The 107111-nt window shown below is 34.0% G+C and overlaps 7 protein-coding genes, 1 long non-coding RNA gene and 1 other non-coding gene across 14 annotated transcripts; 7 read left to right on the plus strand and 2 right to left on the minus strand.

Annotated features, from left to right (window-relative positions):
• Positions 1-2578: 2578 nt before the first annotated feature.
• Positions 2579-3606, plus strand: LOC134229325 (uncharacterized; the record flags this gene model as incomplete). Its single annotated transcript, XM_062711066.1, has 1 exon — positions 2579-3606. A coding segment is annotated over one exon (852 nt), but the record flags the coding sequence as incomplete, so codon positions are not given.
• Positions 3607-10726: 7120 nt separating this feature from the next.
• On the plus strand, positions 10727-45209 carry LOC134229320 (voltage-gated potassium channel subunit beta-2-like). Of its 4 annotated transcripts, XM_062711053.1 has the most exons (17): positions 10727-10827; positions 11004-11096; positions 18020-18132; positions 18576-18619; positions 23413-23450; positions 28078-28157; positions 28725-28787; positions 29861-29950; positions 31999-32042; positions 32158-32244; positions 33721-33806; positions 34193-34313; positions 34788-34882; positions 41328-41448; positions 41681-41769; positions 42426-42511; positions 44891-45209. In XM_062711053.1, the coding sequence occupies exons 3-17, from the start codon at positions 18080-18082 to the stop codon at positions 44928-44930; spliced, it is 1137 nt and encodes a 378-aa protein (XP_062567037.1). In that variant the 5' UTR covers positions 10727-10827; positions 11004-11096; positions 18020-18079; the 3' UTR covers positions 44931-45209. The 4 variants fall into 4 exon arrangements, with proteins under 4 accessions (XP_062567037.1, XP_062567039.1, XP_062567035.1 ...); XM_062711055.1 differs by lacking the exons at positions 10727-10827; positions 11004-11096 and adding an exon at positions 12970-13052; XM_062711051.1 differs by lacking the exons at positions 10727-10827; positions 11004-11096 and adding an exon at positions 17056-17709.
• A 6570-nt stretch (positions 45210-51779) lies between these two features.
• On the plus strand, positions 51780-53031 carry LOC134229298 (uncharacterized). Its single transcript, XR_009984156.1, has 3 exons — positions 51780-51797; positions 52612-52737; positions 52962-53031. It is a non-coding gene; the product is annotated as an uncharacterized LOC134229298 (long non-coding RNA).
• Positions 53032-59267: 6236 nt separating this feature from the next.
• LOC134229299 (acyl-coenzyme A thioesterase 8-like) lies at positions 59268-64136 on the plus strand. The gene is made up of 6 exons (XM_062711015.1): positions 59268-59578; positions 59791-59936; positions 60034-60259; positions 62470-62627; positions 62941-63132; positions 63878-64136. Exons 1-6 carry the CDS (start codon positions 59370-59372, stop codon positions 63973-63975), a joined length of 1029 nt encoding a protein of 342 aa, XP_062566999.1. The 5' UTR covers positions 59268-59369; the 3' UTR covers positions 63976-64136.
• A 7231-nt stretch (positions 64137-71367) lies between these two features.
• LOC134229300 (uncharacterized) lies at positions 71368-86934 on the plus strand. 3 transcript variants are annotated; one of them, XM_062711018.1, is made up of 5 exons: positions 71368-71854; positions 76036-76224; positions 76369-76463; positions 85335-85416; positions 86633-86934. In XM_062711018.1, the coding sequence occupies exons 2-5, from the start codon at positions 76038-76040 to the stop codon at positions 86779-86781; spliced, it is 513 nt and encodes a 170-aa protein (XP_062567002.1). In that variant the 5' UTR covers positions 71368-71854; positions 76036-76037; the 3' UTR covers positions 86782-86934. The 3 variants fall into 3 exon arrangements, with proteins under 3 accessions (XP_062567002.1, XP_062567000.1, XP_062567001.1); XM_062711016.1 differs by having other exon boundaries at positions 71372-71854; positions 76366-76463; XM_062711017.1 differs by lacking the exon at positions 71368-71854 and adding an exon at positions 72030-72181 and having other exon boundaries at positions 76366-76463.
• Positions 86935-90017: 3083 nt separating this feature from the next.
• Positions 90018-93444, minus strand: LOC134229303 (uncharacterized). Its single transcript, XM_062711021.1, has 4 exons — positions 93225-93444; positions 91395-92232; positions 91188-91253; positions 90018-90923 (listed from the first exon to the last, which is right to left on the minus strand). The coding sequence occupies exons 2-4, from the start codon at positions 91927-91929 to the stop codon at positions 90646-90648; spliced, it is 879 nt and encodes a 292-aa protein (XP_062567005.1). The 5' UTR covers positions 91930-92232; positions 93225-93444; the 3' UTR covers positions 90018-90645.
• Positions 93212-94523, plus strand: LOC134229302 (uncharacterized). The gene is made up of 2 exons (XM_062711019.1): positions 93212-94139; positions 94229-94523. The coding sequence occupies exons 1-2, from the start codon at positions 93212-93214 to the stop codon at positions 94516-94518; spliced, it is 1218 nt and encodes a 405-aa protein (XP_062567003.1). The 3' UTR covers positions 94519-94523.
• Positions 94524-95472: 949 nt separating this feature from the next.
• Positions 95473-95545, minus strand: Trnaf-gaa (transfer RNA phenylalanine (anticodon GAA)). The gene has a single exon. It is a non-coding gene; the product is annotated as a tRNA-Phe (tRNA).
• Positions 95546-100673: 5128 nt separating this feature from the next.
• On the plus strand, positions 100674-102207 carry LOC134229304 (uncharacterized). The gene is made up of 3 exons (XM_062711022.1): positions 100674-101628; positions 101719-101784; positions 101874-102207. The coding sequence occupies exons 1-3, from the start codon at positions 100734-100736 to the stop codon at positions 102128-102130; spliced, it is 1218 nt and encodes a 405-aa protein (XP_062567006.1). The 5' UTR covers positions 100674-100733; the 3' UTR covers positions 102131-102207.
• The last annotated feature ends 4904 nt before the right edge of the window (positions 102208-107111 follow it).

The raw sequence follows: 107111 nt of genomic DNA on the forward strand, positions 1-107111 counted from the left end.
CGTCCTGTACAATAATGATTTCTTATATAAAACTGTATAGTCATTTGTATTGAAATATTTCTTCTGAAACATTTTAAAACTTTATTTTGGGCTTATTGGTCATAAGGGTTTAAATTACAACCATAATAGCACATTTTACAAGCAAAATAAAATTCTCAAAGATACAGCTCATATTGCTTTAATTCATTTCAAAAAATTGCTTTTTTGCTTTTCAAAAGAATGGTAATTTTTATGCCAGTTAAAGGAGCAGGAAGAAGTAAAAACTCTCCTTCATACTAAAATTTATAATGATTTTTTTAATAGTATTGAAATAATTTCATAAATTGAAATGACTACTTTGCATATTTTTTTTAAATAAAAAAATATACACATAAATATATAATTATTATTAGGCTATGTGTATATTTTTACATTGTATTAGTGCAACTTTAATAAATCATTGAAAAATATCTATAAAAATTGTGGACAATGTATGTAAAAACCATTGCTCCATCGTCTTCGCACCATCGTGTCAATGCTATCGCATTGTCGCTCCATCGCATCATCGACTTCGCGCTCTCGGTTTATAATCATCGCACCCATCGCTTCATCGTTATCGTCTTATCGCATTATCGATGGTGCGATGCCGTAGTGAATTTCAAGAAGCGCTATCAAGATTCCATAAAAACATTACCAGTTCTAAACCTTGTCAATTTACAGAACATTCAAAGTCCATACACAGGGGATTGACGTACGCAGAAAATAAGTGTTACATTGTTTTCATATTTCATGTCGCTTCGTAATTTATGGACTTTTGACCGGAATTAGTTCTTGAAGTACCATTGACTTTTGCCGTTCTTATAACATTTGTTTGATTCTAGAAAGTTACACTGGTGACAAGAATTTTGAAGCAATATTTGGCCCCGTTGTTATCAGGAGATTGAAATTGATACTTAATGAGATTTATCAAAAATATGAAGAGTTAGGTAAACAAATATTACCAAATTAAAGTCCACTAAGTCTAAATTTATTAACTCTCCTTATCATGCACGGACAGCCTACAGGAGTAGCCAAAAGTCCTGATTTGGATACGTTTCTACTCTTTTCTCTTAAACATCAAATGCTTATTGATAAACCAAAAAAAAAAAGGATAAATAATCGATGAACAAAATTTATTCTCTCTCTTAATTCTTTTTCACTCTCGACCTGTAATTTGAACCTAACACAGCATTTGACCGCATTGTATACATGTGTATAGGGGCCTTTTGATAAAAAATGAACTGTAGCGGTTAAATTTACGTGTTTTTTTTTTTTACAAATTGGTTTATCGATAAACATTTATTCTCTCTCTTTTTTTTCCACTGTCGACCTGTAATTTGAACCTAACACAGCATTTGACCGCATTGTATAGGGGGCCTTTTGATAAAAAATGAACTGTAGCGGTTAAATTTCCGTGAATTTTTTACAAATTGGTTTAAAAGTCCATGACATAAGTTAGTAAATTACATTACAAAGTGACTGTCATATATATGAATGAACAACAATAGTTTTGTGCCTGAACAAATAGTATCAAGTCTCGAACAGTCATTGAGAGTAAGTAATCCGGTAGGGAAATTCTTCATGGAACGACTGATCCGCAATGTTGATCTAGCCCAATACTTAAGTTATACTACAGGAACAACAGGGCAGCGTTGAGCACTTATATTGTCTATTGGGGGACCCATGACAGTGAAAAATAAAAGGGAAAATTTAAAACAAAACAAAAAATGAGATTATGGTCTTTAAATCCACACCTCTTGAAATCTCTCGACTTATGCTATCAATTCCTCACATTGTTAGGATAGAAACTTTTGGACAAATCTGTCAAAATTTTTATTTCAGAAACTGTGATGTTTTGATTGAAAGTCTCATTGTGGTCTTCATAATGGATAAATAGCATTACAAAAAGGTAAAAGGGACAATTACAACATGTTTTTATTTGGTTATTGTGATAATTTATTTGCACATTATTCTTTTAAATTAACTACATGTACCAAGTCGAACAAATTACTTGTACATGAACGCATATTTCGGTTTAACCATGCTTCTTATATTTTAATATATTATTGCTTACTGTTTATAGAACAATCTCTCTCTCCACTTACACATTTATGCAATCAAACTTACATGTATAATATGCATAAAATGCAACCATAAACATTAATTATTATTACTGAAAAAATTTACTAATATAAAGTTTTAAATTACACAAAATTCTGCAGTGATATCTTTTTCTGAAAAGCTAGAATTTATCAATCGAGTTTGTTTCCAAAGATAAGCCCGACATGCACCTTTAGTCCATGTTCAATTAGCTTCTTTAACACAGATCTCAATACACTTGATCAATGGATTGTAAATAAAGATGGATCAAATTTAACCATCAAGGGTGTGCTGTGCAGAAGACAATCAGAAATGCAAATAAATCATTTGTATACCAAACTTTGTAATCCTCGTGTGATTCGTGTTAAAAATGTAAAAGTAGGGTGTTGGGGTGACGAATAAATGTTTAAACATATGCAATTGCGTCCATTTGTTTTGCAGGTTTGATATGGCATAACAAAAAGATGTGCAATGCAGCGGCTTAGATGAAGCAGAAAAGTCAAAACACGCCAAACTGTTTTCAGAATTTAAGGCCGAGGAATCGGCTTCGGAGATCGTCTCTGTGAATCCATTTGAGTCATGGGTCGCTCCTGTCGCAGCTCTAAAGGTGGTTCTTTACAATGACAATGGAGAGAGCGTCCGAGACATTGAAGTTAGTTTTAAAATTCAGTGTTTTGGTGTCTTTGATAGAAAGAATTTCATTTTGAGTGATTACAGTGGGAAGTGTATCTATAAATTGTCACATGAAGGACAACTCACGAAACTTGTCAGTACCTCTCCCTTTAGTCCCAATGGCATCCGAGTATTTTCCAATGATCAAGGATTTGTCGTCTGCATGGTGGGGACAAGTGGCGGGAAAGTTGTGCGTTACACGCATGATGGGAAATCCCGAACGAAGACGTATCAGAAGGATGAACGTGGTCATCCTCTCTTTAAATTTCCTCGAAGGGTCGTGGATAACCTGAATGAGGATCTCATCGTCGTAGACATCATGTTCAAATCCGTCATCTGCGTCAACAAAGAAGGGAACCTTCGCTGGGTCTACAAAGGATCTCTCGAAAGTCGAAGAAATGGGATCGAATTCGATCCCTGGGATCTGGCAGCAAATTCAAAAGAAGAAATTATCGTATCAAACACAAAGCCCAACACCATTGATGTTCTTAACAAGGATGGGTTATTTTTAATGTATGTAGTGACTAAAATAGATGGAATATCTAACCCGCTAGGAATCTGTGTAGATAGTGAGGGCAAACTCTGGGTGGGGCAGGCATCAGGAAAGGTTTGCATCTACAACTATTTAAATGAGAGCTGAGGATCACCTTTATGCAGGGGGTCCCTTGTTTCAAAACCTACCATTATTTTCTTTTTCTGACGATTTTTGAGATTATCATGGTCAGTGCAGTACATGTTTGATAAATTCTAAAAGCGATTTTTATATTTCATATGTTCAAATAAATTATTTATATTAAACAAATGTATGCCAATGTTTTCTAATAAATCAGTCTTAACTTTGTATGTTATATCATTTCAAGGTTCTCAAATCATAAGTCCCAGAGAATGGATCTGAAACTAGAGTGTAATCTTATTGTGTGAAATAAGGAATGTACCATGCAGCTGATTGAATTATATCACCTAATACCAAGTCGATAAATGAATTTAAAAGATATTGGAAAACCCATTCAATGAGTGGCACTATATCTCATTCGTAGTCCAGCTAAATGGTTTTCAGATCAACGAGCAACACTGTATATTTAAAGAAGCATCCTGCAGACACCGTACCAACTGTTGTATCTCTGTGATCAAATACATCATATGCAATCGGTTCGTCTCCATTTTTTTTTTTTAATTATGCAAAAATCAAAGAAAATGGAACGCTAGCTTCATCTAAACACGTGAGCACAGTTTTTGTATATTGGTATTTCTTTGAAACGGTTACATCCTTGAAAGTCTTCTTTACGTGAGTTCATGAAGCCAGCATGTATGTATACTGGGTGATGATTACAAGTAGCAGCTACGTTAACAATCCATAAACTTTGAAAATGCCTCCTATATATACACTGTACATGTATGGAATTTTTTGAGGGGTAATGAATGTTGATAGAATTTGCATCTGTCACAGATTTCAAGGTGATTTTTAATTGTGTCATCATATTTTTAGAGTATAATAAAATGCAGTCTAAGTCTCATGAATTTTTTATGTCGACTGAATGACCATTCCTTCATCTATCCCCAGCAACTACATCACATACACAGAATTTTCTCTTAATCTAGTAAACATAAGAAAATTATGGCAAGTCTCCTTAACTTCAGTTCTTAACAGAATGACTTGGAATTAGAAAGAAACCACTATCATTGATTGGTCAAATAACCAACCAATTGACACCCCATTCAGAAAGTTCCCGCAAAGCAGCAGTGTTACACCAGAGGCGATTTAGTGAACACCAAGGAGAGGAGAGAGTGGGGAAGAGAGAGAGAGAGGGGGGGGAGAGGGAGAAAGAGAGAGAGAGGAGAGATTTAAAGAGTGCATGGGAGAAAGAGAAAGAATGTGAGGAGAGGGGAGAGAAAGCGGTTAGAGAGAGTGTGGGGAGAGAGAAGGATAGGGGAGAGAGAAAAAGTGGGGAGAGGAAGGAGAGAGTGGGAAGAGAGAGAGAGGGGGGAGAGAAAGCGTGGATAAATAGAGAGAGAGAGAGTTGGGAGAGAAAGAGTGGGAATATGAAATATATATATAAATGGTAACATAATTAAATTTTAAAGTCAAAAGCAAAACAAAACAAATATGTGCCGATTTAAATCTGGAATAGGGATAGTTGAGGTTGAACCGAAGACCCTAAACACAAAAACAGTTCATCATACACCTCTAGGCTACACACTCACAATTATAAGGACATACGCCACATACCGGGTAATTTGAACTTAATTGTCTATTTTCCCTGGAGTTGAAGAGTTCGAATACTCCAGTAAAGCCTGAAACTGCGTACTGTGTGCTACACTTAAATGTCTATCTAATAGATACTGTTGTAAACTTATTCCAAAACAAGATTTGTTTGATAGGGAATTGTAGTTTTGATATAGCAGCAGAAAGATTTGCGCATTGATATTAATTACGTAAAGCAAAAAAGTCAAAGCAGGCCAAACTTTCTCCACGGTTTAGACTAGAGATTGAGCAGTATGAGAAATCCTCTCTGTAATACTAGTAAATCCAAGTTCAGGTCACGTTCTATGTACAATGACAATGGTGAAAAGCATCAGAAACATTTATAATTATTACAAAGTCCAATGCTCAAGAACTTTTTTGAGTGCTTGCAATGGAAAATATAATTACAAATTGCAGCATGCAAGAGGACTCATGTCTACTCAGTACTTCACTGACTTAGTCCCATTGATGTCCGGGTGTTTTCAGAGGATTACGGATTTGTCGAGAACATTGTGCCTTGCAATCCGGGATGAAGACGTAATCGCGGTCATCTCCTCTAGAGTTTTGTCTTGTAATTGTACGTCATCATCGTCCATAAATGTCAAGGAAACCTTCGCCAAACACTTGTAAATTTTCGTCTGAAGGTCGAAAAATTGGAAAGAAATTGATCCTTTAATGCTCTCAGCAAGAATGGAATATTATTGTTTGCAGAGATAAAAACATGTATAAAATATAAATATATGTATCAAAGAGCTGTTTTTAGCATATATATCAAAGTCACAAGGTCATTGACCTTGGTGTCATTTGAAAGAACTTGATATATATGCATACAAAATAGATCTATGAACATACTTACGGTTCAAAAGTTATGGCGAAGGTGCGAAAAAGCTAATTTAGCATATTGGTCACAGTCAAGGTCATTGGTCCTGGTGTGACTGAAAGAACTTAATCAGTGGAGTATGGATACCACATACGAAGTCTCTATCTCTCATGGTTCAAAAATTATGGTGAAGGTTAAAAAAGCTATTTTTATCATATATTTCACAGTCAATGTCACAAAGATATTGACTTTGGTGTCATTTGAAAAAGCTTAATTAGTGGAGTATGCATACCAAATATGAAGTCTCTATATTTCACACAAAAGTTATGTATATAGTTAGTAAAGGATAAACAGACAAACAGACAGACAGGACAAAAATAATATAAGCCCCGGATCTATCGATCCAGGCGCATAAATATGAATTTCTGAAAGTATACCCAACCATCATAAACTTTCTCATTTATATTCCAAAATCACCTGAACATACACGTATGTATGCTAATTTGATAACTTAAAAGAGCATATGTTATGGGTACAAATATTTTTTTATTAACCAATAAAAGCTACAAAAAATAAGTTGATGTCACAGAGGTTTTTCATTAAATGTCAGCATTTTGCTACTTTTATTTGATAATGACCATTTTTGTAAAAAGAACCTTGTCCAAAACTTTTGAGTAGGTGGGGCTTTGGCTTTTATATATTCCACAGGTGTATTCCTTGTAACAAGAAATTGATTAGTGGGGTATGCATACCATATATGAATTCTCTATCTTTCCTGGTTCAAAAGTTACGGCGAAGGTTAAAGTTTGCAGGAAAAAATTTTTTATCATTAACCATGTCAAGGTCACTTTTGATTAGTTGGTGATAGGACTTTCAGTTTTCACATATGTATTCACTGTAAAAAGACCTTTCATTGAGTATAAAATATTTGACCTTAAAGCTTGACCCAATTTAAAAAAAAAATTAACCTTGATCTTAACTCTTGAACCTTTAGTACCAGGGCTTTCATATTGCATATTTTATAGCTGTATTGTGAAAAGACCTTCCCTTGAATACCAACGATTTTGTTTGACCTTGGAGTTAAACTTACATTTGAGAGACTTCAACACTCACCAAATCTCTGTTATATATGTCCGGTATGTTTGATGTGTACTCAGGTAAATTGCGATCAACATACTGTTCATCTTTTTATGCCCCAGTAATTGATAGATCCGGGGCGAATATTGTTTTTGTCCTGTCTGTCTGTTTGTCTGTTTGTTTGTTTGTCTGTTTGTCTGCAAACGTTAACCTCCGCCATAACTTTTGAACCATGAAAAATAGAGATTTCGTATTTGATATGCATACTCTACTAATTACGCTCTTTCAAATGACACCATGTACCTTGACTGTGACCTATATGCTAAAAATAGCTTTTATCAACAAACTTTAACCTTCGCCATAATTTTTGAACCATGAGAGATAAAGACTTTATCTTTAGTATGCATACTCCACCAATTAAGCTCTTTCAAATGACACCAAGGGCAATGACCTTGTCACCTTGACTGTGACCTGTATGCTAAAAATAGTTTTTTCGTACCTTTGCCATAGCTTTCGAACCATAAAGGATAGAGACTGCATATTTAGTATGCATAGTTCACTAATTATTCTCTTTCAAATGACTCCAAGGTCAATGACCTTGTGACCTTGACTGTGACCTTTATTCTAAAAATAGTTTTTCGTATCTTTGCCATAACTTTTGAACCACAAGAGATAGAGACTTCATATTTGGTATCCTTACTTTACCAACCAATTTCTTTCAAATGACACCAAGGTCAATGACCTAGACTGTGACATATATGCTAAAAATAGCTTTTTAAAAGAATTTTCTTGTCGCCGGGCGCATAGTGTTTTACAAACACATCTTGTAAACCATGAAAGAAAAAGACTTCATATTTGGTATGCATACTCCACTAATTAAGTTCTTTCAAATGACACCAAAGCCAATGGCCTTGTGACCTTGACTCTGACCTATATGCTAGAAAAAGCTTTTCATCTGCAAACTTTAACCTTCGCCAAAACTTTTGAACCATGAAAGATAGAGACTTCATATTTAATATGCATACTCCATTAATTAAGCTCTTTCACATGACACCAAGGTCAATGTCCTTGTGACCTTGACTGTGACCTGTCTGCTAAAAATTGTTTTTTCGTACCTTTGCCATAACTTTCGAACCATAAAAGATAGAGACTGTATATTTAGTATGCATACTCCACTAATAAAGCTCTTTCAAATGACACCAAGGTCAATGTCCTTGTGACCTTGACTGTGACTTGTATGCTAAAAATAGTTTTTTCGTACCTTTGCCATTACTTTTGAATCACAAGAGATAGACACTTCATATTTGGTATATCCATACTTTACTAATCAAGTACTTTCAGATGACACCAAGGTCAATGGTCTTGTGATCTTGACTGTGACACATATGCTAAAAATAGCTTTTTAAAAATTTTGTTGCCGCCATGCGCATAGTGTTTCACAAACACATCTTGTTCCATTTATTATTAGATCACTGTTTTTATATAATCTGGGAATCTGGTCTACCTCTGGGGTTTCCATGCATATATGTTAATGTATATAATTTTTGCCCAGTCTACGATTCGTTTTCATGGTTAGATTTATACTGTGTACATAATCTTCACTTTTTCTCACAAAAATCTGTATATACGAAAGGCAAATTTAGGGTGGGAAACACAACTGGAATGGTTTTTGCGTCTACAACTAATTTACTGAATGATAGCCAAGGGTTACTTTTATTTTAAGAATCTCTTGTTTAAAATACATGCATCACCCCCACCCCCCCGTAATCGAAAATTCGAAGGTATATAGTTTTTGCCCGGTCCGTCCGTCTGTCTGTCCATCCACCTGTTTGTCCGCAAAAACTAAAACCTAGCTGGTGGGGCTTTTATATTTCACCTGTAGGTGTATTCCTTGTGACAAGACCTTTCTTTTGTTTCCACGAAAATTGACCTCATGGCCTTGACCTTGGATTTTGGCCTACTTTTACAAAAAATTTCCAAACTTCTTATTGGGTTCTTACGGCGCCGCTGGAGGGCCAGGTAAAAAAATATTTTTATTTGTTCGGACAAATTAGAAATTCGTTCGGACGAATTAGTTATTTGTTCGGACGAATTAGATGTTCGTTCGGACGAATTAGACATTCGTTCGGACGAATTAGTTATTTGTTCGGACGAATTAGATATTCGTTCGGACAAATTAAAAAATTTTTTCGGACAAATAAGTTATTTGTTCGGACGAATTAGAAATTTGTCCGAACGAATTTCTAATTTGTCCGAACGAATATCTAATTCGTCCGAACGAATTTCTAATCTGTCCGAACAAATGAAAATATTTTTTTTACCTGGCCCTCCAGCGGCGCCGTAGGTTCTAAAATATTTGGATTGACTTTAAAGTTTGGTTCATTTAAAAAAAAAACAAACTTTAACATTGATCTTAACTTTTAAACCGTTACCAGGGCTTTCATATTTCATACTGTTTTTATTAGATTATCAGAAGATTATATGGAAAATAAAGGCGTTTGTCGGATGTTTAGAAAATGAATATCAAATCAATATAACATCGGGTTCGGTATACATTTAATCGGCGGATTGTACGAAAAAGTTGCAGAAGACTGAGAAGTAAAATGGTCGAAGATTTACCATGATGTGGTAGGTAAATAGTTGTTACCAAGAGCGTCCACATGTAACTAAATCCATTTGTCTACTAAAAATACCGATGTTGTAAAAAACGTATTGTGCAGTTTTATTCTGCAGAGTTGTTTTGACCCCCCTCTCTGCACCTGCTTCATCTGACCCGTTCAAAACAGTGCTCATTGCCGTGACCAGAATATTTTTTTTTCAAAACCATAATGATATTTGGACACGTTACCTGAATAAAGTTTAAAATGAGAGGACATGGTATAGTTGAGGAATAATCCAAATCACTGTGTAAGGTAATAGAGTACACTGGAGACCGAGTATGCCAGGGCATCGACAATGGTTGGAAACATGGGATAATTTGCATAACGAGCGAAGCTGTTATGATGCATGAATTATCCCATGTTTCCAACTATTGTTGATGTCCCTGGCATACTCTACTACTCCAGCATGTTAGAGGTTTACGGCCAGATACTTTTGACTTGGTGCCGCGTAACCTCTAGCATCCATTGTAAAAATTCTCGCCACTGAAACGCAAAAGTGGAAATAAATTATTTAATTAAAATTCAGGCTTTGAATATTAACAAATGACAGGAAACAACAACAATAAGATATTAACTATTTATGACTTTAATCTCTCATATAAGCGAAACTTAACGTAACAACGATATTCTTTATATTTCCATTTCATGATAATTAAAATAAATTTGTTAATTTAGAGTATAAAAATGTAGACTAATAGATTTGAATTACCATGATTACCATAAGCCTGGCATGTCAATTTCATTACCGGGTAGTTTCCGCCCATTGACGTCAAACACAAAGACAGTCGCATGACATTTACATGCATAATATCAATAATACGTAGAATGTATCATTGACATTCTATTCTGACACCTCAACTCGCCAAATGGACAGTATCTTGTCTTACTTTTTCTTATAGTATTTACGGTAAAAAATTAACCTTTTCTTCTTTCTTAATTTTGGGCAACAAATTTTTTGCATTTGGACAAGTCTAAGTTTGAATTCACTTGCATTTGAGGCGAATGAATCTGAAAAACAATGTATATACATGGACAGTTGTGTCATAAACATCTGTAAGGATGCAGATTCATCATTTATTTTGCTAATATGAATGAATTTTCATGCTTTAAATTTTTTTTTGGAGAGAGAGTTATAGTTCTTTCATTAATGCATGGCAATAGTAAATGAAACCAGTGGTATTATAAAGAAGGGGACAAATCAGCTCTGGAATTCTGAGCTCACATTTTTCACCATAAAGGTATCACCAAGCTATGTGAAAGTAAACAGATTCCCATTCTAAAATGGTAAAAAATCAATGCAGCAATAAACACCTATTTCTCACAGCTTGGCATGTACATAATTGATGGTAAATGAGCAAACGTAAACAGAAGCATTGATTTTTCATACTCATGATTTGTGTTCTTTTCACAATAGGTACACGTATGGGGCTGTCAAAGTTCTCGTGATGTCAGACACAGGTCAATTTTTTCAATGAAAGAATTTCATCACTGGGTTACTAGGCCATAGGTAAGTTTGTAATATATCACTGAATATAAATCATCAGCTTATATTATTTTTTTTTTTTTTTACAAACTCCAAGCTTAGCCTTTGAGGATAAATAATGCTTTAGAAAGTTTAAAAACTTACTATGCTTTTATAGAAACACATTTAGGGCATTTAGACTATTTTTTCTTGAACTAATTAGTTTATATTTTTAGCTTATTTGAGCCAAAAGCTTGTTCGATCATCTAACTTGATCTAAGCTGAAAACTCAAGTCAGCTTTTCTGATCACATTTTGTTTAAAGTAAGTCTGTCTTTTTGTTCATTTATAAATTTTTCATTTATAGTAAAAACTCAGTTATAACGAAGTCATTGGAACCTGTGAAATTACTTTGTTATAACTGTAATTCCTTATATCCATGTAAGGAATTCGTAAAATTTATAGAGCTGGAGATTTAAGAAAACTTTGCAGTATCAGTGAATTTGCTATATCTGTGTTGGTACTAAATGAGTTTTACTGTATTTGGCTTCTACACAAGAATCTTCGGGCCAATATCAACCAAACTTGCAACAAATTACATGCAGAGCATTCTTAGGTGAAGAGAATTCAAGTTTGTCATCATGAAGGAAAATGAAGGTTGATCCTCTTTTTGTAAGTGGGAGATACATGTAATAAAAAATTTGTGAAAATTTGGTGGTATCATCTGAAGAATGACAAAGCCATGATTCTTATTGATATGGAAACATTCCCAAGAATTGTAGATTCAGGTTTTTTAAGCTATTTAAAAAGATGAGGCCACTACTGGGAATCAAAATTTTACAGAAGGAACTATAATGGAAAAAGTCTGATGAAAACAGCAGAGCTGTATTGACTCAGATGAAGCAGCATTGTGGTCAATGAGTCTCTTGTCTCCTCAAGTTTCAAAAGAGAATTTTTGAGAAAGTTATAATGTCCATTGTTAAATTAAACTCTCAGGTGATTAGAATACCTATCTACTAGCATTCAAGTTGAAAGAGGTGCAAAATTTTAAAATGGACCAAGAATGTATTTGAACTATGGCTGATTGAATTTTAATATTTCAATATTAAAATTATTTTTTCTCAAAGAGCGACTTATAACTCATGTGAGCATTTTGGTCCAGACATCTCTTGTCATTTGAGAGAGAGAAAATGAGATAAAGGGAAAAGTAGATGTCCCCGCCTTTTTAAAGGTAGTTTAGCTAGGACATACCTTCATATCTTTCGAGATTAATGCTAAAATTAACTTATTAAACTAATAATATATTTTTTGAAAAATGAATGTGTTTTAATGGATTCATCTGTAAGTTTGAAGAGTAATATCTGACTAGCTTTCACAAATTCTAATAATCATGATAATCTTTCAGCATACAATACAATTGCAATCTTTCAGGTCTCCTCTGTCAATTAATATATTTTTTTTTACTGTTCAAAAGAATGTGTTCTTTCACCTGAAGAAAATAATGTCTTTGTAAAATTATCAGCACTGAGCATATATATACTGCTTATTTGACTGTTTTAAACAAACTTGTGATTACTATGCCATGGCTGAATTAAGGTAATGGTAACACAGTTTTGATTTCAATGTACTTATCTTTATACTATTAGACAGGAAACTTTAAATATTAATGAAGTACGGGGTATATTTTATTTCAGACAATAGCCCCTAATCAATATAGCGATGAATATGATGTTGTCAATAAGGTGGGAGAATACAGTGTTTTTATTGCAGCAATGAGCTGTTTCCAGTCTGTAATTAAGCTAATGATGAACTTGTGTGAGAGAATAACTAAGAACAAATGGTTTACCTACAGATAAGTGGGTAAGAAAACCCTGAGTCATTGACGTATACCCGAGCTAGGTAGAGAGAGAGTATATATTGATGCCATTTTGATATTGTATAACAGTAAAACAGTGCATAGCTTCAGGTCTACACACAAGGATTATTATAATTTGCAAGAAAGGTAGGAGACAGCTGGGTAGAATTTTAATGGTCAGTTATTTTACACGATTCAATAATCCAGCACTGCACTTATGTCCCCATTAGGTCGACTGTGTAGAAAAGGTGTTAGGAATTAACACTGAGAATTTGAGTTGTAAATTTTTTTAGCACTTTTCATAGGAAGAGAGATTAATGCTTATGTCTTAGTGTCTGAAGCAATCATGTATTTAATAATATGTCTTATCATTATCTAGAGGTACATATTACAAATTTAAAAGCATACATATGCATTTATTCCTCTGTTCATAAAATGGCCGATAATATATACATTATAATATGCACCTGCAAGTAAAATATATCCTGAAGGGAGTTTAATAGAAGACTTTAATCAGGGCTCAACATTCACCATTTTCTTATTGTTTGTGTTCAGTTCACTAAATATTCACGACACCTTATTTTAGCTAGATTGCGCTCAACTCTTTATTGTCGAGACAAAATTTTCATGAATTGTGGTTTTTGCTCTATATAATCTTAAGCAATTCTATTATACTCAAAAATAAAATTTTCAAAAGCATTCTGTCTCATGTAATTAGACGAAAATTAAAAAAAAGTAATTTACAGTAAAAAAAAAAATTGTGATCAAAAGTGTGATTTTTTTATTAGGACAAACTAGGTATACTAGATAGATTGTTCCATTGTTAAAATGGTAATAATAATTTTATTGTCCTTTTAGATAAAATGTCAATTCTGATAATGCATGTGTATGAAACCTACCCAGACCAAACTTGCATGGATAATGCATCTAGCGATGGACACTAACAAACTTGCTTCAGATGCTGGATCTGACCTACATTTTCCAGATGAGTGACTAGGTAAAGGTTTTTGGAGCAGGTCCATTCCCAAGGAACTATAAGTCCTACTTGGACCAAACTTGCATGGATGATGCATCTAGGGATGGGCACTACCAGACTTGCTTCGGATGCTGGATCTGACCTACATTTTCATTCCCAAGGAACTATAAGACCTACCTGAACCAAATTTGCATGGATGGTGCATTTAGGGATGGACACTACAAGACTTGCTTTGGATGCTGGATCTGACCTACATTTTCAAAAAATTTCAAAAAATTAAAATCTTTTTTTGTATGATGGACAGCTGACAAGACAAACAGACAAGATAGTTACAATATGCCATTATAGATAATTGCATCTCAACTATAAAGAAAACGGGACACCACAATTTTTGATTAATCCACTGTTTACAAGAATGGTCTGTTCACCGAGATGCACTGTATTCTTGCTCTATTTGTGATTACCTGGGTATATTGATATCCCAATTGGCTTATGTAAGAGCTGAAAACTAATTAAGCCCAGTTTACACGCTCTGCTTTTGCAGCTTCTTTTTTGGTCTGCATTTTTCTCTGCAAAGCAGACAGAGTTTACGCCAGCTGCTTTCCTTGCCTGCTCTCACTTTTTTGCCATACAGTTTCATATCAGAATGGTCAGTTACGTCTGCTTTGCAGACTGAAATAGAGCAAGTTCTATTCTGTCTGCTTGCATGGCTGCAGTGCAAAACCCTTATTTACACGCTCTTCTTTTGCAGCTCTGCTTCAAAGCAGCTGCAAAAGCAGAGCGTGTAAACCGGGCTTAAGAATTAAAAAAAAAAAATTCAAAGTATTTTTCATTTATCATAGGATGATTTTAGGGACATAAGCTGAAATTAATCCTTACACAACTGAAATTAATTTTTACACAACAGAAGTTAGAAGAGGGGAAATGGATGTGTTGAACATCAAATTCATTTAACATAACACGTTGTATAATCAAGGGTAAAGGAAGAATGTGTTTCTTTCAGTGAAATATTATTGAATACATATACAATTATACATGTATGTTTGAATTATCGATAAACAACTTGATTCCCCATTCAATTATAATAGTTTGCCATTTTAATACATTATAAAAAAAAGTTTTCAGTAATAAGAAAAGTGTGATGTGTGATATGTATGGCCACCTTTCAGTTCAAACAGTTATGTTATATGGCACCAGAACGTCTAATATAATCCTGTAAAGATTACCTAAAATCATAAAACTATCACCAGCAAGCAGCAAACAAATTGGAGCTGTCATGTCTAATGCAGAGGTACAAGAAAATCTGGTAGGCATTCATGCTTGTTAGTTTGCTTATATATCTTGAATGTAAAACAGGCATTAGAGGCCATATTTATGTCACTTGCCAATCTAATCAAAGAATTTGGAAAGATGTAAAATGTGTAAATATTGTTTTATTGATGCTAATTAGCATGTGAAATAAGTTCATATTTTGAAATATAGACAAATGACCTGAAATATTGCAGGTGTATTCATATTAATGAAAAAAAACTGTAGGTTTATTGAACTTTAAAATTTGCAAACCAGGATAAAACTGCATTTGATATGAACAAGTACCCTCGGTAATAGAAAATGGGGCTGAAGTTGAAGCTGTATTATATAAAGTGCATTTGCTGTCTGTCAAAGGATTTGATAGGAAAGAAATTTATTAAAATTCTTCTGATAAACCCACTCAAATATTTTAATCTTCATGCAGTATATTTTCATTTTGTACATGTCTAACATGATTAAAAGCACAAGCCAAGAGATAAAAGGGGTATTTTGAGCTTTAAATATCGCTTCTAACAAAGTCCCAGTGGTATCTTTCTTGTACATGTCAAGGTCAACATTGACGCAAGTCGGGATGAAGTATACTAAACAATATTGGCAGATTCCCTGGAGTAATTACCTACTCTCTTAATAATGAGCACTGTGATCTCCTCTAGCAAATGATTAGGTACACTACGCCCCCTTTGACTTAGGTCCTAACATGTAAATAAATACATTTGATTGATGATAGATTTAGAAGAGAATCATCAAAGAGGACAGAGGGGTTGGTTATTCATTAGAGTTCCTACTCTATGATAGAAGTTCATACTTTTTATGCTGTCATATTTAATTTGTTTTCCTGGAAGAATTCTGAGGGTATAATCCTTTATTGTTCAGAGCTGCCAAAAAAGTGGTAGCCCTGATGGCTAACTACTGCTAAATGCCTGCTCTTGTAATATTGATGTAGCACCAGCTTATTGTAAATCTTTCTGTGAGCAGACTTTGAGAAATACATTGTAGATTGAAGTATAAATTTTAACCAGAGGCCTATCATATTTGATAAATGTTTAGGTGGCACAGAGTGTACCATTTACCCTTACATATGCATGAAACTGTTTCACTTGCACAAAAACCCAATTAGTTTGGTAAACATCAAATTTTAAGTAACTTAGTTTAAATTAAAAATGCATGTAATACAATTAAGCAAGTTTACGTGATCATGATGACGATATAGACTAGGGTTCATTGTGATTGTAATGGAAACATAATTAATGGACATGCCAAGTTTTTTTATAACATTAAACTATGAAGTACAGGATGTGTTTGATGTAGGTAGACTCCATTTGATAAAGGTGGTTTTACATTTAGTCAGGATACCTATCAAAATAAACAAATCAATAAGGATTTTACAGCAGCTGCATTATATTCTCCAGTTGAGTAAATATTTATATAGTGAACATCTTCCTTCATTTAATAAACAATAGTGATATAGTGATTTTTCTAATGATTTTCATTATCAGTATCTATACTGGTTAATTAAATATCATTAACATCAGTGAAGGCCATGCACATTTCAATAAATTAAGAGATTATAATAAAAATGGTGAAATCCTAATCCTTTTCCTTTTGCCATATCTACTCAGTCTTGTAAATATGTAAGCGAAGGCCATAATTCAGTATAGATCTAGGCTAATGCCAGTTGTATCTATGTGTTTCCCTGCTCTGTATTTAGAAAAGGAAAATCATCATTGATAATTGCTTCTGATAGTTCTTCAATGTTTCCCTGAGAATAGGATCATTGAAGTTTACTTTTTCTCTTAGTAATGGAACAGTTATTAACTTGCCAAATGTATGACTTTTGCTTGCATGTTTTTATCATAGAGATTTTGTATTGATTGGTATAAATATGGGAGCCAGCTTGGTTTGGAAGCAGTTAATCTGTTACAATCTGTACACTGATTACCTAACTACTTGTTAATCCTATCTATAATTACCCCATCGGTATTGTCTGTAGCTAATTTAAGGCTTCCCTTACCAAGTGAACCAGTGAATTTCTGATCTCTCTGTCTGCCTCAACATCTGGAGGGGGAAACAAAAAACCCGTTCTAAGAATAGGAAGATCAACTGTTTGTAACTTTCACAAGGGAAAGCTGGATTTAGAATTAGTGTTTATTTCAGAGGGATTCAGCTGCTGTCTATCTATCATTGGCCTGATTTATACCAATCAAAACACAGACTAATATTGGCATCTCTTTGGCAGCAACTTCTATATGTGTTAATCAAAAGATTTTCCTCTTCTTTCTCATATTGCTCTGCCCTTACATTTTGTCGAGTGATGGAATTTTATATCTGAGAAAAATATTTCGCATTGATTTGCAGCTGGTGTATTTTTCTTGGGGGCTTAATGGTGTTAAATTGAACATGGATTGGATTCAATATTGATAAAATATTATGTTGAAGCAAGTGATAAGATATTGCTTTGAAGATTACATAGAAGTACTCTTTGATAGAGATATTGTTATTTACGGTAGATTATAAATGGTAAGTAATGCTTTTTTTACGGTAGCTAAATAGATTTTTTTATAATTGATTTATTGTTTTTTTTTTTTCATTTGATATAATTTAACAAGATGCCTATAATGTTTTTGACTGCAGCAGCATAAATTTTTACATTTTCCTATTAATTTTATTCTTGCCTAATTTCCAGTTTTATTTCACTACTGTAGTGTTACCAGAAATTAAATGTTCTGTCATATAAAGAAATTATTTAGTTTTAATTCTCAATTTGTAATTAAGATTTGCTCTTTTTCTGTGTGTAATGATTTTCATGTAATTTAAATTTTGATTTCAGTGTAGTAGGGCACTAGCCATTTCTGCCCCACTCCATGCATTGGAGGCTCCCATTGTGAGCATGAGCAGTCGAAAAATGAGCAGTTCAAGCTCCAGCTCACTTGTCACATACAGGTAAGACTTTGATTTAACGGTATTCAGGTAATGCAAAGTATTTGGTGAAATGATCCAAAATTTTGTAAAAATCAAAAGGAAAAATTTACCTTTACAAGCCACTTATCCAAAAAATCCTGAATAATTTTGAAAGTACAAGTTACCAAGTACTGTAAATCATATTTTATTCGTGATTTTATTCCGAAAAATCGCGTTTAAAAGTATTCCTTACGATTATATAGAGGAAAAACAACAATTCGGGAAAATTATGTCTCGCTAATAAAGAGTCAATGGCTATCTCACGAAAATAAGGTGTCGTGAAAATTTAGTGATCTACAGTATATCTGATTTTATTCCAATAATATTGTCAAGACTTTCTCCTTGAACAAAAATTTTTTAAGAAAAAAAAATGAAAAGAAAAACAAAACCACACATTTTATAGAACACAATTTTTCTATTTTTAGAAACTTGGGGAAGTCTGGACTGCGTGTATCCTCTCTAGGACTGGGTAAGTGTTTATTTATAATCGCCGCGGTGGTTCTCAGAAACTCCCAGACATTCAGGTAGGTGCCAAAGAACACCAGACCAGGTGCCAAGGTACAGAGGGTACATGTTTGTGTAACAGGCCGTCAGTTGCCAAAGTACTTACACTGATTAGTGCCGCATTTCTGAAAACAAATCTCAATCCCAATATATACATACTTCTTATGTCACCGTCATGTCATACATACAAATTTGGTATATATGAATTTAATGCAGTGGAACTTCAGCATCTGTAACACATGTGTCAAATATCAGGAAAAGGTTGAAGTGAGTCCATTGTATTTGTTAAACAACCCTGTCATATATCATACTTCAGTTCCCATGTCAATATCTCCATTCGTTAATAAGACTTCAGTTTTTCCCAATATCACTAGTTCAAATAATAGTGATTTGAGTGTATTGGGCTGATTGAAAATGACAGTCCGAGATGAAGTAGAGTTATTTTGACAGAACAGAGTATTATAATTATATGTGCATGTCACATGCATCCCTGTACATGTGCTTTTGATAGAATAATGGAGCATGTGTGGAAACTGTTGTACAAACTTACAGCATGACTAACAGAAAGAGTGTTACACATAATGTTACATTAAGTTATCCACTAAAAAAGCTGCCAATTTATATCCTTGTGATTTTGGCAGAAGGGTTATGGATTGAGTTTTTAAATACCTCTTACGGTTTCTGTATATATTCTTCCATTTTTTGTTTTTTTTTTTCATTTAAAAGCTTTAACTACCTGAATTTTCATTACTGGAATTTTATTTTTCACTTATTTGTATTTTCATTGTCCACTTATGCATACTTGCAATCATCAGCATATTAAAGCAAACAAAAACAAAGTAATGTAACCGATGGACAGGGGATGCTTACTCTTCCATGGCACCTGATCCCACCTCTGATGTCTTTAATAGTCCATGTTTGTCCTCTCCCATATTTACATTAATTGTTTCAATAGCTTTGTGATCTTGATTATGGATAACTATTTTCATACAGTAAACATGCTCATACATGTTGGAAAATGGCTTAGTTTAAAATATATTTTATTCATAGAAATGGATTGAACAAGTTGGAGGATTGAGGAAAATGGCTTACATGATAAGTTGATTCTTACAGTTAAATTTTGTCTATTTCCCTTGGCTATAAAATGATTGTTGTCAAATGAATATGATGGTAAATAATGAATTATGTTATAACAGAAAAATTGTCTATCCCTAGAACTTTGCCTCAAGCATGTTTTTTTTCTCATTTATTAATGAAAAATAAGTGGCTGCTAAGGGCCCTAGCAGCCCCTGAATCCCTACTCCTCTACTTTACATTTTTTTCTCATTATGATGTTAGCAGCTCTGCACTAATTTCATGTATCGGTAAATTGAAGGTTATAACTCTTTAGCAATACATGTGTATGACATTAAGATATTGATCTCTCCCCCCCCCCCCCACCCCCAAAAAAGAAAAGAAATAAAAAATGAAAATTAATTAGACTTAACTAGAGGGAAAACAATAACTGATTAGAATTTCTCTTGGATCTAAGTTAATGATACGATGTATCCCAAAACGTTATTTTGAAGAACATGTTACCGTTCCGCATTGAATTGAAAAAAATATAGAAGGTTCTATATTATCCAGGTTAGAACATCTGTTTTGAATCTGACTGGTGCCTTGTTTATATTTTATTTCACTATGTCTCTGAACTGTCTAGTTTAACAACTTCCTTTATAAAGCTTTCCTGCTTGGCATGCTTTGAAGTTGGTTTTATAAACATCACCTGAACTTTGGTGGTCATCAGTTCTACATATGAAGGGAAAAGCATTCTTTTCTTAAATTTATTTTAGCAAATTTTTAGTGATTGTTCTTCTCATTATGAAAAAAATATTTTGAGAAGACAGTGAAGTCAAAAGAAACCTCACAGTCTGATAACCAATATAGTTAGTACAATTAATTTTATTGTTTTGACATTTACTCTTCGATTTATTTTTGTGCTCCCTGCACTTGTCCAAACTGTATATTTTTTTATTCTGCATGGCCTATAACACACAGAAATGTTGGAACATGTACTTGTCCTTGCACTGTGAATGAGATAGACATTGTTACTGCTGATGAAAATTTTAATCTCTGGAATAGAACTTAGGAATCAGTAATTATTAATGCTTTAATTTTATTAATCTGTAAGCAGTTAAAGGTTTACTTCATCAATTTGATAGCTTATAGATAAGACTGAACCTAGTGGATAAATTATTTCTAGAGGAATTCTTCATTGCACAATGGTTTATTTTCCAGATTTAACCCTGCTCTTCACTTGAAGTGTTTCTAAAGTGGCCCCTGCAAATCAAATCCTTCTTTGTGGCAATCTTTTTCTTCTTAGTTAAGCATCAGATTATTTGTTTTCTTAAATATAAATTTATAAGTTTCAGTTTTTTTAACTGATTTTTCTTTTTTTTGGTAATTATAATCATCTTATTTATGATGCATGCATAATGAGCAGATTGTTCGAGTGTTAAAATTTACATATAATAATAATATATTTTTGTGTTATAGACCTGTAATTAATTTACTAGCGATAATATAGTATGAAAATTGTGTGCATCAAATTATCAGAGTTCATTTTGAAGTTTGTATTTTTTATTGTCAAGACTAGACGAAGCCTTCAGTTTAATTTGAGAGTAGCATAGTCACAGCTGATTAGAGTAAATTGAACTAATTACGGTAAGTAATCCTGCCTAGTAGGTTGACCTAATTGAGTGCAATGCAAGTTCAAGTGCAAAGTAAGTATTTGAACCAGAGGGGTGGCCATAGCAGGATGAACTAATAAGGTGGTCATGCAGAGTAAGTTGAAGTAATTAAATGGCTGTACAGAGTAAACTGAATTAATTTTATGGCTGTTGAGAGTAAGTTGAACTACTAATTAATTTGCCATGCAGAGTAGGTTTAATTAATTAATTGACCATGCAGAGTAAGTTGAAGTAACTACATTGTAAGTTGCTATACAAAGTTAGTTTAAATAGTTAGAAGACCAGTAGAATGAATTGAAATAGCCCAGCAAAGTAAGTTGATCTAATATAATAGCTTTGCAGAGTTAGTTGAATTAGTAATTATGGTAACCAGAATAAGTTGAACTGCAATTTGAGTGATCAGAGTATAAAGTTGAAATAGTTAGGTGGCCATGCAGAGAAAGTTGAACTTTTTAGGTGGCAAGAGTATATTGAACTAATTAATTAAGTGCAGGGTCAAGCAGAGTAAATTGAACTTGTCCGATAGGATGCCAGAATAAAATAATAGAAAATACTGCAAATTGGAATGATTGCATCACTCAGTGTGTTTTGCGTCTACTTTTACTGCAAATTGGTTTCAGCAATAAGCCAAGTTTCTTTTGATCTAGCAGAGTGGTGTATTACCAAATCCAGATATAAATCACATATACTTGCATTTATTGACGTTGTTTGAAGATAAGACAAAGATTCTAATCTCCAAATTGATCTCTGGAGAATCGATCATTAGTGTTTATTGCATGTTTTTCACTGATGTCATATCATTTACAATGTTCACTTATGTCATAAATAATTATACTCAGATTCTGAAAAAAATCTTGTTAGGTTTTTCCTGTTACAGCTGGTTTCTTTCTTTACAGAACAGCTTAATGCCATAAAGTTATAGAGCATAGCTAGTGTAATGCATTTGTTCACAGACTAGTTTTGTCTGTTGGCTAATGTATATATAGTTCTTCCATGCTAATGCTCATATCCCCATGAAAATGAAAATGTTCAAGCTGTCTGTAACTAATTCTGCCTTTCACTTTACATGTGAAACAAAAAAAATCTTAGTCCACTTTCTGAAATCAAAATGGTCTTCACTGAAATATTCTGATGAGTGATTGGATATCATGTTGTACAAGTAATTATTTAACTGTCTTAGAATATTTTTTTGTGTAACACATGATACTACAAGACTTAACTGTCATAATCCTAGCTACATATTGGTGTGAAAAAAAGCAATCCATGCATTCTAAATTCTGTGAACCATTGACACAATTGTTGCAAAGTTACATTATTATAACTTTTCTCCCCCTGCAAATACCTGCTTCCATTCTGGAAAATGTAAAAATAAATCTATTTTGAGACCTCTTCCATTTGTCATTAAGGAGGTTATTTATAATTCACTATGCCAGATTCTCAAAGAATAGCAAGCAATTTTTTAGGTCATTAGTGAAAAGATGAATGCTGATATTTCTCTGAATATCTCCCAGAAATTCTGTTTCAAATTCCAGCTCTAAGATTGAGAGAAAAAGAAATTAAGGTGGCATTAGAGCCTACAAAGAACCTGATGCGATTAAATTCCTAGGTATTTTGTTGACGTTATTCATTGGATTCTAGTTAAAGTACATCAAATTTAATTCTAGACAGAAACATTTAATCTGAATCATTAAACTAGAATCATTTTCTGATACTTTTGAAGGAATGTAAGTTTATATGGTTCAGATTCTTTGAAAGAATTCCGAAGTTTTAAAATAAGCTTTTCATGGCCCTTGAAGAAAACTGAAATTTTGAATAATATTGCAGCAAAGCAAAAAACTAATATAAAGTCTCAGGAAAATTGTATAGCAGTATAGGTGTAAATTAAATAATCTAGGAATTGTAATACAGAGCAACAGTTGTGATAGGGTTTGACAATTGTTTTAGAAAATCTAAAATGAAGAATGACAATTTGCCACTTTCTGAAGAGACTTGAATTCCCTTGAATAATTTATTTGCCTTCTCTTTTCAGGAACCTGGGTGACGTTTGGGGGACAAGTGACAGATGAGGTGAGACTTTATTTGATTATGTGGGGTGTGTGTGACAGGAGTACATATTATACAATTATGGACTCTTTTGGTGTTGAATATAGTTTGTTATTCACCAGAAAAATATTCATATTGACCGAGGCGAAGCCGAGGTCAATATGGATATTTTTCTGGTGAATAACAAACCATATTCAACACCAAAAGAGTCCATAATTGTTTTATTATATAGTCGGAATTTGAATAGATAAGACGTTGAAGGCTGTATGACGACACCATTTTCATTTGCGATCTTCCATTGTTGAAAATAAAAAAAATCTCCAGATTACTGTTTGTAACCTCCGTGTTTTCCTTTCCGAGTTTTGCTATGACCAAATGTAAAAAACATAATCCTGAAATAGGTTTGAATAATTGTTTTACCAGCTCGCTGCGGCCGTTGCAACCATTGTTTACAATCGATGTTTTGATTGTGACGTCACCATGCCGTTGCAATTTATACGGCCTAAAATCCAGTGAATATGTAGTGTTATGAACTGTTTGCGTTTGTATAGATTATATAGGGACTATGAATAGACTATATAATAAATATGATTATTTGATCTTTTCCATCCTTTCATAGTTCGCAGACAATGCATTTCCTATACCATGGCATTTAATAGAAAAGTAATTTAAGCATAAGAGAACTGTGCTGTTACTAATAAATATGTACGGTAATCCTTTTTTAAGCTTCAGCTAAAAATTTAAGCTTTCTTGATTTAACTAAATTCACAGGAGCTATTAGATGAATTTCATTCATTTGTTAAACAAAAATGTTTGGCTCACCTGAATCAAAACCTCAGTGTGTAAAGCATGTTTCCTGTGTCCTGTTTCTTGGGTGTCCCTCTTACTTTTGATATGGGTTATCTGTTGTGTGTTTTGAGTTGTCATTAAACTTTTCACATTTTTCAATTCTTCAAAACCACTTGACCAATTTCAACCTAACTAATTATTGCCACAAAGCATCCTTTGGTAAAGGGGGTTTTAAGTTTATACAAATGTTGGCTCAGGCATTCTTTGAAACAAAGATAATCAAAAAATTTGATGGGGTCATTTAAAAAAATCTACTTCTCAAGAAGATGAAATTTGCTTACTGTCTTAGTTTAGATTCAAGTTTGTATGGACTGTGGATAGTGCCACTTAGTTTACTATAACACCATTGAGGATTTGGGTCAATATGGTGTGATGACACAATAATTCGATGATGATAAAGCAATGGTGCAATGGCACGATGAAGCAATAGCGCAATGATGTGATGGTATGATGATATTAAAACGATGTTCACTTTAGTTCTATTGTGCTTTGGCACCATCGTCATCTCATTGTTGTGGCATCACACTATTGCACCATCGCTTCATTGTCATCACATTGTTGTGCCATCAACCCTCTTGTCCATGCTCGATGATGCGATAGTGAACTATACTGTTCTATTTGAATTCCTTAAGTTTTTGCAATCTTTTAAAGTTCTGAATTTGCAGAAACAAGATCTTTCAAATCTGGTATGAAATTGTTCACTTTTGTTATGTAAAAAAAAAAAAAAAAAAAACTGTGATGCTACTATGTTAAGCAAATATATATTTCCATGTATTAGGAGCTATAAATGCTTTACAGAACACTAACTAATGCCTTATTTTATGGACATGGTTAGAAGTAAAGTTTTTGGGACTGTAGTTGCCTGGGGAAAACTTTCCTTATGTGTGAAGCTTGATATCTATTTGTATTTTGAGCAAGCTAACTCACTAATGAAATTTCATTAAGCCAATTTCCCTGCTAGCCTGTGTTAAGGCTTACTTTATTGATCAAGGGCCAGGAGCAGTCCTTGCTTTAAAGCAATTTCATGTCAATTAATTAATGCCACAGCCCGGCGAGGCCTTGGTGTAAAACCTACATGCATTATGTATGAAGAAGTATTTTAGAATAAGACCAAAGAATGTCTGAATTAACATATATTATGTTATTTAGTATTAGTTTTTAAATAAACAAAATTGCTTGAAGTTTGGACTTACATGTAGAGTAAAACTTTTGAAATAAGTTTATTTGCTGTTTATTTATGGTGCTAAAATCCATATAAAATCACTTGAATGATCAATGTTTGCTTGTGAATTATTATACCCCCTGCAAACGAAGTTTGGGGGGTATATAGGAATCACCTTATCCGTCTGTCCATCTGTCCGTCTGTCCGTCTGTCTGTGCAAACGTGTCCGGTCCATATCTTTCTTACAGAGGGACATTAGAATCTACCACTCCACACTTAGATTGCTCATGACCTAAGGGTGTGTCATGACTTTGACCCAAGGTCATTTGGGGAAGTTCAAGGTCACTGGAAGAAAAAATTCATAATTCGTGTCCGGTCCATATCTTTTTTATGGATAAACTTGGTAGGTTTTCATTTCACACAAAGATTGCCCATGACCCAAGGGTGTGTAACCTTAAGGTCATTTGTTCAAGGTCACTGAAGAAAAATTTCATAATTCATGTTTGATACATATCTTTAATGAATAAAAACTTGGTAGGTTCTCATTTCACACAAAAATTGCCCATGACCCAAGGGTGTGTCATGACCTTGACCCAAGGTCATTTGGGGAAGTTCAAGGTCATTGGAAGAAAAATTTCGTAATTTGTGTCCGGTCCATATCTATCATGGATAAACTTGGTAGGTTCTCTTTTCACACAAAGATTGTCCATGACCCAAGAGTGTGCCTGACCTTGACCCAAGGTCATTTGGGGAAGTTCAAGGTCACTGGAATAAAAATATGATAATTCGTGTCCGGTCCATATCTTTCTTATGGATAAACTTGGTAGGTTCTCATTTTACACAAAGATTGCCCATGACCCAAGGGTGTGTCATGACCTTGACCCAAGGTCATTTGGGGAAGTTGAAGGTCACTGGAAGTAAAATTTCATAATTCGTGTTTGATACATATCTTTATTATGGAAAAACTTACTTCTGAAAAAACCCAGCAGGGGGTATTTTGTCCCGTTTGGACAGTTCTAGTTGTTCTAGTGATTTTATATGTCAAGAGACATATTATTATATTAAGTACTCATAAAAAATGGAATCTACTGTATTTAAAACTGACTCTTATTAAAAAATTACACTCAAAAAAAAAATTAAGTTTGTCATTTACAAGGTTTTGATTTTGCAAGGACCTGAGTTAGTAAGTTTGTACAATACAATTGAACCTAATAAAAATGTAATGTAAAGGGGGGGGGGTGTCAGAATTTGTGACAAATTCATCTAAAGCATACAATCCAAAAGTCCATTGGGCTGCCACAAATCAATAAGAAAACAGACAAGACAAGGCTGGAATCTTGACTATGTAGTGTGTATTGATTGGAAACATTTGATTACCCATACTTAACTTGCTGACAGGGCTTTGTAGAGCTGTATAGATTTTCACCTTATAATAAATGTATATAGTAATGTATTAAAGCAGCTAAACTGATGATGGATTGTGGTGGTTCATTCTTAAAAAAAGAAATTTTGTATGGCGGAGAATATAGCATTCATTTTTCTTCATCATCCTTGATTTATTGAGGTCTCGGACTCTTCTAAGCGTGGGAAGAGAATATGGAGAGCAGAAACTTAATCTAGGAAACGTTAAATTGTCATTTATAGGTTTCAGCAGAACAATGTTCAAAGCTGTTATATTGGAAAATAAATAGATAAGTTTTAATATTTGTCCTTCATGACGAAGGTCTTTCAGACCTGTGAATATTAAATGTGAATCGGTTTTGTTTTAGTCATAAAGTTTTTATGTGTTAACTTGCATAAAGTTTGAAGAAATGATGAGATATAGCTATAGATGTCATAAATCTTTCATAGTGGCTTTGATATTTAGGATGTACCCCAAAAATTGTCATTGTATATGTGCAATATCATTCAAGATATCTTGATTTATTCATGAGGTGCAATGTACTCTTAGCAGGCCAGCTAGTATCTTTATCATTGTTTTGACAAAATCCAAATAAGTTTTTATAACATACTCAAATAGTATTTGATCCTGTAAGAAAAGCCCTTATCTCTGTTCTGATCCCACTGCAAGGACAGTGCTTAGCACAAAACTTAATTTGGCTGTGGGGCCATAAAGCTCAACTGAGCCCATTTTTAATCTCAGTCTCACTTTTTAGACACTATAATTTCCTTGTAAAATGAGACTGAAAACAAGAAGTGAGTTTGTCTAAGTTTCATGATCCCAGAGAAAGAAATCAACTTGACTGAGATCAACATGGGAATGATTGCATATTAATTAGACTACATTTAATAACATTAAAGGACTCAGGTGAGCATTGTATGTAGCCTATGCCTGTTCAGCTCACCTGATCACACATCCTTGGAAGTTTTGGACTGCTTTGATTATGACTTGGGCTGCATGAATAGAAGTTAATGTATTTAAGGCATTTTATACCTAAACACCTAGGGATATGTATACTGTAAAAGTGGTCACACTTTCCACTTTTACATGCTAAGAGTATTCTGATTGTTTCTTAGAAATTTCTGACAAATGTAGTAAAGACTGTAAAGTAGATTAATGATTTATTTTACTTGGATTTGTGTATTAAAAACTTTATAAAAACCACAACTGAAATAGCTAAATTCTATATTTTTTTTTAGGTGGCTGAGGAAATACTTACTTTAGCCTATGAAAGTGGAATTAATTTTTTCGACACAGCTGAGGTGTATGCAGCAGGAAAGTAAGTCCATTTATAGAAAAGTCTGGATTTGAGTTCTTTCAGTGAATCAACCTAGTATATACCCCCATGTGTTAAATGATTTATCCTTAGACCTGCATTTATCTATTTTTAGTTTTTTTGTATACAACAATTATACTGAATGTTGGAAGGCCAATGATTTGCAATGCAGTTTAGAATCATTATATAAAAATTCATAACCAATGATTTACATTCCTTAGAAATTAAATTGGTAGATTTTCTTCAAATTAGACACAATTTTCTTCAACAAGTACATTTTACAATAAGTTGTGCTATAAAATGAAATGTAGGAATTGGCCTCTAAAATTGATTTTTGTTCTAGAATTTTTATTTTGTTTTAAGTGTACTGTATTGTGTTTACCTAATTTTTTTGTAATTATAAGTTGCCAAATGTAGCTTTCTCTATAAACCCAACAAAGGACATCATAAAGATCAAAAGGTTGAATATTTAAATGGTGCCTCAAGGGCAGGGGCTTGAGTGATGAAGATGCTTAAATTTCATTTCTTTGTTGATATCATATACATTTCAAACCTTTGTTGTCTGTATAGCAAACACGACAACCCAGATTTACCACCCTCTGCTTTCGAGGCAATGCAGGAAGCTAGTGATGGGTAAGACTGTCAAATTCACTGCTCAACACTTCGGAACAATTTTTGCCTACTGTCATCACCCAAAAAAAAAAAAATTGCACCACACAACGCAATGCATGGCCAGGTGTATGCATGCAAGAAGTAGCTCATGTAATAAGCATGAAGAGAGAGAGAGAACTCTAAAATGTATTGAAGATTACATGCGATAGGTATGGACTTAAGTCCATTAGAATTTGTAGATGATATATAGTAGAACTTCCTGTCATTTTCTAGATTTATGAATAGATTTTTTTCTGCACATGCAGGACCATATGTGTTTTCTAACTGTGGCTAATTGCCTGTAAGAAGACATATGCCCCAATGACTATGATGCCAGTAAATTTATTGCTAATAAACCATTTTATCCATTTCTAACATTTGTCATTTTTTTTCCCTCAAAAGCATGCTACATATTACATTTAGAATTTACTAAATAATATAAATTTCTAAGAAAAAGTGTTCTAGATGAAAAAAAAGGTTTTTTTGGTAATATGTTTTTGAGCCTTATTTGATTTATGGAATTACAAATAATGAAATATGTATATCAGGCTTCCTCAAGGAATTAAAAATGGTAAACTATCCATGTACACAGTCAGTATCATGCACAGATCCAGGTAATTTTTTCAAGAGGGGGTTCATTCCTACTGTAAAAAGAATCAAACTAAAAAACTATTTGACAAGCAAAAAAAGTAAACAAGGGGAGACTGGACCACACCCACCTTCTACCCCACCCCCACTAGATCTGTGCATGCATAGAGAGGGGAAATTACTTGTACATTTATGTATGATAATCTTTTCTCCCAAGAAAATTGAGGCCATATTGATTTCAGTTATATATAAAATATGTTTTTTATTACAAGTTACACAAGTAAACACTGTTTTCATAAAAATATGTTTTTCAGATTTGAAAATTCATTTTCAAACATTTGTGGGAATTTGTTGCAGACCATATATTTGTGGCATTAACAGGTTAAGCTCAAAATGTTTATAACATGTAAATAGAAGAAGTATAACAGAAAAATCCTTTCATGTGATCATTGTACACTATTTTTCAGAGCAGAGATTACCTTGGGAAAGATCCTGAAGAAAAAAGCATGGAGAAGATCAAGCTACATCATATCCACCAAACTGTATTGGGGTGGAAAGTAAGACTGAAATATCCAAAGTTATAGAAAGGTTTTCTGTCTGTGTTTTATACTTAAAAAAAAAGTAATACCCTTATAGACTAATAAATAATAAAAGAATTCGTTCAGATGTTAGAAACTATCAAACTTTTAAATGTCTTTTCTTTTTTCACTACCAGTACTTTTAGTACTCTGATTTGGTAATTTTATTTTCCAACACTATCGTGTTTTTAGCTCTTCTGAGCCAAAGGCTCAAAGAGCTAATGCTATGGCCATTTGTGCGGTGTGCGGTGTGCGTTAACTTTTTAGAATATGGGCCATAACTCAAGAACCCTTTGGCCAATCAGTACCAAATTTTCCACAGGGTATCCTTGGCCCAAGGGCTACCATTTATACTAAAATAAGGGTTGGGACCCTAAAACAAGGGGAGATAATCAGGAAAACAAAACCAAAAGTACTAGTTGCTAAAAAATCTTCATCTCCAGAACCGCCAGGCAGATTTTCACCAAACTTACATACAAGGATCAGGATATGTTGAAGATTAAAAATTGTTCAAGGCATGACCCTGGGGCAAAGGGCGTGGTCTCAAGGTCACTTTAAAGTTGACCTAAATTTACAATTAATAAAAATGTTTATATTTTGCTTACTATAAGGACTAGGATCATCAAATCTTGTAAGTTGATGCATCTTAGGACTTCACATCATGTTAACTCAAAAGTAGGTCACGGTGACCTACTTTTTTAATTTTGCGGGCATTTGTTTTCAAATTGATTTGAAGGCATATTTTGGACACTTTAAGGCCTATGATCATGAAACTTAGTCAGTTGATGCATCTTGGGTCCTTGAACAATGTCAACTTAAAAGTAGGTCACTGTGACCTACTTTTTGAACTTTATGACTTAACCTTTTTAAAACATTTAATCCCATTATTTCAGGCACTGAAAGGGTTAGAATCATCAAATCTTGTAAGTTGCTGCATCTTGGGACCTTAAAACATATTTAAGAAAAAGTAAGTCACTGTGACCTACTTTTAGAATTTTGCAGGCATATGTTTTCAAATTGTTTAAAAGGCATATTTTGATTACCTTCAGACCTAAAATCATCAAACTTGGTCAGGAGATGCATCTTGGGACTCTGAAAAATGTCGACCAAAATGTAGGTCACGGTGACCTACTTTCAACATTTTATGGCTATATTTAAGTATCTTAGGTATTTATTGGCTTAGAATCATCAAACTTTGTCAGTTGATGCATTTTGGGTTTTCGGAGAGTGACGACCAAAAATTAGGTCACAGTGACCTACTTTTGACATTTTATGGTCATATTTAAGTATCTCCGGTACTTATTGGCTTAGAATCATCAAACTTTGTCAGTTAATGCATCTTGGGTTTTCGGAGAGTGACGACCAAAAATTAGGTCACAGTGACCTACTTTCAACATTTTATGACTATATTTAAGTATCTTAGGTACTTATTGGCTTAGAATCATCAAACTTTGTCAGTTGATGCATCTTGGGTTTTCGGAGAATGTCGACCAAAAAGTAGTTCACGATGACCTACTTTTGAATATCTCAGGTAATTATTGGCTTAGAATTATCAAACTTAGTCAGCAGATGCATCTTTGGACTCTGAAAAATGTCGACTAAAATGTAGGTCATGGTGACCTACTTTCGACATTTTATGGCTATATTTAAGTATCTGCGGTACTTACTGGCTTAGAATCATCAAACTTTGTCAGTTGATGCATCTTGGGTTTTCGGAGAATGTCGACCAAAGAGTAGGTCACAGTGACCTACTTTCGACATTTTATGGCTATATTTAAGTATCTTAGGTATTTATTGGCTTAGAATAATCAAACTGTGTCAGTTGATGCATTTTGGGTTTTCCAAGAATGTAGACCAAGAAGTAGTCCTAATTGGCTAAGTATCATCAAACTTTGTCAGGTGATGCAACTTTGGTCTTAGGATACTTAGGGTTAGAGGCTTCAAATACAAGTGATAGGTTGTACAATTTTTCGGAAGAGCGATTCAAGGCCCTTGGGCCTCTTGTTTTTTCTCACCTTTTATTTTAGGGCAGAAACAGAGCGTGGTTTGTCCAGGAAGCACATTATAGAAGGTAGCTTTTTAAAATAAAATGTGTAACTCAAAGTGTCAAAATTCTTTGAGGGCTTTAGAATTCTTCTTTTACAATGTATGGCATATGATTATACTAATGCTGTGTTTGTTTATAGGACTGAGGGGCTCCCTAGACAGACTACAGTTAGACTATGTGGATATTGTGTTTGCCAATAAACCTGATCCTCACACTCCTATGGAAGGTATATTAAACTAGAGTAATTACTGTGAGCAATGAGCTCACTAAATGATACCCCCCGCCTCCCATATGAATATAATGGTAGTGTCCATGTTTTGTCATGGTAAACCCAAAATATGCGTTAGATCGAAAAGTAAAATAGGAGGTGCACAATGGCAATACATAATAGAGATTCTCTGAAAGTTTCATCGAATTTCATTCAGTGGTATGAGAGGAGTTGCGGATAAGAGATGGGTACCCCAAAGCGTAACAGACAGACGGACGGACGGACTGAGGGACAGACGGACAGACAGACGGACGGACATACCGATTACTATATACCCTCCCGCTTTTCAAGCAGGGGGTATAACAAAGAAATAACCCATTTGAGTTAATTTGTAAAATTTAGAATGCCTGTTCTCGGAGCTAATTAAGGTTTGGCCACAATCAGGTCCGATCCAAAGACTATTTCTACCTATGTAGCTATTAATAGCTATGTAGGGGTATTTCAACCTATCCAAAGTAGCTATTTTTACCTACTATCTGCTTTACTTGCACTTTGTGGCCAAACACAGCAACAGCACAACACTGTGAGCTCCAACTTTCTTGATACCTTCACACTGGTGATATATATGACAGAAGTTTGGCAAAAAAAAAAATATGTCAGATCAAAAAGTAAAATAGGAGGTGCACAATGGCAATATGTAATAAAGATTCTGTGAAAGTTTCATTAAATTTCCTTCAGTGGTATGAGAGGAGTTGCGGATAAGAGATGGGTACCCCAAAGCGTAACGGACGGACGGACGTACAGACGGACGGACGGACGGAATTAACGATTACTATATACCCTCCCGCTTTTCAAGCGGGGGGTATAAAAAAAAAGCACTATTGTCAATCCTATAATATCAGTGGTGGTACTGGTACATGGGAGAAAAGAAACCTAATTATAGTTAGCAGTTTTAATTCATGCTTCTCCAAGTGTATAAATTTGTATTACATTCTTACTAATTGTGACCCAAAGGGTCCTACATGTATAAAATATTGTCCATGGCTACACACTTTTAAGGCTTTTATTGCAATAACCAAACTTCTGATCTTCCTTATAGCTGGGTCATATAATATTAATTGTCCAATTTTTTTTAAATGCTAATAATAGCAAATTGAGTAAGAATAAATTTTACAATATTATTAAGGATCAAGTTGAACTGAAGTTTGTGAATAATTTATGAGATGACCAAGGGATTAAAGCTGTGTTTTTCAATATGACCATACTGTTTTCTCCTGAATGATCATGATATCTAGTCTCTAGTTAGTTTTCTGTTGGGTATGATATATTTTTTTCAGTATCAATCCTGCCTATTACACACAGTTATCAGGCCCATTGACAGCAATCATGCCAGCTCATAGAAAGTCTTTTCTCTTGGAGTTGGCTCCCGAGTTAATATGCCATTGATTTGCACTTTTAGGTTTAATTAAGGTGGCTTGCCCTTTATCTTTGTAGAGATAGTTAGGGCTTTTACATATGTAATCAATCAAGGCTGGGCCATGTACTGGGGAACTTCAAGGTGGTCGCCTACTGAAATCATGGTAAGAGATTACGGGTGGACTCCCAAAACAATTAAAACCCCATAAAATATCCAATTATTAGAAAAAAATGCAAGTTTTACAGCAACAATTAATTAAACAAAGATTTTAACCATCACATATATTTCATTTGGAAGTAATCGAAGACCAAAGTCCTTCCTCATTAAAAAGAGTGTTAACCTACTCATTTATTGATAATGGTATTTGGCTATAAATGAGCATTGATTTCAATCCAAGGCTTTTATTTAATTGAAACTATTGATCATTTATGAATTTAATAACTCAAAAGAACTTTAAATAAATTGTTTAACCATCATGATTCATAAGAGCTTAAGAATATTCCTGGTTGAAAAATTGTCAATTTTTTTTTTTAAATTTTCTTTGCTCAGGAGGCCTACTCTGTAGCCAGACAGTTCAATCTCATTCCTGCCATTGCTGAGCAGGCAGAATATCACTTATTTCAACGAGACAAAGTGGAAATAGCCATGCCAGAATTGTACCACAAAATTGGTAATGCTTGTACATATTTAATATATATGGTCCGTTAGCTACTTCATAAGGGTAATTTTCATCACATCTCGGTATTAGAAGAAAAAACAGATTATATTCAAGGCCATGGCCAATTTTAATATTTCCATTAGGGAAGGGGGGCGGAGTTGGAGACTAAATAAATAAAAAAGCTACATTGTAAGACAAACTTTCAAACAGTTTGAAAGTTTGGACTAATAAAATGATGGAATTATTTTTGAAAAATATGACAGTGAGTCCCTTCTGATCTAGTTGCTGGTTTTGATTAGACCATCACATCAAAGGACCATTACTTACATCTAATCTTGATAATGTTGTATGTATGTATATATACTAACTTCATCTATAAGTCCTAGACATAATTATGACTGAACTTAACAATGCATATATGCAAGTAATGTTGTGGATCTCTTATGGTGTTGTTAAGTTTTTTTTCATGTATTTGTTTTTTAACAGGTGTGGGCACAATCACTTGGTCACCTTTAGCAGGGGGTATTCTGACAGGAAAATATGATGATGGTGTTCCTATTTATTCTAGGGCAGCTCTCAAGGTACTTTTTAAATACCAGACTTCAAAGTTGTTTACACCTTTTTATGCCCCCCTTCGAAGAAGGGAGAGCATATTGCTTTGCTACTGTCTGTCTGTCAGTTGGTCTGTCGGTCCACTTAGTGTCCATTCATTTTCTTCACAACCGTTGCACATACTGAAATGAAATTTGGTATGCAGATATATCACATGATTATCGAGGTCAAGTTTTGTTTTGGGTACGATCGCACCATTTTTGACAGAGTTATGCCCCTTGGACTTAGAAAAATTTCAGTTATTTGCAGTTTCCATTCATTTTCTTTGCAGAGGTTTTACATACTGAAATGAAATTTAGTATACAGATTTATCAGATGAATATCTAGGTCAAGTTCTGTTTTGGATACGACCGCACCATTTTTGACAGAGTTATGCTTAGACTTGGAAATATTTCAATTATTTGCAGTTTCTGTTCATTTTCTTCACAACCATTGCAAGTACCGAAATGAAAGAACTATATGCGGTATATTGCATATGTTTGCCCCCACAAAAGTCAAATTTTGAAAACTTCCTGAAATGTGCTGAATTCAATAAATTGTACGAGAAATATAAGTTAACAGAAAATATTATAGTTCCAGAGCAGTGTATTCACAATTTCTGTTTTTATGACGTCACAAACTAGTCCGATTTTATATCCTTTTTCAGAAAGAGGACAAAATGGACAAAATTTCAACAATTTAAGCTTTAGAATTTATAGAGCGCATGTGTGTTCAGGAACAATATTGACATATTTCATTGATATTATCATTCTACACATTATATCAAAATATTAATCCTGAACACACATGCGCTCGGTGACTTTTATTTAAAATATCGACGAAATATGTACATTTTTCTGCAAAATTCATAAAAAACTGAAATTTACGTCATATTTGCGACGTCATTACGTACATATGATGTCATTACCTATGAAATTATTCAGTGCTTTGAAGTCAGCATATACTCCCCTGTTTAAGGACTTAATTAAATATTACTCCATCAAAGTTTGATTTTGGGGGGCAAATGTTGGTTAATACCGCACATAGTTCTTTGGTATGCAGATATATCAAATGAATATCTAAGTCAGGCTGTGTTTTTGGTACGATCACACCTTTTTTAACAGAGTTATGCCCTTTTGGACTTAGAAAAATTCCAATTAAAGACCCAATTTTTAGGTCACCTGAGTAAACTCAGGTGACCTATTGCTATCCGTTTTCGTCTGTCGTCGTGCGTCGTGTGTTAACATTTGAGCATTTTCAGCTTCTTCTCTGAAACCACTGAACCAATTTCAACCAATTTTGGCATACAGCATCTATGGGTAAAGGGGAACAAAAATTATGAATTTCATGGTCCCTGTCCCCCTGGGGCCTTGGAGGTGGGGCCAAAACCACTAAAATTAGTGCAATCTTTAAAATCTTCTTCTTTACTCCTGGACATCAAGCAGAAAAACTGTTGGTATGATTGTAATCAGCATTGAGTCCTCTACCAAAATTTTGAAATTCATGGCCCCAGGGTCAGGGGTTCTAGTGCTAGGGCGGGGCTCTATTGATTATATAGTGAAAATGCATTAATTCTTTGAAAATCTTCTTCTCTGCTCCTGGGTGTTGAATAAACTAACTAAGTACATTCATGATTGTTATGATGACCAAGAGTGCCTCTTTCAGATTTGTGAATTTTATGGCCCCAGTGTCAGGGGTTCTGGTGTTAGGGCGGGGCTCTATTGATTATATAGTGAAAATGCATTAATTCTTTGAAAATCTTCTTCTCTGCTCCTGGGTATTGAATAAACTAACTAAGTACATTGTTATGATGAGCAAGAGTGCCTCTTTCAAAATTGTGAATTTCATGGCCCCAGGGTCAGGGGTTCTGATGTTAGGGTGGGGCTCTATTGATTATATAGTGAAAATGCATTAATTCTTTGAAAATCTTCTTCTCTGCTCCTGGGTATTAAATAAACTAACTAAGTACATTGTTATGATGAGCAAGAGTGCCTCTTTCAAAATTGTGAATTTCATGGCCCCAGGGTCAGGGGTTCTGGTGCTAGGGCGGGGCTCTATTGGTTATATTGTGAAAACGCATTTATTCTTTAAAAATCTTCTTCTCTGCTTCAGGGTATTAAATAAACAACATAAAGTACATACTGTAAATCACTTTTTATTCACGAGAACTTTATTTTCGCGTAATTACGCGAGGCGGTATGCTCGCGAAAATTTTATTCTCGCGTATAATAGAATTCCTTAAGATTATATAAAGCAATGACCACAATTCGTGAAAATTTTGTCTCGCTAATAAAGAGTCAATGACTATCTCGCGAAAATAAGGTGTCGAAAATTAAGTGATCTACAGTAGTTATGATGAGCAAGAATGGTGCCTCAACCAAATTTGTGAAAAAAGGTGTATCTAGCAAAAGGGTTAATTTCATGCCCCCTGGGTCAGGGGTATGGGGAGGGGGTTACATAGTTTGAAAATAAATTAATGCTTTGAAATCTGCTTTTTGGTATAAATCAACCATTTATGATGAAATAAAATTTATGATAAAATTTCCAAAATTTTGAAATAAATGGCCCCGGGGTTAGTGGTTCCTTTGATGTGAGGTGCATAACTGGTTATAAAGTGGAAGTGCATTTTCTCTTTGTTACTCTGATCTACGTCTGGGTATTAAGTAACTAGAGTAAGCATGGTAAGTGTATAATTATGATAAGCAATAGTGCCTCTTTCAAAATAATGAATTTCATGGCCTCTGGTTTAAAACACGAAATAATTTCAATTGTTGTTACATGATCCTCAGGTGACCTATAAGGCCCGTGGGCCTCTTGTTTTACCGTACGGTTACCTGAGGAGGGGGAGTGGTCGAAGTACCAGTGATATTATTTACCTGGAGACCCCCAATACCCAAGATGTCAAAAATCTCTGTACACGTAGCAGTATACAGGAAGTCTGTGTTTTGTAATCAGGGTCAACATTACGTGTTTTGTGTCTAGTTTTAAGTTAAACTATGTAAAATAATTATTTTAATATGAACTTTATTTTGTAAACTAACCGCATTCATCGTAATGTTTTGAAGGAAAAAAATATAAAGATATATCGTTTTATAAAATGTTTTTGTTAAATAAAAGAAAAAATCACGAGTTAAAACTACAAAGAAATAACATTTTTTTTAATCTTCAATAAAAGAAATCACCATAATAAAAAAGTCTGAATATTGAAATAAAAAAATAATTAATCCATTTATCCGTCGTGCATGTGAACATTTACCATGATCGGAATTTATTTATTTTAATTTTCTGGCCAACAATTTCCAAAATATTCAATATTTTCGATTGTTCGTGTGTTAACAAAATTTTGTCGTTGAAAAGATTTCTCTTCAGAATCGATCACTATTAATTATCTTCACCTTTTCGTTACGAATGTAGACGTTAGAGGAAATTCGAGCTTTAATTCTGACATTTTCTGTACTACATCGTGCAGATTGTATAGCCTTTGTACAAAATAAAACATCTTTTGTAAACTATATGCCGATAATGCTGAATATTTTTCTTATATCCCATTTCTTAAAAAATGATTTTAATCATCAGGACGTCCAATTACGGCAAATTGAGCCGGTTTCTGTGGACGGTCTTTTTTTCTATAGGTTTCGTGGACAAAATAACACTTACAAGTAACAAACAGCAGTGAAGATAGAAAAAAAAAAATTTCATTATGTCAATGTTTTAATAATATACGTACTTTCAATTATTTTTTTAAATAAAATTCAAACGTATGGAGTTTTCTAACCCGCGTGTATATACAAGGCGGGTACATGAAAGAGTTTGGCGTGCGACAGGGCAGTTGTCTTCAAAACATGCATACTCAGATTATCGGGTAGCACAGGTAGCTGATCAGTCAATCAAATCAGAAGCTATTGTTTTCCTAATGATTGACAGGCGGTAAATTATTGATCTTGAATCAGGTAGATTTTGGGGGCGTTAACATAAAATTGGGTGTTTAAGGGGGAGGGGGGCATAAGTGTTTTACAAACATCTCTTGTTTTTTTACCTTCTTCACATTGTATTTTGATGCTCAAAATATTGTGAAACAACTAGGATGTTTTTGATTGGTTGCTTTATGCAACAAATAGGATGTCTCTGATTGGTTTATTTTATGAATTAACAAGGATGTTTCTGATTGGTTGATTTTATGAAACAACTAGGATGTCTCTGATTGGTTGCTTTTATGAAACAACTAGGATGTCTCTGATTGGTTGCTTTTATGAAACAACTAGTGTGTTTCTGATTGGTTGCTTTTATGAAACAACTGGGATGTTTCTGATTGGTTGTTTTTTTTAAACAACTAGGATGTTTTTATTTGGTTGTTTTTATGAAACAACTAGGATGTCTCTGTTTGAATGCTTTTTTGACACAACAAGAATGTTCCTGATTGGTTGCTTTTATGAAAGAACTAGGATGTTTCTGATTGTTTGCTTTTATGAAAAAACTAGGATGTTTTTAATTGATTTTTTTTTTATGAATTAACCAGAATGTTTCTGATTGGTTGCTTTAATGAAAGAATAGGATGTTTCTGATTAGTTGTTTTTATGAAAGTACTAGGATGTTTCTGATTGGTTGCTTTTATGAACCAGAAGTCTCTGTCGAGACTGAAGCTCTACTGGTTTGTACTTTTAGCAAAGGAAAACAAAAGTACTTGAGCAGTTGGGAATTGAAACTTTACAACAGCAATAAATAGAATAATGATCCTTGATAAAGTCTCTTTATGTTCTTAGTGTAGTCTACTTGTGTGCCAAGTTATATTGAAATCAGACCAAAACTGTAGGAGGAGTAGCATTTTGAAGCAATTTTATAGACATTTTTATTTTTAGTAACCACAGCAACACCATTCATGGAAATCAAAAACCGATACACACAATTATGGATCTTAGTGTAATCTACTTGTGTGCCAAGTTATATTGAAATCGGACCAAAACTGTAGGAGGAGTAGCATTTTGAAACAATTTTACAGAAATTTTTATTTTTAGTAACCACGGCAACACCATTCATGGAAATCAAAAACCGATACACACAATTATGGATCTTAGTGTAATCTACTTGTGTGCCAAGTTATATTGAAATCGGACCAAAACTGTAGGAGGAGTAGCATTTTGAAACAATTTTACAGAAATTTCTATTTTTAGTAACCACGACAACACCGTTCATGGAAATCAAAAACCGATAAATAATTATGTATCTTAGTGTAGTCTACTTATGTGCCAAGTTATATTGAAATCAGACCAAAACTGTAGGAGGAGTAGCATTTTGAAAGAAATTTCACAGAAATTTCTATTTTTAGTTACCACGGCAACACCATTTATCAAAATCAAAAACTGATATATAGAATTATGTATCTTAGTGTAGTCTACTTGTGTGCCAAGTTATATTGAAATCAGACCAAAACTGTAGGAGGAGTAGTATTTTGAAAGAATTTCACAGAAATTTCTATTTTTAGTAACCACGGCAACACCGTTTATCGAAATCAAAAACCGATACACAGAATTATGTATCTTAGTGTAGTCTACTTGTGTGTCAAGTTATATTGAAATTAGTCCAAACCTATAGGAGGAGTAGCATTTTGAAAAATTGTTTACAGACAGACAGACAGAAGGACGGACGGACGTCGGACGCATTACTATCGCATAAGCTCTTCTGGTCTCTGACCAGTAGAGCTAAAAAACTAGGATGTTTCTGATTGGGTTTTTTATGCAACAACTACGATGTTTCTGATTGGTTGTTTTTATGAAACAACTAGGATGTCTCTGATTGGTTAAAAACTAGGATGTTTCTGTTTGGTTGCTTTTATGAAACAACTAGGATGTTTCTAACTGGTTGCTTTTCAAGGAACTTCATTTCAAGTATATGATGATTGCAAAGAAATTTGCCTTTTCCATGAATTATTCAAGATTCATTAATAACCTGTCAAAATTGAAATTTATGGGGAAAGTTCAAAGAATGAAAATTTAAATTTTAAATATTTAAAAAAAAAAAACTAATGAATAAAAATTTATATCTTAAATATTTACAAAAAAACTGCATTCTTTAGTGCAATAAGTCATATCTAATTATCTCAAACTCAATGGGACTTGAAAATGTTGATATACCAATATCTAGGGATTCAAGATATAAAGGCTAAGATACTGAAAGAGTAAGTGGTAGGGACTTCAAAATCACTTTCTATTTTCCATGGTATTTGAGACACAAGTGCTCAAGATACTAAAGTTAATACATTAATGATGCATTTAAGAGAATCTACTAAATTACTCTCATAGTATACAAAAGCATCAGCTGTCAGAATAAATTGACTGATTTTGCCATTTAATTTTTCATGCCCCCATGTCAAGTTATAATGTATTGTGATCAGATGAAATAAACAGTGGTCGTTTTTAACAAATAAGTAATTATTTCCAGGGATATGTGTGGTTAAAAGACAAAATTTTGGGCGAGGATGGTCGACGCCAACAAGCCAAACTCCGTGAGGCAGCAGTGATAGCAGATAGAATTGGATGCTCCATTACACAGCTGGCGATAGGTGAGTGGCTTTTAACAAGAGATTCTTCACGATCAGTTTTAGAATCTTGTGACAGAAATGCATTATGTGGATTAGCCGTGTCTGATCACAGATAACAATTTTTGTCCTCTAACAGTGATCAAAGTTAATCTAATTTTGTTGTACTTTGGCTAATTTGATATTCTCTCTTTATGTTTTATTCAGATAAAATGATATGTAGACCAGAACTATCAAGCTTTGTTTTCTCTTTCAGCCTGGTGTTTGAAAAATGATAATGTAAACAGTGTGTTACTTGGGGCCTCTACTGTAGATCAACTGTACACAAATATCCAAGCTTTACAGGTAATTAAAACATAATGGGAACATTTAAATAGTTTTGGATTAGGGACTGTATGGGGAAGAAGAGATTGTAGTTTTATTTGTTCTCTGATAAAGTAAGATACCCTATAATTTTTAAAATCAAAGATACCCTATAAAATTTTTAAAATCAGTATGATCTAACATCTAATTTTAATTAGATACAGTCATCTAGACATCATACTTTTGAATATAATGTTGTATCATTATGTTTGCTTATGGATACATGGCATAAAAGATTTCAGTTCCCCTGAAGCTCGAGAAGATCTGATCACCCTTTGTCTGGTGTCCGTCTGTCCACGTGTGAAACATAACTAGTTAATGTATACTCCTATGTCTCTTTACAAACTTGACACATTTTGACACATCCTCCTTGAACAACTAGAAAAATTTCAATCAAATTAGTACAAAAACATCCTTGGATTAAGATCAAATGAATGGCCATAATTGTCTCCCCTTGCAAGTGGTCTAGAAAACATGAAACTTTTATGGAAGCTTTCTCAGGTAGTGTTTAGCAGGGCAAATTTAAGTAACAGGACTGAGCATTTTGGCCATGGGCTTCATCTTGGGTTAAACATAACTGAACATACATATAATGTTGTTAGTCAAAGTTATTCATCATGTTTTACATACATTTATAGTGGGTACCAAAACTGACACCAGCCATTATGGGAGAACTAGATAAAATCCTGGGAAACAGACCAGGGAGACGGGACGGATTTAACAGGTGATGATAAATTCATAGAACACTGAGTGTCAAAGTGACTGAAGCAAAACACAGGACCTTCATTTTCCCAAGAAGAGAGTGCCGTCTTTTCATTCCTCTTTCTCCAAACTGCACTCAGGCCCTTCAATACTGCATGAGCTTTTTAAAGAAGGTTTTTTTTTCTTCAGCATATTCCGTTGTACATTTATTTCATTTTTTCACAAAAAATTGATTTTATTTTATTTCCATTTATTGTTTTCCAATTTATGTTATCATTTTCTGCCCAAATTTTGACCAATTGCTCCTGACAAGTGAATTAGATGACTACAATTCAATCAAACTCTGTGTCAGCTTATGAAGGTTATACATAGAGTTTGTATATTGATTGCTGCCTAGGCAAGGATTGAGTCTCACACATTTCCTTCTTTTGTTAATTTATCGTGTGAGGAAAGCATTCAACTTCAGACATCTACTTTTGGACTGAAAAAAAAAAAAATAAATAAATAAATTATTCAGAAAGGTTTATGATGTGTCCTCGTACACTTTGTTTATTCTCAGCCCTTGTACATGTATACACTGTCATAAAGTGATCCCAAAACTGTCCTGGAGAGAGTCATCTATATTAAGCCTGCATCTAGATTTAACACTATTAACACTAAAACTAATTGTGCATGCATGAGATATATTAATTATTCAAAATCATATGAAGATCAATAATATGTTGTAATAACTGTTAAGAAACTCTGAAATCTATTGTATACATGTAGTGTAAAATGTGAGCATGGGCTTGTAAAAATGTTAAATTATAACACACATAGTGTTAACTTTAAATGTACATAGATCATTTCTTGCATGCAAATATGATACAAGAATGCTGACATATTTGTTACTGTTATTAGGAATGAATATATTTTGCACTTGTCTTTTCCACTACCTGAGATAAAATTACTTAAAAATCTTTTAAATGTTTTAATTTTTTTTTCATCGGGGTCATTTTCAGTTAATTTCCTTTTAATGCCCAATTACAAAGATTTTGGGGCATGTAGTTTTTGGTCTGTCCAACTGATGTGCCAAAACTCTAACCTTGCCCATTACTTTTGAAAGTTGGCAGTAGGACTTTTCTATTTCTCTTGTAAATTCTATTTAACCAGACCTTAGTTTGGTGTACCAGCATATCTCGCCCCTTTACCTGGAAGTTTTGATTTAACATTAAAAGGTTTAACCTCAGCTGGTTGGTGCAAGCTAGTCTATATTATGATGCATATTGATGAGATTCATCAAATTGCATCAATTTTATTGTGACCTTTTCTTTGACTCTGGCCTCTTTTTTCTTAATGTTTAGCTCAATTACAAAGAAACTATTTAAGATATTTTATTGAACCTTACATTCTGATACATACGGATGAGAACATTTCAACTTCATCAACTTTTTTAAGACTGACCTTTCCTATGACCATAACTTTACTCTTCTTAAATTTATGTTAAGCCAAGTTTAAAAGAAACTATTGAAGATATTTTCATCAAACTTATTATGCTGATACATATTGATAAGATCCTTTCAAAAGCTTCATAATTTTTTACTTCGGCCAATTTATTCGACCTATTCCCACTTTCTTGAATACTTTGAAATCACTAAGTTTTTTATGTTTAGTTGTTTTCTAGAGAGATTTCAATTCATGACCACCTTGAAATGTAAAATTTGATTTGCATTGATACTCAACACTTCTACAACCTGGAAATCAAATCCCCACAAAACAATATATCTCTCTCAAACCTTGAAAATTTGATCCCACAAGAAAATGTGACTTTACAGTTTCAAAAAAAAAAAAACTTGATATTTTTATCAAACTTCATTGATGAGAGGTGTTCACTGCATCAATTTTTTCTTTACGTTGACCTTTCCTTTGTCTTGACCTCACTTTTTAAATAGTGTCAAGCTGAGTTTTAAAGAAATTATTTTAGATATATTGATGAGAGCTATTCAGTGATATCAACTTTTTGACCTTGACCTTTTCTTGGGCTTTTCTTCCAATTTATGTTTCACACATTTTTAATGTAAGTAAGCCTTTACCAACTTGTCCTTCCCCCCCCCCCCCCCCCAACCACTTTACAAATGCCCTTTTACTTTACTATTTACTGTGCTTTAAACTGAGATTTAAGGAAACCATATTTTCCTATGCATAAAAAATACATGTATAAATCTGTGAAAGGATAAGGGATATAACTAGTATTCTGTCAAAATACACAACCCTAATGTATCACTTGCTTTCCCTGAGAACAAACAACTTACATTCATGTCCCCTTATGTTCTAGATTTAAAGAAGAAAACTTACCTATTATGAATATGCAATGCAACATGCTTTTCTTGATGAAAACTTCCATTTATTTTTTTCTTTGAAGGTCATCAAGACGGTCCATTCCAACTCAGCCTAAAACATAACTCTGGGGGCATGCCAAGCTCTCCTGTCAAGTATGCACATTCTAGTTCTCATGGCAGTCCAAAATTAATCACACAAATCAGCTGGTTTTTGATTCATATGTACTATAATGACCTTTATTCAAAAGACATTTTTCTGTGGTAAAATTTATTAAGGCATTGGAAGATGGAAAATACACTTTTTAAATTAAATTGTACAGAATTTTAAAAATGTATTAAAGATTTATTTTTCCACTTTGTAAACTTTTAAAACTAGTACATGTACATGTAGCAAAACAAACCCCCCAAAAATATAATTTTTAATAAGATATTATACTTAAAAAGTATGTTTTCCAGTTTGGTATTTTGTTTTGATAATTAGTTTATTACATGTAATTATTGTTTTGATACGTTTCTTTTAAATTTCAACAGGGTTAAATCATATCAGTGCCAAAATACTCCTCTAGTTAAGGAGAATCTTTTTCATGCTATAAAATCAAATTTTTGTGCCGTTTTTTTAAGGAAACTGTTGAAACTTTAAAAATAAATGTAAACAAATATAAATTAACAGAAATTAGCAAATTTCTAATTTTATTATCCCACACAGATTTTGGTACATATTTTGTGGCATTATTGAGTAAAAATGTTATAAATTAGGTTACAGGTATATAAATAAATAACGTTTAGTATAAAACTTCTTTTTTGCCACAATGGCACTGCCAGTCCATGTTATAACTGAGGTTCATAATGTGATTCAGTAGTGTTCCACTCCATTTTTGTCACATGTTTCTTCCTCCACAACATTCCCATATTGTATTTGTTTACATTATATTGAGATTTCCTGTTGTAAATCAAAATTGGATGACTTTGTTATGTATTCGAATTATATGTAGAGAATTTCAGTGCTGTCTGGCCTGTTAGACAGAAATTGAGGCTAATGTAGAAGAAAAATGTCCACAAGGAATGACCATAATATGCAAGTTGAATATAACTTTCTTAAGTTTTTATCAAACTATTACAATGCATATTGCATTTTTGATTATAGATCATAATTTTATTGTTTTCTAGTATACATAAAGATTAAATCAAATTATTTCTCAAAGTTTGGTAAAAAAAAAAAATAAATAAATAACCAAATACATACTATGTTAAGATCGAAAAGATTTTCATTATTATAGTCAGTGTTTATTGTAACTTTTTGAATTGGATCATCCTTGATGCACAGTTGTAGGGATTGATAGTCAGTTATACTGATTACTCTGCACATTTTTTTGGGGTGTCACACATCTGGAATTTGTAACGGAAAAGATTTGTATTCACAAATACATATAGTATTTCTATTGTCTGTGATAATTTTTTTAGTCATATTAATAAATTGATCAAACACTGAAAAAAAACCTTTTGGCTATAAAATTATATTAATATTATTTATTGGGTGTGACCGGTCGCCAGGGGATACCCACTCCTCCATGGCACCTGATCCCACCTCCACTGTTTTGGAGGTCCGTTTTTAATCTGCTCCTATTTTGTATTGTTTTATGGACTTTTGATCTTAAAAAAACTCAAGCAGTTATTTGTTTCTGTTAAATTTTTACTACTAAAACTTTTTGGTCATGCCAATATCGACTCAAATACATTGTTCCATGCACTAACAGTCAACGAAATACACATGTTTTGTTACAAGTGTTATGCACAATTGCAGATTAGATAGTCTTAACCTCAGTGAATGTGATCACTATAGTTTTACAATGCACTAGTAATTAAGGTATTACAACATATCATTTTACTTATTTAAATCATAACTATTGTAGCCAGTTTTTCATTTTTTCTATTGGTTGAATCTTACAGATTTTAATAAAGTTATGAACAAAAATAATTTGTTTATTTACTTTAGCTCCTGTGAGCTGTTCTGATCACCTGTTGTCTGTCTAAAACCATTTCACATTTTCAACTTCTTCTAAAAAAGCAATAGGCCAAAAAACTGAAAGTTACAAGGAAGTTTCCTGAGGTAGAGTAAATTCTAAATTGGTTCAAGTCATGACCCCTTCAAAAGTCATGACAAAGGTTCAAGTTTTTGACAATGGGCTAATTTTGTTGATGAGCAGCAGGACCAAAGTTACATAGGTGAGCATTGTGGCCCATGGGCCTTTTGTTTAGTTAAAACCTGCATTTTCAGCTTTACTGGTTACAGACTGAGAGTCCAAAAGGGCTTATGCAATAGAAAGGTGTCCATTGTCCATCCATTCTAGCTGTCCGTCTGTCTGTAAACAATATTTCAAAATGCCACTCCTACAGTTTTGGTTTGATTTCAATATAACATATAATATAGTTTTGATTTCCATGAACAGTGTAGCCATGGTTACTGAAAATAGAAATTTCTGTGAAATTCCTTTAAAATGCTACTCCTCCAACAGTTTTGGTTTGATTTCAGCATAATACTAGTATTTGGCACATAGGTAGACCACACTATGATACATAAACTTGTCCAATAATATTTTATTTCCATGAACATTGTTGCTATGGTAACCAAAAATATAAATTTCATAAAAATTCTGTCAAAAGGCTACTTCTTCTACAGTTTTGGTTTGATTTCAATATAAATTTGCACACAAGTAGACTACACTAATATACATAATCTAGTGCATCGTTTGTTTGATTTCCATGAACAGTGTTGCCATGGTTTTTAAAAATAAAATTTCTGTGGAATTCCTTTAAAATGCTACTTCTACTTATTTGATCAGATTACGATATAACTTGGCATATAGGTAGGCTAGATTAAGAATTAAGATACATTAAGACTACACTAAGAGACATAATTTAGTGCCTTATTAAAAGGTTGTATGGTTTCGAAAATAGAAATTTTGAAAAAGGTGGTAAATCTCCAATGTCAAGGTCAAAGTTTTGGTTTGATTTTAATATCATTTGCACACAATATATATATGTGAATTACATACACAAATGCATTGGTTTTTACCTTTCAAAAGTTATGCCATGGTTAAAAGTTAGAAATTTTTGTGTGAAAGTGTGTTAAAATTTTTACTCCAAGGTCAAGGTCAAGTTTTGATTTTAATATAAGGTTTTGTCACAAGGTAATATATGTGAAATATAAAAGTCAGGTACATAATTTGATGAAAAGTTTTTGGGCAAGGAAAGTTTTTGCCATGGTTACTAAAAAGTAGACAGACGGTCTACGACAAAAACTATATACCACCCCACCTGGTTTGTACTTATAGCAAGGGCATAGGAAAGTACTGAAAAAATGGAATTAAATGATGTACAATGTATAGGATAACGATAATTGGGTGATGATCTATTAAATTGCCCATGTTTGCACTCACAAACACACCCTTACACACAAATTATACCAAAATTTATTTTAAACATATTAAATAATGTTCATTGAAGTCGAAAACCGGGATATAAAGTATTATGTACCTTCCTTACTACTTGTGACCCTAGTTAACAGAAATCAACCAATGCGCCACGCATTTAATAAAAGTATTAACGGATTCACTGAGAAAAATGGTTGCGGGTTCGCATCCACTGGCAATTTGGAGAACGTCTCCTAGATATCAAGGTCTATGTTCCAGTTGGTGCTGAGTACAGGTGAAAGTCTGGTCGTAAGTAAAAGTTATGGGGACGGAGATATACTAGTATACCGCATAAATATCTTTTTGATAACAATTCAAATCTAAAGCATCCAAGTTCTATTAAGTAACCATGGCAATAAATTGTTCATTGAAATTAAAAACCTGATAAAAGAATATTGAATCTTTATTATTGTCCCCCGATTTGCGAAAGTGAGGGGACATTAAATCTCTTTCGTCTTTCAGTCTGTCCGTCCGTCTGTCATAAAAACTTTTTTTTTTTTTAATAATTCTTTATTTTTGTTTTACACATTCTGTTATTTAATACAGTAAATGATGAATAACAAATACAGAAGGTGTAATTTTTTCATTGTTGAAAGAGAGAGAGAAGGGGGGAGGGGGGAAAAGATAGGGAGGTGTAGCAAAAGAGAGAGAATTGCACAGAAATTCACAATATTTATATCGATCTAAAAATTCATTGAAATAAAAGCATCCAGTAGTTCCAGCAGGTTTGAATGAGAAGAGATTGAGCTTTCATATTGTTAAACATTTGTATTGCTTGTGAAGACATTTCTAAATTCACTATGATTTTTGATCTTGTGACTTTGACCTTGATTTTTGACTTACTTTTCAAAAATGTTTATTTTTTTCCTTTTAACTTTGGATTGAGAAGAGCCATTCATTATCTGTGACAACATATATCCGAGCATGCTGTGACTTCTGACCCCTTTACTCTGACCTAATTTAAAAAAATCAACTTCGTTGATAACTTCTGCTGAATGAATTACACTGTATATGATAAGGCTTTCATATTTGACACACTATTCCATAAAAATGACATTTCATCCACAAGAGACACCAATTCTTTGCCATATTTTATTGAAATCAGACCAGAACTGTAGGAGTTGCATTCTGAAAGTATCTCACAGCAATATTTATTTTAGTAAATATGGCAACATTGTTCATCGAAATCAAAAACCGATTGTCAAGATAAGAGTACTTTTTTGTGTGTCAAGTATTTATATAATACAAGCAGACGAAAACTGTAGGAGTAGTTATGAAGAATTTTGTTTTTTTTACAGACATCTCTGCTGGCTAAAACACCAGTAGCAGTTATCATTCTTTGTCTATAAAAGGTTATGTCTAATTCCGGTAGAGTTTACGGAATTAATGGTCTAGGAGTTATATTAATAATCCCAATTCTCGATCAGCAGATGGCTTGATGCCGATAGAGTGCCTGATGTTGCAGGGCATTTTATGTTTCATGTTCACGGCAAATGGAATATGATTTGATTTTGGTTGAATTTGAACTTTGTATATGATGAGTAATATGGATGACGAGAATTATCACGGACTGTTCTGTCATAAAAAGATTTTGATGACCATGGCTTATATGGGTTAAAGCTTACAGACATTTATATGTAACCATCAAATTACTAGTATCAATCCATCCACCAATAAAATTCATGATTATAATGTAGAAATTATGTAACTTGCACACAATACTTTAACTGATTTTTTTCCTGCACATCAAAATAATGTCTTAGCATTGGGGAGGGGATCCTGTAAATGCGATTACTTCTACGTTTGATCAGGAAATTCATAGCAATATAGTCATTTCTATGAATGTTTTGCTATAAAGATACAAGCTATTTATAGCCGAAGAATTTTGGTGTCAGAGCTTTTTTTCTGAGGAACAGTATAAACTATTAATTAAACAGTGTTATGGAAAATGTGCCTTGCCTTCTGTAAAGTTAACTTGACATAAAAACTACTAGTATATAAATACCAATTTATGCTTTTTAAAATTGGAATATTTTTTTTTTCCTACTTACTTTTACATACCCCAATATCTGAATGTAACGAGATACCGACTGCTCAGGGCTTCTTTGAATACAATCTCATGCCCTGCCCTGACAGTGATATACCTTCAACACAAGTACTAGATCATTACCCCCCACCCCTCCACTCTTTACCCCCACCCTTTTTCCTAAAAGTGTAAGATGCTGTATAATCTAAACCCCCACCCCTTTCCTGAAAGTGTATGATGCTGTATCATTTATCCCCTCCTCTCTTATATGAAAGTGTGAACGTGTACGACGCTGTACCATCCCCCCTCTCCGTCCCAACAGTGTAGGATGCTGTATCAATCATTCCTCTTCCCCACACTGTAGGATGCTGTTACAAATATTCCCCCTCCCCACAGTGTAGGATGCTGTATCAATCATTCCTCTTCCCCACAGTGTAGGATGCTGTAACAATCCTTCCCCCTTCCCCACAGTGTAGGATGCTGTATCAATCATTCCCCCTTCCCCACAGTGTAGGATGCTGTATCAATCATTCCCCTTCCCCACAGTGTAGGATGCTGTAACAATTATTCCCCCTTCCCCACAGTGTAGGATGCTGTAACAATTATTTCCCCCTCCCCACAGTGTAGGATGATTCATTCCCCCTCCCCATGGTGTAGGATGATGCATTCCCCCTTCCCCACAGTGTAGGATGCTGTATCAAGTATCCCCCCTTCCCCACAGTATAGGATGCTGTAACAATTATTTTCCCCTCCCCACAGTGTAGGATGATTCATTCCCCCTCCCCATGGTGTAGGATAATGTATTCCCCCTTCCCCACAGTGTAGGATGCTGTATCAAGTATCCACCCTTCCCCAAAGTGAAGGATGATGTATCATGTATCCCCCTTCCCCACAGTAAAGGATGGTTTATCAATTATTCGAGTCCTCCTTCCCCACAGTTTAGGATGCTGCATCATTTAACACTCCCCTCTCTCTTCCCGTCTCGACAATGTAGGATGCCATATCATTTAACGACAACTTTATGAGGAAATAAGTGCAAGAATAAGTAGTTAACAATAGTATATACGAATATGTTTAACAGCCTTATAGTGATTCACTTTGTCCCAAAATTATATGAAATATATTATCTCCCTACATATAAACTATCATCCATGAAAATTAACCATTCCTTGTCATAAACCCACAGCTTACAGTAAGAGACATTTTGAACATACTCAGTATCTTAGTTGTAAACATCTCTCTCTCTCTCCTTGTTCTTCTCTCTCTCTCTCTCTCTTCATCTTGAACTTGACATCGAAGCTTTGATTCTAATGAAATCTTGAATGAGACAGATTCGGCGATGATCCCTATTTTTGTGGGCGTGGTTTTGGTTGCTATGTCCCTTTCCGGGGGTCCCCACAGATTAGGATGTCCTGTATCAGGGACATCAAACTCCTCTGTCCCCACAGTTTAGGTGTCACATTTAACACCAACTCTCTGTTACGCTAAAAGGGCGTAAGTTCCTTTTTTATATTTTAACCAACAAACATAAATCAAAATTGAGTTTATTTCATTTTCTATGTTTTAATTTTTTAAATTTTTTTTGATAAACTGTATACATTAGTAAAACAGCAATAGAGACATGAGGTTTGACTAACAGACCTATAGTTTTCCTCCCAGCCGATTGCTGATTCTGCGAATTAAAAAATGGGGAGGGGGGAGGGGGCTGGGTTGGGGATTGATCCTCCCTCCCGAATCCAGTAATTACAAATATTGTCAAGGTATAACCAATACATTGTTTTGTTGTTTTACAGAAATATAGATATATTTAATGCGAGAAAAACAGGTGTTATGCTAAGATCGTTATCAAAATATGATTTGAAGTTTAAATTTCAAATCAATTCAAATTTCGATTAAAATGAAAACACTGTATTTTTTTTCTTTCTTGTAAAAAAATTTGGTAATCATGATAATTGACAAATCTGAGGAGAGGGGGGGTCATATCTTCGTTTTTAAATAAGAACAGAAATTATTTAAAATTTTGGTACCCGGTGGACTAGCTGTAGATCTGTAGCGTTATCGTTTTATATATTTGTCTTTGACCATAACGCTACAGATCCCATAATGCAAAAAAGGTGCAATTTACTGATCTGCAGCTACTTGAGGACAGCAACCGTCCTCAGAAATGAATGTACCTATAGATAAAAACTCAATTTTGGATCGTTCAGAAGATTCCACTTTTGTGAATATTATTTGTCTCTTATGCACCAACACTGGCGTCCACATTTTTTTCTTTATCAAATACCTGAATATAATGTATATTTTGTAGTAATGTCGGCATTCGGGATGTCGGCCCGTGTGAAGAGAATAGAAAATGTCGCTGTAACCGAATAATGATTGACGTATGTGGATATAATGGAATACAGTATAATAACCCGTGTCTGGCCAGATGTCAGTAAGTCTTTCTGTCTGTTTCTGGCAATTGGTTTTAAACGTTAACATTATTCATAGAGTATGTTTTGTTTTGTTTTTTTTTTAAATAAGAGCTAGATTGATTGGTAAAAATCTGAAAATTCGTCAATTTATGAATAAAATAAATTACACAAAAAATGCTGTATATATGTGATTTTGCGTCTTTCAATTTTTTATAGTTGAAATTCATGTTGTGTTCTTTTTCAGTGGAGTGGAAAATTTTACCCTCGGAAAATGTGATGTAATTCTCTGAAATAAAAACCAGTCAGTAAAAGAATGGAATAATTTTACTTTTGAAAATCTGTAAAAACCGACGGGTAATATTCATAAGAGAGAGGTAGGAAAGGGAGAAGGGGATCCAAATATAGAAGAGAGTGCAATTACCACCCCACTTTACTGTATGTCAGTGTTGTAAATTTTAAATTTCTTTTTTTTTTGCTTGGAAGTAAATACAAAATTTAACACATAGATACTTTTCAAAACTTACAACATAATAAGCTTAACTGTAATGATTTAAGTGAACAATTAGTTTTTGAGAAAAAATTTAAAATGTGGAAAGTTTACAGACGGCGGACGACGGACAACAGGTGATCAGAAAAGCTCACTTTCGAGCATTCAGCTCATTTTTTGACGTGACCTCACAATTTTACCTCGTTTTTGCATCACTGTCTCTTGCAATATATGAAATAATTCTTGTGTCAGAGTACAAAAGTTTCATTTTAACATTTTAAAAACGCCTTCTTTACCACCTGCAAGAAGGCATTTTTAAACATGTCTTTGGTTAAGATAGAACAATTAGTTTTTGAGAAAAAAATTAAATTGTGGAAAGTTTACAGACGGCCAACAGGTGATCAGAAAAGCTCACTTTCGAGCATTCAGCTCAGGTGAGCTTAACAAGCGACTTTTGAAGTGAACCATAACAAATATATGACCCCCCCCCCCCCCCCCCGCCTCTGAAAATTTTTGTTAGTCACAAAATGCAAAAACAAAAAGCAAGAAATATAATAATCAAAGACTACGAAATCATGTACGTATTTTGAAAATTTTTGTGTTAGTAAAAAAGAGCACCATTTTACCTGTTTTTGCGTCACAGCTTCTCTTCAATCATATATGAAATAATTCTTGTGTCATATCAATTTCCTCTACATTGTTTGTCAGGCAAAGAGGAGAAGTAGGTACTTGTGCTTGAAGACAGATGATAAAAGGGTTACCGGTTTGTAGAAGGGTTTAACATTTACGAACACCTGCAGACTCCCGAGGGGAAATCTCAGAGCCAAATTTTTTTTCTTCTCAAATTGATAGATCCGTTATATAGGTCAATATAGCCGCAAAATTTTTGTGAAAAAACAAAGATAAACGACAAACTGATTTTTAAAAGTTAAATGAGTGTTTTTTTTACCTACTAGTATGTTGTAAAAATTTTCTAAGCATATATTTCAAATCATAGAATCTTAACCAAAATATATAGCTTTCAAAAGAAATGAGAATATTCCCAAAATATGATAAAATAAACAAAAAATGGATGTCTGGATTAGTATATATTTTTGGACCTATTTTGGTTGTAAATGATTGTATAAATAAACTTTCTAAAATATTAAAAAATTGTAAACGTTCTATGATGTTCAAATTTGACCTTTGTAACTGTCCTTATTAATGCTATACAAAATCAGCTTTAAATCTCCAAACATTTTTTAAACTTAATGAAAAATTAAAAATTGTGCGGTTAAAATTGTTTATTTTACTTTAAATAGGACTTAAGATCAAAGCAATATTCTCTTTATCTGTAGTGTTTGTATGAGAAAGTTTAAGTACGGAATGAAAATTACAAAAGTTTTAAAATAATAATTATAATTCTGACATTTGATAAATGGCTAAAATTTTATTTTGCCCTTGAGTCAAACTATGAAAATATCTTTAGCTGTCTTGCTGTCAATAATTATATTAAGTAAAACAATTAAGGAGAACACGTTTTCTGCTAAGTATTATCACTGTTGAAAAAAAAATCGTGATCAGGGACAGTAGCCAAGAAAAATCGGATTTAAAATTTTCATGGTTTTTTTTTTGTATATATATGTTCAATACATCCGGTCACCGTTTTGAAGAAGGGACACTTGTAGCAATGTGTCAACCTTTCCTCCTCAAAAATAAGTAGAGCAATTATATTGCATTGGAGGGGGGGGGGGTGGCTCTGGGGGAAATCGCACTCTATAGCTACTACACAGAGTAGGAATTCCCCCCCCCCCCCCGGAAAACTTCAGGTGTGGGAATCAATTTCTTAAAGCCAAATGGGGGAAACACCAGCCAGGTCAATGACCTTGACTGTGACATATATGCTAAAAATAGCCAGTTTTTAAAAAGAATTTTGGGTTAGAGCAGTTTGCCGGGGGGGGGGGGGCATAGTGTTTCACAAACACTATATATACAAGACCGGTATGTTTTAAACATTTGTTCGTTCTCGGTCTCATTGATCTAGAGCTAGCGTTGTCGTTAAAGGTACTTGGACACAGATTTGAAGTTATTATTTTCTCTATAATATTACGACTTATATATTTTAATAGCATTTCACACAAAAATTAATTAAAAATCTTATTTCATATAAAAGATATTAAAATTTTAAATTTTTTGGCGTGTTTGATTGACACATCCTTGCACTTTCACAAATTAATTTTATTCTTAATCCTTAGGAAAAGTGGCAATCTCGTTGTGTATTAATGAAAAATATTAATACTATAATCCAGAAAATTCAGAGGAGATATGGGCAGCGGAAAGGGCAAAAATTACCATAATGAGAAAACAAACAATTAATTTAATTTCAATGACCATAAAAATTTAACAAGTGATATACAATGCATAATCAACAGACGTTTTCGAACAACAAATATACATTAAAGCAAAACCAACGTTTTTGTACGTAACAAACATATATAATGCAAAACCAACAAGCAACTTTGCAGTACAAACGTACATAAAACACGACAAGCGAAAAAAACTTAACAAACGTGCACGCGGTAAATCTATCTTTGACTCCGGGCTTCTCGTTTTTGTTTTAGTTTTTTTGAGGGGGGGCGATTTCTATTTTGTCGGTGCTCTTCAAACTTCTCAGGCATATTTCCTTTTTAAATGAATTCAATAATATGTAAAAACTTAAACAACTTTGCGTATTTATTACTGAATCAGCAGTATCACCTGCCAAAAGAGGTAAATGTAAGGTAGTTGTCCTTTACACATCGATACAGAGAGACGTAGAAAGTAAAGTTGCATAGACACAGATTTGGATTTAATATTTTCTTATATATTGTAATAGTATTTCATACAAAAATATATTAAAAATCTTATTTCATCTAAAAGTTATTAAAAGTTCAAACTTTTAGACGGGTTTGATTGACACATCCTTGCACTCTCGCAAATTTTAATTTTATTCTACTTCAGAAAAGTGGCAATCTTGTTTCAGTAACTTTAAGATGAAATGAAATTAACTTCAAATCTGTGTCCATGTATCTTTAAAGATATTAAAAATATATTGATATTGAGAAGATATTTCTTCTCAAAAAGATGGAATTAGTATTTCAGTGAGAATTGTTGATGTTGAAAAAAAAATGAACATTTAAATTCTATAAAAATTCATAACATCAATATGATTTGATTTCAAATAAAATTTTTACTAAAATTTTCATTAAAATATCTAAATCTAACATTGTACTAATGGTAAAACCATGCAAAATGAAAGTATTGCATTGTTATACATTGACGTAGTGCTTATCGTTTTCGAAAGGAGAGGGTAACCAGAGAGAAAAAATCAATCTATTAAACTGAAAAAAGATTTTAAAAACTTGACAAACAAAAAGGAAATTAAAGTGAAGTAGCCCAAACTCGAAATCCTATTTCGTGGGCGAGGGTGTGTGTGTGTGTGTGTGGGGGGGGGGGGGTGTCGGTTCAACTCCGTGACTTTCAGTACCAATTTTTCTTCCTAATACGTATAATTAACGCCCCCCCCCCCTTTTTTTTACCCTTTTGTAATATTGGGAAATGTTGCTACGTGCCTGTCATATAATATGTCACTGTAATATAGATTCTTGTTATATCTAAAGAATTGGAGAGAACCAATTTATGTAACAATAACAAAATAAAAAATGACGAAACGGCATTCAGGAGAATGAGATTTTATTTTCCTTTTATGTAAATTCTTTTCTTTTATTTGAAATATTAAGGATAAATTATCCCCTCTCCACCCAAAAAAGGAAAAATTAAAGGGGGATCCGAGGAAGAACCAAGTCCATGCTGCAGAGCGTGGGAACATAAACATGATGAAGCCAAGAGTTCTATACGAAAGAAAAAGAGTGGTGAATTTTTGTGCATACAATTTATTTTGCATGCAAATGAGGGTTTTCATTTCTTAAAAAAAATATATACATCAGTTTGTTGTTTTTAATTGCGATTCTACGAAAAAATCGGTATCTTTTTTTCAGTGGATTTCGCATTTATAGCTGAGTACTAGATTTACCGCTTTTTGACAGTTGATACTGCGGACGCAAACTTGTTAAAGTTTTTATATATACATGTATTAAATGTAATGATTTTTGAAACCTAGAAATGTGCCTCAGCCCTGAGAAGTGTGAAGAGTTTCTGTGCGCCGACAAAAGGGAAATCCAACCCAAAAAAAACAAAAACCGGGACCGTCGGGAGTCGGGAAGACTAGATTTACCGCTTGCACGTTTGTAAAGTTTTTTTTGCCTGTCGTGTTTTTATGTACGTTTACTGCAAAGATGATTGTTGGTTTTGCATTCATATATGCTTGTTACCTACTTGGTCGTTGGTTTTGCTTTAATGTATATTTGTTGTGCGAAAACGTCTGTTGATTATGCATTGTATATCATTTGTTAAGTTTTTATGGTCATTGAAATTAAAATAATTGTTTGTTTTCACATTATGGTAATTTATGCCCTTACCGCTGCCCATAGACATGTTCGAAAGCAAAACAAACACACAATATATTGTCAGTCCGTGCAGTTGTGGTAAGCAAACTGTGACGATTGAACGCACCCGGTGAATTCTAAATATAAACAATAACAGAACTCGAGCCCTGTTTACAAAAACTGTGTACATAACACGAGTGTGCTCGATTTGCTAAACTCTGTAAGCAACCCTTAGTTAGGATTGATTGATTGATTGTATACTGTTTAACGTCCCCCCTTAGTTAGGAATGACGATACTTGTGAAGGAGTTTTGTTTTCTAACATGTGTACTCGGAATAAAACTATTTTTCTGGATAGAAGTTTTAATATTTCTTATTAATACACCACAAGATTGCCACTTTTCCTAAGGATTAAGAATAAGGTTAAAATTTGTGAAAGTGCAAGGATGTGTCAATCAAACCCGCCAAAAAATTTCAAGTTTTAATAACTTTCAAATGAAATAAGATTTTTAATTAATTTTTGTGTGAAATGCTATTAAAATATATATGTCGTAATATTATAGAAAAAATATTGACTTCAAATCTGTGTCCAAGTACCTTTAAATCAACTCATTACTACCAACATATTGGATTAAAACTACTTTATAAAACATGTAACTAAGAAAAGATGAAAGAGCAAGTTGCTATCCACATTTACTTTTTAAAGAAATTTTGATCCGTTTCTTTGCATCTATTAAAAACAAGATGTGTTTAGGAAACACTGATGTCCCTGTATGACAGCGTTTGGCGAAGGTTGTACTTTCTCAAATGCAAGACAAAAGTCCATGGAATGGGAATGAAAAATGTTGTTACCCAGAGAAAGAATTCGTTCTCATTGAATACTAGTATACCTGTGGAATATGAAAGCCTAAACACTAACTAATAAAAAGCTATGGCCAAGGTAAAAGTTTGTTTTTTTTTAACAAAGGATATAATAAAAGGTAACAAGGAGAAGACCTTGTCATAAAAAAAATCACATGTAAATTACCTAAGCCCTAGCACCAACTACCAATAAATTATGGCCAAATTTAATATTTTCAAAACTAGGTCAAATTCCAGTGTCAAGTTCAAAATTAACTGCATCAATTTTGTATACAGTATAAATATATTTGTAAGTGTTAATTTTAGCGAAATTTTATTTTCATTTTATTGGGCGTATTGTAGAAATACCGAGTAAAAACACATAAAACACAAATTACATCGTCCTGGAACAATGCGCCTATATGATATTGACCTTAGAGTCAGACGCGATCTTCGTTAACAATTAAATACTGCTTATAATTACAATTTTGAAAAGTTTTTCCGGTAAAGTCTTTTCTCATCTAAAATACTTTAAAATTAACATGAAGTATTTCGATGTGATGGATAACAATTAGGCTAAATACAGTACTGCTTAGGTATATAATTACAATTTTGAAAAGTTTTTCCGGTAAACTCTTTTCTCATCTAAAATACTTGAAAATTAACATGAAGTATATTTTCGATGTGATGGGTATCTTAAAGTTTAACTTTTTAAAAATTGCAGGAAAATAAATCGGGTTCGGCATACACATGACATTGTACTTTCATCTTCATATTAATCCTCTCTTAATCTGCATGATGTAACCGTAAACTACAATTTCATTCATACAGTTTGCAATCAGAACTGAAAATAAGTAACCGGGATGCTTTGGACTAGTTTTCGTAAATTCCAACAGGTATCCCATGTAACCCAATCCCTGGTGCAGCTCTTGAATGCGGAGGGCAGCAGCAGACAACTTTCTAGGTCACTTACTAGAACGATGGCATCTGGTACAGTGACGATGTCCAGAGACAACGAGGACCTGGCCAGATCTTTCCTTAAGTTAGAAAAAATCGATGTCAATATATACAGGTGTGTTTAAATAGTCTATTTACTTGTAACTGACACGTTGTACGTAACATTGTACAAATAACTATTTGTTCTGTATGGATAAAAAAAAGATCTGAAGATGTGGTCTGAACAGCGAAATATGCCTAAATATGAAAATTACCTTTAAAAGTCTTGATACTCTACGTTGAGACTGAATTGCACTTATATATATATATATATATATTTCTCATTAGAGCTTCATCTAAGAGCCTTTGGCGGCCAGTTGGGTCTAGGTTTGTTTTTGGTGGACAGGTAGTTGGTCAGGCTTTAACTGCAGCATTCAACACAGTGAAAGATGAACTATTATTACACAGTCTTCACTGTTACTTTCTAAGGGGAGGTAAGGAAATGTCTTTGTTTTCTTTCAATTATTTGAATATTGCCAAACATCTTTTGATAGGTAACCAGTATGATTGTATTTATTTGTTTTATTCAAGGCAATAACGAAAAACCCATTTTGTACCATGTGGATCGGACAAGGGATGGTAAGACCTATACGAGTCGTAACATCAAAGCCACACAGGAAGGGATCCCTATCTTCACAATGCAAGCTTCTTTTAAAGTAGATGAAACAGATCCATTGGAACATCAGTTTGAAATGCCAGTGGTTCCCAACCCTGAAGAATTAATTAGTTCTAGAGAATATATGAAAAATAGGCTAGAGTAAGTATTACTGTTGAATTGTTAATGGATGTATGTTTTTATGTCCCCGTAATCAAAGGTTTTTGTCCAGTCCATCTGTCTGTCTAGCTGTCTCTCTGCAAGAACACTAACCCTGCCCATAAATTTTGAGTGGATGGGGTTATGGCTTTCATGTTGTCTTGTATTCCTTGTGGCAAGACCTTTCTTCAGGAAATAACAAATTTGACCTCATGACCTTTGGATTTGACTATTTCTTGCAAAGAATTACCAAACTTAAACCTTGGTCCTAACTTTTGAACAGTTGTTGCTAGGGCTTTCTAACTTCAACTGTTTGTTCATTATGGCACAACCTTTCAATGGATGTAAATATTTTTGACATAGACCTTTGAGTTTGACACACTTTAAACAAAAGTTTAAGTTGGCCATAACTTTAAACAATATGTACAAGGATTTTCATATTTCATAGGTGTATTCCTTGTAATTAAATCTTCTTTTGGATACCAACAATTTTGACCTGTTTACCTTGAACTGGAGAGTTTGTCTTCCTTTTACAAAACTTTAACATTTGCAGTAACTTGTTAACAGTTGGCTAGGGATTGCTACTGTACAGCAGGAAATTAACTCGCGGGGTTAATTTTTGCTATATTCGCGGAAAAAGAAATTCCGCGAATTCAACGTACAGTGAATAATTCTTTAAAAGTTTTATAAGGATAAGTTGAAATTTTATTATTTTCTGTGATTAGCTGTAGACTGTCTTTATAATGATGCGAGTGTATGGATCAATTACAAACATGTAGTTGTAGGTGTTTTTAAAACTTATTAATCGTTTGATTTATTTCTATAGCTAACGATTAATTTTGCCATCTAATAGAAGTAATTATGTAATTATTTAAAGTAAAACATGTTTGTTAAATTTTACCAGTGCGTATTACTCAGTCATTACCTTTAATCAAGGCATTTACGTAAACTGGGTAACGACAATAAATTAAATTCATTATATGATTAAAAGTTCAATATTTTGACTACGGTATAATTTTATTTCTAATTTGGACCCGGAAATAAAGGAATCTAAATGCGTAACATAATTTTTACTTCAAATCAGGATCAGTGCGGTGTGTCGTTATTATTCAATCGGGCTTAAAATCGACACAATAAATAGACTTGACTTTTCTGTCTGATATGCGAGATATACATATACAGACTTTCGTAAGACAGAGACAGAGGAAATATCAGTTCACACAATATATACACACTGTACCTACAGAAAAATGCTTGCAAGTACTATTTCAGAAATGTATGATTTCCCTTTCCGCGAATTCAAACGACCGCGATTTGCTGAAAATTGAACAAATCGCGATCTTTTCCGACCGCGATTTTAACCTGCTATACAGTATTAATGTACCTTGATCTTGGAGTTTGACACTTTTTGAAACTTTAATTTTGGTCATAACTTAAAAAAGGTAAGTGATTGGGCTTTCATATTTCAAATATATACCGTTTAAGTGGAAATTTTAGCGAGACGCAAATTTAGCGATTTGTCCTTAGAAATTGATATTTTATTTTTAGCGAGATGTTATTTTAGCGATATTAAAAAGCTCATTAAGAAGCTATTACAAATAAAGCGCAATTAAGTTTTAGCGATATTCAATTTTGGCGATCTTGGCACTCTCACTAATAATTCCAAAATTAAATCCTAGCAAAAAATTCTGCTTTTATGGTATTCATTGACACAAGTCCTTTGTTGGGTAACAATATTTTAATCTGTTGACCTTGGAGTTAGATTTGCATTTGAGAAACTTCAAATCTCTACATAAGCTGTGATATGAGAACATCAGTGTTTCACAAAGACATCTTATTTTAAGTTAGAATTAAAGATTACATTGAATGAAATCTTTGGTTTGCCAGTCCAATGCTTTACCAATTGAGGTAAAGGGTTAACCCACTAGCCCAAGCTTATAGGAATCCATGTATCTTAACTGAAATTAAAATTGGCACCTTGTATATATATACATGTATAGCTAATACAGTACAGACATATGGCATACAGAATAAGATAAAGTGCTGATTGTGCCTACAAAGTCACACATTACCGTTAAAACTTCATTATTAATAAGTTTTTTTATGTGTTGAATTTAATGAAAAATCTACAAAGATAATGCTACTCATATATGTCTGATTTATGAAAGTTCAATATCTTTCATATAGGCTATGTATAATTATTTTTTCCTTAGAACAGAGGAGATGTCAGATTCTGAGAGACTGTTAATCAGTGAATACCTCACCCAGTCCCTACACATAGAGTCCCGTCCTATAGATCCCCAGCTTTACCACGGCCAGAAACAGGGGGAAGCCCGGCGCTATGTCTGGGTCAGGGCCATTGAAAATATAGGTAGGACAGACCTGATATTGAGCTTTGTCAGACGGTGTTACCCAAGGTTAAAAAACTTTCTTATGTTAACTTGGATTTTCACCTTCATATTTCAAATAGATCCATTAAAAACACAGTTCTATTTATCATCTGTTCAAATCATGTTAATGAAATACACATAGTTCTCCATCTATTTTTTTATTTAAAAAAAAGTCTTATTTTATACATTGTACCTGTTTATATATGATTTTTAAAAACATTTGAATGCCACACTATAAGAGCCTCCTCCTTGTGTTTACAGGGGATAACATGATCCTTTTGTATACATTTACAGGGGATAACATGCAGTTACAGCAGTGTGTGGCAGGATTTATCTCCGACCTGGCTCTGTTAGGGGCCGCCAAGCAGCCTGCTCCAGTGGGGCACCAGTTAGGCTTCATTACGTCCTTAGACCACAGTATGTGGTTCCATAACACATTTAGAGCTGAGGAGTGGATGCTGTATGAAATAGAGAGCCCTCAGTGTGGTAAGTTCTCTGTGTATTAGAAAGGGGAAAGAGGGAGAAGATGCAGATTTTATAAAAATACAGATAAGAATAATATATAAAGGTTCTTAATTGTAAATCTCTATCTGCACAGTCAATGCAAATACATGCATAGTGAACTCCTTTGGATGACCAAAGTCACCTTTAATACTTTACACAAAATTTGTATTTATACCCCCTACATATGAAGTTCAGGGTGCATACTGTACGTGTACTAAAAAAAGTGGGCTTCATATTTTAGTGGACAAGAATGCGTTAATTCATGATTACCGCTAAGAAATCATTTACTTATACAAAACAAGGCATGAACATGTATAGGGCTAATTCATGATTACGCTAACAACTCTATACCCCTTGATTACGCTAAATTTTGAATACATCAATTCATGTACACGTACAGTATTGGAATCACTTTGTCTGTCTGTCTGTCTGTCCTTCTGCATTTGGACATTATTTTGTCTGGACATGTTCAAAGAGACTAATACCAACTCAATTTGCCATAAAAAGATGTTTTCATAATGATTTTACATTTTTTTTTCTTTCTTTTACAAAACTGTTATCAATTTAAGGAAATTTATGTATGATTTAGATTATAAGCAGGTATATATTTTTTTTTATACTTGTATGGTAAGTTTCTAATCCCTTACTCTGAATGTTTACACACAATCCTACCCATGTCAGAGGTAATTGGGGTTTATAAAACCTTTTAAAACCTTCTTTGTTTCAGGTAAAGGTAAAGCCCTAGCTATAGGTCGTATCTGGAGGAGAGATGGAGTGCTAGCAGTGTCAATGGCTCAGGAAGGTGTATTGAGATCTAAGATTTGATCAGTGGTTTATATACTTAATTTATTTCCTTGTCAAGCATTACACATATTTAATTAGCTATATGTTGTATTGAGTGACTTATTTCACTGTGAATGTGATGTGAGTATTTTAACATTTTAGTTGGAACATGTTTTTTTGTTGTCAAACACCTTTTTTATTGTTTTATAATTTGTTTAAGTATGAAATAAATTATGAGCAAAATGAATTTCTAAATTATGATACATGTATAGTTTTTAAACAATGTTCATTTGATTTTGTCATTTTGTATGGTGATAATATTAATTCTTGAAGAATATTGATCAAGGTAGATGGCAACTAAAAAAAAAAGTGCAACATACCGGTACTTTACTCAAAATGGCATTAGTTTTGCTGACCAAAAAATTCTGTTTTCTGCTAACATCAAGCAAAAGTGCTTACCTGAAAGGGGGGGGGACAAAAAACCTCTATGTAGCTTCTCTTAATCAAACTTTGTCTTCTACTAAATTCTTCCTTGTACTTGCTTCTTTATCTCTTTGTGGTTGTATGACATTCAAGTTTTGTCATAAATATTTAGTAATTGTTTGTATACAGTAAGGATATTGTATTTTTTTTTTAAATGGAAAGTTAAATTCCAAGAGAATTGGTTTGGTTTCTTTAGAGTTTGTCATGTCTTATGCTGTGTCCATTTTATGATAACTACCTGAATTTAGAAGAAAGGAATCAAATTTGAAATTTTGAAGTTTTTCCTGCCATTTAAAGTAAACTAAAGTTGTCTTATAATTCACAGATTTAGAAAAAAGAGGCCAGGGGTATCATTAGAATTAGACATTTTTCATTTTAACAAAAAAAGATGAAGACAAAAAATAAAATTCATCTCTGCAAAGTTTTGTTAAGCATACAAGTATCAAAACAAGATGCATTTGTAAATCACTGATGCCCCATGTATGGCAGCTCAAATGAAAGTTAAAAGTTTCTCAAATTCAAGTTAAACTCCAAGGTCAAGAAATCAAAATATTGGTAATCAAAGAACGATCTTGTAACAATACTCAGGTGAAGACAAAAGCCCTGGCACCAACATGCTAGATTATTGGTCAAGAATAGTTTTTTTTTTCAAATGAAGGTCGATGGTCAATGATTAGATTGCTGAAGGAAAGGCCACGTCAAAAGAAATGATACTGTATATGAAAGTCCTAGGTCCAACCATTCAAAAATTAAAACCGAGGTTTACGTTTTTCCAAAGTAGGTTAAACATCAAGAAAAAAGGATCAAAATTATTGGTACCCAAGGGAAGGTATTGTCTCTAGAAATACATAAGTGAAATGTCCTAGCTCCATCCATTCAAAAGATATTGACAAGGTTTATGTTTTACAATAGTAGGTCAATCTCAAAGGCCGGGTCAAAAGGCCAAAATTGTTGAAACCCTTGGTAAGCTCATGTAACAGCAAAATATAACTGTTAATGAAATAATGATGAATGAAATGAAATTAATGAAATATTACAGCCCTAGCACCCACTGTTCAAAAGTTATGTTCAAGGTTGAAGGTTTTCAAAAGTAGATCAAACTCCAATATCAAGGTCAAAATTGGTTATACCCAAAGTAAGGTAAAGTCACTATATATTTTAAAGTTATGGCCAAGATTGAAGTTTGGTAAAATCTTGCAGAAATTCCAGAGAGAATATACTACTTTTGGTACCAATATATTTAATTTGCATTTTAATAAGAAAAGTTTAATTTTTGCTATGTTGCCATACGGGGGCATCAGTGTTTTACAAACACATCTTGTTTTTTTGTCCCCCGCTTTCACAATATCGAGGGGACATTAAATCTCATTCGTCTGTCCCTCAGTCTGTCCGTCTGTCTAGCTGTCCATCCATCACAAAAACTTTAACCTTGCCCATAACTTTTGACTTAGTGGAGCTATGACTTTCATATTTCACATGTGTATTCCTTGTAACAAGACCTTTCGTTGGATACCGCCAAATTTGACCTTGACCTTGGAGTTTGACCCACTTTTACAAAAAAAATTCCAAACTTTTACTTTGGCCATATCTTTTGAATGGTAGAAACTAGAACTTTCATATTTCACATATGTTTTCTTTGTGGCAAGACCTTTCATTGATTACCAACAACTTTGACCTTGACCTTGGAGATTTCTGTACTTATGAAAAAACTCTAACCTTAACCATAACTTTTATACATCACATATGTAATTCTTGTGAGAAGACCTGTCGTTGGATACCAAGAACTTTGACTTTTTGAATTTTTAGCTCACCTGAGCCGAAGGCTCAATTGAGCTTTTCTGATCACATTTTGTCCGTCGTCCGTTCGTCTGTCTCTCTAGCTGTCCGTCCGTCCTTCTGTAAACTTTTCACATTTTCGACTTCTTCTCAAGAACCACTGGACCAATTTTGACCAAACTTGGTACAAAGCATCCTTGGGTGAAGGGGAATTTAAATTGTCCCTCACAAGGGGAGATAATCAAGAAAAGACAAAAATAGGGTGGGGTCATTAAAAAATCTTCTTCTCAAGAACCAATGGGCCAATAAAGCTGAAACTTATGTGGAAGCACCCTGGGGTAGTGTAGATTTTAAATTGTTCAAATCATGACCCCCGGGGGTTGGGCGGGGCCACAATGGGGAATCCAAGTTTTACATAGCAATACATAGGAAAAAAATTTGAAAATCTTCTTCTCAAGAACCACTGGGCCAGAAAAGCTGAAACTTATGTGGAAGCATCCTGAGGTAGTGTAGATTCTAAATTGTTCAAATCATGACCCCCGGGGGTAGGGCGGGGCCACAATGGGGAATCCAAGTTTTACATAGAAGTATATAGGAAAAATCTTTGAAAATCTTCTTCTCAAGAACCACTGGGCCAGAAAAGCTGAAACTTATTGGAAGCACCCTGGGGTACAACTTGTTCAAATCATGACCCCCGGGGGTAGGGCGGGGCCACAATGGGGAATCAATGTTTTACATAGAAATATATAGGAAAAATCTTTGAAAATCTTCTTCTCAAGAACCATAATGGACCAGAAAAGCTGAAACTTATGTGGAAGCACCCTGGGATAGTGTTAGATTCTAAATTGTTCAAATCATGACCCTCGGGGGTTGGGCGGGGCCACAATGGGGAATCCAAGTTTTACATAGAAATATATAGGAAAAATCCTTGAAAATCTTCTTCTCAACAACCACTGGGCCAGAAAAGCTAAAACTTATGTGGAAGCACCCTGGGGTAGTGTAGATTCTAAATTGTTCAAATCATGACCCCCGGGGGTAGGGCGGGGCCACAAAGGGGAATCAATGTTTTACATAGAAATATATAGGAAAAATCTTTGAAAATCTTCTTCTCAAGAACCACTGGGCCAGAAAAGCTGAAACTTATGTGGAAGCATCCTGGGTAGTGTAGATTTCAAACTGTGTAAATTATAATCATTGGGGTAGGGTGGGGTCACAATATGTATTACAAGGGGGAAATCTGGTAAAGAACAGAATGGTCAAAGATTCTCAGGTGAGCTTGTGGCCCATGAGCCTCTTGTTGACCTTGACCTTGGAGTTTGACGTACCTTTCAAAAACTTTGACCTTGGTCACAACTTTTTAACAGTAGATACTATAGATTCATATATCATATATATACTCTTTGTGGCAAGACCTTTCATTGAATACCAACATCTATGACCTTTTGACCTTGATCTTGGAGATTTCTGTACTTGTGAAAAAACCTTAATTTACCTTGACCATAACTTTTGAATGATCAAGGCTAGCTAGGGCTTTTATACTTCACAAATGTAATCCTTGTGAAACAACCTTTCATTGGATACCAAGAGCTTTGACCCTTTGACCTTGGAGTTTGAACAACTTCTCAAAAACTTTGACCTTGGTCACAACTTTTGAACAGTAGATACTTGGACTTTCATATTTCAGATATGTATTCTTTGTAGCAAGACCTTTCATTAGATACAAAATAACGTTGATCTTTTGACCTTGACCTTGGAGATTTCTGTACTTATGAAAAAACTTTAACCTTGACCAAAACTTTTGAATGGTAAGGGCTAGGGCTTTTATACTTTACATATGTAATCCTTGTGAGAAGACCTTTCATTCGATACCAAGAACTTTGACCTTGAAATTGGGAGTTTGACCTACATTTCAAAAACTTTTACCTTCGCCTTAACTATTAAACGATTACTTAGGGTTTTCATCCTTCACACATGTATTACTTGTGACCTTTCTTAAGAAATCATCAACTCAGACCCTTTCATCTTGGAGTTTGACCTACCTTTCAAAAATTTATCCTTGACCATAACTTTTGAACAAGTGATGCTTGGGATTTTGTATTTCACAATCGTATTTCTTGTGAGAAAACCCTACTTAGGTTAATAATATATTTCATTTGCATTTAAGAAAAGTTTAATCTTCATTATGTTGCAATACAGGGTCATCAGTGTTCCACAAACACATCTTGTTCCTTATGCTGAGAAGAGATAGGGCTTTCATATTTGGCATGTGCATTATCGTACCTGTGACAAGATATTTCTGAGCATGCTATGATTTCTTACCCCTTGACCTTGACCTTATTTAAAAAAAAATCAACTTCAGTGATAATTTCTAAATAATTGACATAAGATAGGGTGTTGATATAAGACACAATATGTCATAAAAAAGACATCTCACCCGAAAGACACCGAAAGCGGGGGACCACAGTTCTTTGAATTTGCTTGTTTAAAATAGAAAGATGCCTTTTCTGTACATGAAGCATGATCTTGATTGAAAAAAACACTCATACTTTGACTGATTGGGATTTTTTAGCTCACCTGAGGCAAAGGCTCAAGTGAGCTTTTCTGATCACATTTTGTCCGTCTTCTGTTCGTCCATCCTTCCGTCTGCATCCGTCTAGCTGTCCGTCTCTAAACTTTTCACATTTTTGACTTCTTCTCAAGAACCACTAGGCCAATTTTGACCAAACTTGGTACAAAGCATCCTTGGGTAATGGGGAATTAAAATGGTTAATATGAAGGGCCTAGCCCCTCACAAGGGGAGATAATCAAGAAAAGACAAAAATAGGGTGGGGTCATTAAAAAATCTTCTCCTCAAGAACCACTGGGCCAGAAAAGCTGAAACTTATGTGGAAGCATTCTGGGATTGTGTAGCTTCTAAATTGTTCAAATCATGACCCCGGGGGTAGGGCGGGGCCACAATGGGGAATCCAAGTTTTACATAGAAATATATAGGAAAAATCTTTGAAAATCTTCTTCTCAAGAACCACTGGGCCAGAAAAGCTAAAACCTTTGTGGAAGCATCGTGGGGTAGTGTAGATTCTGAATTGTTCAAATCGTGACCCCTGGGGGTTGGGCGGGGCCACAAAGGGGAATCCAAGTTTTACATAGAAATATATAGGAAAAATCTTTAAAAATCTTCTTTTCAATAACCACATACAGGTCCAGAAAAGGTGAAAAATATTTGGAAGCATCCTGGGATAGTGTAGATTTTAATTTGTCCAAATTATGACCCGTGGGGTCACAATAGTTATCACAAGGGGGAAATCTGGTAAAGAACAGCATCAGTCAAAGCTTCTCAGGTGAGCGATGTGGCCCATGGGCCTCTTGTTCAATGTTACATTCGTAGAAAAATCCAAAGAAAATGGATTAGATTGGATATGAGATGAAAACCATTATTAGAGCTAGTAATAATAGGCATTACCAGGTAAAGTCTCTTATGCAAGAGTTATAGTGTAATTATCATGTGCTCCCAGACTGACTGAATATTATTCTCATATACATATATTCCTTAATTTACGCTAAAGTCTTGTAGCATCCCCCTCTTTCTGGTTTCTCACTTTGGAGACGTATCTGAACTTTACAGAAATTTTCATTATCGGCAAATGTGAACATATTAACATTTGTAAATCATTCATGAAATATAAACTCATCCGTAAAATCCAGAGTGGATGTGTCTTATAAACGTGACTGCATTGATCATTTACATGTACCTCCAAATAAATTGAGAATCTGATATTTTAATCCGATAAATCAGAGATTGCAGTCATCTTCGCTACATTTGCAGCTAACTGTTAATAAACTATCCTAGATGAGCATAACGTAGACTTTTTTTTTCTAAAGGCAAAACTAGCTGCAATTTACAAACGTATTGTTCTCTATGCAGTTTGGAGTAAGCTACCTTAGAAGTGTGTCATTATACTATGAAACGACCTTTTTTATTTTTTACAAAACAAGTGTCTGTGGTTTCTAACTTAAAAAATGAAGCTAGGATTCCCAAGAATAAACTTAGCATGGACAGAGATGGATTCAAATCAGTACTGAGTTTAAACAAGTTTTCTTGAGCTTTTTAATTTGTAGATATTACAGCTTTCAGACCAAGCTCTGAAAGAATATATCTTTATGGTAAGTTTTGAATTTACTGGGTAGGGTAATTAAAGTACAAGATAGGCCAAGTTAACCCCTGGATTTTGGAAGTCTCTATCGATTTAAATGTTCATTTTTAAAAACATGTCAAGATTGTTATATAAAACATTGATATTGATTGTTATAAAAATAAAATAATTTATGGGACAAACAAAGTTAATAAGGTCACAAAATATGCAATTTTCTGAATTTTCTCATTTTTATGCAAATCACCAATTTCCAAGCACAATTACATAGAGCACAAGCTTGCCTATCTACCAAAGGACAAGGTATGGTAACCACTGGATCTGGCCCCTTATTTGATATAAAAATCAGAACAAAGTTAAAAATGGGATAGTTTGTAGTTGAGAACTTACAAAGTTGCTTGTTTTAATCAGCACTGATTTTAATTCAAAGCATACACGGAGGCCACAAGAGGATGCCAAAATAGAACGTTTTCCAAAATTTTCTCAATTCTGGTGGAATTTCGTCAAATTTGAGATAGTTTTCACTTTGGAAAACACAGAGCACAAGCTTCTCTGTCTTAGATTTTTACACATAAGATGCATCTGATACTAGTGTATGAACTATATAGATTTGATAGAAAACCTCAGATAGGTAAGCTTGTGTTCTATATTTCCCCAAGTGAAAAGTATCTTTGAATCAAAAACATCGCTGCTTTTAAAACAAGCATCATTTTAAGTTCTTCACTGCAAGCTACAAACGTGTATCACAATTTTAGCCATGTTTCGATTTTTACATCAAGCAAGGGGCTAAATTCAGCTGTTATCATATATATCTTGTCCTTTTGCATTTACCATCATCTAGAATATTGCAATTCATGAAGCAATGCTCCTATTCTACAAGAAAGGTACAGCTTTCTGAAACTTCCAATCAGAAGATTCGCGTTTATTATAATGAGATAACAGTGAGTACTGAGAACGTATCATTTACTTCGGTAAATCAGATTGCTGATAGTACATCTTCATTAACCATCGAATCAAATAGGATTACTAACAACCGAATCCAAGACTCTTCTTGAATTCCGTTTCGCAAAACATGTCATCAGAAAAGACTAATCAATACAGCAAATCCATACAATCGCTCTGACGACTCTTTAAAGACCAATTGGCTGAATTTATTGCAGATGGAAGTTTCAAAAATACATATTTTCTTGATATCGGTGCATTGAAGCGGCAAATTGAAGCTGTTCTTGAGAGGCTCTTAAGAAGACCACAATGGTGGACCGCATTTCTGATTGACGGTCTATACGTAACACAACAGTCAGACAAGTGCCTGTTACAGAAGTGTCGCAAATTAGAGAGAAGTGTCGGTTACTGTCGTTTTAAGGCTTTTACCAAATTTAATAGTCCTCCTGCATTAACACCGATCGATCGGTTATTAATTATATATCGAATACTCGCATACGAGTCCGGATTCAAGAATATTTCCTGCTTTAATAACAGGAATTTATTCCGTATAGGATTGCCGCCAAGCAAAGGTAAGATGGGGTTTCTATTTCACTTAATTAAATTAAGGCGAGGTTTCTCTTTCACTTGATTAAATTAACATGGCTATCCAAATAAAGGTATTCAGATGACAGTATCAGTTTTGGAATTTTTGAGATTTGCAGGCAACTTGAAAACGGTTTTTAAATTTTATAGAGAAGCTTGACATAATTTTTCTGCAAATCAGTTGTATTTATACAAACGTGATGCCGTCAGTGATTTCTATAGCCTTTACTTGATAATATATTCTTCATTCATATTGTGTCGTACAAGTGACATAATCACGGAGCATCGAGTTCAGTGAGGTGTTGGCAGGCTAGGTAAATTTAGTTTAAAAATGTTCAAAATGATCTTTCTTGGTTCTTTTACTGAAAATAGTAAAACGTGTCTGAAATTGTAGTCTTTACTGCTCATGATCTATGTTAGCATGCAGCGTTAATTGAAAATGCATCAACTTTTTAGCTCACCTGGGCCATAGGCTCAAGTGAGCTTTTTCAATCAAAATGAGTCCGGCGTCTGTATATCGTCAGATGTTTGTCACCTGTAAGATTTTGAAAACGTTCGACTTCTCCAGAATTATTGTGTAAATTTCTAACAAACCCGATTCAAAGCATACATGAGTAATGGTCTTATGTAATTCAAGTTTATTCAAATGAAAAGCCACTTGAGTCACTATTATATAAATATTGCATGTACTTGAGTCAGTTGAGTGTAACACTGAAAATTTTCACCCCAAGAAAACCATTGTCAACCGAGACGCAGCCAAAGTTGACAATGGTTTTCGAGGGGTGAAAATTTTCAGTGTTACACTCAAGTACATGCAATATTTATCATATTATACTGACTGTTTTATACAAATACATATAATAGTGAACCGTGCGCGCATAAATTCTGCGCAGTTGCTATTTTTGGAATATCACCCGTCGTCAAGCAATGTTGACTGTTGCTACGCTGGAGGGCGTGGCTTCATTATTCAGCGGGTAATAGTGTTTTTTTAACAAATGTTTGTCGACCAATCAGATTCAACTAATTAACATGAAAGTATAGTAGTACTACCTGTTTTGTACGTCATCGTGCAGTCTTACTGTTAGCCAAATTCAAAGCCTTCTACAAAAATTGTGAATTTCAAGATCAATTGTTCTGGCGACAAGGGAGGGCTCTGAAGATCTAATAGTAAAATGCATAAATTCTCCCTTTACCCTGCTAGGTTATATATTAAACAGTCAAACCCAATTGAAAAGAAATTACGCATAAAGGTAGGCCCAAGTCTTCCAAAATTGTGGACTTTGCGGCCTGTGTGTTAAAGGTTCTCTTGTTACGGCGAGGCTCTCAAGGTCATATACTAGAATGGAAAAAATGCATTTACAGTTTGAAAATCAATCTTCTTTTCTACACCAAAGTTTTAGAATAAATATTAAAAAAGACATTATCAGAAGCAAGGAATTAAGAAAATCAAGGCCCCCATGGCTAGGGTTCTTGAGATAGGGCTAGGGCTCTATTATGATCATCAAAAGGAATATTTACTCTACTTTTTAATTATTTATGAAGTTATTCCCCATTGTCATTCAGTTATTATAGTTAATCAATGCAAGTAATGCAAATGTTTAGTAAATTAAATCTAAAAATATATGCTCCTTCTCTGTATACTATAAAACGTATGTAGCTGCATAAAGTCAAGTATACGTAGATTGTGGCTGTTTTACTAGACTTCACCATTCTGTAGATTACTAGTACTGATAACACAGGTATACTGATATTGAAGAATCACAATTTGTGAATTCAGCTTTTGTTTTATTCCTAATTGGTGGATTCAGTTTTTGTATTACTCAAAATTTGTGTATTTAAGGTCTTCCGTCTTCACGGAAGACCTTATAGTTATTGCTCTGTTTCTTCTTCTTCTTCTTCTTCTTCTTATTATTATTATTATTTTTCTGACACGATTTCTCGACAACTACTGGATAGAATTACATGAAATTTTCAGGAAAGATGTGTTGTAAGATATCTTGAAAGTCCAAGACAGTTTTTGGAAATTCCTCTCTGGTGCCAAGTTTTGGACCATTTTCTGATTTTAAAACGACAAGATTAAACTTAAAAGATATCAATGTGAAACTTTGAGAGTTTATAGATGATGTACTTTCCAGGACGCACAGTACTTCCTGTCGCTACCGGAAGCCAATTCAAAAAGTCCAAATTTTCAACTTTCTTTGTTTTTCAATATTTTTCATTTATTTTTGGAATATTAATAGAGACACTTCTATTGATGCTTACTATATAAGTTGTTTTAATATTAGTTAATCTGAACTCTAGATATCTGAAGCGGGCCCAAGATGGCGGCTGTCTCTGTCAACTCCGACATTTCGCGAGTAGGGGCTTATATGAACGTTTGATTAAACCATTCTGACATAAGGATAAGAAATGCAAAAAACTACAATTTGTGCAATTCAGCTTTTACGTTTCACTGCTTTAGTGTTTCCGATATGTAATGTGTACAATGTGTTAAATATATTCAGAAATTTTAAGAATGTTTTATTTTATTAATTTCAAAGCTATTGCACCTCTTTAATAGATTCAAAGAAAAGGTGCGAATATTTTTGTATTCCCAATAGCTAAATGGTTCGCGCGTTGGGGAGAAAAGAGAAAAAAAAATTTGTGTATTTCAAAATTTTGAATCACTTTTTAGTTCGATTTTACAATTTTTTTTTTGTATTTGCTCAAAAAAATTGTATTTTATCACAAATTCAAAAAAATGTCATGACCAAAGTTCTTCATGTGAGGGAGATGGCCCATGGGCCTCGTAATATTAATGGTCCTAAGAGATTTATTTCACATAAGAGGCCTGAATCATACGACTATATATCGTTTAAGGCAGCTGCAATAATCATCTTATTTTTATCCCTATCGGTTTTCAGGTGCTCTGTTTTTTCCGAGGTATCTTTGAACGTAGCAGATACCGATGGTATTTTCCCTATTTGTCACATAAGAAACAGACTTATATAAAAACAGTGCAATATTTTGATTATATGGCAAAGAAAGTGGGATGCTTTCAATCCAAGAGATACATTGTATAATGCCAAACTATGTCGGAGATAGAAGCAAAAATGGATTGCTAAAAGTATATATATACTAATGGATGAATTAATATGAAAGGTACAAAAACTTTCTCAGCAATTCATTCCCTAGCAAAGTCTGAAAACACACATACAAAAAACTACAGGTATCTTTCACAGTTCCTCACAAAACTGTATTGTATCGCTGCTTCCTGCTCGATAATACCTACGTCGTAGTGCTGGGCAATAAACGTCACTGCATGAAGTGTGTTTCGGAAAATTATGTCGCTTTCATGTAATCACTTTTTACGCTATATTTGTTTGTGGGACAGAAAATCCATATCGAATGCAATATTAATATTCAGATAGAGAAAGGTTATCATGGATACGCCGAGTTTTCAGGAACCCCCAACTTAAAGCATATAGTTCATTAATAAGTGTTTGGCCCTTTAAGCAATCGATACTTAGTACTGTAGACGTTTGAGCTAATCAGCCAAACAAAGGCATACCAATAAAAACTATTGAAACATTTTGACTTGAATATAGCAATCATTACTACTAATGTGGGCACTTGATCAATACCAATAAACTGACTATTTATACGCTCTTAATTTACTTTATTTGTCAAACATTAAAGTAAAATAAAAAAAAAGGTCCTAATTAAAAATTTTCAATTGCCAATGATAATATGCCATGTACTCAATGGTAATTAGGAAATTGTCAATGATAAATAACCTCATGGATTCTTGGACAATGATCTATAAACTTTTATGAAATACGATTTAATCACTACTTATCCGAATTTCAACTCTCCATCCCTGAGCGAACTGGAATATACAATTTACTGTAGGGTTGGTCGTGAATAGAACGCTCCACTTTTTCAGTTCGTATGAGCTTATGGCTCCCTGACCGCTGTTAACTCTGAATTTGGAAACACTGCATTTAAGTCTGGTCTGGCAAAATGTCCTTGTATATATATAGCCTATTTTCTACAAAAATACTTTATGAAATAAAAACTTTGATTAAGATTTTGATATTTAATTAAGAAAATCGATTTTAATATAAGAAGTTTTATCTTAGTTTGTGCTTTTTAGTTTTAATATAATAGTTATTTTAATTACTTTCAGAAATGTCGTTAAATAGTCAGATGTCCCCAAATCCAAAACGCCGGAAAAACAAGGTCAAACTGAAGCTATCATGGGACGCACCCACGAAGGAGGAGCTTATTGCAGAACAGATTGATGACTTCGTAAGTGACGTCATCAAAAGTGCAAAATTGGAATACCTTGCACAAGAGCGAAAAAACAGTTTAAATGGTTATTATTTTTTAAAATTTCCATATATCTCCTTTTGTTTGCAATACATTTTAATTTGATTTTTAAAAATGTAACCTTCAATTTTAAGATGGTAAAAAAAGAAGTTTTATTCTTATTTATATAACGCTGTATCAACCAAAGAAGAACATGGGATGTATTTCCACGATGATCTAAACGAAGAAATGATAGAACTAAACACAAGTGAAATAATAGGATCCCAGGAGAGCATACACGGTAATGTAAGTGTGTATAATTATGGTCAATTGAAAAAAAAACTTTTTTTTTTCAACGTACAGTGACAGATTTGATATAAGTTGAAAAATAAACTTCATCATTTATTCAGGAACTAGGGCCAAAATAAAATTATTATAGTTTGTTTCGCATTGCCTCCCGCCTCATTGATATGCCCCTTCCTGAAAAAATTTTATTGACCAAGAGTAGGAAGATTTTTTTTTATTCATTTTTGTTTTCGCCCATTTCATGTATCACATGCACCATACAAAACACTGAAATATAGTGTCAGATCTATGTAAAATTAGGTTTTTTATTGATGGGAGATACTTTTTTAAAATGTCAGAAAATGCTTTTACCGTTTACTGAGATTTTTTTTATCAAAATTTATCTTCAATAAAAAAAAAAATTCCCTCCCTCCCTCCTGTGTCAAAAACCCTTCAGGCGGCAATTCCAAACAAACAATTTTTTAAGGATGGCCTAGTCCATATGTAATGGCATACCTCCCTAATCAGATATTGACACTCTGTATGTACCCTATCTATTGACACTGTATGTGCCCTATCTATTGACACTCTGTATGTACCCTATCTACTGACACTCTGTATGTCCCCTATCTATTGACACTCTGTATGTACCCTATCTATTGACACTCTGTATGTCCCCTATCTATTGACACTCTGTATGTACCCTATCTATTGACACTCTGTATGTCCCCTATCTATTGACACTCTGTATGTCCCCTATCTATTGACACTCTGTATGTCCCCTATCTATTGACTCTCTGTATGTTCCCTATCTATTGACACCCTGTATGTACCCTATCTATTAACACTGTATGTACCCTATCTATTGACATTGTATGTACTCTATCTATTGACATCCTGTATGTACCCTATCTATTGACACCCTGTATGTACCCTATCTATTGACACTCTGTATGTACCCTATCTATTGACACCCTGTATGTACCCTATCTATTGACACCCTGTATGTACCCTATCTATTGACACCCTGTATGTACCCTATCTATTGACACCCTGTATGTACCCTATCTATTGACACTCTGTATGTACCCTATCTATTGACACTCTGTATGTATCCTATCTATTGACACCCTGTATGTACCCTATCTATTGACACCCTGTATGTACCCTATCTATTGACACCCTGTATGTACCTATTTATTGACACTCTGTATGTACCCTATCTATTAACACTGTATGTACCCTATCTATTGACACTCTGTTTGTACCCTATCTATTGACACCCTGTATGTACCCTATCTATTGACACTCTGTATGTACCCTATCTATTGACACCCTGTATGTACCTATTTATTGACACTCTGTATGTACACAAATGTACTCTATCTATTGACACTCTGTATGTACCCTATCTATTGACACCCTGTATGTACCCTATCTGTTGATACTCTGTATGTACCCTATCTACTGACACTCTGTATGTCCCCTATCTATTGACACTCTGTATGTACCCTATCTATTGACACCCTGTATGTACCTATTTATTGACACTCTGTATGTACCCTATCTATTGACACTGTATGTGCCCTATCTATTGACACCCTGTATGTACCCTATCTATTGACACTGTATGTGCCCTATCTATTGACACTTTATGTACCCTATCTATTGACACCCTGTATGTACCTATTTATTGACACTCTGTATGTACCCTATCTATTGACACCCTGTATGTACCCTATCTATTGACACCCTGTATGTACCCTATCTATTGACACCCTGTATGTACCCTATCTATTGACACCCTGTATGTACACCTCTGTATGTATTTATTAACACTCTGTATGTACCCTATCTATTGACACTCTGTATGTATCCTATCTATTGACACCCTGTATGTACCCTATCTATTGACACCCTGTATGTACTCTATTTATTAACACTCTGTATGTACCCTATCTATTGACACTCTGTATGTACCCTATCTATTGACACCCTGTTTGTACCCTATCTATTGACACCCTGTATGTACCCTATCTATTGACACTCTGTATGTACCCTATCTATTGACACCCTGTATGTACCCTATCTATTGACACTCTGTATGTACCCTATCTATTGACACCCTGTATGTCCCCTATCTACTGACACTCTGTATGTACCCTATCTATTAACACTGTATGTACCCTATCTATTGACACTCTGTTTGTACCCTATCTATTGACACCCTGTATGTACCCTATCTATTGACACCCTGTATGTACCCTATCTATTGACACCCTGTATGTACTCTATTTATTAACACTCTGTATGTACCCTATCTATTGACACTCTGTATGTATCCTATCTATTGACACCCTGTATGTACCCTATCTATTGACACCCTGTATGTACCCTATCTATTGACACTCTGTATGTACCCTATCTATTGACACCCTGTATGTACCCTATCTATTGACACCCTGTATGTACCCTATCTATTGACACCCTGTATGTACCCTATCTATTGACACTCTGTATGTACCCTATCTATTGACACCCTGTATGTCCCCTATCTATTGACACTCTGTATGTACCCTATCTATTGACACCCTGTATGTCCCCTATCTATTGACACCCTGTATGTACCCTATCTACTGACACTGTATGTACCCTATCTATTGACACCCTGTATGTACCCTATCTATTGACACACTGTATGTACCCTATCTATTGACACTGTATGTACCCTATCTATTGACACTCTGTATGTCCCCTATCTATTGACACCCTGTATGTACCCTATCTATTGACACCCTGTATGTACCCTATCTATTGACACTCTGTATGTACCCTATCTATTGACACTGTATGTACCCTATCTATTGACACCCTGTATGTACCCTATCTATTGACACTGTATGTACCCTATCTATTGACACACTGTATGTACCCTATCTATTGACACTCTGTATGTACCCTATCTATTGACACCCTGTATGTCCCCTATCTACTGACACTCTGTATGTACCCTATCTATTGACACTCTGTATGTACCCTATCTATTGACACCCTGTTTGTACCCTATCTATTGACACCCTGTATGTACCCTATCTATTGACACCCTGTATGTACCCTATCTATTGACACTCTGTATGTACCCTATCTATTGACACTCTGTATGTACCCTATCTATTGACACCCTGTATGTACCCTATCTATTGACACTCTGTATGTACCCTATCTATTGACACCCTGTATGTACCCTATCTATTGACACCCTGTATGTACTCTATCTATTGACACTCTGTATGTGCTCTATCTATTGACACTCTGTATGTACTCTATCTATTGACACTCTGTATGTACTCTATCTATTGACACTCTGTATGTACTCTATCTATTGACACTCTGTATGTACCCTATCTATTGACACTCTGTATGTACCCTATCTATTGACACCCTGTATGTACCCTATCTATTGACACTGTATCCTATCTATTGACACACTGTATGTACCCTATCTATTGACACCCTGTATGTACCCTATCTATTGACACCCTGTATGTACCCTATCTATTTACACTCTGTATGTACCCTATCTATTGACACCCTGTATGTACCCTATCTATTGACACTCTGTATGTACCCTATCTATTGACACTCTGTATGTACTCTATCTATTGACACCCTGTTTGTACTCTATTTATTAACACTCTGTATGTACCCTATCTATTGACACACTGTATGTACCCTATCTATTGACACCCTGTATGTACCCTATTTATTGACACCCTGTTTGTACCCTATCTATTGACACCCTGTATGTACTCTATTTATTAACACTCTGTATGTACCCTATCTATTGACACCCTGTATGTACCCTATCTATTGACACTCTGTATGTACCCTATCTATTGACACCCTGTTTGTACCCTATCTATTGACACCCTGTATGTACACAAATGTACTCTATCTATTGACACCCTGTATGTACCCTATCTATTGACACTGTATGTACCCTTTCTATTGACACTCTGTATGTACCCTATCTATTGACACCCTGTATGTACTCTATCTATCGACACTCTGTATGTACCCTACCTATTGACACTCTGTATGTACCCTATCTATTGACACCCTGTTTGTACCCTATCTATTAGACACCCTGTATGTACCCTATCTCTATTGATGTACCCTATCTATTGACACCCTGTATGTACTCTATCTATTGACACTCTGTATGTACCCTATCTATTGACACTCTGTATGTACTCTATCTATTGACACCCTGTATGTACCCTATCTATTGACACCCTGTATGATGTATCCTATATGTATGACAGCTGCTGCCATTTTCAATCAAAAATCAACATTTAATTTTCTATAATATACAAGCTTGTAGCTTAATTTATTTATATATATTCATCACTTGAATTGAACAACAAATTTCAATGTCTATATTCTTTCTCTTATTAATTAGCTTTAGATCAACATCAGTATGTACATGGTATTGTGTATCTGTATCTTATTAATAACTCGGCTGCCGGTGTTTGATCCCATGTCATGTCGTAAATATTTTTCATCCAATATTTTCTCTGCATACGTAAACATTTCCATTAATGGAAAAAAATATTTACAATGCTATTGGACTTAGCTGAGACCATCACTATGTTCAATATAGTCTATTTTTGAGGTTGCGAGAAATAATTGCTTTATTGGCACCTAAAATTGATCTTATTCGACCAGTCATTGGATCAAGTGAAAAGGTCATTTAATTACCAAGCTCATTTCATATTCCCTTTCTTCTTTTAATTGCTTTACTATAGAAGCATGTCCCTGTGTGTGATAAATGAGATTCATTCAACACAATTAGCGACAACACGTTTTGCTGTTTTTGATCGGCTGTGGTGTTCCTTTGTTTCTGGGAGTCACGTGATGGAATTGTTTCTTCTTCCGTTATTTTCTTGACTCAAAGAAAGTTCTTACACTAAGAAAGAGGATTTAAGGATTTTGAGAGACTTTTATCATGTTAAGGTGTATACTAGTATACTGCGTTTATCTATTTACTATTCTTAATTAAGGTTGTCTGGTAGATTTCCTAGCCTGGTTCCCTGTCCCTTTTTTGTTTCGTGTACTTCGCGTCTCTAGGCAAGTGATGTCTTGTCTTGGCAAGGATGTGACAGGGGACCAGGCTAGTAGATTTGCAAACTAGCTGCCATATTTACATGTATTTTAAAGACGATGATGGATATTACGCAAATGTAACGTGCGAAATTATGATTTCATTACTTTACATCAATGGTCAAATATCACGTGTTTTAAATTGTCATTTAATATGAATTTCCGTCAATGACATAAAAGGGAGAATTAAAATAATAATTGAATGACCTTTTTTTGATTAACTTTCGACACGTCAGTTGTGTCTTTTTCGTATTCTTTCGAGACATTTAGGTATTAAACTTCGTACTGCTATGAAATTTGTAAATGGAAATTGTTGTTGTTGTTGTCTTAAACTATTTCCCAAGTTAAGACAAAGTCGATTCAAAGTATCAAAGATGAGGATAAATATCATCTGTCCGCCTTCCGCAGTGTAAGGTCGAATCCAAAAATATTACCTCCATTAATTTGTATTACGTCGTCTTGATAGATTATAAGGATTAGTGTAGTGATACCTATGGATTGTCAACTCACCGACTTTACGGAAATCAATAAACACCAAGTAATTATTTAATTCATTGAAAACAGACACTGGAACACATACATAGGTTAACAAGTTTTCGGCTTTGGGTATTTATAGAAACAAGAAAATGTTATTGCTTTTTTGATTGACCACTTGTATTATTGCTATTAAATAGTAATGATTTTTCGTGACTGAGCACCATTTATGGATTTATAATGTGTGCATTAATTCCAATACTTTATTACTTTCTCTTAAATAAAATAGTCAGAGAAAATGAGTGGGTTTTTTATATTTTGGAAGTGTCTCATTTTGCACATCACAATATCCATATATGGAAATATTACGTGTTGTTTATTTGAAAGAATCAAAAGGTTTGAGTTAACTGACTTTCTCGTGGTTAAATAGTAGACGTGATTTCTAAGTTAATTGTTTCCTCGATATTCCGAATGTTTACACTATGTGCCACTTGTTTTCTCTTTTTACAGTGATCATTTGTAAGACAAATTTGGAAACAACATGACGACAGCAAACATTATTTTATGCTTTCATCAGATTTCCCTCGCGATCATCGCACCCCAGGGTGTAATTAGAGCCTCTTTTGTATCAAAGAAATGAAAAATTAATATAACACTAGCAGTGTTTAACTTCGTAGTTTCGCTCAGCCGGGATGCAGTGTCACCATTCTATCATATGTATCCATCGAAGCTAATGTAGTATTTATGAAGCATTACGAGTAAAGAAAGTAAAATCTTAATTGATTTACATAAAACATTTCCATACTGCAAGCTTCAGTCTTTTTAAGAGATTATTTTTTCTTTTTCATCGCAGAGAATTGTTTCGGATCAATGTCATTATAATCATCTTTTGAGATTTCATTGCTTACTTATGAAAGAAAAAATGTATCTCAAGCTCTCAAACGCTTTTAAGTAATCTCTTTAATCAAAGGAAGAATGTAGCAAATCCCTCTTATCAAAGAAATAAGTATCGATGTAGAAAAATTACTGATCCTCATACATGTATGAGATTTTTTTTGGTCATTTAAATGTATATTGTATGCTTTGTATGAAAGAAAATATATAGAGTGAGATTTGAAGATTCTTATATGATTGATTGATTGTATGTTGTTTGACGTCCCATTCGAGAATTTTTAATTCATATATAGACGGCAAAATATGAAAGTAAAAGAAAGATTTCTGTGTCTGAAAAAACCCATTGTTTTTAGCGTCCACCTTCTCTTATACATACAGCACAATTTCGTTAAAATGAATATGTAGTGATAAAAACAGCATACACGATATTAATAAATTTACAATTTGCATACTGTCCATTCTTCAAGTAAATGTTCTAAATGCAGATATAATATACTGGAAAATAAAACCATTCATTGTGTTTATTTGAATTTGTTGGGCATCTCAATACTAGACAATATACTGAAAATTGGGATCACGATAGCCCTTGATATCGCTTACAGCAGACTTGCTATCTTAATGAGAGTATCCAACATTGGAAATTCAATTAACTTCTGATTTAGAAGAAAATATTGGAATTTCTGCCAAAAAACAAGCGTAGACTTGGCATGATTATCTTTCCCTTGAATTATTCAAGACCACTCCTCAGAAAAGCAATCTTTTATTGAAAAAAAATGTCGGCTTCAAATGACACTGCCTCCATAAAAGTGCTGATTGTGTTGATACAAATTTGATTTCTTCAAAATTAGGGCACAAATATCTCAATACAGTGTATTAATATTTCATTTGGAAAAATATCCTAGTGTATTGTATTATATGATGTGTGATACATACGTTTTCGCAACATATACATGTACTTTTATATCGCCCGTCACGAGTAGGGGCATTGGTTTTTAAGGTCTCATGGGACATCAAAACGGATCGCAACTTTCACTTTAAAGAGCCGAGCGAATGGAGAAGGAACAGTTGCCACAGACCTCTTTTTATCGCGTTAGGTCAGTCGCAGCCGAGATTCGAATTCACGACCTCCCGATCACGGAGAAAGCGGTCTAACGACTGAGTTACCATAACGGTACCTAACTTTGAAGCTTGCATGTTTCTACTTGACCTTTCAGGGGTCTGAGGCGCAATAGATATAATTTTCATCGATTTGCCAATCAAACGCCGACAGATAAAATTTTTCCTTCGCTTAGACATCAATTAACGATCTTTAAATGAACCCATCCTTGCACTTTTATGATATGTTCTTCTTCATGATCCATATTTCCTAGCCACTCACTGATAACGATATTTATTATTACGGGGGACTCATCAATTACCATTATTCCGGTTTCGTGTGATGATTAATTTGATATCTTTTATAGTTAACTAGTATAGCACACAAAACGAATATGATTTATTGTACATGTATGTTGTTCGATGGAGTATACGTCTAATTTATATGAAATCTGGCCAATTGGCCACATACTAGTACTTGAAGTTCAATATGTACTATCGAGCACAAAGTCGCAAACCACAGCTATAATGTACGATCCTCTCCCAGCTAAATGCGGACTCCGAACCGTGGCTTGAGACGATGTATCGAGTATGGACTGTAGGGTTGATGGTGCAATGACAACGACGCGACGCTATGACGACGATGGCGCAAAACGATGAATATGACACGAAAACGCGATTGCGATAGTGCCATAGAACAATAAAAGATAGCAATATTTGCTTCATTACCATCGCTTCATCAGCAACGCACAGTCATGTAATTGTTATCATATACCATCGCGTCATCGCACTAACAACGCTCCATCGTCATAACATTGTCGAATATCATTGCACCATCACAACAACATGGATCATGGATAGCTTTTGCACTGTTGGCATACCGGTATTTTCCATATGTTGTTATATTGTCACATTCCTCCTGAATACTTTATTATGTATAATTATGCTACAGGACTTGAACGCAACATTTTTTCTTCCTTAACAAAGCTGGGACATGTTTAACATAAAGATGACTTGAGGAGCGTACGTACTCTCACCCCCAAATCTAAAGCATTTACAGTTAGGTGGGGAAGTTTACGATACGAATGAAATAATATACAGTGTGTAGTAAATTTTAACCTTGCCAGTTATACTAGTTTTCGAAGGGGTGTTTCCTTTCGGGGAGGTTTAGGTTTGTCATCAAAGAGGCACATTCATTGTACTCTGATTATTAATTAAGTAGGTTAGGGACACACATTATATTACATGTGCTTTCTTATTCTTCAGAACACTGATAATCAGACTTTTGAAATGCACTCCAGGAAAGACCGAGGGCGATCTGATCACAATCCATCCAGAAACTGTACACGTGCGTATAGAGTAAAATACCAGTATGTTACGTGTGCTTTTAAACAGGGAGATTGTATATTGTGTATAAAGGCCGGTATAAATTACATATTTTACAAACGTATTTTGCATGCATGCATCTAAATTCACAGGGTAAATAGGCCTTTGTCAGTTTTAATAGGTGTTGGATCTTGACAGATCGAATAGAAATTGTCAAGATGCATGAAAAGAAAGTTCAGAGTTGAGATTAGATCATGTGTCTTATTTTTCTCCATATGGTTGAAAAAATTGCATACCTTAAGAATACATGGAGATAACGAATAGTATTCAAGCTCAAAATAGGAGCAGATCAAATTCGGACCCCCGAAACATCAGAGGTGGGATCAGGTGCCATGGAGGAGTCAACATCCCCTGCCAAATAAGGAATAATTCGTTTGAAGCTAATATAATTTAGAAGGCCTTGGATGGCTTTGTTTTTAAGGGGCTAAATCTGCATATTTACATGTATAGTGTATTTTTTTAATGCACGTGTCGAGACACAAAGTCAGATATCAAAATACAGGAGGCAAAATAGAAGAATGAGTTCAGATGCATGTGTCAAGATGCATAGTGTAAACCGGCCTTAAATGAAGGGAAATGAAATCTTTATGTCTTCGAATATTCGACAAAATGAAAAGTATTAATATAATAGATATAAATAGAATGTAATCAAATTAATATATAGCAGCATTTTTACTTTCAGCTTTCCCTGTTTGATTTTTCCATATTTGGTATCTATATTGAAATAGTACTTCTATTATAATTTTCACTATTCATTGGCCCATTAGTACAGATTTCTAAAATTAATTTGATTTATGTTCCTGAGACTGTGTTTGCTATGGACAAAGATCCTCTAGCAGTAATCTCTCTTAGAAATAGCCAAGAACTTACGCTAAGTACAGACATTCTCGAGAGCACGACTAATGGTATAAGAAATACATGCTTATATCAATACATATCCTTCTAGTATGCTACAAGTACATGTATACATTACAGGACATGAAAAATCATTGCAGATGTTCTATGCTCATAAGAAAAATCAAATCTCAGAGTACAAATGTATGCGAAATATTGAGAATTGACCAGAAATTTCAATCCCATTCAATGTTAAACATAAACTGTTATACACCGGAAGTTACATTTTTGAATGATAAAATAAAGCAATTAATAGCAGAGATCTTTGTTTAAATTTATTTCAGACCGACCATCAGAATTAAATGAGGGAAACCCCCTGCTTGCAGACAGTGCCAATTTGCCAAAGAGGAGGTACCTCCGACTATTTCAAAGACACGTACTAAGAATGTGCTGTCATTGCTCGTGTGTATTTAATGGAAATGACGTCACTTAGAAACAGAAGTGAAGGCGCCATCTTGAATATTTTTCACATCTTTAAAGATTTAAGCATTCTTTATATTTTATTACAGCCTATTTCTTATGTTGAAAACAATCTTTTGTTGTAAAAATGTTTTGAAAATAAAATCTTTACTTTGTTGTTAAAAAATTATGGTATTAATTTTAGCGTTTTTAAAAAAAATTTTCACAGAAATTATTACGTAATAAATATTTTCTTAGTTTGTGATTTTCTACATGATCACAATGTATTTGTGGTTAATCAAGGTTACACTAAATATTGTTTTTGTAAAATAGTTTCATCTATCTGATTTCAATTTCAAAGCTGGTCATTAAACTGTCCAAGTAAAAGTAGATAAAAAAGTTTGTAAACGGAACCCCTAAATTTTGTAAAGCATTGCTATTAACATATTCTTTAGTAGCTGATGTAATTTAAATAGTTGCTAGTTTATCTTAAAGATAAACTCACTTAACACATTTTAGAAGCTGAATCCGTTTTAGAAAAGACTTAAAATGTCGACAGATCAAAATTGTTACTATAGGAGAAACTTGAAAAGTGCTTCAGTGTTGTGACAACATGCAAGGTTTTGGGAATTTTTTTGCAGCAGAAGAAGACAAACGGTTATTGAAGAATCCTAATTTAAAAGTACGATAAACCGAAAATATTATTAAGCCAAGTCCTTGCACTCACATTACCATCATCGGCCTAAGGTTAGAGCTTTCGTGCATTTGTCTACTGTATAGGGATTTGATTCAAACATGCCTTTCTGAACAGAAAAAAATACATGTACATGCTGTCAATTTTAAAGATAACTAGAGGTATTGTGAGCAATGAGCTCGCTAAATGATACTCCCGCCTCCCACATGGTTATAATGGCTAAAGTCCATGTTTTGCTGTGGCCTGGAAACCCAAAATATGTGTCGGATGAAAAAGTAAAATAGGAGTTGCACAATTGGCAATATGTAATAAAAATTCTGTGAAAGTTTCATTAAATTTTACTCACTGGTATAAGAGGAGTTGCGGATAAGAGATGGGTTCCCCAAAGCGTAACAAAGAGACAGACGGACGTAACAGAGAGACAGACGGACATACCGATTACTATAAATCTTCCCGCTTTTCAAGCGGGATTATAATAATAAATTGCAATGTTTTCTGACAATTTATTTAAGGACAGATGATACAAACTTACGTCAGAATAATTGAAAATAACAACTTAGGTCATGTTTAAATTAATAAATTAGATAAGTTTTACCACATGGTTTTTAATTTTTTATTCAAAATTTCACAAAAATGTGATTTGAAGTGAAAAATATTTGTATAGATGGTTTCAGACAGGCAGGCTTTTGAACATCAAAGAAGGTCTACAATTTCTTTACATTCTAGAAATTTACTATTTGCATCATTTGCAATGAAATTAGGCCAAAAAATATATATCAATCCAGGCATCCATTTTTTTGTTTGTATCATCTGTCCTTAAGACCCGATTCACTTTAAATTTCAAAATATTCTCAAACGAATAAAAACAAAAAATGATAAATTATATTTTATGATAATAAACTAGATTCTATTCACCTAAAGTCTGCGAGTTTCATTGTAAATCGGATTGGATTGGCAATAAACCAGTACTACTTATTGTTTTCCTGAATTCCTAGAATATGTAGATTTCCGGATGACGAATTGCCTATCTCTCATGCCTTTAGCAGGTGTCAGCTTTTCTCTAGACGCTACAGAAAACGTGTAAGGTAATCAAACCGATATAAAGGACATTGTTTCTGAAAAGAATTGATGGGAAATGTAATTTACACTCTCATTACTTTCTACTTTGTGGGTTTCAAATACTCTGGTAAATTGATAACTGAAACTCGAGTCGTGATCACGTTCGTTCTCAGGGAACAGGAGGGAAGTGATATTGAATGTGGTAAATATCCTCTAATGATACAAGTGTCAGTGTTCATTCAAGTCTTAATCATGCATTAGTGTTATATAATTTGTCTTATTTTGGTCCTTTAAACCACAGGACATTACTTCTTTCTAATGTTTTCAGGAACAATTTACTAATTACTTTTCCTTGATGTAGTTAACCAAGAACATTTTTCATGCTTTTACTATTTCGCTTATCATTAATTAAATTTTACGGATATTACATATTTTACGATGCTCCACATATTTTTTTTTTATTTCAGGAGTGCAGCTGGCATGATGGAGTAGTCAAAAATAAAGTTATAAACAATACAAATATAATTATCGATAACCCAGAAGGAATAGTTTTTACAGATTTAAATTTCTCGCTAAAAAGGAATTCATGAATTCGAAACATACAATACTTATTAAAACTGGGGTTTTTGAAATCAAATAGTATTAGTTTAATGCATTATTAGACTACAGTTCTTGATTATATCATAAATTTCTGAATCATTTACTTCATCTAGGTCTTTGAAAAATTAAGTTTAATATTTCATTCCAACAATTAAAGTAGGTTTGAAAAGAAGAACGTGATATTTTCCTACGCCACTTTTCTACCAAAAATATAGCCCCTTTCTAGATTTCGAAATCAGTTTTCTATTGAAATTTTTTTTCTCTTTCATTTGTTTCAACCGGTATATTGTGACGTCTCTATATAAGGAAATATTCTGGATTGGGACGTAAACAATATAAAATCAATCAATTTAGTCTATCAATCTTATATTTGTTAGAAGAAAAGAAAAATATGACCTTTATTTTTTTTTTTATATCTCAATATAGAAGACATTTACGCACACTTTGAACATTTTAATCAGTCAAAAACCAGACAAGAATTCCTTGATATGAGAAAGGTCGGGAAAAAAATTGATTTCTAAAAATATAGTACATGTTTTTTATGCCCTCGTAATCGAAAGAGTATAAAGTGTTTGCCCTGTTCGTTTGTATGTCTGTCGGGTTAATCTGTCATTATCTTTTGGAAAAAAATCAATGATTTTTGGATTCGATTTGACTTCTAATATTTACACTCATTATTTTCATAATATTATCGTACAATCCAAATTGCAAATACTAGTTGCCAGAATCATGAAAATATAAATCTACTTTTCTTCAATTCAGCTGCAAAACAGGGTCCTGTGGTTGAAAAAGGTTCTCCATGTTCCAATATGTAATGAAATAAAACACTTGGTTTAACGAAGCATCAAATTCAATTGCTATAAACAAAAAAATCCTTTTCAGCAATCATTTTATTTTCATAAATTTATCCCAAATATTACAATTTAAATCATACCAGGAAACGGCAAACATAAATTTGGCACTTTACAAGGGGAAAACATCACTCACCAACTTGTGAAATTTTAAATTCTACACACATCCTACCATGTATTATATACACATGTATACATATATTTACATAGAAAAAAAAACAAACAATGGAAAGACCTTAATAAAGTCATATAGCATGCTGAAGGGTAGCCCTTGAATAAATATCACAGTCAGAGGTATTTATTGCATCGGAGAGAACATTCCAATGATATTTTGAATTAACACATTTTTTCCTTGAAAATTATTTCCCATCCGAATTCATTGTTGTTTTTTAAAAAGAAAGACCTTTTTAAAATCGTACTTGCTTTTATATAATTGAATATGAAGTATTTTCTTTCATCTAATAAAGTTGTACAATTTTCATGTACTGGTAGATTCCATGGAAATATGGGAACTACTAGAAATAGAATTTGTATACCCGTGCATAAAATTATTATTGAGACAAAACAGTAATATTTCTAATGATCCTTTTAAAAAGTGTGCATTAAATTTCTCTTCAGGGTATCTAGTATTTGGACAATACTCCTGTCTGACAAGTCACATAATCCACATTCTGTACTTGATAAATATCTAGATCTACGGAATGGTTGTATCAATCCATTTTCTCTCCTTCATACCATACATGGCGGTAGAAGCTGGAGCGTGCTGCCCATCTCTTCCACGGACAAGCGCCTCTTTGACCTTGCGATAAGCCTTTTTCTTCTTTGCCTCAATTTCACGAATAATTTGCATCATTTTCCGTCGAACATTAACAACAATGAAAACAGCAATGGCGGCCACGGTGAAACCGATCAACAACAGGAGGTAGAATAAAATCTGATGCCATGTGTAGCAAAAGATATTGGAAACAACACCTGTAGAGGAAAGATAAATTCTAAGTTAAATCCTAAAACAATTGGATGAATGTTTCTGTTTAGCCTATGATAACAAAAAATAGGTCTATTAAATATATAGGTTATAAATTGATATAAATTCATCTGTATTCATATGTGATTATAATATCTGTAATGTTGATTAATTTTGCATTTTGAAATAAGGTTTTAAAGTTTAAAACCCAGGCGATGTGATGTATATGTCTTCTGTTTAATTTTTACATAATTATATATACATTATCTTACCTGGTATTCCAAAACAAAAATCCTTCTTCTCGCACACATTAAAATAGTACTGGGTCCATTTCATATCTAAAATGGCATGCATCCTGTTTAATTCATGTCAAGTATACTGTACATATAAGCAAATAAAATTTACTATTTCAATTTGAATTTATGTATTTTATTTCTGAAATCATTTATGAACTGAGTATTCATCTTATAGTCACTTACACTGGAAACTTGTGGGTGACATACACAGGATATTTCCATACAAGTTAATATAATTTGAGGATAGTGAATGCTGGAACCAGAGATCGTTACATGTGCAGTCCCAGTTGATCTCCGACATATTAATGGAACTGAGAGATGTCAAACCACTAAACAAGTCGAAGGAAACCTTGGTAAATTTGTTCCTTGAAAGGTTGATTGTCTGTAGAGCGGTATTAGAGGAAAACATACCACTGGTGAGATTAACCAGATTAGCATTATCCACTGTGATGGATACCACGGTGGTGATGGGAGAGAAGAAATTGGCGGCCAATTCTCCGCTGGTCAGCTGGGCATTTTGGATGGTAAAACCTCCGATTGGGTTGGGGACGTTGGCCAGCTTTTGGATCGTCAGTCCAGCAAGACTTGATGCATCAGTTGAGGCGATGATCCCTCTATCGATCTGGAGATAATCCAACTGCATCCCATTGAATACATTTGCTGGAATTCCGTTGTTTAGGTTGCAGCCGGTTAGCCTTAATTCCTGAATGTATGTCATGTCGGTAAATGAGGTTGTAGCAAGCCCCAGTGTTCCTCCTGTTGCGCAAGAAATCTCCAGAGAAGCCTTGAAGTTTGTGTCAAACGTTGAAACATCATAGGCACCAAAACCCGAGAAAACGCTGGCACTTACCAAGTTACCATTGAAGAAGGTAATTTTCAATCTTTGTGGATTTGGATTTGAAAAGGATCCTAGTGCCACTGGGAACGTTGCATTTGTAAAGTCACAAGTGTACACACCAACTGGTTTTGTATATTCTTCGTAGGTACATCCAGAAGGGTGTGTAGCTCCGTAACACAGAGACTGAAATGCCAAAAAACAAATTATTCTTAAAATCATTTTCCTATCTGTCATTTTTTAAGCAAAGGGAGTCTTTCTGTTAAAGATGGGTTTCGAAGTCGACTTAATTTTTTTTCACTGAGAATTCGATGACCGGAATAAATAAGGACCTCCCCTTTCAGTGTGTATTTTAAAAGACCGAATTTAACATTCTTTCATAAATGTTTCTGATCATTATTTGCTTTTGAACTTAATATATAAAGTCATAAAATAGTTGTTGACACAACAGATATTTGGCATGACAGAGGACTTAAACTACTTAGAATGACTTCCATGTGACAAACTGCAAACTGAAAAAATTATTAAATTTATGTACATGTTAATTACAGAATATTTAAAGACAGCAAAATGAATTTAATAGTAGAAAACCATTGAACTTTTATCAAGATAATTCAAAGCAAGTTAATCATTTTAATAATTTTGTTGGACAATCCTCGCGATGAAATTAATCAAGATGATTTAAAACAAGTTAGCATCTCTTACTACATTTTGTATATTGGCGATGAAGTTAAATGTGTAATATCATTTGCTTAAAACACAGTGCATGCTTCAAATACATGTCAACTTTCAAAAATAAAAGTAAAAACAAAATAAATAAAAACAAAAATTAAGGAAAATGACAGTTAAAAGAACTTATCATTTAAAAGTAAACAAAGTAAGTATTTCGTTTGTTCACAAGGATACAATAATCACCAAATTAAACATAACCCACATTGACACATCAAACCTAACTTATCGTGTATTTGATCATTTTCTTAAAATACCTAGATCTAATTCTTTATAAAAACATATAGCACACAGGTATTATCACATTGAGGAACGGTGAATATTTAAACACCTGAATATAAGTATCGAAAGGTGAAGGTTCTAAGACAAGTAACTACCAAAAGATGTGAGCAGAAAGTTAAGCAATAGGAAAACTACTTCAAGAAAATTGACCATCATGTCTTCCTTACTATTTGTGATAATAGGGCTCTCTATTGGAATAGTGTCGTCTGCAACTGCTCCGAGTGGATGTACTTATGATACTTCGACGTCCTCCATGGGACTTTATATATGTGATTTCGCCTCAATAACTCTTCCACTAGAATACGTGAATTTCAGCAATCCCGAACCTCAACGTTTGGTGATTTATGACGTCACTGGAGACATTTCCGCATCACAACTCTTTAATGGTTTCAGCGCCTTCAACTATACAGCTGTGAATGGAGATTATACAAATTATTTAGAAATTGGCTGCAAAACAGGAGGAACATTACAAATATCCAGCACGACATTTACTGACCTGAACTTTATCAATGAATTTAAAATGGTTGGATGCAATTTCAACAACGGTCTTCCGAGCAGCGCGTTTTCTACATTTGTAGAACTAGATTCGTTGACAATAGAAGGTGGAACAATAGCATCAACAGAGTCAGATACATTTTCTGGATTAAATATCACCAAGATCTCTGGAGTTCCCAATCCTCAAGGAAAGCTCGCCATCAAAAACGCAAACGTGGGGACGAATTTCTCCTCTGGGTTCTTTGATCTTCTTCCAATGGTTAACGCCATTGACATCAGCGGTTGCGGGATTACGACTATTGATGCCACCACTTTTCCGTACAACAATAAAGTTTCTTTACTGAATCTGGCGAATAGCAATTTAACAACTTTACCAAAGACATTTCTACAAAACATGACATCACTAGTGGAAGTTGACGTTTCTGGAATTGCCTGGGATTGCTCCTGTGACAATCTTTGGTTTCTTGACCACTTTTCCGCGTACCGCATGCGCATGAAGGGAAGCATCCTTTGCAGTGGCGGTCAAAGAGCAGCCCAATATTTCGGCGAACAGTGTAGAAGCACAGACGTCTGCAACAGTATACCAGGTAATGATCGAAATAAAAAAAATCTTTTCTTTTTTTTCAATGCAGAACTTGACAGTCTTCTGTATATTTGTTTTTCGTTTGATTTTTAGGTATCGCCATAGGAATAGACTGCTTTGAATGGTATCAGATTATCTCATACGTGTTCACCTCTGTGTCTTTCGTACTCGCCTGGATTGCCTTTGTGGTCGTCGTCATCTATCGCAGATCTATGTACAAGAACGAAAAGGAAATCGAAACTAGGAAACGAGAGAAGGCTATCAGAGTCTTGGAGGCGCTGAAACGAGGAGGAGGAGGGGGACAGAAGGCGCCACCTAAAGCCAATATGATGTGGGCTGTCACGGATCAGTCCGAGAACACAGAAATCAAGAAGGCGCTATAAACATTTGTGGATGATATTGTTTATGTATCATTTAATTTATTTATTAAAACATACAGTACAAAAAAAAAATGATTATTTCTTATAAAGTATTTTATGGAGAGAAAAAAATTATTTTATTTTTGTACAAGGAAAGAACAAACTTTGTCATGTAAATCATTAGAAAAGCTTACACATTTGTCTTATAGGTGACTACATGTGTAGTACTAATAGTATGTGGTTTGACAAAAGCTTAGATCATTCACTAGAAAGGTTTAACTGATACGATACCCTGACAGTTTATCTGTGTTATGATATCTCATGGTCAACCAGTTTTATGAATTTTTATGGTATGTGCCATTAGGTGAGAAGATCACTGATAATCTATTGTCTCAAACCACGGTTAGCAATCCTCACATAGGTCTCTCCTACAACGGGAGAACATTTTGGCCGTGGGTTTGCCACGATACTGATAATCTGTAAAGGATTTTTTTTTACAGATAATTCTAAATAGAAAATTAAAAGCTTGAAATACTTAATTTGCATAACATGATAAAAGCTGTACAACATCTGGTAGAACCATTGGTTAAGCACTAAGTACACTATTCAATGCACCAGGTACATAAACATGTTTCAGGTAAACTTTTAAAAAAGAAACATGTACCTTTGACTTGACGTATAATCTAGGGAACATAGTGACATTAACCAAGGCTATTTATGAGTACGTACATTTTATCATAATTTTAAACAGAGGTTCGAAATATCTCTTTCATTGCTATTTTGTATAATCTAGCTAGAATAAATTCAACTCATGTATCTATTTAAAATCACAAATGCTAGTTTTTAAATCATAATTCCTTGCAAAAACTTAGCCGGGGGTGTGGGGTGTTGTTTCAATGTTATTTACTAGTATTTTGATACATAAAAGAAGTTTGTCTTGATTAAAAAAAAAAAATTGTCAGCCGCCGGATTGTTCCGTGCCGGAACCCGGGATCGAACCGGGGGCCTTTAGATCTTCAGTCTAACGCTCTCCCAACTGAGCTATTCCGGCTGACGTTAATATCAAAATGACGTCAAAACAGATGCATCACCACAGAAAAATGAACATACGAGTTGTAAATAGTACACTGTTTTAAATGTATTCAATGGAAATAGCTTTATAATCTCAGTCAGAATCAAATCATTCTGCTAGACAGCAGAGCATATGGTTCCTTACTGCAGATCTGATGTCTGATCCTTAAAAATATATCTCTAAAGCCTAAATTTCTAAGGTTATACAATATTATCTTGTATACATTCTCTTTTTGAAAATAACATTAGCAACGTTGTTTTGAACTAAAATTTCTTGTTCTCTGTTTATTAAGGTCTTCCGTTTCAGACGGAAGACCTTATAGTGATTCTACTGTTTTTTCTTATTATTATTCTTATTATTATTTTTTTCCCCAAATCTTGTCGGCAGGATTTCTCAGAAATGGCTGGACGGATTTTCCTGAAATTTTCAGGGATGATGAAGAATAAAATTACCCCGAGAACTTTTTTTCATTTTTTCAAAATTCACTTCCGGTCGTCAGATATGTCCGATTTCCGCTTTTTTCAAAAATATTTAATCCGAGTGAGATCTCAGAAACGGTAAGAGATTAAGGCACCAAATTTACAGGGATGATAGATCTTGATAAGTAGGCAAATCCAATTGGGTTAAGGTTGTCCGCCGTCACTTCCGGTCGTCACAGGAAGTGTTCTTAAATATCGAAAATTTCAACTTTTCTTTTTTGAAAGTTTTTTAGCATCAGATTATAGCATTTTACTCGTAGTTTCGAAATATGTCAGTCCCACCGTAAACAAAAACGACAACTTCCGGTTATAAGAGAAAAACTGCATATTTTCAGTATTTTTCTTTCCCATCAATATTTTTTATAGATGAAGTTTTCGAAATGATTTTTAGAAGTGTTATTCAGACTGCAAATGACTACAGTAACGTCAAATATCTTTGGAAAATTCACTTCCGGTCGCGTGATTTCCTGTCCTCAAAATGAATAGTTCTGATAGCTATATCACTGAAACGGTAAGAGATGTAGACACCAAACTTTTAGGAGTATTATATCTTGACAAAAAGGGAAAAACATTTGGGTTAAGATTGTCCGCCGTCACTTCCGGTCGTCACAGGAAGTGGTCAAAAAATCGGAAATTTCATCTTTTCTTTTATGGAACGTTTATTGCATCACATTATAGTGCTTTATTTGTAGTTTCAAAATATATCAGCTCCACCGGAAACAAAAATGACAACTTCCGGTTATAAGAGAAAAACTAAATAATTTGAATATTTTTTTTCCAATATATATTTTTTATAGATAAAGTGTTTGCAACTGTTTTGGATATGTTATTTCAGACTGCAAATGTCTACAGTAACATCAACTATTTTTTTTAAAATTCACTTCCGGTTGCCTGTGATTTCCTGTCCTCAAAATGAGAAATTATTATAGTTAGATCTCTTAAACAGTAAGAGATTAAGACACCAAACTTTGACAAGTGGTATATGCTGATGAGTTAGCAATTCCATGGTGGATAATCTCGTCTGTCGTCACTTCCGGTCGTCACAGGAAGTGATCAAAGAAGTCCAAAAATTCAACATTTCCTTATGGAAACTTTTTTTTATCACACAATAGCATCTTATTTGTAGTTTTGAAAAAAGTCAGTAACACCGAAAACAAAGAAGACAACTTCCGGTTATAAGAGAAAAGCTTCATAATTTGAGTATTTTTCTTTCCAGTAAATATTTTTTATAGATGCAGTATTTGTAATGATTTTTGGATATGTTATTAAGACTGTAACTGTCTTAAGTAACGCCAAATATCTTTATAAAATTCACTTCCGGTTGTGTGATTTCCTGTCCTCAAAATGAGAAGTTATCATATCTAGATCTCGTAAACGGTAAGAGATTAAGACACCAAACTTTTACAAGTGGTAGATCTTGATGTGTAGGCAAAACTAGTCAGGAAAAGATTGTCCACCGTCACTTCCGGTTGTCACAGGAAGTGAACAAATGAATAAAAACTTTTCTTATGGAATCTTTCTTAGGAATACATTATAGCATCTTTTTTGTAGTTTTGAAATATGTCAGTCCCACTGGAAACAAAATGGACAACTTCCGCTTATGAAAGAAAAACTGCATAAATTTAGTATTATACTATACCATAAATATTTTTGATAAGAAGAGCATTAGAAATGATTTCAGGACATGTTATTTAGACTGAAATATCTAGAGTAACCTCAAATATCTTTTCAAAAATTTACTTCCGGTCACGTGATTATTTGTCCTCAAAATGAGAAGATAATATTACGAGATCTCTTAAACTGCAACAGATCAAGACACTTAACTTAATATGAATAAAACAACATGAAGATAGGGGAAAAAATATAGGGTAAAATGCGTACGCCGTTCCTTCTGGTCGTCACAGGAAGTGATAAAAAATTGAAAATGATTTTTGTACATGTTATTAAGACTATAACTGTCTAAAGTAAAGTGAAGAATCTTGGTAAGTTACACCTCCGGCTGTTTGTTTTCCTACAATCATTAAAAATATTATATGCCTTTTTAACATAGATTAAAGCTCATTCATGTAGATAAATAGAGGAGAACGGAAGACCTTCTTTGTTGCTGTAGCAACAAGAGTTTCTAGTTTCAAATTTCCAATTATTGAAGGGCCTTTTAGTGATTTAACGTTGCCGGATAATGCTGTGTACCTCCTCTAAATCAAAAGTTTGGGAAATACAAGCTTAAACTATACCGGTATTTACGCTAATTTTTACTTTAGAAAATATTTTTATTTTCAACATTTTATATTTAGTCAAAACTCCTGATAATATATGATTATTTTCTTATGGAATAACATTTTAATATTGAGAAATTCATAGAAAATTATCGATGGGAAAGATACATTGTAGAGTTTGTGTACATGTTCGTGCGTATGCCCTTAAACAAATATAAAATTAATACTAATGTAAATAGGAAATTAGATGTACTTTGCTACTGCATATTCTAGACGTGGTGTAAATCAACCATTGATTATGAAAACTCACATAAATCTGAAGAAGACTTAAAATTAAAAAAAAAAACTTTCTAGCCACCGCACCACGCGACCGGCGAGTGAAGTTTCGTACGTGAACATTCAGAAAGAATTCCAAATGCACGTGTCACTTGTTATTTTTTACCAAACTGGCTGACAGAAGAAAAAAAGATTTTTAATTTCCACCAAAATCGTCGCTGAGTCAGTCCGTACAAAATATCGAACAAAGTAAGTCACGATAGAGTAGCCTTGAAGTTTTGAGAATGCTTCTGGCTCGTGTCCTCAGCAGTTTCTTGTTTTATTGTTGCTCTAAGGTCTTAAAGAGTCAAAAGATACTCAGCCAATCAAACTAAGCAATCAATTTCTAAAACGAGGTAAATTACTAACAAACAAGTTGATGAAACAAGAATATCAGCAGTCTCGTTTAAAGTCATCATTTCGTAAGTTCTATGGTCGATACAATGCCCTTGTCAGCAAATACAATTTATCATTGAGTCAAATGCTGACTGACGTTTTTCAAACCAATTGTTAGTCCATTATTTATACACTGAATTGACGACGGATTTTTATCCGTTATTTCCCGATCATAAGGATCACACGGCGGGTGTGACTGGTCGGCAGGGGATGCTTACTCCTCCATGGCACCTGATCCCACCTCTGATGTTTTGGAGGTCCGTGTTTGCTCTGCTCCTGTTTTGTATTGCTTTATGGACTTTTGATTTTGAATACTGTTCGTTATCTCAATATCTTTCATTATAAGCGCATGGTCTCCAGTTTAGAAGTTAGGAATAATATAATAACTGTTCAATAAAGTTTATCCTTTGGCTCATTGGAACATATTTTTCTTTTCAAAAAATTCTAAAGCCTCTGTTGTCATGACCTTTTCTTCTTACTTTTTGTAAAACCATTGAATTTATTTTGTTCATTGACATGAGTTGTCTCTCTTTAAGCAGTAACTGTTAAGGTGGAATGCCACACCAACTTTTTATTTTATAAATCTTTGAGTCATCGTTTTTAAACAATAGTTTCAGCATTGAAAGGGCGATATTAGCTCTTAATTATTTCATATACATTTTTTTGTATTTTTTCAAAGAAAATGCTTAGAAAACGTAAGATTTTTCAGACTATGTGATTTGACCCTCCAATGTTCAGTGTGTAGACGGACTCTGTAAGAAAATATATATACCTTGTACTATATTTTTTTCAGAGGACATTGAAATATATTTACTTTGACCTTTAATTGGGCAATATAAATTATGGTTAATGATCACAATACATTATTTGACCTTTATTTTAGTAATATAAATTTTGGTCAAGGTCACAATATATTCTTTTCCTTAGGAAAAATTTTGACCAAAGTCGCAAAGCTACAAATAGACACTTTACAAATAATCATTTAAATCTGCAGGAAAATGCAAAACAAAATGCAGAAAAAGAATCTACCTGTAGAATTTTTTACCTTGGCCTCTGAGTTTGAAATGATTTTCAAGGTCACTGCACATTACCATGGGAACAACATGAAGTTTGAAACATATGAACGAGAAACAGTCATTGGAGAGTATGTGGAAAAGGCAGATACTCGATGGACAAACGAATACTCAGTAATATATAATTGTCTTAGAAAATGAAAGGAATCGAAATCTCGAAATCGTGTAACTTGTTAAAGATATCTGTGCTAATTTTATTCTAACTCTCCTTTTATTGAAGGAGCCAGAGGCTGAAAAACACCATTTATAAATACTACTTCATAAAATTTATTTTTTCTGAAAAAAATTGCACATTTGGCTTTCTATTTTTCTATGTCAATTACAAAAAGACATCGATACATAAAATTCCATTATTTCATAATTACAGGTATAAATTAAAAGTGTTAGTAATTATGAAATATTAATCATATTTATTTCAGTCAAAGAATATATGTGAGGCAAAATTAAATAATCTAAGATTAACCTTAATGTTTAATTAAAAGTTCCACGGCTCATAACTGCCCTGAAAATTAAAGTCCATTTGATCGTTAATCTGTTTTTGGTTCGAAAAGGATTACCTGCTAGATGCAGTAAGACCTGAATTGTTATTGGCATTGGATTTGAAAGATATAACGACTGAAATTGGAAGGAACACAGGCAGGGGAGAACCATGTGAAAGCCTACTGAAGACTAAAATTAACTACCGAACATGAGGAGTTTAGTGTTTTTAGCATGTTTTGTGACTCTTTACTATTGCCTTGTTGATGCTGCACAACCGACGGGATGCAGCTACAGCACGGAGACTGGATCACGTGGTCTGTACACCTGCGATTTCGCGGTAATGACCCTGCCCGTAACCTACAGTGCCTTCACTAACCCAATACCCCAGCGTCTCAAGATAAGGAACATCAACGGCAACTTACCAGTGTCATCCCCAACTAAGTCCTTCAATGGATTCGGAAGTTATTCAACAGGTAGTCATGACTCGGACTTCACATCCTACCTAGAACTCGAATGCTCCACCGGAAGTCCCTCGGGACAAGCCATCATTTCAATGGGAACGTTTTCACAGATGACGTACCTTGAAGAACTACATATAAGAAATTGCAGACTAACAAATGGTCTGCCGGAATATATATTTGCCGATTTCAAAAGTCTGAACATACTAACTATTGAAGGAGGCTCTATTGATGCAATGGCTGCAGATGCCATGGCTGACTTTAACATCACTGTATCTACATCGTTAACCAAATCGAGAGGTATTCTGAACTTCACAAACGTAGCTATCGCAGGAGGATCGATTACCAGTGGATTTTTCTACCACCTGAAAACTGTAGACACTATAATTCTAGACAACAATGGTTTGACTACATTGGAAACCGCCATGTTTTCTCAGAACACCAGGCTCCAGCGACTCATTATCAGGAACAACCCTATCACCTCTTTCCCGAACAACATGTTTTCTGGCCTGGATTCTCTGTTGTATGTGGAGCTGAGCGGGATGAGTCTGACGTGTTCCTGTGAAAACGTCTGGTTCATCAAACACTTTGTTGACCACAACATCACTCTAGGGGATGGAGCTCTTTGTTCAATGAGTACGAATGGTAAGGGTTTCCAAGAACCAAACTAATGTCTGTTTTGCAAGATAATAAAATTTTAAACTTATGTACATAAACTTTTATAATATTTTTCAGCTAAAAATGCAGAGAAGTATTACTTTGAAAACTGTGTGACCTACGATATTTGCGACGGGATACCAGGTAAAACGTTTTACTATATATGCTTAAAAATATTCATTAGTTGATACAAATATTCTTTTACCTATTTTCTTAAAACATGTATTGCATAGGTCTCATCGTCGGCGACTCCTGTCATCACTGGTTCAGAATCCTGTTTGTCCTCTTACTTATCATCGCTATAATCCTCACTATCCTCGTCCTTATCCTCCTCATCCATACGCGGAAGAAGCTGATGTCAAAACACGACAAGCTCAGAGCCAAGCAGACGGAGAAGTGGTCAAAGATACAACAGGTGCTTAACTCACAGGCGGTCACTAAACAGAAGCCACCAGCAGCCACACTACCACCAAAGGGGGTCGCAAGGTGACCACCACCGACAAACGTTCTGTTGACAGTGATTGAGGACATAACTCGATCAGAATCAATTTTTGTTTTACGTTAAAATAACGGTTATAAACAGTTGAATTTCTTATTGTGTTGATATTGTTATTGAAATATTCGTTATTGATTTATAGTCTTATATGAACTGTATAAGCACAAGCTTGAATATGTGGAATATATCAGATTTGAATTTATATGGAAAGTTCGCTGAGAAATAAAATAAAGAACAAATCTCTGAAGGCTTCAATAATTTATTTTAGTCACCAATTTTATTTTGAAAATCAATAATCATATTAATAAATTGAAAGTTTATATTGTATGTTCAGCTTTCCTAGCAAAATTTCATATGAACTAAGAAGTATGGAATTTGATAGTCCATAAACTCAACTCTGCAATTAGCGGCTTTAACATAAATACAGTAAAACTCGGTTTTATTGAAGTCCTGTACACTTAGTCATTTCCGTAATTCGTTATACCCGTATTACAAATCTGTCAAGTCCTTACATACACATTATCATCCACTTTCCAGTTACACAATAAATAAGCTTATTTAAGTATCAAATACAAAAAACTTGTTAGAGCAATGCATCACAGACAGCTGCGTTTTAAATTAATATAAAAATTGAACTTGCAAACTTACAAACCTTGTGAATGTCACTGGTTATTTGTAAAATTATTTTTAAAACGTACTAATTAATACAGAATAATCCTGAAGTTGATATTAAAAGATGCCAGGGTTTCTGATTGACAGCAGTATCTGTCGGAATCCCCATGGGTACCACTATCGCACTGTTATTAGCAAACCTATCTTTGTTTTCATATGAAGCAAAATTTAATCAAAAAAATACACGAGAAGAAAAAAAAACATTTGCAGCCTTGATCTAGAGATACATCGACTACGTATTATCGCTTAACAATTGTTTTATCCCAAAGAAATTGAAATATTAAAAGATACCACAGGTTTCGACAGATCTGTTTCATATTTAGTTTTATTTACTAGAAAAAAGACGTGGTAACCTAAAAAAATCAAACTTTATGTTATGAAACGGAATGACTTAAACTTTTCTATTTTTAACTTGCTTTAGTTTCATGCATGGTGTAATATACCCGGATCACTTGCGTAATGCACTATATTGCTGGTCCATTTTACACACACTTGATTGTCTACATTTCTATATTGCTGGTCCATTTGACACACACTTGATTGTCTACATTTCTATATTGCTGGTCCATTTGACACACACTTGATTGTCTACATTTCTACATTGCTGGTCCATTTAACACACACTTGATTGTCTACATTTCTACATTGCTGGTCCATTTGACACACACTTGATTGTCTACATTTCTACATTGCTGGTCCATTTGACACACACTTGATTGTCTACATTTCTACATTGCTGGTCCATTTAACACACACTTGATTGTCTACATTTCTATATTGCTGGTCCATTTAACACACACTTGATTGTCTACATTTCTATATTGCTGGTCCATTTAACACACACTTGATTGTCTACATTTCTACATTGCTGGTCCATTTAACACACACTTGATTGTCTACATTTCTATATTGCTGGTCCATTAACACACACTTGATTGTCTACATTTCTATATTGCTGGTCCATTTAACACACACTTGATTGTCTACATTTCTATATTGCTGGTCCATTTGACACACACTTGATTGTCTACATTTCTACATTGCTGGTCCATTTGACACACACTTGATTGTCTACATTTCTACATTGCTGGTCCATTTGACACACACTTGATTGTCTACATTTCTACATTGCTGGTCCATTTGACACACACTTGATTGTCTACATTTCTACATTGCTGGTCCATTTGACACACACTTGATTGTCTACATTTCTACATTGCTGGTCCATTTGACACACACTTGATTGTCTACATTTCTACATTGCTGGTCCATTTGACACACACTTGATTGTCTACATTTCTACATTGCTGGTCCATTTGACACACACTTGATTGTCTACATTTCTACATTGCTGGTCCATTTGACACACACTTGATTGTCTACATTTCTACATTGCTGGTCCATTTGACACACACTTGATTGTCTACATTTCTACATTGCTGGTCCATTTGACACACACTTGATTGTCTACATTTCTACATTGCTGGTCCATTTGACACACACTAGATTGTCTACATTTCTACATTGCTGGTCCATTTGACACACACTTGATTGTCTACATTTCTACATTGCTGGTCCATTTGACACACACTTGATTGTCTACATTTCTATATTGCTGGTCCATTTGACACACACTTGATTGTCTACATTTCTATATTGCTGGTCCATTTGACACACACTTGATTGTCTACATTTCTACATTGCTGGTCCATTTGACACACACTTGATTGTCTACATTTCTATATTGCTGGTCCATTTGACACACACTTGATTGTCTACATTTCTACATTGCTGGTCCATTTGACACACACTTGATTGTCTACATTTCTATATTGCTGGTCCATTTGACACACACTTGATTGTCTACATTTCTATATTGCTGGTCCATTTGACACACACTTGATTGTCTACATTTCTATATTGCTGGTCCATTTGACACACACTTGATTGTCTACATTTCTACATTGCTGGTCCATTTTACACACACTTGATTGTCTACATTTCTATATTGCTGGTCCATTTGACACACACTTGATTGTCTACATTTCTATATTGCTGGTCCATTTTACACACACTTGATTGTCTACATTTCTACATTGCTGGTCCATTTGACACACACTTGATTGTCTACATTTCTATATTGCTGGTCCATTTGACACACACTTGATTGTCTACATTTCTACATTGCTGGTCCATTTTACACACACTTGATTGTCTACATTTCTACATTGCTGGTCCATTTGACACACACTTGATTGTCTACATTTCTATATTGCTGGTCCATTTGACACACACTTGATTGTCTACATTTCTACATTGCTGGTCCATTTTACACACACTTGATTGTCTACATTTCTACATTGCTGGTCCATTTTACACACACTTGATTGTCTACATTTCTTTTCTTTCGTTTGCCCGATCAGAAGCACGCGTCAGATAAGACCTGTCGACAGGGGGCTTTTACTCCTTTATGGTACCTGATCTTACCCCTTCTGCTGTTAAGAGATCGGTGTTTGCTCGGCTACCGATCTGTTTGGTTTCAATGGAATTTTGAGCTTGATTTCTGTTCGTTACCTCCATACTTCAATAGCACAGGGGCCAGTAACATGCTAAATTTGAATTTACGTATTGACTATACATATACAATTTGTATATGTATAGTCAATACGTAAATTCAAATTTAGCATGTTACTGGCCCCTGTGTTCAATAGGACACAAATTAAATCAATAAATGCTATATCCTTTAAATTCACTACATCTTAGAAATCGTTTTAACCATATTTTAAAAAATGTTGATTGGTCCCACCCAAAAATTTCGCTCTACCATAACTTTTTCATAGATGTATTCAAATTAAAACGTGTTTTACACTGTATTTTAGTAAGTGAAAAAATATTTCTAACATAAAATAAGTACACCTGTTATATGTATATAATGTCTGGAAAGTGAAAAGGAAAACATCGATTTATAAATGTGACCTTGTAAATGGTCTACTGGGATACATGTATTTTTTTTAAATATTCCAATACTGAAGTAAAGCTTTACCTTAGATTCAATTTTTATCTCAACAATTTTTCGTATAAATCTACAACCGGTTTAAAAAATGGACAAACATTACGAAAAATGATCTAGAGTAAATGTAAATGTTTCCAAAAACACTTCAATCTGATCTTTTTTGGTATATTGATAAACAAATCCAAAACTCTCATTATAATCATTTAAGCTGTCAAACTGTCATGTGAAAATTATCATAATCTAGTATTGAAGAATTTGAAAGTAAATACCGGTATTTGAATAGCTGCAAAACTGTAGCTCTCTGCTTGAGAAAATTCAGACAGATAAAGCAGAGAGCTACAGATCCAAGCGTTGTAAAAACATTCGATTTTCGCCGACGATTTTTTGTCGCTGCTTTAGGCATTTATTTTTTGTAGTTTAAGCTAATTTCTCTGGCTTTTAGAATGGTATCCTATAATAATTGATATATTTAACTCTTATATTTGATACTTTATTTACCTTTTAATGGCCCGAAACAGTCCTGTAGGTACATGTATTTTTGTAATGTCGGTTTAAAAGAGTTTCATTTCGACGTCCCTAACTAGCCTACAAACAGCCATTTGTTAGCGTTGAGAGGTAAGTAAATGATCAGGAATTGAAGTTGAATGTATGATTAATCATTAAATACCATTTAAAATTATTTGCAAAGCTGAAAAAAGTATCAAATACGCGAAAGAAAATACCGATAGTGAGCGACAAAAAATCGTCGGCGTAAATTGTTGGTTTTTACAACGCTTGGATCTGTAGCTCTCTCCTTTATCTGTCCGAATTTTCTCAAGCAGAGAGCTACAGTTCTGCAGCTAGTATTTGATTGATTGATTGATTGTATATTGTTTAACGTCCCTCTCGAGAATTTTTCACTCATATGGAGACGTCACCGTATGCCGGTGAAGGGCTTCAAATTTTTTTACTCGGCACTCAGGGCCATTGAGCAGTGAGGGATCTTAATCGTGCCAACGCCTGCCGCTGACACGGGGCCTCGGTTTTTAAGGTCTCATCCGAAGGACCCGCAACTTTCACTTCAAAGTGCCGAGCGCATGGCGAAGGAACAGTAACTACCCATTTTAACGACTAGGTCAGTCGCTGCCGAGATAAGAACACACAACCTTCCGGTTACGGAGCAAGCGCTCTACCGACTGAGCTACCGCGTGAACGGTAGCTAGTATTTGAATAAATGTACATGAAATAATTTTATTTTTACTAGAAGATATACGGGATGATAAGTAACACCGGGGTATTTTGTGATCAATT

Source organism: Saccostrea cucullata, unplaced genomic scaffold (genome assembly GCF_032062105.1).
Source record: "Saccostrea cucullata isolate Sc308-1 unplaced genomic scaffold, CSIRO_AGI_Scuc_v1 ctg35, whole genome shotgun sequence".
Classification (NCBI taxonomy): domain Eukaryota; kingdom Metazoa; phylum Mollusca; class Bivalvia; order Ostreida; family Ostreidae; genus Saccostrea; species Saccostrea cuccullata.

Excerpts from the sequence above, each read along its gene's own strand:
- LOC134229320 (XM_062711051.1), top strand. Across the intron at positions 33,807-34,192 it reads GGTCGCCTACTGAAATCATG|GAGGCCTACTCTGTAGCCAG; the intron begins GTAAGAGATTAC and ends TTCTTTGCTCAG. Across the intron at positions 41,449-41,680 it reads CATTACACAGCTGGCGATAG|CCTGGTGTTTGAAAAATGAT; the intron begins GTGAGTGGCTTT and ends TTTCTCTTTCAG.
- LOC134229299 (XM_062711015.1), top strand. The coding sequence starts at position 59,370 with ATGCTTTGGACTAGTTTTCGTAAATTCCAACAGGTATCCCATGTAACC. Across the intron at positions 62,628-62,940 it reads CAGGGCCATTGAAAATATAG|GGGATAACATGCAGTTACAG; the intron begins GTAGGACAGACC and ends ATACATTTACAG. Across the intron at positions 63,133-63,877 it reads AATAGAGAGCCCTCAGTGTG|GTAAAGGTAAAGCCCTAGCT; the intron begins GTAAGTTCTCTG and ends TCTTTGTTTCAG.
- LOC134229300 (XM_062711016.1), top strand. The coding sequence starts at position 76,038 with ATGTCGTTAAATAGTCAGATGTCCCCAAATCCAAAACGCCGGAAAAAC. Across the intron at positions 76,225-76,365 it reads GCGAAAAAACAGTTTAAATG|AAGAACATGGGATGTATTTC; the intron begins GTTATTATTTTT and ends TATCAACCAAAG. Across the intron at positions 85,417-86,632 it reads TCCATCCAGAAACTGTACAC|ACCGACCATCAGAATTAAAT; the intron begins GTGCGTATAGAG and ends AATTTATTTCAG.
- LOC134229303 (XM_062711021.1), bottom strand. The coding sequence starts at position 91,929 with ATGACATACATTCAGGAATTAAGGCTAACCGGCTGCAACCTAAACAAC. Across the intron at positions 91,254-91,394 it reads GTCACCCACAAGTTTCCAGT|ATATGAAATGGACCCAGTAC; the intron begins GTAAGTGACTAT and ends ATGCCATTTTAG. Across the intron at positions 90,924-91,187 it reads TTTTTGTTTTGGAATACCAG|GTGTTGTTTCCAATATCTTT; the intron begins GTAAGATAATGT and ends TTTCCTCTACAG.
- LOC134229302 (XM_062711019.1), top strand. The coding sequence starts at position 93,212 with ATGTCTTCCTTACTATTTGTGATAATAGGGCTCTCTATTGGAATAGTG. Across the intron at positions 94,140-94,228 it reads CGTCTGCAACAGTATACCAG|GTATCGCCATAGGAATAGAC; the intron begins GTAATGATCGAA and ends TTTGATTTTTAG.
- LOC134229304 (XM_062711022.1), top strand. The coding sequence starts at position 100,734 with ATGAGGAGTTTAGTGTTTTTAGCATGTTTTGTGACTCTTTACTATTGC. Across the intron at positions 101,629-101,718 it reads TTGTTCAATGAGTACGAATG|CTAAAAATGCAGAGAAGTAT; the intron begins GTAAGGGTTTCC and ends AATATTTTTCAG. Across the intron at positions 101,785-101,873 it reads TATTTGCGACGGGATACCAG|GTCTCATCGTCGGCGACTCC; the intron begins GTAAAACGTTTT and ends TGTATTGCATAG.